General features: G+C 34.9%; 7 protein-coding genes and 1 long non-coding RNA gene across 11 annotated transcripts; 4 read left to right on the top strand and 4 right to left on the bottom strand.

The window, feature by feature from the left end:
- Positions 1-1,150: 1,150 nt before the first annotated feature.
- Positions 1,151-3,370, bottom strand: LOC131616960 (uncharacterized). Of its 2 annotated transcripts, XR_009288356.1 has the most exons (5): positions 3,181-3,370; positions 2,939-3,083; positions 2,189-2,236; positions 1,890-2,030; positions 1,151-1,530 (listed from the first exon to the last, which is right to left on the bottom strand). It is a non-coding gene; the product is annotated as an uncharacterized LOC131616960 (long non-coding RNA). The 2 variants fall into 2 exon arrangements; XR_009288355.1 differs by having other exon boundaries at positions 1,152-1,530; positions 2,939-3,367.
- A 53,635-nt stretch (positions 3,371-57,005) lies between these two features.
- On the top strand, positions 57,006-58,405 carry LOC131616959 (large ribosomal subunit protein eL31-like). The gene is made up of 3 exons (XM_058888377.1): positions 57,006-57,134; positions 57,252-57,362; positions 57,975-58,405. The coding sequence occupies exons 2-3, from the start codon at positions 57,277-57,279 to the stop codon at positions 58,252-58,254; spliced, it is 366 nt and encodes a 121-aa protein (XP_058744360.1). The 5' UTR covers positions 57,006-57,134; positions 57,252-57,276; the 3' UTR covers positions 58,255-58,405.
- A 3,165-nt stretch (positions 58,406-61,570) lies between these two features.
- LOC131620320 (vacuolar protein sorting-associated protein 32 homolog 2-like) lies at positions 61,571-65,329 on the top strand. The gene is made up of 7 exons (XM_058891359.1): positions 61,571-61,847; positions 63,357-63,456; positions 63,568-63,653; positions 63,745-63,836; positions 64,221-64,335; positions 64,543-64,738; positions 65,140-65,329. Exons 1-6 carry the CDS (start codon positions 61,770-61,772, stop codon positions 64,732-64,734), a joined length of 663 nt encoding a protein of 220 aa, XP_058747342.1. The 5' UTR covers positions 61,571-61,769; the 3' UTR covers positions 64,735-64,738; positions 65,140-65,329.
- A 925-nt stretch (positions 65,330-66,254) lies between these two features.
- Positions 66,255-66,900, bottom strand: LOC131620321 (histone H3.2). Its single transcript, XM_058891360.1, has one exon. It carries the CDS (start codon positions 66,817-66,819, stop codon positions 66,409-66,411), a length of 411 nt encoding a protein of 136 aa, XP_058747343.1. The 5' UTR covers positions 66,820-66,900; the 3' UTR covers positions 66,255-66,408.
- A 7,648-nt stretch (positions 66,901-74,548) lies between these two features.
- Positions 74,549-78,017, bottom strand: LOC131616958 (meiotic nuclear division protein 1 homolog). The gene is made up of 10 exons (XM_058888376.1): positions 77,869-78,017; positions 77,469-77,549; positions 76,841-76,957; positions 75,906-75,944; positions 75,658-75,765; positions 75,497-75,559; positions 75,350-75,401; positions 75,175-75,219; positions 74,965-75,044; positions 74,549-74,814 (listed from the first exon to the last, which is right to left on the bottom strand). Exons 1-10 carry the CDS (start codon positions 77,869-77,871, stop codon positions 74,746-74,748), a joined length of 657 nt encoding a protein of 218 aa, XP_058744359.1. The 5' UTR covers positions 77,872-78,017; the 3' UTR covers positions 74,549-74,745.
- Positions 78,018-82,855: 4,838 nt separating this feature from the next.
- LOC131616957 (probable LRR receptor-like serine/threonine-protein kinase At4g29180) lies at positions 82,856-88,323 on the top strand. Its single transcript, XM_058888375.1, has 12 exons — positions 82,856-83,048; positions 83,347-84,375; positions 84,661-84,799; positions 84,888-84,959; positions 85,097-85,168; positions 85,257-85,337; positions 85,806-85,945; positions 86,211-86,434; positions 86,645-86,771; positions 86,860-86,922; positions 87,016-87,241; positions 87,822-88,323. The coding sequence occupies exons 1-12, from the start codon at positions 82,967-82,969 to the stop codon at positions 88,231-88,233; spliced, it is 2,667 nt and encodes an 888-aa protein (XP_058744358.1). The 5' UTR covers positions 82,856-82,966; the 3' UTR covers positions 88,234-88,323.
- A 626-nt stretch (positions 88,324-88,949) lies between these two features.
- LOC131620319 (probable LRR receptor-like serine/threonine-protein kinase At4g29180) lies at positions 88,950-95,397 on the top strand. 3 transcript variants are annotated; one of them, XM_058891357.1, is made up of 13 exons: positions 88,950-89,152; positions 89,307-89,333; positions 89,564-90,589; positions 91,145-91,283; positions 91,373-91,444; positions 91,563-91,634; positions 91,722-91,802; positions 91,995-92,134; positions 92,470-92,693; positions 92,813-92,939; positions 93,028-93,090; positions 93,176-93,401; positions 93,934-95,397. In XM_058891357.1, exons 1-13 carry the CDS (start codon positions 89,140-89,142, stop codon positions 94,367-94,369), a joined length of 2,646 nt encoding a protein of 881 aa, XP_058747340.1. In that variant the 5' UTR covers positions 88,950-89,139; the 3' UTR covers positions 94,370-95,397. The 3 variants fall into 3 exon arrangements, with proteins under 3 accessions (XP_058747340.1, XP_058747341.1, XP_058747339.1); XM_058891358.1 differs by lacking the exon at positions 89,307-89,333; XM_058891356.1 differs by having other exon boundaries at positions 88,950-89,333; positions 93,934-95,396.
- Positions 95,398-97,674: 2,277 nt separating this feature from the next.
- LOC131618668 (transcription factor RAX2-like) lies at positions 97,675-99,174 on the bottom strand. Its single transcript, XM_058889842.1, has 3 exons — positions 99,002-99,174; positions 98,661-98,790; positions 97,675-98,179 (listed from the first exon to the last, which is right to left on the bottom strand). The coding sequence occupies exons 1-3, from the start codon at positions 99,135-99,137 to the stop codon at positions 97,675-97,677; spliced, it is 771 nt and encodes a 256-aa protein (XP_058745825.1). The 5' UTR covers positions 99,138-99,174.
- Between the last annotated feature and the right edge of the window lie 45,005 nt (positions 99,175-144,179).

The following is a 144,179-nucleotide window of genomic DNA, read 5'->3' as shown; positions in this document are numbered from 1 at the left end:
TCCGACCTCGAGTCGTGAGTTTCCGACCTTTTGTCGTGAAGATTCCAACCGTTAAGTTGTGAGTCCTTTGTTTTCCGACCTCGAGTCGTGAGTTTCTGACTTTTAGTCGTGAGTTTTCCAACTGTTAATTTGAGAGTTCTGAGATTCCAACCGTTGAGTTGTGAGTTTTGGGTTTCCGACCTCGAGTCGTGAGTCTTTCAATCTTTGAGTTATGAGTTCTAAGTTTCCGACTTCGAGTCGTGAGTGTCCCAACCATCGTGTTGTGGACGTTTGTCATGTACAAAAAAAAAGTGTCATGCGAATATCATATTGTTACTTGCCGAAGCTTGTTAAGTGGAGGCAGCCAAAAAAAAAGAAGAAAAAGATATAATACAACCATCCGTCACCTGGGGCGCAAATTTTTTGGTACTTTGGTATTTAATCTTCTTCTACCTCGAATGTTCGAAGGGCTAACGCCAATCTCACCTTCAGGTTTAAGACGATTAAAAAGGGGCAGCTCTTGCACCCCAAAATTTGCCCACATATTTATAACTGGCTTAAACTTTGCATTTCATTTACATACCTCCATTAGGTCATTAACGTAACACGCATCATAAAACAACAAAATTGGCATTGGGATCAAGGATTATTGGAATTAAGGGCTTTAATACCTTGTGCTTGCTTGAATTTGGAAATATTTCGACTGAGGATCCTAATGAAGCAGGGTTTGGTTTCATGATTATCTTAAGAATCATCTCAAGCTTGGTCTCCATTTTTAGGGTTTATTTCCCTAGATATCTAGTGCTCATGAACCGTGTTCATTCCTCATGGTTATATTCATCGCGGTGGTGATCAAGGTGTTAATTCTGATAATTTTAAGTCGAAAGATGGTTCGTTGTGTGTCTTGAAACCTTTGGACCTATGTTGTAACTAAATGGTCCTTGGATAAGATCTCATTATGACTCATGTGGATCGTGATCACGTTAGAGAATGGTGCTCATTGATGCATGAAAAGAAAACAACCTCTAACATCAAGTGGGGGATACATACATTCAAGGACTAAGCTACAAACTCTATTTGATGCACAGAGATATGAATGAAACTCAAGGGGGTTTCTAATTATGAGCTAAGCTTCATTCAACAAAAAGTCCAAATATACATTATAAAAGAAGTTCAATCCAAACTTTCCATTCATAAAATAAAGCATGTGGAGGCCTTCATGAGTTAGTCCAACAGAAACCATGAAAATGTTTACATAAATATCATAAACCGTTACTAGTTCAAACACCCATCTCATATTACATCAAAGTTCAAACCCTATTACAAATCCCAATTACATACATTCCACATCATGAATTCAACATAAACTATGAGAATTAGTACATCCCTATCATCACAAAAAGAAAGACAAGCAAGCCTCCATGGAATCTTCTTCATGCTAATTTTATTCTTCATCAACTTCATAGCTTTCACACCTTAACTTCAAGTCACCATGTTTTTTCTTGAACAACACCACACTTCTTCAAGCTTTCAAGCTCATGTTCAATCCACCTGCATCATACAAAAGGGCACATCAGTTCAGACAATGCAGACACATAGCAGCCCCACAAAATTCAATTCTTTAAACCAACTTGCTGCCTGCATTACAAAACCAAAAATAATAACCACAAAAGTAAAAAACCAGTTGAAAGTAGTTCATCAATAACCTAACTTCAACCAAGAATTAACTAACTCAGCCCTTCAAAAAAACCAATTTGTAACTACATATAACTAACCTCTAACAAGTTTCTAACAAATTCATAACAGAACCCAAACCGATCTAACAGTTACGTCATTCAGCCTATACGGGTACAGTTCTAAATACAAGTTGCCATATATTGTATGTATTCAAAGAAAATCCAAAGTCATACCTCAAGTTGGACAGAAGTAGGAACTACCACTGTATTCAGACTAAAACCATTCCCCTTTTGCCTTTACTCTGGTTCAGCTCATTCTGATAACGTAACGACATTGATTCGACGTCACTCCTCACCATATTGCTCACTATGCACCTGCACATAATACCTAATCCCATCAGTTCAGAATAAAACCAATACCCCAAGTCCGCATATGCTCAACGCTGATCCAAGACTAAACCGAGTCGGACGTTTCAAGCTAAGTGATTCACAACCTTTACAAACTGATTTAAACCATTTCACTTAATACTTACCTTGCTATGCCTACACCAAATGGCTTACATATAACTTGATGTGTGAACCTGCAAAGAAAAGAAACCTGCTTCAGATTAGTATCTCACAGTGTTATCTATGTTCAGTCAGGTATCAAGCCAAGCCTGAAATAGTCCATCATTAATGTCATATACAGACCTGCTGCAACCATTTTTCAAACACCAGTTACAAATTAAAACTGACATAACAGAAAAGTTGAATTCACCTGCCAGCTCAGCATATTCTATAACCGTTTCAAAACCTACTAACAATTTCTAACAGTTTGTAACTAACTGCTTCTAACACTACCTTCTAGATTTCATAACTAACTCCTAACTGAATCAATCTCTACCCTCCATCTCATAACAAATTTTCTCAATCCTAAGGCTCTAATCTCTTCTCTCTAACTGAATTCAGATCCCTCTCCTCTATATAACTCACTCTTCACTTCTTTCATCTCCTTCTCACGCCATTTTCCTCCACCTTCATACTTCAACATTCATCTTGCTCCCTTCTTCCACCTTCTTCTTCCATCATCCTTCACTCTTCATCATTCATCTTCCTCATTCAACCTCTATCTCTCCCTCTCATTCTGAGACTCCATCATCATCGTTCATCACATACTTCTCTCTGCACTTTCATTCATCATCATCACCACTCTTCAACCAACCTTCCTCACCACGCCAAATTCACAGAAATAACAGAAGAAACAGATTCAGGACGTAACATAAAATTGCAACAAGAAAACTCACCGCAAAATCTCCATCGGAGTTCTTCTTCAATCGCCAAGAATCGTTCTTCGTCGCTCAATCTTCATCATCACGATTCATCATCGCGTCACAACCGCTTCATACAATCTTCAACAACAACGCTTCATCTTCATCGTATCCTCATCATCTGCGATAACGGGAATATCACGATTCAAAAGAGAAGACAAAGAAGGAATCAAACGAAATCAAAGATCAATAAAGACGAGAGATCGAAGTGGATGCACCGAAATTGAGATTGAGAGTGATGATAGCTTTCAGAGAGCTGCGTGTTTGTGGTGTTGGTTTAGGCTCCGTCGGAGATGGAGCGGTCGAAGGAGAGCCGCCGTCGTAGAGAGGAGAAAGGAGAGAGGTCTAAGGAAACAAATTTCTCGTTCTCGTGTAAGTCCAATAGCCACATAACTTTACCCTAATTCCTATTTCAATTATTATTTATTTAAATTATCATTTATTCAATTTTAATGTATTAGCATTTCATTAACATATTAAACTGGCATAAGATTAGTGTGATTAAGTTGATTAGTGATGTGATTAATTGGTCATTGATTAGAAATTATGATGATAAATTTGAATAATAAAAAATGGAATAAAATCTGAATAATTGAGTTGGGTTGAGTGTTGCTGGGCTTTGTTTACAAAATTGCAATCTATACCCCCTAAGCCCCATCATACTTTTTTTTGTGTGTGTGTGTGTTAGTAGAAAACTGAACAACAAAAAAGGGCCACCTTGGGCCTCATTCTGATGGGCCTGCGCCCAATTTCAATTTCACCCCCTGATTCACTATTTCTCTTGTTTAAACTCTAAATTTTTACATTTTTCTTATTTTCTAGATGAAAAATAAAATCAATAGAAAAATTTCCTTGTTAGATATTAGATCATTTTTAGGAATTAAATTTTAGTCCCTTTGATTGGATATTTTACACATTAAAAAACTCATAAAAATAGTAGTATTTTTTAGGTTAACTTTGTATTAATGCTTGAATTGTTTCTTTTATTCTTTTGTATCATTTACCTGTTAATTTTTGTATGTTTTTTTGGTATGATTTTGTTGTGTGACTTTGGCCACATTTTTGGCCTACTTTGTTAATACTATTTTAATGCTCCTTTTAGATTTTAGTCACCTTGTTAACTTTAGACTTATATTAGAATAACAATTAGGCTAGAAAATAGGTTAGTCTCCCCTCTTCCATTCTTTTTCTTTTCAACATTAAAACATTAACAAATAAAGATGCGAATCACATTAAGAAAGCGATAGAGAAATGAGTGGGATTCATTCCCTAATCTGTTTCTCAATCACTTAGTGGCATAGAAATGAGTGGGATTCATTCCCTAATCTGTTTCTCGGTCACTACTTAATGGGAGAGAAATGAGTGAGATTCATTCCCTAATCTGTTTCTCGAACATTAATTAATGGGATAGAAATGAGTGGGATTCATTCCCTAATCTGTTTCTTGAACATTATATAATGGGATAGAAGTGAGTGGGATTCATTCCCTAATCTGCTTCACGATCATTATACATTTTTATGTGATTCAAATAGCAAAGTAAATTCCCTTAAAAAGCACTCAACCAAAAATACTTAAAACACTTAATAAAGGCTCGAATTAAAACAAAGTGACGAAGTGGTGTGAAACCTTGTATTGGGTTTTGTTCATCATGTAGTTACATAAAAAACACAAACCCAAGTTCATTCTTTTGCCTTGTTAGGCACCTAAGAACAAGTTAAGTCCTTTCCAAAATTAGGCGTATAATTCTCCAAAGGTCGAGCATCGTGGATTGCGACCTTAACCGCTGTTCAACTAAAAAACACAAAACAAATGGAAACTATGGAGCAGAACTACGGCACTCTGATTCTTCTTAAGAGGATACGTAGGCATAGAGGCAACTCTAGCGAGCATAATAATTATTAAAAAACTTTAGGTTTAATCAAGCATTGCATTAGTGATAGATACACCCTTTCGATAGAAACAAACATAGGTGGATACCATCGAGTACGATGGGCGTGAGGGGTGCTAGCACCTTCCCCTTGCGTAACCGACTCCCGTGCCCTGTTCTCTGGTCAAAAGACCTTGTTCTTGTTTTGAGTTAGGTTTATGATATTCCTTTCCCGCGATGGGATGAATATATTAGTGGCGACTCTGATCCATTTTTCGCGGTAGCGACAGGTCTCTCTTTTGTTTCGATTGTACGATTTTTTTCAGGTTTGAGTCTTGGAGTCATCGGAGAAGACGACCGGAGTTTGACTCCGACGTCTCTGATTTTCTGTTGACTCTAGCGAAGACTTGCGTGGAAATATACCTCATTCTGATTGGTACGTTTAAACATACCAGGATCATTGACTGCACGCACGAACGGGATTGGTCGGTCAATAAAGCTTCCACCTCTCTCCAAATTATATTGGTTCACGCAATTAATCTGGGCCCCAGCTTGACATCAATTTTGAATTTTCCACTTATACTCTTGTTTTTCGTATATGTTATTTGTTTTACGCTTATATGCTGACTAATTGTTCACAGCGCAATTGGCTAAGGGCTCCGTTTGCAGGTAATAAGGCTTGGGTTCGAACCCTGCCTAAGACTATTATTTTTACCACTTGCAAGATTTTCAGATCCAGTGGAGCATACCCAGGAAAAGGCATCACGCGCCTTCGTTTCCATGCCCTTTGATCAACCCTGATGGTGATCCGACGCCCCAGAATCTGCAATACCACCATGCACCATCAAAACCTCAGCACACTAGATCCAGAGTTAAGTTTTTTAAACTTCTTTTCTTTTTTAAAATATTATATTTTCTTTTCTTTAATTCATTAATTATTTTAAAAATTTACAGTAACTAAGTAATGTTATATTTTGATCATTATTTATTTTTTTAGTCGAAAACTCGACTTTTTCATAATTTTATCAATAATTGTTTTTGAACAATAAAAATCATTTTATTTGCCTTATACGGTTTGCCTGGCCTTTATTTATTCTATTAATCTGATTAACTTTTGTCCCATTCAGGGTTTGCCTTTTGCCTTGCCTTTTTGTTTGCCTAAATTATTACCATTTTAATTTTTGATCTGTCACGTTATAATTGTTGAGGTCTTTAATGCACTGACATTCCTCTTCTTTGTGCCAAATTTTCAGGATTAACCAAGATCCTTCAGACACGCGCCATACCAGATCGAAAAGCTATGTCTCCAATTTATATTTAATTTAATATCATTTTATTTTTGCCCAAAATAGGGTTTACTTCAAATAGTCAATGAATCTCTCCTACACTCACCCCTATTATTTTCCTTTTAATTTTCAAAATTGATTGAGGGTTCGAGGAAGATCAAGGCACTCAAGGCTTTTTACTAATTATTGTTCCCTCTTATTTTCTGTCTTTATTTCCCCTTCCCCGCAGATGTTTATTGTAATAGCGTAGGAATTTTATTTTTCTGCCTTTAATTTCTGCATTTTTAAACTGCGTGGTTAGTAATCCTAGGGAGTGCAAGCCTGTTAATTGAATTTGGATAACTAGTTACAAGATAATATAACTGATTTGAATCACATGATTGTGCACCCACGCATCTTTAAGGTAACCTCTCTTGCTGCCTTGTTGCCTTATTATCTGTTGCCTGTTGCCTCTAATTATACTAAAAATAGTCAAGTCCCTCGATTCCGAGGATACCTAAAGCAAAGGTTGCCTTATTCAGTGATATCATCAATTTTGTCCCTTGAAGCTGCCTCGGTAAAACATGATGATTGTCCCAATTGCTAAGGTATCCTCGCATGTTCCCAAAATGTTAAATGACTATTATATCCTTCCCTTAGACTACCTGCCCTCTTTATGGCAGGGACAATTTTATGGCGAACGATAATTCTCGATGACCCTTCAACATCCAATAAAAGGACTTCCTACCCTCCTATGGTATGGATAGCCCTTGTTGCCTTATTATCTGTTGCCTGTTGCCTCTAATTATACTAAAAATAGTCAAGTCCCTCGATTCTGAGGATACCTAAAGCAAAGGTTGCCTTATTCAATGATATCATCAATTTTGTCCCTCGAAGCTGCCTCGGTAAAACATGATGATTGTCCCAATTGCTAAGGTATCCTCGCCTGTTGCCTAAAAATTAAATGACTATTATATCCTTCCCTTAGACTACCTGCCCTCTTTATGGCAGGGACAATTTTATGGCGAACGATAATTCTCGATGACCCTTCAACATCCAATAAAAGGACTTCCTACCCTCCTATGGTATGGATAGCCCTGAAAAGCTAAAAGAACATTTTTTAATTTACGGGTAGTTGCTATTAATTGCTTGCTCTTTTTCAAATTCAAATTCAAATCAAAATATTTTCCCACTTCTTTTCAAAAATCAAATTCAAAAAGACTACGCTTGTTTACAAGCTAAAGTTCTTATACAAATTTCTATTCACACCCCACTTTTCAAACAATTCAAACATTTTGAAAACAAAGTGAGCTAAGCAATTAAGAGCCCATGGAAAACCATGGACGCAAAGGGTGTCTACTTCCCTTTGTATAACCTACCCCCTGAACTCAAAATCTTTAAAAGGCCTTTTTCTGTTCTTTTAACCTTTCTTATTGGATAAAATAAAAGTCGGTGGAGACTCTTGCTCTCCGCAACATTTTAATAAAGTCAGTTCTCCCTCCGTATTACAAGTATGCGCCGCGAGCACATTGTTGTACCGCAAAGGTGTACTCCTTTTCTCGTTTCACGCTGCGAGCACATGTTTGCGCCGCGAAGTGCTTGGCAGAGGGCCAAGGAGTTTTGAGACGCTCAGTTCGTGCCGCGAACCAAGGTTGGCCCCGAGTGTTGTTAGTGATAGACCATTTTTGAAAAAGTTTAAAGAAGTATAAATTTTGAACCGTTGGTCCGTTTGGTGTGCCGTTTCGTGCTAAACGAACCTTGTGAAATAATCTATTTGTTGATTAATGATGTGATTGTGATTGGATGATGCATATATATATATATATATATATATATATATAAAAACATGCTTGGTGATGATGATGATTATGATGAAATGAGTATTTGATGATGTTACTCATTAGACTTGACGATGGTATAAGTATGTTCATGTATGTTTGCATTTATTCATATTCATTGATGATGTTGTATCCATGATGATGTGTTGGATCAGTAAAGGGAATGATTCCCATTGTGTGGAATCTGTGCTGGCAGGGTCGTATCTTGATGATGTTGGATCGGTCATGAGTTATTCCCATTTGATGATGTTGGTACCACATGCATAGTGTCAGTTCATGCATATGCATACCTTTATAACATGATTGGATGTATTCCAGTGTTATAATTATTAATGATGTGTTGGTTGATTGTTGTGTGATGATAAAACTTGTCTGAATGTCTGTTATGAAACAATTGGGTGAATGAAACAACTATGATGTGTTATTGCTTTATAGCCTTATAACATTTGTTAATTATGATGAGACTCACCCTTACATGTTGTCATTTTTCAGATTGAGGATAGCGGATGTTCGACTCGGTGAGGATTAGCTCATGAGTCAGTTATTTAGATAGCGTCAGGTGTCATGCTCTGATATTTGTAACACTGGGGACGCGATGTTTAGAGTCTATGGTTTATAACTCTGGTTATGTTTTGATGTTTTGAAGGATAAGTTTTATAGATGTTAAACTTAATCCGTATGATTTGATTCCGCTGTGTTAACATGAAATGTTTTTAATTGATGATGATTGCCTCAGTGAATGCATGAGATAACTGAACGATGTTTTATTTATTTTTGAATTGTGGCACCCTTATTTTCATGTACTATGAATAAACTTATTTAATTGTCTCGGGGTTAGTAAGGGGTGTTACAATTACACACCCTTTTGAGCTATTACCCAAGTGGTTTGATCATTAACCAAGTGTTCATTCCATTTCAAGCATAAAGCCATGATAGTATTTGTGAGCTAGGAGTTTTGAAGGGTTGAAGTTGGGCTCCCATTCTTGAATTTTAAGTCCATTTCCATGAAGAAACAAGTTGCAAACTCATTCAGATCTACAAGATCTTTGTTTTACATATCCAATTACTTGTAAATGTCCCTCTAATTAGAAGATTACATAAACTTTTGAGCCATTGTCCAAGTGTTTTAATCAATATCCATTCAAACATACCATTTTAAGACTAAAGGCACCAATGCCATTTTAGAAAATAAGCTTTAATCACACTACGTTAGTCTTGAGCCTCTACAATGTTTATTTTGTACACAAAGGAATCTCAAACCCAACAAGCAACCATCTAAGGTGAAGAAAAGCTCCCCTATGTTATGTCTAAAAAAGCATGGCAAAGCATATTTAAACCACAACTTCAAGCTTTCTTCACAAAGAAGCAAAATGGTACAACTTGAGTTTGAATCCACCAATTGCTCTGATTTCCCCCCATAAACCACAAATTTTGCCTATGAATAGAGGCCCTTTCCTCTGAAATCAAACACACCGAAAATCTCATTTTTACTACCTTACTTGAAAGCTCCAAATTTTTAACTTCTACAAATTTGTGCATTTTGAACTCTAAGCAATTTAAGTGTCAAACAAACATCCAAACACCTCCCATACACCTAATAGAAGTTGTAGCAACACTCACATTGCATATGTAATAGCTTGATCATTATCCTTCATTTTCACTTTTGCCATTTGCAAGTGGATTCGAGTAGAGAAATCCAGAGTAGCTTAAGGTGAAGTGAGCATTCAAGTAGCTTCACCAAAGTCCAAGGAAGTTGTCCAGATCATTCATTTGCTTTTGGAAGTCCATTATAGCACACTTCAATCTCCATTTGCAAAGTTGACTTTTTATAATTCAACTTTATCATTTAGGTATCATTTTCAATAAAACTCGATTCTATCTTGTTTAGAATCATGTGAGGATAAAAAACCCTCTACTTGTGTTCATTTATTCTTTGTAAAGATCATTTAATTTCATTTTGAAAAATTAAGGTTCATGTAGTTTTTTGAGAAATTTGTGGGCTACAATTCAAATAAATTAATTAATGATACATGTCTAGAATCGTGCATAAATTTTGAACAACTTTCATATTTACACTTTCTAGTATTTTGGATTTCTAAAAAATCCACGGGCTAGAGGTTGAAGATGAAGTTCAAACTGAGTTTAGAACACTTCTTTTATTATATATTTATGCGTGCATTTGGTTAACAATCTTAGTGTGTTGGTTCAGTGGTATGCTTTGGGTTTGGTAACCACAAGGGTGTGGGTGCAACACCTCTAGGCAGCATTCCTAGTTTTTTTACCACTAATTTTATTGTTTTTCTTTACCACTTTGATTAATGATTTAACCAATCAAATCAACTCATTTTTATTTAATTTTTTGCACACACTTTATTTATGTGACATATTTTTAGGCCATATTTTAAAATCCCAAAAATATTTTTATTTGATCATACTTTAATCAAGTCAAAAGTGATACTTTTTTAAACTTCTTTAAACGCCTTCAATTTAAATATTTTCAAATGCTCTTCACCAATTGACTTTTTAATACTTTCATGAATCCATTAGGGTTAGATTATAGTGCACCTTGAAGACATTAATATGTTCCCCTAGTCAATCCACTTAGGGTTTTGTTTAATCAACTTTTAATTAATTAAGTTTAGGTGTACATAAACCCTGAAAACCCTAATCTTGTGATCCGTTGATCTTTTGATCTTTAGCAATACCATGTTGATATAACTTGTTTCTATGATCTCTCATTTCTTGTGCACTTGTACATATACTTGTTAATTTATATCCTTGTACATTTATACTTTGGTTATACTATTATCTTTGTATATATACATTATTGAACTAACCCCACATGCATGAGACATCACTCTATCATCACATCATAATCATTCATACATGAAATGATCTTGAGGTATGTCATCCTTTGATTCATTAAACTTTTATCTTTGAGTTTACACCTTGATATTGTTGAACTCGCCCTTGATTGTATCCAGAACAAAAACTATGAGGACGGTTGGGCTTGAACCGACGCAGCCCAATTGGATATTTTTGAAGCGCTAAAGCCAAATAAAAAACATAAGGGCAGTTGGGCATGAACTGTCACAACTCTTTTGGATTTTTTTGAAGATTTTGGGATTATTTTGCATTTTTGGGCTATAAAAAAACAATGGTGGTTCAGTAACCGTCAGAATCTATATTTTAAGGCAGTTTGGCTTGAAAACCGTCGCAGTCCATGCAATTCTTTTTTGAAAATCAAAGGGCAGTTGCAAAAAACCGCCGTTGGAACCGCCGTAGTATGCATTAAAGGGCGATTTTCAATGAGCCATCGCAACCTATGTGTCGTAAAATGGTATTTTTCTTGTAGTGGACAAACGTTGTTAAGTTGTTTTGTAGTTGTCGATCTTATGACCGATGTTGATTAAGTTATTTGTCGTTGTTGCATTTTGTTGTTGTTTTGTTGTGTTGATTATGTTGATGTTGTGGTTGTTGTCTCATGCATAATAGAGAATTATTAAGTTGGCCTGGCTTAGCAATTTTTAAGTTGGAGCTAATGCTCACCATGTTGACCTGGATTGGAAAAATAAGTTGAAGGCTTATGCCTTGTTGATGCCTTGATAACCTGGCGGATTTTTAAGTTGGGAGTTCTGTGCTAATGGTACCACATGCATGTGCATAGTTGATTCTCATTCAATTTTGTTGTAATTATTATGTCGTCTGTTGATTATTGTTTTGTTGTTGTTGTTATTACGTTGTTGTTATTAAGTTGATGTTGTTATTAAGTTGTTGCCATTACGTTGTTGTTATTAAATTGTTGTTGTTATCAATTTGTGTTGATTCTGGTTATTTTTTTAGTTGTTATATAATTGCTGTTATGAAGTAGTGATTGTATATTCCTTGATCTAAGGTATTAACTATCATGCACTTGTTTATATTACTCGATATCTCACCTACAATGGGAAATGGGCAGGTACTCAAGAATAACTATAGAAGTGCGTAGTAATTTTATGAAGTCTTTATGTTGCTCTATGATAAGTCAAGAGGGTCTGGCTCTCATACGTAGCACTTGGGGGGATAGTCGTTATTATTCGAGTTGTTATATTCTAAGTTGAAATTTATTTTAGTTGAAGAAAAGTATTAAGTGGAATTTGTTAAGTACTTTGTCGTTTAAAAGTTGTTTTAGCTGAATAAAAGATGTTTCTAAGTTGATCCTAAATTGTAACTTGAAGTTGGATTCAATTGAATAAAGTTATGTTTTTGAATGCTATGTATCAATGTTAAATGAAATACATGTTGTTTGTTGTTTTAAGTTGAAATGTGACATCCAATGGTATGTTGAAATTTTTAAAAAATACTATGATTTTTGCTTAAGGAGGTGGACAGGACTCACAGGGCGCACGTGAGGTTTCACACCTTTTAGAGGATTTATGATGCGGAAATTACAACGACACATCAAGCTGCTGGTGACGAGGCAGAGGCGGATTTACACAGAGAGTGAGTGCTGAAATGTTACTTGCTATATTTGTAAGCCCTTAGTTCTTTATGGACACGCGATGTACCTACACCGACGTCGTTTACCTGCCGCACTTATTGGATATTGCACGTGTCCGTGAGTACAACTGGAGAACGGCTAGATTGGCCTACACCTACCATGGACTCTGTTATACCCCAAAATTTGCCCGCATCTTTTTTCAAGAAAACTCCAATCTGAAAATTAAGAGTCTCATATAATCATGGATTTTTATTTCAACAAATATCCTGACATATGAAACACTTAGTTTTTAGAAGTTTTCTTATACAGTAATTTGGCTTGCAGTTGAATTTATTCTTACGCAAACGCCAAATACTGTTTATTACTTCACACATGCTATTTATTTATTTACAGATAAATAGTACTGACACAATTGGTACAGAGTTAAATCTTTTGCAGGCGCAGAATCAGTAAACTCATACTGTACTGGTAACAGTAAATATTAGTTATTTATTATGTCTGTGTTTTTTAACAAGTCATGTAAATAACTTTCATTTTTCACATAAAACAAAAACAAAAACAACAAAAAAGAAAATTAACTTTGACTGTTGATTTTTCACTCTAACTGCTACACCAATACCTGAACAGTCAGTTGACAGCCAAACTGCTGGCAGTACAATTCTCAGTGTTTTGTACCATCAATCAAATCAATCTTTCACAATTCAAAATTCTAAGATTTTTGTTCTAGAAGTCTTCTGAATATCACGCGATTAGCAGAGACTCAACACTGCACAAAAATCAGGTACGTTTAACTGTCTCCTACATAAACAGTCCCTAACTAGGGTTTTCTTGTTTTTACAGGAGAAACAAGTTTTTGAGAGCTCAAATGGATTTCATACACATCCATATATCTCAAAGTACCATCATACAAATTTTCAAACTTCAATTCACTCAGACGCACCGTCAGCAGCTCAAACAGTCAACAGATGACCCGTTTGACCAAAAAAGTCAACAGACAGTCAAAAATGAAATTTTTTTTCAAAGTCCATATTTTGTCAAAGGATTCATCATTTGATCATTGGATGATCATAATTCATCAAGGAAAGATAAAAAATCAACAAAACCCTAAGATTCAAAATTAGGGTTTTTGCCTGAAAAGTCAACTCAACTCTGACTGATCATAACTCTCTCATCCTTCATCCAAAAAATTCAAACCAAAGCTTATTTTGAAGGAAATTCAATTATCTTTCAAATGCCATTGATCCCATGGTCATTGGATTCACCATTTGAAAAATATGACCAAAGACATTACAGGTCATTTTCAAAGTCAACAAAAAGACACTTTTTTCAAAAGGACACACAAGGAGCTTAAAAAATCATTTTGACATGATACCAAAGGCATTGGTTAGAGGACTCTTTGAGGTTTCCAAAAAGTGCAAGATCTCCTTCATATGACAAAAATTGAAGGATTTACACCTTGTTGAAGTTGGCTAAATTTTGGGAAAATGCATGAAATCAACATTGCTCAAAAATGTATTTTTTCCAAATGGGGCCAAGTTTTCAGCATTCAAACATCATTTCCATGATATTATGGGCCTCCCACGACCAAGACAAGGCCCACACCTTTTTTATCCATTTTTGGCATGATTTTATCTTATTTTAAGATTAAATTAAAAGGAAAATGAATGGATAAAGGGTAGCTTACAAATCAAGCATGACTCACCCAAGGAATCTTCATCTTTCTGCAGAGAATTGAAGAGCAAGGCAAGTGCATTGAAGACAAGAAGACTTGGTCAATAATTCAAAGCTTTTTTAATATAAAAAATGCAAGAATTCCACAAAGGCAACTAGTTGCTTCTTAGCTTCAATTCTAAGCACTCAATGCTTATAAATAGGCTAGCATGCTTCAGTAACAAAGGAGACAAGTTCAGAAACAAAGCCTTACTCATAATACACTTGTAACCGCTTGAAAAATTTCAAAGAAAATTCAAATTCGAGTTTTTAATTTCAGTCCATTTCAATACAAACTAAGCATTCAAACATCATCTCTGAGCTTCACTGAAACTATTCCAATCAATTGCAAGTCTTAAACATCACTAAATCGAGCTACACAGGTCACGATTTGTCCAAACTAAAACTGACTTGTATCTCATAACACAAGCATATCTAGCACGATGTAGACATATATTTGGACTTGGTGTGGTGTGTAGATCATTTCTGGAACTTTAATTAAGTTTTAGACGCTTATACACGAAGTTACCATTTTAGGGTTCATAACCTAAAATTTAGGGCTTTCTGAAATAGGCAAAATTAGAAGTTCTAAATAGCACCATTAAAATCGCATGAACAATACAAACTTAACCATGGCATCGCGCCAAATTTATACTCATGTTTGCTTGTATTCGCTATTATTAACAGGTGTAAAAGAGTGGAGTTTTTACACCACCTGCAAATGAACGGTGTAAAAGCCCATCTGAAGGTTGAAGATGATGCGTGGCGTCCTCTGATTGGATGGAGGGCGCACGCGTGTTTTTTAAATTAATTTTGGATTCAGTGTTTTGCAGGTACGTCACGTGCCATGGTCCCTCACCATCTGGGCCTTCTGATCCACTTGCCAGCTCATCCAACGCGCCAGACAAAGCAGTCCTTACCATGGACTCTCAATCCAACCACACCTGATCAGTATCCTTTTATTTTCTATTTTTTATTTTAATTTCTTTGCTAAATTAATTTAAAATAGTTTTAAAATCCAAAAAATACACAAAAAATATTTTTAGACTTCTAAAATAATATATTATTTTCTGAAATAAAAATATTTTATTTTCCTTCAAAATTTCAATATTTTGCATAATTAATTAGTATATGTTTATATATTTGCTTTTTAATTATTCTAACCAATCAAAAAATCATAAAAAAAATTGTTCTTAATGTTAAATATTGTTTATGTATTATAAACTAATTTTGTACATATTTTGAATAATTTTTATCTTTAAGTTTTCATTATTTGTATAATTATTTGCATAATTATGTTTTAATTAACTTAAATCAATTTCAAATCAATTTCAAAAATTCCAAAAAAAATAGTTTTGTTTTAAAACTAATTGACACATATTTTTGTACATATTTTAAACTTAATTTCTAGGTTTAAATCTATTTTCATCTTTTTTCTTCATTTTAATTTAATTAATCATGCATTAATTATAATTAAAATTAATCATAAAAAATCCAAAAAAACATGCCTTTTATTTTTCTTGCAATTTAAATTCCTAGATAAATGTATAGGATGTCAAATTCATGTAAATAGGCTAGTTTACATTTCCTGCACAATCGATGTAATAGCGTAGATTTACTTTCCGCACTTTACATTTCCGCATTTTAATTTCCAGCAAATATAAACTGCGTGTATGTCAAAGATAAAATTGAACCGTTAGATCACTAACTTCAAAGATAAAATATCTGAATCCAAACACAATCACACTTGCACCTTTTAAGGTAATCCCTTCTCATTCTTTTCAAAATCAAAGTCAAAATTCTACTGTTTTTAGTACAAAATCGAACCTTGCGTTTATATCCGGTGAAAGGATAGATTTTTAAAGGAAATAGGATAAAGACCTTACAACTCAGGGTAGACCTCCTAGTTTGCTTGCTCAAATCAAAACAAACAAAATTCTCATACACTGTTGTTTTTCAAAACAAAACTTTCAAAAAAGACAATACTTTGTATACATCCAAACACGGATTATTACAAAGTTAACGTTCTTTTCAAAACATCTTTCGAAAGATAAACAAGCATTTTGTATACATCCACACACGGATCATTACAAAATTCAATTTACAAAAGTATTTGAAGCCACATATGAGCATTCTAAAGCAATTGAAAAGTGATCGAAAAACAAGTGAGCTAAGCAAACTTAAGAGCCCATGGATAACCATGGATACAAAGGGTGCTAACACCTTCCCTTTGTATAACCTACCCCCTTACCCAGAATTTCTTAAAGGTCTTTTTTCTGTTTCTTTTATAAACCTTTCCTTAATTGGATAAAATAAAAGGTCGGTGGCGACTCTGTGAATTTTCAAAAATGCGCAAGCATTAAGCGATAAAAAAGAGTCAGTTCACGTATCTCTACAGAACAGAGGTATGGCCCGGGAATTAAAAAACGGAGGTCCACAGACTCTAAGTGGGATGCCTGTGGAAGGCGATGACTGTGGATGGCAGTTGTACCGTCTTAGTGGTAACAAACTTTTATCCTTCTACATTTTCTCAAAATTTATTTTATATTTGTGATAGTGTATTTGATCAACGTGTTTTTTTCAGGGTTGGATACTACAACACTTTCCTATTATTGGCTGGGAGAGGTGTTGGGTTACTGATCTGCTGTCGCACACGCAAAACGAGTAATTTTTCAAACTGTAGTTATCGTTCTCATAAGGATTCTTGATTATTACTAACCGACGGTAAATCAAATTAAGGGGGGGTTTTGGTTCAGGTTCGATTTATGGAAAAAGTGATTATGAAATATGTTGTTATGAAATAAGTGATTATAAAGCAAACAAATCCACTGACTCGGTTCTTACTTACTTATCATCGATTGCTAATATTACAATTCCTTAAGCGAATTTTCTATCTTATTTGATTACAATATCAGTCAACAATCATGATTGACACTATGAGAAACATGTTCTTATTGTCAGATTAAGCATATGGTTAAAGATAGCGCAAATTAACAATTAAGCAAGGTTAACAACGATTAAAATTGGGAACACATATCAATCAAATTAAATCAATAATGCTATATGATAATCGAATTAAGCAAACAACAATCTTATAACATAATTGAAAGGAATCGAAATCAAACTATAAATATTATAACAATCTCAAAGTTTAGAACATGAGTACAGTAAATCCGTCAGAAGGTATTTAGTTCTCCATGAATTCTTCAAACGTAAAAAAAAATTTGTGAATAGTGTAAAGTGTACGAATTCGACCGCTAAGGTCTAGGTCAAAACAACAAAATTCAAATTACAATCCAACTGGGTCAAATGTGTAACCCAAGCCCAAAACTAGTGACCCAGAATTAAAATAAACTAAGGTTGCAACTTAAAACGAAAATATGGAAAATATGCGCTCTGAATCTGACTTCGACTCCAACACGAAAGTCGTATCTCTCTCTCTTAGATTTCTAGAGATTATTAGAACGCCCCAATCAAATTCCTGGAACTCCAGTTATAATTGTTTCCGTGAAAGATGCTAAAGCTGAAAATTAAGTACGAAAATCAATTAAAGGTAAAAATAAAGTAAAATACAAAAACATAATAAAACATAAGAATAACCAAAATAAAGTAAAGAAATGCCTAAGTAAAAGTATAGGATAATATGCATCAAGATGCGCTGATCAGTTACATTGAGGACATGCCGCGTGCCAGAGCCTTCGCCCCCTTAGAGGGTACCAGGTGCTGGATCCTTACAAGCGTTGTCTTGACCGCATGGCTGCTGAGGACATCCACTACGACTGCTACGTTGATCAGTGTGAGACGGTTTCGTTTGATGAGATCGTACAATATTTTGGATGGCTGGCTTCCAGTTTGAAAATCATTGTTCGTTATCTTCCGGGGCGTATCATGCGATTGTTCGGCTACCAGCAGACCATACCTTCTGACTTCGTTCCTATCGCCATGAGCCGTTGGCATCTAGATGAGGTTTTTGCATATTGGAAGCACCCACTTGGTTCCTTCCAAGTCTTGGGAGACCATATTAGAGAGGGACTGGAGCTACGTCGACGGATACATCACCTGGTACTACAAAGTGTCTCACCCATACATGCTTCCCACCGCACCTAGATCACCGCCTAGGCCAGCCCACGAGGAGATTCTGCGAGCTCATTAGGCTCAGATGGACCACACTCAGGATGTTCTTCTTCTGTGTCGTGAGATAGCTAACATGGTGCAGACAAACATTGCTGATGGTTTCTTCCCAGAGGGGTCTACTAGTCTGCGTCTTGTGGAGGGTATCCTTAGGGTGGTAGAGGGGGCATTTTTGTACCGTAGGAACCATTCCAGGACAGGTGGGGCACTCGATGGTAGAGGCAGAGTAGCCAGCAGACGACACAGTGGACGCGGAGGCGGAGCCAGAGGCACCGGAGAGGCGCAAGATGATGTACGACACACAAAGTAGTGATACCGACGGATTTATTACATTTTTGTATTCTGATTTTATTTTTTGCACGAGGATTTGATATATGTATTCGACATTATTGGTCGACGATTTATACTATGTCTATTTTGGTGTATTATTTTCTTATTTTCCTTAAATAATGAAATCCTAGTAAGACAGAACTCATATGTCATATAGGATGTCGTGACATCTGATCCGACATTATAAAAACAGACAAGGTAGGAATACAAATAAAACAGTGCAGAAATTAAAAATCACAACAAAATTGTTAACCTAGTTCGGTTCAACCAACCTACTCTGAGGGCTACCAAGCTAGGGATGAAGTCCACTATTAGCAGTGTCAACTCAAAGCTAAACTCCCCCGTTTACAACTTCTCACTTAATCACTACCCAATGACCCTTCTACCTAGGTTCTCCCTAGATATGGAATATCTCCATTCTACTCCCAATCATATCAATGATGTCTAGCAGTCAACACCTCAGCCACTACATCGACGACCTAATTTCCAACATTCTAAGCACACAAATAAATACAACTTGAAGTTGCTTCAAAGCTTCCTCCAAGAACAAAACTGCACTCATTGCTTCATAGCTTCTGAGTGAGTAAAACAAACCTCTTACCTACAGGCTTCAAGGCACAAATCAGTGACCATCCCACAAACCGGGTGGTTCACTTACACGGCTAACCCTAAAAACTATATCTTGTCAATACTCTGCTAGCTTACAAATTAGGTTACAAAGCTTCCTATTTATAACCTATTCCCAACTGGACTTGGGCCTTTAATCACAACTTTATTTGCTGTTACAAATCAGCAGAATTCTTCTCCTAAAAGAAAGGTCTTTAATCATAAGTTTCCTAAATTGTCTTCATAATCAGAAACTAAATGATCTTCAATATTCTAACTTGATTCTTTTGACCTTTAAATCGGGTGCAGTTACCGTGCATAGATAAAAATCTATGCACCGTGCATAGATTATTATGGACTCTTGGATAATTGGATCAAATTCTAGACATCAATTGTTATTACTCAATACTTAATACCCACCACTCAATACTCAATACTCAATACTCAATACTCAATACTGGATTAAAAACATGATCCAATGGCTTATATAGGCTTATGCATGGTGCATAAGGAAAATCCTTATGCATATTAGCCAAAGCCCTTTAAATCGTAACAAATTGACATAGCAACCTGTTGCTAAAATTGCTCCACAATATAAGCTCCAAGATATTCTCCACAAATATCTCCATAAAATATGCTCCGAATAACAACAATAAGTTGTTACACTTTTGCAACAGATTCTCCTATAAAATCTTTCCACATTTAGTTTCCTAAATGTTCTCCTTAGACGTAGCTCCACATAGGATTCAATGTGTTAGGAATATTTTGTTTCTGTTATATCAGAATCCAAACTGTCAACTTAAATTCGATGTCACAACATCGTCTTCGACATGTCGTTCCAGCTGTTGAAACATTTCAACACAACATGTTTTTCCATTTAAATAGAACTTCAACCTGCTTTCTCTTACAAGTTATAATTCTATTTAACATATTGCTTCTAAATTAGTTTTACCAAACATAAAGCCAATCTGAAAACATCTACAATCTCCCCCTTTGGCTTATTTTGCCTAAACTAATTTACACAACCTTTGTATTACAAAAGCATAAAAAATACAAGGGTTTAAACATTACAATTCAGTAGTAGCAATTTAGAAGTCTTCAGTAGTCACTGTTTATTATATTTCAAACTTTACAAGTAACAGTCTTCAGTCTTCTTTAATGATGTTGAAACATCATACTAGGACATCTTTCTGGCAGGTCCAACTCCAATGTTCTCTCATTCTTTTAAGGATCCCAAAGATCACACAAAGTTTCCCCCCCTTAAAATTTGCTCTTCAGAGATAACATAACATAACCACTCTCCTCCTTTTTAGCCATAATAAGACAAAGGCTTGTTGAAGGAGAACTCATTATAGCACGAGAAACATAACATCACATATATCATCTTCTTAGAGAAGGAGAAAACTGAGTCTATGATGCACATGAGGAAGAAAATACTAAATGATCCCCCTCAGACTGAGAACTATGCTATGACATAAATGACACAACATCCTCTTTTAGAGCATAAGAGGATACTCACTAACAGAAATTTAAACACTTGGGTTATCCATTTACAGACATAGAGAACCAGACCTCTATATTGGACAATTCAGAACACAAGACAGTCAGTGATCATGACTTTTAGAATGATTCAATAACTTGGACTATCCATAGAGACAACATACCTCTATAGAATGACTTAGAACACAAGAAAAAATTTGTGTTCATGACTCAAAACAAGACTCTAAAATTGAAAAAAAAATCTTTACAAAACAACTGCAAAGAATGACCTCAGACTTAGCAATGTCTGAACACTACCCTTATTCCCTATGTTTGTCACAAGTTGACAAACATAACCTACACATAATATAGACTTACCCATATCCGAAAGAAGAACATGAGAGACTCAAAAGAAATAAAACGAAAAGGACTCTAGAAACCTGAAAAATTTAAATAACATACTTAGACTTTAACAAATTTCTTGGTCAAGAGATGTTATTTGAGAAAGAACTCCATCAGGTGGACTTGTGTAAAGGTTGGAACATGCACTATATCAGAACAAGTGATACACACCATCAATACATGTTTTTAGATGATAATACAAAGAATGGTCCTTGCTTGTTTTCAAGGATAAAACATGTCTTGAGTTATGTTCTGACATCTTGAATGACATTGTTCTTCTGGCTTAAAGATTAGTCTTTGAGAGACTTTCCATTAGATTAGAAGCAGAATAACATTGTCCTTGCTCATCTTCATACTCTCTTACTCCCCCTGAGTTATACAAATTTAGGACATCTTTGATGTTCGTCCTTGAAGCATCCTTCATTTGGAATTTTCCACAGTTTCCAAGTTTAGAATCTTATGTTTGCTTGCTACACAAGATTCAGATTGCCACACTCTACAATTTGAAGTAGAAGAAACTATAATTGTATAACCTTAAATCAATCTTCAGCAGATAAGTCTGAGCCTTATCTCTCTGGTGTCTTTAACAGTAGTGATGATGTATTTTCATGTAGATCTTTTTCCTTTATCACATACTTCTTCTCTTCATACAGATTTTGTAAATATCCAGCTCCCATCAAGATATTTAACATAATCAGTATGCTTTACCAGATACCATTGCCAAACTTCCTGAATCATGTGAAGGTAACAGTGAACACTAACCTTTAGTTCACACTAATCCTTGAATACATAACTGGAAGGACTTCTCATCTAATAGGTACTGAGTCTCCTGTCAAAGTACTTATTAGTTACTCCGTAAGATTTACTACTCACACTAGCTCATCTTGACTGATTTCTTCTTCTTTATCTTGCATCCAGGTTTATACTTAATAAGTACTAAGTCTCCCATATTGTTCATCTTGTTTCTTGCATCTGTTTCCTGCATATGTTTTGTATCTTCTGATATTTTTGATGAATCAATGAAACCTTCTCTTCTCTCATATTGTTTGTTTTTCATCTGAATCTTTTATGTTTTTTGATGTTATGACAAAAGGGGGAGAAAACGTGATAATTAATTTGATTTATTATATCAGTTACTAGGAATAAGTCTCAACATTTCTAACAAAATTTGCAAGTTCTATGTCTTTGAGATTTTTGCAGGATTGAAGACATTCTGAAAAAGCTCAGCATGAGAAGCAAAGACATGGGGAAACGCAATTTTGTAAGGAAACATGCTCATGGAAATTGAAGCAAGCTTAGTGCTGTGAAACTTCAAGATCAGAAGCAAGAAGGAAGAATGTTCTGATATTCTTGTGAAAGAATATGTTCTAAGACATTCTTATCCCTTATATGTTCTGATACATATTTCTTTTAAGAACTGTTTTCCCTGATACACGCTCTTTCTTAAAAGTATGTTCTAATTCATTCATGCTCTGACTTTTGTTGTCTAGTTTGTTCTGGAACATTTCAGGATGTAAAGATGCTCTGATGATGCTCTGGTACATTCAAGAATGTTCAGATACAATCAAGCATTCAATGATTCAAGAAGAAATTCAAAGCTCTGAAGCTGTCCTATGGAAGCAAGAAGCAGAAGCTATGAATATTCTAAAGTTCTAGGCAAATGTGAACGTCTCCATTGAAATGGAACATACTCATGGAAGTCTTTTATTTGTAAATTCTTCCAGTATTTATTTCAGAAGGAGATTTTTAATCTCAGGGGGATATTGTTAATCTCAGGGGGAGACATATTCACACACTATGTTTATATGCTTATGCTATAACTGTGTAATTGTCTTTAGCCGTCTGATATTCTGATTGCAAATTCATATCAATTATATATGTTTTTGTCATCATTAAGAAGGGGGAGATTGTTAGAATAAGAATTGTTCTGATCGATATTCTTAGTTTTGATGATAACAATGTATATGAATTTTGCTTAAGACAATGTGGTACTCTAATTCTATGCAATTTCCATTTCAGGAAATATATAAAGAGTATGCACAAAATCAGCGCAAGAAGCACTGACTCAGAAGGTGTAGTATGCAACATCACAACATGCTCTCGCAAGACATCAGAAGATGGTCCAGCAGAATCAGAACATGGTTTATTGAAGCATCAGAAGAACTTGAGATCAGAAGTAGAAGCACTGAAGTTCTTATGGTATCATGCTAGAAGCACTTCAAAGTCAGAAGACAAGAAGATGCTCTGCACCAAGATGTTTGACTCTGATTAATTCAAACGTTGTATCTACGAACATCAGATCAGAAGCAGGTACAAGATGGCAGGCTACGCTGACTGGAAAAAGGAACGTTAGTAGCTATTAAAGGCAAAGTCAGTAAAAGCAGGAAAAGCAAGGCTCGAGGTAGTTGACAAAAGAGTGAAACATTAAATGCAATGCTGTACGGATCACGCAAAGCATTAAATGCTCCCAACGGTCATCTTCTCAAAACGCCTATAAATAGTGAAGTTCTGATCAGAAGCAAGGTTACGAATTCACTAACAACTTTTTAATCTTGCTGGAACGCTGCTGAATTAAAGAGCTATCAAACTTCATCTTCAACCTCACTTCATTGTAATATCTTAGTGAGATTTTAAGCTTAGAACTTAAGAGAAATATCACAGTTGTGATTATAGGTTATTAAGAAGCATTTTAATACTCTTGTAAGAATTTGTTTTACATTCATTTGTAAAAGGTTCCTAGAGTGACCAAGGTGTGATCAGAATACTTTAGAAGACTTAGAAGGTATCTAAATGGAAAACCATCGTAATCAAGGTTGATTAGTGGATTAAATCCTCAGGTGAGGTAAATCACTCTAAGGGGGTGGACTGGAGTAGTTTCGTTAACAACGAACCATGATAAAAATCATTGTGCAATTGTTTTTATCTTAAGAGTTTTTAAAGTCACACTTATTCAAACCCTCCTTTCTAAGTGTTTTTCTATCCTTCAATTGGCATCAGAGCGCCGGTTCTAAGGTGCCAGCACTTAACCGTGTTTAGAAAAGATTCAGGAAGAGAAAAACGCTAAGTCAAGATGGTTGAAACTCCACCACCTACATCTACATCTGGCTCTGCTGAGCAATACAATGGAAATGGTAAAAATGGTTATACTAGACCACCAGTATTCGATGGTGAAGACTTTGAATATTGGAAAGATAAACTTGAAAGTTACTTTCTTGGATTAGATGGTGACTTATGGGACCTTTTGGTGGATGGTTACAAACATCCAGTGAAAGCTAGTGGTGTAAAGCTGACAAGACAAGAAATGAGTGATGATCAAAAGAAGCAATTAAAAAATCATCACAAGTCAAGGACGGTTTTACTGAATGCTATCTCTCACGCTGAATATGAGAAGATATCTAACAGGGAAACTGCCCATGATTATATGAATCATTGAAAATGACTCATGAGGGAAATGCCCAAGCCAAGGAGACTAAAGCTCTTGCCTTGATCCAGAAATATGAAGCCTTCAAGATGGAGGATGATGAAAACATTGAGAAAATGTTCTCAAGATTTCAAACTCTAACTGCTGGATTAAGAGTTCTTGACAAGGGATATACTACAGCTGATCATGTCAAGAAGATCATCAGAAGCTTGCCCTGAAGATGGGGCCCAATGGTGACTGCATTCAAGATAGCAACGGATCTGAATGAAGTCTCTTTGGAATAGTTGGTCAGCGCCCTGAGGAGTCATGAAATAGAGCTGGATGCTAATGAACCTCGGAAGAAAGGTAAGTCTATTGCATTAAAATCTAATTATAAAAAATGCACTAACGCTTTTCAGGCTGAAGAAGAAGATTCTAAAGAATCAGAATTAGAAGAAGAAGATGAACTGTCCATGATCTCCAGAAGGGTAAACCAACTCTGGAAAAGAAAGCATAGGAAGATCAAGAACTTCACAAGTTCTAAGAAGCTTGAAAAAGGAGAATCTTCTGGAAGCAGAAGATATGACAAGAAGAATGTCACTTGCTTTGAGTGCAATGAGCCAGGTCACTACAAAAGTGAGTGTTCAAAGCTTCAGAAGGAGAAGCCCAAGAAGAAGTTTCATAAGAAGAAGGGTCTTATGGCAACTTGGGATGATTCAGATTCATCAAAATCAGACTCTGAAGGCGAGCAGGCAAACATTGCACTGATGGCCATAGTTGATGATGGATCAGAGTCTACATCAGAATCAGATTCTGAAGAAGTATTTTCTGAACTATCTAGAGAAGAGTTAGTTTCCAGTTTAACAGAACTTATGGAACTCAAGGCTCATCTTAGTATCAAATACAAAAAGCTGAAAAAGCTATTTGATTCTGAAACTAAGAAGCTGGAAGTGGAAAATTCTGAACTAAAGGAAAAAGTTTTAAAATTATCCAAAGATATTGGATCTCCTTCTGACTCAGAAAAGTCCATTCCTAGTCTGAATCATATTCTAAAAGAATATGACTTGAGCTTTAGAAAGTTCTTATCTAGAAGTATTGGCAGAAGTCATCTTGCTTCTATGATTTATGCTATTTCTGGAAACAAGAGAGTTGGCATTGGTTATGAGGGTGATACCCCATACAAACTTGAACCTGTAGATGATATGAAAATCACATACAAGCCATTGTATGATCAGTTCAAGTATGGCCACTACCGTGATACACTACGCCAAATTTGGCTTTTAGCAGCACCCCTACGAAAGCGCTTTTAGGAAAAGCGCTGGCATAGGCTTCGCTAAAGACAAAATTAAAAAACACGCTAAAAAAGCGCTCTAATAGTGGGGGGGTATGAAAGCGCTTTTAAGAAGCGCTCTGGTAGGGGGGGGTTATGAGAGCGCTTTTCAAAAGCGCTCTGGTAGGGGGGGGGTACGAAAGCGCTTTACAAAAGCGCTCTGGTAGGTGGGGGGAACGTGGGGGGAACGAAAGCGCTTTTCAAAAGCGCTCTGGTAGGGGTGTTTAATGAGAGCGCTTTTTGTCAAAAGCGCTGGTATAGCCCAGGCTATGAGAGCGCTTTCCAGAAGCGCTTTAGTAGCCTTATTACTAAAATTAAAACCAAAAACACGCTTCTACTGTTTCTCACTTTCTCTCTTTCTTTTTCTCTCTGCACGCGAACCAGAAACCCCACCCCTCACCGTCGTCGGTCCTCCGTCAACCTTATCGGTCCTCCGTCAACCTTATCGGTCCTCCGTCCACCACCATCGCGCGAACTTCTTCTCCTCCGTCCACCACCATCGTTTCGTCTCCGTCTCTTCTCCTCTGGTAGCAACTTGCTTTGCGCCACCCAGGTATCACACTTCTCATAGCTTTTAACAAAACCCTAGATGTATCAATGTATCCTTGTGATTCTGAATTTGATGGAATGCTCTTTTCTTAAGGCCTTTGATATATATATATATATACATAATATTTCTGTTAGCAATTGCCTAGTTCCAGAAACGTGTGATTTTAGGTGATAGGGTTTGTTCCAGAAACTTCTAAGTGATAGGGTTTTGAGTTCTGTTGAACTGTGAAATGGTGGCTGTTGGATTGTTTGGGGTCTGCTTGTATGGTTTTCACAAAATATAAATTTAACCTCTTCTTATCTTTTGAGTTCTGTTCCATAGAGAGGCTCTTATTCTTAATTTGTGGTCTCCATTTATGTCCTTAGCCTCTTCTTATCTTAGTACAATTGAAATTGTGAGTCTCTTGTTATCTTAGTAGAATTGAAATTGTGAGTAAAGTTTCTTGACTGTTGTATAAGATAGTGGAGGAGGTGCAATATTTCTCTACCAATGATGATATATGTAGTGGATTTTGAGGCATGTCGGTATATACATACGTGTAAAGGTATATAACTAGCTAGTGGCATAACCGATGCCCATCATATATTTGGGCATAAAACTGAATATAAATTAAATGATATAAAAATGAATATATAATAGTATCAGTATGAACATAATTAAAAATGAAACATCTCATGAAACAGAGACCAGCACTAAAATCATACCATTCCCTCCATATGCCATAAAACTCACATTACAGACAGTTTTTCATTCATTAGAATTCACATGAAGTTATCCTACAATATTTCTCAATTTAGTGAAAAGGTAGTTACTACGAAGTTTCTAAGAAATAGCGCAGTTTCTAACTGTTTCTTTTGGGTCAAGCTTGTACAATATAAGTTTCTTTGTAGAAATGAATTTAAGAGCTTGTTAAGATTTAAATTCTTCAGCGTCTTTGATCTGTAGTGAGTCTTATACTTTGCATTTGATCAGTTGATAAGTATGAATTTTGTCAAGCAAACATTTTGCTTGTTAAGTCCAAATGATGTTGGGAAACTGCGCAAGGGCTTTGAGTGATATAACTATCATATTTATTATTATTAACAATGAAAGAAATTTTATGAAAATCCCATCTGATGGCAGCAGCTACAAGAGTTTTTTACTTGAGTATTTCTTGAATTAGAGGAAAATGTTAGGTTATTTCCATTGAGGGAACTATTTGATGAATACATATCTGGAAGTTTGAGATGGACAGTACTGCACCAAACAGTATTATGCATATATATAAACTTATGAGAGTTGAATTAATGAGGAAGAGAGAAGGTAAAGAATGAAACAAGAGTGAGTTAATGTATATAGACAAGGATGATTCATAAGGTTTGCTTTTGAGCAAAAAGTTTTATAGCTTCGTGTTAGTAGTGGTGTATTTAATTAACTGCATCGTGTGTCTTGTGTTAGTAGTGTTAGTAGTGGTGTATTTAATTAACTGCATCATGAGCTATTCACCCATTCTTATTATAATCATACATTGAATTGAATTTCTTGTATAGGTCTGACTGGATTGATAACTTTGGATCTCTTTGGAGCTCGTATCATTGACTCTGGTACTACATATTTAGGAGTATGTACACACATCAAACTATTGTTGATTTCCTTTGTTCAATCGATTTTGTCTTGGTGGTTACTAACTTTGTGAATTTGCTATAGGGGTAACTTGTGTATAGTGAAAGTTTGATCGTTTCCCAGCCTAGTTCGACGTTTGGCGTTTTCTTGAGTTCGGTAACATCCGAGGTAAATTTCTTTCTCAAATTACTGGTATTATGATGAATTTGTCTGAAATTGTGTGATTATATATGTTACGTTTTATTGCTTCGGATTCATTCCGTTTATACTTTGCGTTTTGACAGAAACACATTAGTTTTATGTGTTTAGAGAGTTAATATAGGAGGTACTTACTAACTTTGTGAATTGAATTCGCCATAGGGGTTACTTGTGAAGAGTGGAAGTTTGACCGTTGTTGTTTAGCTTAATTAAGACATGGATAAGACATGGATGAATTCAAACCGATTGTCGAAAGAGTACGAGAAAGGGGTATGGGAATTTGTTGAGTTTGCGGTTGCGAACTCCAAAGACCCGCTTCGAATGCCGTGTCCTTGCTTGGGTTGCTGTTATGCCGGGGGTAAGGTTGACGGGAATCAGTTGGGATCTCATTTACTACGGTTTGGAATTGATAGAAGTTATACATGTTGGACAATGCATGGTGAGAAAAGTACCGGGAATGCTGGGTCGAGGTGTAATAGGAAGTATGCTTCAAACGACGATTGCACAGACACATACGATTGTGATCGAGTCGAAGAGATTGCAGAAGCGCTGGAAGAAGATCTAGCGGATTGTCCCAAAATGTTTGAGAGGTTGGTAAGCGATGCAGAGAAACCGTTGTATGATGGTTGTTCAAAATTCACAAGATTGTCTGCGGTGTTAAAGTTGTACAACTTAAAGGCGGACAATGGATGGTCGGATAAAAGTTTCACAGAGTTATTAGCCCTTATGAAAGATATGCTACCAGAGGATAATGTTCTTCCCAATCGAACGTATGAAGCCAAAAAGATGTTGTCTTCTATTGGAATGAGCTATGATAAGATACACGCATGTCCAAACGATTGCGTTTTGTTTCGAAACGAGTATGCAGCGTTGAATGAGTGTCCTAAATGTGGTGCCCCTCGATATAAGAAAAAGTTGTCTCCTGCTAAAGTCTTATGGTATTTTCCTATAATTCCGAGATTTAGACGCATGTATCGTAGTGAGACCGATTCAAGACACTTGACTTGGCATGCAGATGAAAGAATTATTGATGGAAAGTTGCGACATCCGGCAGACTCACCACAATGGAGTAAAGTTGATACTGAATATCCTGAATTTGGAAAAGAAGCAAGAAACCTTCGGTTGTCATTGTCTACTGATGGAATGAACCCGCATGGTATTCAAAGTATCTCGCATAGCACATGGCCTGTGATTCTTATGATTTATAACTTACCTCCGTGGCTATGTATGAAGCGTAAGTACATGATGTTATCTATGCTAATTTCTGGGCCTAAACAACCAGGGAATGACATAGACGTATACTTGGCACCCTTAATCGAAGATTTAAAGTTTTTGTGGGAGAGAGGTGTGGAGGTTTACGATGGGTATAGGAAAGAAAGTTTCAACTTGAGGGCGATGTTGTTTGGAACAATTAATGATTTTCCAGCATACGGAAATCTATCCGGGTACAGCAACAAGGGTCAAAAGGCGTGTCCTGTTTGTGAAGATGAAACCGATACGACACGATTGGCGCTTTGTCAGAAGAATGTCTTTCTCGGCCATCGTAGATTCTTAAATTCTAATCATCACTACCGTGGGTGGAGAAAAGCATTCAATGGAGAGGCCGAACATCGTACAGCCCCGCCTTTTTTGTCAGGTGATCAAATTTTTGAAAAGGTGAAAGATGTGAGCACTCAGTTTGGCAAGCCTTTTGCACATTCAATTGTCAAGGGTGGGTGGAAGAAGAAGTCAATTTTCTTTGAACTTCCATATTGGAAGTCGTTGTACGTAAGACATTTCCTGGATGTTATGCATATTGAAAAAAATGTATTTGACAGCGTTATAGGTACGCTACTCAATATACAAGGAAAGTCTAAGGATGGCGTTAACATAAGGAATGACATGGTAAACATGGGGATGAGAACTGAATTGGGGCCCGTGACGAAAGGAAGACGAACATATCTGCCACCTGCTGTTTACACTCTATCTAGAAAGGAGAAGAAAACATTGTGTAAGTTCCTCAGTGAAGTAAAAGTTCCAGAAGGCTACTCTTCAGATATTAGAAGACTTGTGTCCATGAAAGACCTCAAGTTAAAGAGTTTGAAGACGCATGATTGCCATGTTATAATGGAACATTTTTTACCAATAGGTATACGTTCTATTCTGCCAGAAAAAGTAAGAAGCGCAATAACTAAGCTGTGTTTCTTCTTCAGGTCTATTTGCAGTAAGGTGGTCGATCCCGCGATCTTACCAACATTGCAAAATGAGATAGTTGTTACTTTATGTGATCTTGAAATGTATTTTCCTCCCTCGTTTTTTGACATAATGGTTCATCTAGTCGTTCATCTTGTGAAAGAGACACAACTGTGCGGACCAGCTTATATGAGATGGATGTACCCTGCTGAACGTTATATGAAAATATTAAAAGGGTACGTGAAAAACAGAAGTCGACCGGAGGGTTGTATTGCCGAGCGATACGTTGCTGAAGAAGCGGTTGAGTTTTGTACTGAATATCTGTCAAATGTTCAATCAATTGGACTCCCCAAATCTCATATTGTCGAAAAAAAAGAAGGAAAAAGGCTAATTGGAAATAAAGTTGTGACAGTATCAATGGTCGAACGGGATCAAGTGCACTTGTATGTTCTGCACAATGAGATTGAGGTTGAGCCATTTGTTGAAATGCACAAAGTTGTTCTCCGAGATTTAAATCCAAATAGAAATGAGAACTGGATAGTACGAGAGCACAATCGAAGTTTCATACCGTGGTTTAGAGATCATATTTATTCAAAGTATCGTTCAGATCCTGCTTCAGTAACAGAAAGGTTGAGATGTTTAGCCTATGGTCCATCTGTAATTGTACTTTCTTATAGCGCATACGCAATTAATGGATACACATTTTATACCAAAGAACAGGATGATAAAAGTACTATGCAAAATAGTGGTGTTACCTTGGTAGCTGAAGCTATGCACATATCAAGTGCGAATGACTTAAATCCGAAATTTGCAAATTTGTCATATTTTGGGGTTATCGAGCGCATTTTGGTGTTTGATTACGCGAAGTTTCAGATTCCTGTATTTGGTTGCAAGTGGGTTGAAAATAATAGTGGCGTACGAATGGATAAGTCAGGATTTTTGCAAGTGGATCTCAATAGGGTAGGGTACAAAGATGAGCCTTTCATTCTAGCCTCTCAAGCTAAACAAGTGTTCTATGTCAATGATCCGACAAGTACGAAATGGTCTATAGTGCTTTTATCTAACAAAATAGTTGATGAAAAAATTGAAGATCAAGGTGATATTGGTGTTGGCATTGAATCTTGTACAAGAAACGATCAAAATGAGAATGAATCTTGTATTAGAAATGATCATAATGAGGGTATTTGGATCAATCCAACCGTCCGCATTGTTAAGAGACGCGTAGTACACAAACCTACCAAGAAAAGAAAGAGACGTTAGTGATAAAGGTAATAGTATACATAGTCCGACTAATTTGTTTTATTCAATTTGGTGCATATTCTCGTTTTGTACATAACTTTTGAACCATGTATCCGCTTGTTGACTTCTTTACATGTAACTATACTATTTTGACGATTCCGGAGCTGCTCATGCACTTATCTTTACATTTCGGGACTATTTTTTTATCGGTTTTGCTTCTGCCCGTAATCAAAAGTCGGGCTTAGGGTCTGAATTTCGGAAAACCGACTTTGTTTTTGAGTCCGTGGCGACGTTTTACCATAGCCATGTAAATTTCGTTCAATTCCGATAACTTTCTTTTTTTACGCTTATTTTGATTTGTACCGATTTCGTTTCCGATTTACTTGTACATGCATGGTTTGACTTCCATTTGACTTGTATAGATTGTTAGCTTATTAATAGTGTACTAATGTGCTTTAGTTTGTTTGATACAGGTTCAATGGCTTCAGATAGAGATGCTCCACCTGAAAACCCACCTGAAAACTTACAAGAAAACTCACAAGAAAGAGTTGCTTCGGATACAAATGCTCCACCTGATACTGAAGCAAAAGAGGTTGCACGAGGCATCACTATTATGAGGGGAATCATACGACATAGAGACCAAGGATTAGTATACCGATTGGAATGGAATTCTGATAAACAACCAATTGGTCCTAATTCTGCAAAGTTGACAAGTTATATTGGTACACTTGTCCGTATGCATATTCCGGTCTCCATAGCTACCTGGAAATCGAAAACGAAAAATTTAGAATTGGAGGAGAAAAAACAAGCGATTTGGGAAGAGCTTCAGGTATATATCATATATGGTTAATTGTTGTTATTATCTTGACGATAAATTGTTTAAATTATTTATACTAACACACTATGCGTACGTTTTTTTGCAGAGGACTTTTGAGATACCAGATGAACGTAAAAGCTACATACTTAGTTTGGCCGGCAAGAGATATAGAGGGTGGAAAAGTTTTTTGACAAACACCTATCTTAAGGATAAAGATGGAAAATTTCTTGAAGATGCACCGGGACGGCCAACAAAGTATGCGACCTTCATTGATGAAGCAGATTGGGCTGAGTTTGTAAAGCAAAGAGATGAAGCTTTTCAGAAAAAGAGTGCCACGAATAGGGAGAGAGCATCCAAACCCGCGTATCCATACAAAAAAGGGCGTTTGGGATATGCACGCTTAGAGGATACAATTGTAAGTAAATAGAAATTCGATTTAATTAATTGTCTACATGTGCATGTTTTAATTGACGATTTTATCGTTTGTGTCAATGCATAGTTGGAGGAGACTAAAAGTGAGGAAGCTTCACTTCCTGTACATGTGTTGTGGAAGGAAGCTCGTGTGGGCAAGAATCACGCTGTCGATCCCGATGTTCAGATAGTTTATACTGAATGTGTAAGTATAATACTGTGTCTTTAATTAAATCAAATGTTTTTTAATATATAAATGACTTTTTATCTCCACTAATAATTATTTAAATGTAAATGAATTACAGGAGACCTTGTCGCAATCGGCATCCACCGGTGAGGAGAGCGTACTTAGTAGAGTACTAGATGCTCCCGAGTATCCCGGTCGGGTGAGGGGTAAGGGTCATGGTGTGACTCCAACCTCTTTTTATAAGAGTTCTAGGAGAAGATCAAATCTTACCAATGAAGAAGTGTTGCAAAAGTTGCAGGAATTGCAAGCACAGGTCTCTGAATTGCAAAGAGATAAAGATATGTATATGAGAGAAAAGTGCAACACTTCATCGGTGAGAGAAACTAGTGATAAGGCTAGTATCAACTATCAAAAGAAATTTCCCAAGGTAATTATAACTTTTTTTCCTTACAAACTGTTCTATTTTATTAATGATAATGACTTTATATTTACTTTTGGTTTAGGGCATTTCATCTTGCCAACTATACTTATCGGAACCGAATTATCGACTAGTTGGCAAGGGAAAAGTGCACAACACTTCGGGAGATTTACTTCACCACAGACCGCTCCCGGATGGACACCTGAAAGTATCGGTGGATGTTGTATTAGATCGTGATGCGATTCTACCGGTACCTGACATGGTCTCAGAGACGACATTGCTGCGAGATGCAATAGGATCGTTTGTTGCATGGCCCTCGGAGCTCATTACCATTAGTGATGAGGTAAATTGAAAACGATTATGAATCATTTAGTTTTCGAATGTCAATTCTAAACCGTTTATTAATTATGTTTTACATTTTATTTTTAGACTGCTCCTATAAAACCCGCAATTAAGGGTAAAGGGATTTTACAGGAGGAGGAGTCTGTTGCATCGCTAAAAGAGGTACATTTAAAGTGTTAATATATAATCTGAATCAAAATATGCATGATTTTATATTTTACCTAACTTATATGATTTTTAGGCATCCGCTCGGGAGTCACAACAAGTGACGCAGCAGGTTCGTAGCGTACCACCCAGTGGTCCTCCGAAGCAAGCGGCAAGAAAAGGCGGTGCTTTTGTGCCTCGATACCGGGCGACACTCGCAACAATGGTTGATATGTCCGATATGAAGGATGGTGCTTTACGGGAAATCGATATGGATGAAAGTGTCTTCGGTATTGAGTTCAAGTCACATATTACAATTGAAGACTTGCAAGAGATTTTTAACCATGATCAACTAGGCGTCAGTAATATGCAATCATACATCCGGTAATATTCACTCATCCGATATATTATTTAATTAGTCCCACAATATAATTTATTTACACTTTTCAATGAAAAGAATCTAATGTTTATTATGTTTTTATTTAAGGTTGTTGTATGACAGAGTGTTGCGCGGGACTGCATTGTCTAACAGATTCCGGTTCGTGTCTTCCGCCCATTGCAGCGGAATGGAAATTGTTTCGGATCCGGAATCTGTTAGACAGCGCTTAGTCGATAGATTCATGTCCACCGGCAATACAGAATGTCTGCATCTTTGGGCGTATAATACCCGACCAGTAGGGTTAGTTTCTCATTCTTTATTCATCTAATCTCTGTTTCTTTAGTGTATAGCAATATTTTCATATAACCTATTGTTTTAATTTATAGAGCACACTGGTTGCTGCTTGCTATCAACCCGATAAGGGAAGTCGTGTATTATCTGAATTCGGTAAAGGGTGAATGGACCAATTATCCGGCCATGAAGGAAATCGTTGATTTGTAAGTGGGATCGTTCTAAATATATATTCGTGTATATTTATATATTTACTTATTTGTGGGATTGATCTAAACATATGCTTTTATATATTTGTTAATTAGATCAATACAAGTATTCCGTAGTCAACGGGACGCACAGGTATCCCGGACTAAATCAAACAACATCACCTGGATCGAAGTGCAGGTACATTACTTTTCACAAATTTGCTTATAATATTTATGCTACTTGGTAAAACAAGACAACTTATATAGAATCTTATTTGTTTTTCTATGTAGTGTCCGCTACAGCGTAACAGTTCAGACTGCGGATACTTTGTATTGAGGTTTATGAAAGAAATCATTCAGGCGAATCAATTAGAGATTCCTCCCACGGTATAAAGTTATAACTTAAGATAATTTCATATAATTTATTACATTTACCTAAATATATTATTCATATTATGTTTTTGTTTTATAGTACCTTGACGAATTCCGTGCTGCTGGGTACTCGAAGCTAAAGTTAGAAGAAATCAAAGAGGAATTGTGTCAATTTTATATTAAGCTATTTTTCATGCAGATTTGAACTATAATATTGTTGATTTTGTAATGATGTATATATATAATTTTGTAATGATGTATATATATAATTTTGGATATTATAATGGTATATATTAGTATATATATTGTCTTACTGATGGCTGAAATAATATAGTCGAAAATATATTACAGGTCGAAAATATATTACAGGTCGAAAATATTACAGGTCGAAAACATTACAGGTCGACTGGGAGGATTAAATTATAGGCTGCACATAAAAATACCTCATTTAGCAACTACAGCGCTTCTAAAAAGCGCTCTTAAAGGTCCACATACTAGAGCGCTTCTTAGTAAAAGCGCTGGCAAAGACCAGTAAAAAAGCAAAAAAAATTAAAAAATTACGCAGCATACAAAAGCGCTTTTGGAAAAGCGCTCTGGTAGGCCCCCCTATGAGAGCGCTTTTTCTGGAAAAAGCGCTCTCATAGGGGGGCCTACCAGAGCGCTTTTCCAAAAGCGCTTTTGTATGCTGCGTAATTTTTTAATTTTTTTTGCTTTTTTACTGGTCTTTGCCAGCGCTTTTACTAAGAAGCGCTCTTAAAGGGGGGTCTACCAGAGCGCTTTTTCCAGGAAAGCGCTCTTATAGGGGGTCCTACCAGAGCGCTTTTTCCAGGAAAGCGCTCTTAAAGGGGGGGTCTACCAGAGCGCTTTTAAAAGCGCTTTCGTAGCCTACGCCAGCGCTGGCTTTGGCAGCGCTTTAAAGCGCTGTTAAAGGCCAAAAAAAGCGCTGTGAAAGCCCTTGTACGGCGTAGTGTATATTAGGCTCACATCACATGCCAAAAGCTTTCACATTACACACACTAAGAAGCATGTGACACAACCTAGAAAATATCATGTAACTCAGAATAAGGAATATCATGTTGTACCTTCTATTGTTTATAATGCTAAACCCAAGTTCAATTAGAACTTGAGGAGAACTAACAAGAAAGGACCCAAGTAAATGTGGGTACCTAAGGAAAAGATTATTCCCGTTGGATATATCCTTGGATGCAAAGAAGACAAAGGAAAGCATGTCATGGTACCTGGACTCTGGGTGCTCTTGACACAGACGGGAAAAAGGTCTATGTTCCAAGACCTGGTGCTTAAATCTGCTGGAGAAGTTAAGTTTGGAGGAGATCAGAAGGGCAAAATAATTGGCTCAGGAACCATAAGTATTGGTAACTCTCCTTCTATAACTAATGTTCTTCTGGTAGATGGATTAGCTCATAACTTGTTGTCCATAAGTCAATTAAGTGACAATGGTTATGACATAATCTTCAATCAAAAGTCTTGCAAGGCTGTAAGTCAGAAGGATGGCTCAATCCTATTTACAGGAAAGAGAAAGAACAACATTTACAAGATTGATCTTCTAGATCTTAAGAATCAGAAGGTAACTTGTCTTATGTCTGTTAGCGAAGAGCAATGGGTTTGGCATAGAAGATTAGGCCATGCTAGTTTGATAAAGATTTCTCAGATTAACAAACAAAATCTGGTCAGAGGACTCCCTAATCTAAAATATAAATCAGATTCTCTTTGTGAAGCATGTCAGAAGGGAAAGTTTTCCAAACCTGCATTCAAGTCTAAGAATGTTGTTTCTTCCTCTAGGCCGCTAGAACTTCTGCACATTGATTTGTTTGTCCCAGTCAAAACAACATCTGTTAGAGGGAAGAAATATGGATTAGTTATTATAGATGATTATAGTCGCTAGACATGGGTAAAGTTCTTGAAACGCAAGGATGAGTCTCATTCAGTGTTCTTTGATTTCTGCACTCAGATTCAATCTGAGAAGGAGTGCAAAATCATAAAGGTCAAAAGTGATCATGGTGGCGAATTTGAGAACAGATTCTTTGAGGAGTTCTTCAAAGAAAATGGTATTGCCCATGATTTATCTTGCCCTAGAACTACACAACAAAATGGAGTTGTAGAGCGAAAGAATACAAGAAATGGCCAGAACCATGATCAACGAAACCAATATGGCTAAGCATTTCTGGGCAGAAGCAATAAACACTGCATGCTATATTCAGAATAGAATCTCTATAAGACCTATTCTTAATAAGACTCATTATGAATTGTGGAAGAACAGAAAGCCCAACATTTCATATTTTCATCCTTTTGGATGTGTTTGTTTCATTCTGAATACTAAAGATCATCTTGGTAAGTTTGATTCTAAGGCATAGAAGTGTTTCCTTCTTGGATATTCTGAACGCTCTAAAGGCTACAGAGTATACAATACTGAAACATTGGTTGTTGAAGAATCAATCAATATCAGATTTGATGATAAGCTTGGTCTTGAAAAGCCAAAGCAGTTTGAGAATTTTGTAGATATAGATATCTCAATCTCAGAAGCTGAAGAACCAAGAAGCAAAGTATCAGAAGCTGAAATCTCAGAAGCAAAGGATCAGAAGAACAAGTTGCTGCATCTTTAGAGAATCTCCAAATTTCTGAAGAGCCAACAGTCAGAAGATCTTCTAGACTCACCTCTGCTCACTCAGAAGATGTCATTCTTGGAAAGAAGGATGATCCTATAAGAACAAGAGCATTCCTTAAGAACAATGCAAAATTTCAATTAGGTCTTGTTTCTTTGATCGAGCCAACTTCTGTTGATCAAGCTCTAGAATATGCAAACTGGATAATTTCCATGCAAGAAGAACTAAATCAGTTTACAAGGAATGATGTATGTCCATCAACCTCCTGGTTTTGAAGACTCTAAGTCTCCAAATTATGTTTTTAAACTAAAGAAATCATTATACGGATTGAAGCAAGCTCCTAGAGCTTGGTATGAAAGATTAAGTTCTTTCCTTCTGGATAATGGTTTCACTAGAGGAAAAGTGGATACTACTCTCTTTTATAAAACCTTTAAGAATGATCTTTTAATTTGCCAAATTTATGTTGATGATATTATATTTGGAACATCTAATGCTACACTTGGAAAGGAGTTTACTAAATCTATGCAGGCTGAGTTTGAAATGAGCATGATGGGGGAACTCAAGTATTTCGTTGGGATCCAGATCAATCAAACATCAGAAGGAACATATGTCCACCAAACCAAGTATGTGAAAGAACTTCTGAAGAAGTTTAATCTTTCTGAAAGCAAAGAAGCAAAGAATCCTATGCATCAACGTGTATCTTAGGTAAGGATGAGGTAAGTAAGAAGGTAGATCAGAAGTTGTACAGAGGTATGATTGGATCTCTTCTATATCTTACTGCTTCTAGACCTGACATTTTATTCAGTATTTGTCTGTGTGCAAGATTCCAATCAAATCTTAGAGAATCTCACTTAACAGCTATTAAGAGAATTCTGAGGTATCTGAAATGTACTACTTGTTAGACGCTGGCCTAAAGATCTAGAGGGGGGGGGTGAATAGATCTCACTTATTTTTTAAGGATTTTTCTACTGACTCGAGCGAAAGCGGTTATGAATCGACTTGCGTCTATTCTGGACCGCTATTGCAAAGGTCGTATGTGTTTCAAAACCAAAGAGTAAGTGGAATTTGATGGTGAAGTAATATGATAGCTAAACAATACGTTTTACAACTGAAAACCAATTAACTTCTAGATTGACAACTTTGATTTGCAATGCAGTAAGATTAGATTAAGCAAAAACACAAACACTTGGTGATACGTTCAAATTGATAGTGATTCAAGTTGTGGTGAATTGTGATGTTTGTGCAAAACTTTAATTCACAATTTTAACACTTGAATCGTTGATCAATTTTGCACTTATAACCAATTATGAACAGAAAGTAAAAGAGAAAGTAAAAGCGACAAGAACACGATATTTGTTTAGGCAGTTCGTCGATCGTCCTCGCTACGACTACGTCTGCCCCCAATTCCAAATTGAAATTGGGTAATCTTTCATTAATGTTGAAAGTAGTATATACAAAGAAGATAACAAAGCGATAAACGATAAACCAATTATGTCGATCCTTTGAATCTTCTTCCCCCTTAATCTTGAGCCAGATCAAGGTTATCCAAGAGCTTCACTTTGATTCCCTTCTGCAGTGTCTTGATTCCTTGAACTCCCCGTTCCTCAATCGTTACACTCAGCCGAATCCTCAATGAACGCCTCTTGATAAAAACCCCCAAGAACCACCTGTCGTGGAGGACAAAACCCGCAGATTTTATTCACCAACAAACCCCACAAACCTTCACCCACTAGGAATCTTCAATTCCGTTCCATGGACGTTATCGAACTCATCACTAACCCGCAACGCAAGAATGATTATGTGTAATTGTGTTGGAGATGATGAAGAACGAAGATGAGAAGCGTTTGTGTATCTTTCAGTCGTTGGTGTTGCATGAATAATTACCCTTGTACAATATATATGATTGCATAACAGTTAGAACCAAGAAAAACTGATTTTTGAACTTTCTTGATCAGTTAGGTCGACCACTTGTAGTGCTTAGGTCGACCTAACAGAGCTTGCAGAATTTTGCTCCCAGTTAGGTCGACCTGTTGAAGGAGTAGGTCGACCAGAATCCTCTTCTGATGCATTCTGGGGACATTTTCACAGATTAGGTCGACCTAGTTGATGTGTAGGTCGACCTAACAGACTGGTATGTAGAATTCATCAATTTAGGTCGACCTAAATGATGTGTGAGTCGACCTAGCAGGGACATATGAGTTTTTCTCCATTTTAGGTCGACCTGGGTTGATGGTAGGTCGACCTAACTGCTGTTTTTCTGCATTCTTCTTGTTTTGCTTGTGTTGAGGCAACCTATAAACATATAAACATAATGGGTTGACCTATGAGTGATCAATGCTTGCTTTTCTTTAAGTTTTCTGCTTCCGTCTTGTTGTTTGAATGCTTATTTGAGTTTGCCATGAATCAAAAACATCTTTGAGTGTAATCTTGTATTCACATACTCCCCCTTTTTGATGATGGCAAAGCATTCGACTAAGCTTTGGTAGTAAATGATAAAGACTCAGCATAGCTCCCCCGTACATCCAGCATCTATCTCTCAACAGGGCAATCTCTCAACGAAGCTCCCCCGTACACTCAGCATCTATTGTATCTATCTCCCCCTTTGACAACATCAAAAAGAGAAACAAAGAGAACAGAGTAGGAGAGAAACAAGAGTAATAAAGAATACCGGTAGTCATAGAGATAGATAACATGTAAATGGTGAAATCATAAGAGCTAATCATGTTTTAAAGAAAGCCAACAACATACATAGTAGTTCAAGAGATTTGTAAAAGAAAACAGAGAGTACTACATCATATAATGTTTTTAACAACAAAACAAAAAAAAAACTTAATGGCATGAAATGCAATGAAATGATGATATGATAAACAATATGTCCTAACGCCTGCCCCTTCTTCCTCTTCCTCTTTGAAATGTATGAGGTCGATCTTCTTCAACCTGTTCCAACAAATCCAGCACAGACATGTTAAGAGTGTTGAAGCTTTGGCTTATGTTAGCATGACGATGCAATGCCGTTTCCTCAAACTGATTCTGCCTCAATATGGAGTTGGATGCAAACGTTTCAAAATCGTTCCTTTGTTCCTGAACCAAGCCGTACAAAGATTGGTATTGACGTTGTTGTTCCTCATATCTATCTTGTTGAAGCTGCTGCATTGTTTGAAATTGAAGCTGTTGAGTTTCAAAGTTCTGCTGTTGTTGAAGTTGCATAGCTTCAAGCATAGATATTATGTTGGATTGATCAGGAGGAGGTGGAGCAGTGTATCCCCAAGGAACTTCTTCCTGTTGAGACGGAACATATTGCCAATTTGGATCCGTGTCATGAGCTATGTCTTCCATGGTTTGATCCTCATCATTTGCTATTTCTTGATCGTTTCCCTCTTCCTCATTTCCTACATTGTTTCCAAACTCCGTAGGATCATCATAGTTGTAGATAACCTTCCCTGTTCCTTTTTGAATGAGATAATAGGTTTTCCTAACAGGATTCCAATGATATCCCATAAGAGTCAAGGTGGTTTGTGAGAATTCCTGGGATTGATGTACGCGAGTGTAGTGTAAGTGATCAAGTCGCATACCAAAGTGATTGACAATTGTTTGAATGATTGAACCATAACACAGGGCTGTAGTTTTCTGTTTGACCTCATGAAACTTAGCAGCTAGGAAGTGAGGCCAGTGTAAACGCGTTCTATTTTGCAGCAGATACATGAGCACCACTTCATTTCTTTCAATTCTCGAATATCCTCCTGCCCTTGGTCGAATGATTCTTGAGATTACCCAGTTCAAGAGCCTAGGATCTCGCTTCAAATGACCAGCTGTTATTGTTTCATTTGATCTGTCAAATACGGAAGGATCTTTGAGGATTGACTTCATGTAGGCCTCATGGTCATAGTTTCCCGGTACATCCCCGTCTACCATACGGAGTTCATCACCAACGATTGTCAGACCAAAGATACTAATCCAGACCCGTTTGTCGACAACATGCGATCTAGATCCCATTTTGAAACGGAAATTACAACCGTCTCCTTTTGTAAATCCTGCATAGAAAGCCCTAACGGTATTTTCACAGTACGGGGTATCACATTGCAATAAGGGATGAATATTTTGATGTTCAATTAACGCAGCGACATCAGGGATATGCATGTTTTCGACAAGATTTGGATCATAAGTATATTGCTTAACAATTTTCCTTTTCATCTGCCACTTCTCAAAGTTTTCTCTACAATCAGGATGAACAAGAGCACTTACCGGTTGAGATGATGAACTGGAAGCAATTTCCTTTCCTTTTCTTGATTTTGGAGGCATGGTTGGAGATGCTTTGAGTGAGAGAGGGATGATTTTTGACAATTTTGAGTTTGAGGAATTAGGGTTAGCCGTACCAAAAGAGATGAGAATGAGAGGGAATGCAAGAATGGAATGTTTTGAATGAATGATATTGGGTCGGGTCGACCTAACAGACCCAAATATGGAAAAATTTACGCAGTAGGTCGACCTAAAGTGAAGCTGGGTCGACCTAACAGAAGTAACAAAAACAAATGACCAAATTAGGTCGACCTAAATTGTGAGTAGGTCGACGCAACTGGACCTTTTTGGTTTTTCTAAAGAAGCTTCTTATGTAGGTCGACTCAAATACAGGGTAGGTCGACCTAAGTTTCTTTCAATGATGAAAATGCCTTAGAAATGTTTCTATATGATGTATTTTTGTTTTGTCATTTGCTTGAATGCACAACCATTGTATGTTATGAATGAAATGATGAACATATATACATAAGTATTTGAGAAGAGTAGATAAGAGCACATGAAGTCACTATAAGCATGTTAATTGATAGCATATTATAGCATCAATAAAATTTTTGGAAGTGAACAATAAACATGTTACCGCTTTCTCAATATGTAGGTGTTTTGTCATCATTGTGTGGAGTCTTCTTGTCAGTGTGCCATACTCCTAGATTTGATAATGAATTGTTTTGATGGAATGTTTCACAGGTTGATTTTTGCGAAAAACTTATCTAGTATCGATTACTCGATGTTCTCCCGGATGCGGGACATAGTCCCAAACAATATTCTGCTAAGAATAAGTTTAAAATCTCTTTGCAATGCAACTTGCCAATTTGCACATCAAGTACTGCGTCCTAAGTGTTTTTCGGAATATCTGTATTTGTAATGTATCTCATACATTTGCGATGGCTAGAACACCTACATTTCCTTTGCCAAGTATGATTCTTCAAACTGTCTTCATAGATGACATACCAAAATTGGTATGTCTACCTATATGTGTCTTGAGCACCAGCTGTCAAGGAACTACCACCGTTCGGCGATGTCAAGACACTTTTCCTGCGAGATTAAATTAGAGTGGAAGGTCCCCAATCTTCATTGGGTCCTGGATGGTGAGTACACAATTTGTTGCACTTAGGCAACCATTGAAATACTCCTTTAGGAACTAAAATTCTCCTAAATTTGCATTTTTCAATGGTATGTCCCTTTTTGCAACAATAATGACAGGTAATATGATGAGAATATGGAGTTTTGCTAGTTGATACTTTTGGTACAAAAGTGTATTTACTATATAAAGGAGTATACGATCTTTTGAACTTGTTTGGATCAACTGCAAAAGTCACTTTTGGTTGTAGAGCCTTGTCTAACTTGGCTTTTAGATCTCTCACTTCTTTTTGCCAAATGTGACATGTCTCACAACCAAACCATGATGTAGGATCTATTTCAACTTTGTCCTTTTGAATGTCTAGCATAGATTGTTTTAAAGCTTCCATATCCCTTTCGGTTTTCTCAACTTTTGATTCAAGATATGAAAATATTTTCTTATTTGAGGCCAAAAGTTTGAAAGCTTTAATTGCATCTCTATGTAATTCTTCAAAAGCAAGTTTTAGTTGAGAATGAGATACCTTATCTACGAGTTCAGGTTTAAGATGACTTACAGCTTTCTTTTTCTTGTTTTGATGAGCCATGAAGCATAGGTTTGCTGATTCTTCTTCATCGCTTGACGAGCTTTCACTAGATGAATCACTTTCCCATGCTATGTAAGCTCTTTTAGATTTGTTATGACCTTTGCTTTGGTTCTTCTCCTTTTCTTTCTTAAGGTATGGACAATCCGGTTTGTAGTGACCGGCTTTCCCACAATTGAAGCAAAGACCTTTGATCTTTCCTTTGTTGTCGTCATCTTGTTTGAACATGTTTGATTGCTTTCTATAGTTGACCAATCCTTTGTCGGAATGTTTTGCTCCATTTTTCTTTAGATATTTGTTGTATCTTCGCACAAACAGTCCCATTTCCTCATCATCGGAGTCTTCGTCATCACTTGTGTCACTATCCTTTGGCTCTCGTTTTGAGGTCTTGGAGCTCGAAGCTTTTAGAGCTATTGACTTCTTCTCTACCTCTTTCTCCATGTTCTTTTCTTTCTTTGTCCTCTTCTCATGCATGTCAAGGCATTTAAGATGCTGTTCATGTTCCTCTAGTTTACCAAAGAGAGTGGTAATGTCTAAAGTGTTGAGATCATTTGCTTCCTTAATTGCTGTAACTTTGGGCTGCCATTCCCTGTTCAAACACCTTAAGATTTTGTTAGTAGCAACTGCATTGGAAACAGGTCTATCAAGAGAATTTAATCGATTTTTCAGGTGAACGAATCTTTTCTGCATGCTTTCGATGGTTTCACCATCTTCCATGTGGAAAAGTTCGAACTCTTGAGTTAACGTATTGATCCTAGCTAGTTTGACATCATCCGTTCCCTCGTGGGCAACTTGCAATGTGTCCCACATAGCTTTAGCTGATCTACAATGGGAAACGCGATAGTATTCATCAACTCCTAGAGCTGAGATTAGAATGTTTCTCGCTTTCCAATCGTATGCATATTTCTTTTCATCTTCAGCATTCCAAGTATCTTCTGGTTTTGGAACAACTGCACCAGCTGCATTTGTCATGGTGATCTGAAATGGACCATTGACAATAGCTGTCCAGATGTTCCTATCAATTGCATTGATATGGACACACATACAATCCTTCCAATAGCCGTAGTTTTCTCCGTTGAAAACTGGAGCTCTATTATGAGCCCCTTTAGGTCCGGAAGCCATCTTTCCAATAAGTGTTTCACGTAGCACGGAATAAACCAGAGCTCTTGATGCCACTTGTTAGACGCTGGCCTAAAGATCTAGAGGGGGGGTGAATAGATCTCACTAAGTTTTTACGGATTTTTCTACTGACTCGAGCGAAAGCGGTTCTGAATCGACTTGCGTCTATTCCGGACCGCTATTGCAAAGGTCGTATGTGTTTCAAAACCAAAAAGTAAGTGGAATTGATGGTGAAGTAATATGATGGCTAACCAATACGTTTAACAACTGAAAACCAATTAACTTCTAGATTGACAACTTTGATTTGCAATGCAGTAAGATTGGATTAAGCAAAAACACAAACACTTGGTGATACGTTCAAATTGATAGTGATTCAAGTTGTGGTGAATTGTGATGTTTGTGCAGAACTTTAATTCACAATTTTAACACTTGAATCGTTGATCAATTTTGCACTTATAACCAATTATGAACAGAAAGTAAAAGAGAAAGTAAAAGCGACAAGAACACGATATTTGTTTAGGCAGTTCGTCGATCGTCCTCGCTACGACTACGTCTGCCCCCAATTCCAAATTGAAATTGGGTAATCTTTCATTAATGTTGAAAGTAGTATATACAAAGAAGATAACAAAGCGATAAACGATAAACCAATTATGTCGATCCTTTGAATCTTCTTCCCCCTTAATCTTGAGCCAGATCAAGGTTATCCAAGAGCTTCACTTTGATTCCCTTCTGCAGTGTCTTGATTCCTTGAACTCCCCGTTCCTCAATCGTTACACTCAGCCGAATCCTCAATGAACGCCTCTTGATAAAAACCCCCAAGAACCACCCGTCGTGGAGGACAAAACCCGCAGATTTTATTCACCAACAAACCCCACAAACCTTCACCCACTAGGAATCTTCAATTCCGTTCCATGGACGTTATCGAACTCATCACTAACCCGCAACGCAAGAATGATTATGTGTAATTGTGTTGGAGATGATGAAGAACGAAGATGAGAAGCGTTTGTGTATCTTTCAGTCGTTGGTGTTGTTTGAATAATTACCCTTGCACAATATATATGATTGCATAACAGTTAGAACCAAGAAAAACTGATTTTTGAACTTTCTTGATCAGTTAGGTCGACCACTTGTAGTGCTTAGGTCGACCTAACAGAGCTTGCAGAATTTTGCTCCCAGTTAGGTCGACCTGTTGAAGGAGTAGGTCGACCAGAATCCTCTTCTGATGCATTCTGGGGACATTTTCACAGATTAGGTCGACCTAGTTGATGTGTAGGTCGACCTAACAGGCTGGTATGTAGAATTCATCAATTTAGGTCGACCTAAATGATGTGTGAGTCGACCTAGCAGGGGTATATGAATTTTTCTCCATTTTAGGTCGACCTGGGTTGATGGTAGGTCGACCTAACTGCTGTTTTTCTGCATTCTTCTTGTTTTGCTTGTGTTGAGGCAACCTATAAACATATAAACATAATGGGTTGACCTATGAGTGATCAATGCTTGCTTTTCTTTAAGTTTTCTGCTTCCGTCTTGTTGTTTGAATGCTTATTTGAGTTTGCCATGAATCAAAAACATCTTTGAGTGTAATCTTGTATTCACATACTCCCCCTTTTTGATGATGGCAAACCATTCGTCTAAGCTTTGGTAGTAAATGATAAAGACTCAACAGAGCTCCCCCGTACATCCAGCATCTATCTCTCAACAGGGCAATCTCTCAACAAAGCTCCCCCGTACACTCAGCATCTATTGTATCTATCTCCCCCTTTGACAACATCAAAAAGAGAAACAAAGAGAACAGAGTAGGAGAGAAACAAGAGTAATAAAGAATACCGGTAGTCATAGAGATAGATAACATGTAAATGGTGAAATCATAAGAGCTAATCATGTTTTAAAGAAAGCCAACAACATACATAGTAGTTCAAGAGATTTATAAAAGAAAACAGAGAGTACTACATCATATAATGTTTTTAACAACAAAACAAAAACTTAATGGCATGAAATGCAATGAAATGATGATATGATAAACAATATGTCCTAACGCCTGCCCCTTCTTCCTCTTCCTCTTTGAAATGTATGAGGTCGATCTTCTTCAACCTGTTCCAACAAATCCAGCACAGACATGTTAAGAGTGTTGAAGCTTTGGCTTATGTTAGCATGACGATGCAATGCCGTTTCCTCAAACTGATTCTGCCTCAATATGGAGTTGGATGCAAACGTTTCAAAATCGTTCCTTTGTTCCTGAACCAAGCCGTACAAAGATTGGTATTGACGTTGTTGTTCCTCATATCTATCTTGTTGAAGCTGCTGCATTGTTTGAAATTGAAGCTGTTGAGTTTCAAAGTTCTGCTGTTGTTGAAGTTGCATAGCTTCAAGCATAGATATTATGTTGGATTGATCAGGAGGAGGTGGAGCAGTGTATCCCCAAGGAACTTCTTCCTGTTGAGACGGAACATATTGCCAATTTGGATCCGTGTCATGAGCTATGTCTTCCATGGTTTGATCCTCATCATTTGCTATTTCTTGATCGTTTCCCTCTTCCTCATTTCCTACATTGTTTCCAAACTCCGTAGGATCATCATAGTTGTAGATAACCTTCCCTGTTCCTTTTTGAATGAGATAATAGGTTTTCCTAACAGGATTCCAATGATATCCCATAAGAGTCAAGGTGGTTTGTGAGAATTCCTGGGATTGATGTACGCGAGTGTAGTGTAAGTGATCAAGTCGCATACCAAAGTGATTGACAATTGTTTGAATGATTGAACCATAACACAGGGCTGTAGTTTTCTGTTTGACCTCATGAAACTTAGCAGCTAGGAAGTGAGGCCAGTGTAAACGCGTTCTATTTTGCAGCAGATACATGAGCACCACTTCATTTCTTTCAATTCTCGAATATCCTCCTGCCCTTGGTCGAATGATTCTTGAGATTACCCAGTTCAAGAGCCTAGGATCTCGCTTCAAATGACCAGCTGTTATTGTTTCATTTGATCTGTCAAATACGGAAGGATCTTTGAGGATTGACTTCATGTAGGCCTCATGGTCATAGTTTCCCGGTACATCCCCGTCTACCATACGGAGTTCATCACCAACGATTGTCAGACCAAAGATACTAATCCAGACCCGTTTGTCGACAACATGCGATCTAGATCCCATTTTGAAACGGAAATTACAACCGTCTCCTTTTGTAAATCCTGCATAGAAAGCCCTAACGGTATTTTCACAGTACGGGGTATCACATTGCAATAAGGGATGAATATTTTGATGTTCAATTAACGCAGCGACATCAGGGATATGCATGTTTTCGACAAGATTTGGATCATAAGTATATTGCTTAACAATTTTCCTTTTCATCTGCCACTTCTCAAAGTTTTCTCTACAATCAGGATGAACAAGAGCACTTACCGGTTGAGATGATGAACTGGAAGCAATTTCCTTTCCTTTTCTTGATTTTGGAGGCATGGTTGGAGATGCTTTGAGTGAGAGAGGGATGATTTTTGACAGTTTTGAGTTTGAGGAATTAGGGTTAGCCGTACCAAAAGAGATGAGAATGAGAGGGAATGCAAGAATGGAGTGTTTTGAATGAATGTTATTGGGTCGGGTCGACCTAACAGACCCAAATATGGAAAAATTTACGCAGTAGGTCGACCTAAAGTGAAGCTGGGTCGACCTAACAGAAGTAACAAAAACAAATGACCAAATTAGGTCGACCTAAATTGTGAGTAGGTCGACGCAACTGGACCTTTTTGGTTTTTCTAAAGAAGCTTCTTATGTAGGTCGACTCAAATACAGGGTAGGTCGACCTAAGTTTCTTTCAATGATGAAAATGCCTTAGAAATGTTTCTATATGATGTATTTTTGTTTTGTCATTTGCTTGAATGCACAACCATTGTATGTTATGAATGAAATGATGAACATATATACATAAGTATTTGAGAAGAGTAGATAAGAGCACATGAAGTCACTATAAGCATGTTAATTGATAGCATATTATAGCATCAATAAAATTTTTGGAAGTGAACAATAAACATGTTACCGCTTTCTCAATATGTAGGTGTTTTGTCATCATTGTGTGGAGTCTTCTTGTCAGTGTGCCATACTCCTAGATTTGATAATGAATTGTTTTGATGGAATGTTTCACAGGTTGATTTTTGCGAAAAACTTATCTAGTATCGATTACTCGATGTTCTCCCGGATGCGGGACATAGTCCCAAACAATATTCTGCTAAGAATAAGTTTAAAATCTCTTTGCAATGCAACTTGCCAATTTGCACATCAAGTACTGCGTCCTAAGTGTTTTTCGGAATATCTGTATTTGTAATGTATCTCATACATTTGCGATGGCTAGAACACCTACATTTCCTTTGCCAAGTATGATTCTTCAAACTGTCTTCATAGATGACATACCAAAATTGGTATGTCTACCTATATGTGTCTTGAGCACCAGCTGTCAAGGAACTACCACCGTTCGGCGATGTCAAGACACTTTTCCTGCGAGATTAAATTAGAGTGGAAGGTCCCCAATCTTCATTGGGTCCTGGATGGTGAGTACACAATTTGTTGCACTTAGGCAACCATTGAAATACTCCTTTAGGAACTAAAATTCTCCTAAATTTGCATTTTTCAATGGTATGTCCCTTTTTGCAACAATAATGACAGGTAATATGATGAGAATATGGAGTTTTGCTAGTTGATACTTTTGGTACAAAAGTGTATTTACTATATAAAGGAGTATACGATCTTTTGAACTTGTTTGGATCAACTGCAAAAGTCACTTTTGGTTGTAGAGCCTTGTCTAACTTGGCTTTTAGATCTCTCACTTCTTTTTGCCAAATGTGACATGTCTCACAACCAAACCATGATGTAGGATCTATTTCAACTTTGTCCTTTTGAATGTCTAGCATAGATTGTTTTAAAGCTTCCATATCCCTTTCGGTTTTCTCAACTTTTGATTCAAGATATGAAAATATTTTCTTATTTGAGGCCAAAAGTTTGAAAGCTTTAATTGCATCTCTATGTAATTCTTCAAAAGCAAGTTTTAGTTGAGAATGAGATACCTTATCTACTAGTTCAGGTTTAAGATGACTTACAGCTTTCTTTTTCTTGTTTTGATGAGCCATGAAGCATAGGTTTGCTGATTCTTCTTCATCGCTTGACGAGCTTTCACTAGATGAATCACTTTCCCATGCTATGTAAGCTCTTTTAGATTTGTTATGACCTTTGCTTTGGTTCTTCTCCTTTTCTTTCTTAAGATATGGACAATCCGGTTTGTAGTGACCGGCTTTCCCACAATTGAAGCAAAGACCTTTGATCTTTCCTTTGTTGTCGTCATCTTGTTTGAACATGTTTGATTGCTTTCTATAGTTGACCAATCCTTTGTCGGAATGTTTTGCTCCATTTTTCTTTAGATATTTGTTGTATCTTCGCACAAACAGTCCCATTTCCTCATCATCGGAGTCTTCGTCATCACTTGTGTCACTATCCTTTGGCTCTCGTTTTGAGGTCTTGGAGCTCGAAGCTTTTAGAGCTATTGACTTCTTCTCTACCTCTTTCTCCATGTTCTTTTCTTTCTTTGTCCTCTTCTCATGCATGTCAAGGCATTTAAGATGCTGTTCATGTTCCTCTAGTTTACCAAAGAGAGTGGTAATGTCTAAAGTGTTGAGATCATTTGCTTCCTTAATTGCTGTAACTTTGGGCTGCCATTCCCTGTTCAAACACCTTAAGATTTTGTTAGTAGCAACTGCATTGGAAACAGGTCTATCAAGAGAATTTAATCGATTTTTCAGGTGAACGAATCTTTTCTGCATGCTTTCGATGGTTTCACCATCTTCCATGTGGAAAAGTTCGAACTCTTGAGTTAACGTATTGATCCTAGCTAGTTTGACATCATCCGTTCCCTCGTGGGCAACTTGCAATGTGTCCCACATAGCTTTAGCTGATCTACAATGGGAAACGCGATAGTATTCATCAACTCCTAGAGCTGAGATTAGAATGTTTCTCGCTTTCCAATCGTATGCATATTTCTTTTCATCTTCAGCATTCCAAGTATCTTCTGGTTTTGGAACAACTGCACCAGCTGCATTTGTCATGGTGATCTGAAATGGACCATTGACAATAGCTGTCCAGATGTTCCTATCAATTGCATTGATATGGACACACATACAATCCTTCCAATAGCCGTAGTTTTCTCCGTTGAAAACTGGAGCTCTATTATGAGCCCCTTTAGGTCCGGAAGCCATCTTTCCAATAAGTGTTTCACGTAGCACGGAATAAACCAGAGCTCTTGATGCCACTTGTTAGACGCTGGCCTAAAGATCTAGAGGGGGGGTGAATAGATCTCACTAAGTTTTTACGGATTTTTCTACTGACTCGAGCGAAAGCGGTTCTGAATCGACTTGCGTCTATTCCGGACCGCTATTGCAAAGGTCGTATGTGTTTCAAAACCAAAAAGTAAGTGGAATTGATGGTGAAGTAATATGATGGCTAACCAATACGTTTAACAACTGAAAACCAATTAACTCCTAGATTGACAACTTTGATTTGCAATGCAGTAAGATTGGATTAAGCAAAAACACAAACACTTGGTGATACGTTCAAATTGATAGTGATTCAAGTTGTGGTGAATTGTGATGTTTGTGCAGAACTTTAATTCACAATTTTAACACTTGAATCGTTGATCAATTTTGCACTTATAACCAATTATGAACAGAAAGTAAAAGAGAAAGTAAAAGCGACAAGAACACGATATTTGTTTAGGCAGTTCGTCGATCGTCCTCGCTACGACTACGTCTGCCCCCAATTCCAAATTGAAATTGGGTAATCTTTCATTAATGTTGAAAGTAGTATATACAAAGAAGATAACAAAGCGATAAATGATAAACCAATTATGTCGATCCTTTGAATCTTCTTCCCCCTTAATCTTGAGCCAGATCAAGGTTATCCAAGAGCTTCACTTTGATTCCCTTCTGCAGTGTCTTGATTCCTTGAACTCCCCGTTCCTCAATCGTTACACTCAGCCGAATCCTCAATGAACGCCTCTTGATAAAAACCCCCAAGAACCACCCGTCGTGGAGGACAAAACCCGCAGATTTTATTCACCAACAAACCCCACAAACCTTCACCCACTAGGAATCTTCAATTCCGTTCCATGGACGTTATCGAACTCATCACTAACCCGCAACGCAAGAATGATTATGTGTAATTGTGTTGGAGATGATGAAGAACGAAGATGAGAAGCGTTTGTGTATCTTTCAGTCGTTGGTGTGGTTTGAATAATTACCCTTGCACAATATATATGATTGCATAACAGTTAGAACCAAGAAAAACTGATTTTTGAACTTTCTTGATCAGTTAGGTCGACCACTTGTAGTGTTTAGGTCGACCTAACAGAGCTTGCAGAATTTTGCTCCCAGTTAGGTCGACCTGTTGAAGAAGTAGGTCGACCAGAATCCTCTTCTGATGCATTCTGGGGACATTTTCACAGATTAGGTCGACCTAGTTGATGTGTAGGTCGACCTAACAGGCTGATATGTAGAATTCATCAATTTAGGTCGACCTAAATGATGTGTGAGTCGACCTAGCAGGGGTATATGAATTTTTCTCCATTTTAGGTCGACCTGGGTTGATGGTAGGTCGACCTAACTGCTGTTTTTCTGCCTTTTTCTTGTTTTGCTTGTGTTGAGGCAACCTATAAACATATAAACATAATGGGTTGACCTATGAGTGATCAATGCTTGCTTTTCTTTAAGTTTTCTGCTTCCGTCTTGTTGTTTGAATGCTTATTTGAGTTTGCCATGAATCAAAAACATCTTTGAGTGTAATCTTGTATTCACATATAGAAATAATTGATTTTACTAAATCGATGGTGGCGTAGCAGGGATATCCAAACCCAATCCGAATCAGATTGGGACGAGTTTGGGTTTTAATTCTCCATCACCGTTTAAGTTTGGAGCGGAGAACGGGGATTATTTGGGGATTCGAGTTTGAGTTTGGGGAGGTAAAAACGGTCTCCGATCCGCCCTGTTGTCATGCCTAATCTCAATTGATGTAGAATAGGAATATTAAGTGCAGGATCGCGAAATCGAACCTGCGACATCCTATTTTTTCATCTTTAATTGGATGAACTCAACCACTATGCTATTAAAAAAAAATCAATAAGTATAATATTTGTTATATATATATATATATATATATATATATATATATATATATATATATATATATATATATATATATATATATATATATATATATATATATATTAAACCAATAAAAATTTAATTGAAGTTTGTGTGACCTATAAATAATTATACTACGAATTAATATAATAAATAAAAAATTAATTTTATACTTTTATTAAAAAATAATAGAATATTAGTAGTATAGTTGTTTTTTTTCAAAAATAATTAAATTAAATAAGCATATTATCCAAAAAAAAATTCGCTAAGTAACTTTATATTCGACTCGGAGTAGTAGGGATACTCAAACTCAAATACAAAAATACCGCCTCTAATTATATATAATCCAAAGGGTATTTAGACCACTCATAGAAATTATAATTCAAATTCTTTGCTCCTATTTGAATCCACCACCATGAAAACATCATGATTTTAAAAACTATTTCTTCCACATCTTCTATGTCATTATTAAAAATAATGTCATTTCTAATTTTTCACATGTACCAAGTAACTGCTAATCATATGGAAATCTCCCTCCCCTTAGCCACCTTTCCCTTCAAGATAGAATAAAATGCCAACATATGTTCATGACACTCGAATGCAGTATTATTTCGCCCAAGCAAATTTAGCCAACAGTATGTAGCCTGTCACACTTTTTTGACAAATACACAATGAAGCATTATATGTTAAATGTCATCCAGGCTGCCATTACACATATTGCATTGTCTTTCTTCATCAGTAAATACAATATCTCTTCTTGCAAGCTGAACTTTGGTTGGTAAACGATTTCGAAACATTCGCCAAGCAAATGACTTACTTTGTGCGGAGCTTTAGCCTTCCAAACAATCTTCAAAGTTGAAGTGGTACTTTCATTTACTGCATCCTCGACATGAAACTACATCAGGCTGTCATAATACGATTTCAAAGAAAAACCATTCCCACCACGATACGGCCAGATCATGATGTCTTCTTCCAACCGAACCGGATTAACTTCCATGAGAAGTCCTGCTAGTAACAAAGCTTCTGTCATCATTTCATCATCGTGTGCATCCAATTCCCAAGCTATATTCCACTGCCATCTTTCACGATTCCAACACTCATTATCTCCCACCAATGCATTCCTACATGCAACAATCTCATACAGATTTGGACATAAACTACTCAAATTAGAACCGACAATCCATTTCGAATTCCAAAACTGTATACCGGTCCCACTGCCAAGTCTCCATGAAATCCATTGTGTAAATTCTGGTTTAGAATCCGAACCCTTTATTGACATGAGATCCCTTCACCAAAGTGATTCTTTATAACTTTTCGTAATCATGTCCACCCCTAACTTATTAATGACATTACCATACCTTTAATGCAAAAGATTCATCCAAATGGCATTGCAATCTGTGGCTATTCTCCACAGCCATTTGCTAAGCAATGCTTTGTTGAAATAGGACACATCTTTGATTTCGAGACCGCCTTCTACTTTAGACTTGTAAATAGATTTCCAACTTTTCCAGACAATATCAGGTTTTTCGGCCGAACCTTGCCAAAGAAAATTTCTTTGAATGCCAATAATTTCCTGAGTGAATTTGACCGGCACTTTGAAGAAAGAAAAGTAATGGACTGACAGATTGGACAAATATGAGTTGATTAATGAAATTCTTCCACCCATTAATAACATTCGCCCCTTCCACATGAAGATAATTTTGCCTTCAAACTTCTTGTTATTGGTTTCCAAAACTCTACCCTATGATTCCCTCAAACCATATTATTCACATTTGATTAACTCTTTTAAAGATCATACTTTAATTGATCTGAACTAAAAAAATCCAAATTTTAATTTTAAATAGGTTATAATTTTATTATTTAAACTAGAATGTCTTTGCATAATCCTAAACCGTGATCACCAAACTAATAACACAAGGAAAATGACAATGGAAGATAATGCTACAAGACTATGTAATTCAAAGAACAAATTAGCATTAGTTATACTGACCTGCCTATAACGATATTTTGTCAACAAAATCCTAAGATGCTACAGTGGTAATATAAATAATTTTTTAGCTAATAGTGCAAAAATAGTTTTTGCAATATTTTCTATAAAAAAATTTGTATGCTACACTAAAGATAATTGAAATATATATATATATATATATATATATATATATATATATATATATATATATATATATATATATATATATATATATATATATATATATATATATATATATATATATATATATATATATATATATATATATATGCTACATATATATAATATTTTTCAAGATATATGTAACATATTATTTTGTCCAAATTAAATTTAACATATTTTAATTTAATTTTTAAAAAATAAAACATTCATTTAATCTATATGTTTTCCAAAATCAATATTCCAAAATAGTCGATTCAATTATATATGCAAATTAAATTATACATTATATTTTAATTAAAAATCTTAAAAAATAATTAAGAAAAATGATATGTCACGTTCTGGGATCTAAAAAATAACGTTTATTTATTTTTTTAAATAACGTTTATATTTTTTTAAAACATTTTTTAAATATGAAATTTCTTTAATTTAAAAAATAAATTAGGTTTTTTACGTTATTTATTTTTTATTTAAAATTTTCATTTTTTTTAATTTAAAAAATAATGTTTTGAAATTTCAAAAATAACATTTATTTATTTTTTAAAAAATAATAATTTTTAAAAAGTTTCGCGTTTTGATGGTAAATCATGTCAGATAGTCAACTGATGATGGTCATCTATATGTGAATCATGTCAAGGATGCACTGAATATGGTTTCCCTAGTGCACTTCCTATCTTCCCCAAGATTTTGGCTCCTTATAGGTGTAAAGGTAAGTGTGGTAACTTCACCAAGACTGGTAAGGTACGAAGCATGTACCTCTTGAAGTTGAAATTTAGGCTCCATTCCTTTAGGATCATAGGCATGTTATGGATTATGTATGGTTCTCACAAGAGTACCATATCTTTATCTTTGAAAGAACAAAATTTCAAAAGGAAATAACCCTCTTCATGATATAACATATCAGACAGCTGCATAAAATTCTAAAATCAACTCATGTATTATTTCAGGGCATTCATGCTTATGTCTTTACCTAGGGCATACATAACAATATATCATTCTAAAAATTTTGCCTCAGATTCTTCATTTTCACTTATATTTCTCCTTCCACAGTTTTGGGTGCAATGAATTCGATAGCCATTTCGTTAGCTGGGATGTGGTTTCCACTAATGACATCTACCTGTGATTTCTTAGTTGGTTCCTATGAATCAATTATCGTATTCTTTAATTACAGTGAGAGGGTTCTCGTCCAGAGCTTGAGAGATAATTTATTCTTCAATACTTTCATCATATAACTATTTGTTCTCTTTGTTCTTAGTACCTTCATCATTGTTACTTTTTTCAGAGCTCTTTTTCAGATTCGATGGCGTGAGATGAACCGCTGACAACGACACCTTGTTCTTCGGCAACCCTCGTCCTCGAGTCATCTTTTTTTTACAAATAATTTTTTTAATTTTGTAAATATAATGTGTTAATGGAAGTGATCGATAAAGAGATAATGAGTAAAATAAAATATATCATTAAACACCATAGAAGTTGAAAATATTGAAATTACTTTTAGATATTTTATAAAAAAAATATAGTTCAATAATGGTATGATGATATTAATGATTAATATAAGACTTATCCCAGTACAATATATGTATTTTGTTTTTTGAAAATTTCTTAATACACTCTTAATATGAGTTAGTTCGGAGATGCATTTTTGAATTTCACAAATTTGAAGATATATTTTTGAATTTCACAAATTTGAAGATACATTTTCGGATTTATGGTAAAAATTAGTGTAAATTGGTAAATTCAAATATGCATTTCCAAATTCAAGAAAATTTTAGACATTTAATATGGAACCTATAAAAAAGTTAAAGTGTGTGTTTAGAGTTTTCCTTTTTCTTTAAATGTTTAGTGTGCCCATGTTTGGCCCATTTCAAATATACCAGGCTTTATCATGAAACTAAAGGCCCAACTATAGAATAAAGGCCCAATCTAAACCCGTAAAAACTAGGGTTTGGTTATATTATAGGTTCCTCTTTCGTTTTGAGCTAAACACTGCCGAAAAACCTTCACAATCTCAAGGTATCTCTCTCCTTTTCTAATTCTCCATTGATAAATTCTTTGCATCTAAGTTTAATTTACGCATTCTATTCTCCTAAATCTCTGAATGTTATGATTGAATTTGTTGTATTTGTATAGGGTTTAGGGTTATCAGAAGCTGAAAATGGTGGAGAAGGGTGCAGGTGGTAGAAAAGAGGAGGTTGTTACCAGGGAATACACAATCAACCTCCACAAGCGTCTTCATGGCTGGTAAGTTCTGTTTCCGATGGAATTTTCATTGCAGATTTCGAGCTATAACTCAATCATTTACTTCATGATTTAACTGCTTAACAATCCTTTTCACTTTGGGGTTCCAATTTTTTAGATCCATTAGGGTATTTAGTTTCTGTATCTATAGGTGTATCATGTTGATTTTATGTCGCTGATTTAATCAATTATAGCTTTTACTTTAGTTAGCACTGCATTTAGGTATATAAATTGCAGTAATGACTTGGAATTCAATGTATCTGAATGTTTTCTCTGTGTTTGTGTTTGGTAAATCACTGTTTTTTTCTCACAATGATTTAGATTAAATCATCCTATTGGTTTGTTATAATGTGAAGTATATTGAAATTGCAAACACATCCTCCATAATTTTCTAGTCAGTCATTTTGGTCATTGTGAATGTGTTTTTAAATCATTTTGGTCCTCTAATGTGTTTTTTGTTAGTCAATTTGTTTACTTTGGTTACTTTTTTATTTCAAGCTATCATTTTTAATTTTATGTTGTTTGGAGATGGAAAAATTATTGTGATTCATGTTGTATGTTTGATCGAATTATTGGATCTCTTACTGGTTTCTGTCTATGTCTGTTAATGAACAGCACCTTCAAGAAGAAGGCACCAAAAGCTATCAAGGAGATAAGGAAATTTGCTCAAAAAGCCATGGGCACTAATGATGTTAGAGTCGATGTTAAGCTGAACAAGGCTATCTGGAGCCAAGGAATTAGAAGTGTACCCAGGAGGGTCCGAGTACGCATTGCTCGCAAGAGGAACGACGATGAAGATGCAAAGGAGGAATTGTACTCCCTTGTTACAGTTGTTGAAATTCCCAAGGAAGAGCTAAAAGGTTTGGGCACCAAGGTCATAGATGATGAAGATTGATTTATCATTTATCTATCTGTTTTGAAGCTTGGAGAAACATATATCTAGTTTTTTTTGCTTTATTCAATTAAGTATTGTCTTAAGATTGTTAAAGTGCTAATTTTGTTTAGACATGAGATGTTTTTATATATCACCTGTTTTTGTGCTTCCATTGATAGGGTTGGAGAAAGTATCATTCATTTTTGGCCTCATTTTGTTTATTTCTTCTATATGCTTTGTGTTTGAGAGATTTGAATACAAGTATACTCATCATAAGGATTAAATAACAAAATGTGTTTACTCATCAATTGTATTTTTCTTGATGCTAATCTAGAGAGAATAGGAAGTTTGTATTCTAACTGAATGCATCCTTAAGAAATACAAATTTCTTTTCAAGTTAGTGTTATAGCTAAACAAATATCCTTTCAAGTTAGTGTTAAAGCTAAGCACAAATAATACGGTTCTGCCTCGATATGACACAAATCAAATGAAATTTGTTTTAGTTGTGTTCATAACAAAAGTTGTTCTTTCTTTAATATATGAGAACGATATGATTGTTTGTCACTTGCTTCATACTCAAACACAAGTGCCATTTTAGTAGTATTCTTTTTTATGGCAGTAGAGATGACAAATGCCATATTATTTTCATGTCAAATACTCAGACTTCATTTTCCTCTTGTATGAGAGAACTTTTCCTTCGAGTATTGTTGTCACACTAGATTGCCTTTCTCTCTAAGCTTTATTAAAACTAAGTGTACTTTTGAATTAATACACATAAAATCTTTCGAGCTCTTATTTTCATTTATTCATGGCTACTCTTATTTTCTAATTATTGTAGATGATTTCACCTCTCACGGTATTTTTTTTTCATCAAAGATATTATGTGGAGACTCCATATAATACACATCTTAAATGTTATAAGAGCAATCATGTTTCAATACAATTTACCAAAAGTTTTTTGAAACTTTGCAATGAGTCATGCTGTAACAAACTTCCCTTTACTCTGTTAAATTCAAAATAACCTTATGAACTCCTTTTTGACACTCCTCCGACTTGCAATAACATCAAGGTTTTTGGTTGCCTAACCTTTTGTTTAAATTATTTCATAGGGTAAGGGTTGCCTCAAACTTGACCATTGAGCCAAGAAATGCATACTTGTTTGTTACAATCAAGAAATCAAAGGTTACATCCTCATGATTTTGGCTACTAGATAAGTCTACATCTCAAGAAATGTTGTTTTTTTATGAAGACTTTTTTCCCTTATATTCAAAATTAAATCCAAAATCTTACATCGCACCGATATTTGATCATACTTTACCATTTTCTTGACTCGCCTGATGACAACACTTCATCTTATGACTCTCGGTACAATATTCAAAATTTAGCATGACCACTAATTTATTTTCAATCTCTTAAGTTTCACATATGTACCAATGATCACTTTTGAACTTGTCACAATTACTCCTTTTGCATATTCACCTATCACTGACTCACATGACCAACCTCAACCTTATACTTAAAGAATTTTCAAACGTATTACCCATGAACTCAAAAAAAAAAAAATAACGACTTTGTTTGTAACAACCCTTATTCTTCTAATTGTGCCCATTATCTTTATTCAATCCACGAGTCTCACTTCTTCTTTATATATATAATAGTTATATCCTTGTTAGAGATCAATATGAGTTAAAAATCCAAAAAAAAAAAATTGCAAGCACGATTGTTGACTTCACACCATGATCTCCGAACTTCAGGCATTACAAGCTAAAAAAATTTGGATTATAACCACTCTACCACTTTACTAAGAGCCATTAGATGAATAATTAAAAGATAGGTTAATAGTTCCATCAAGAGATATAAATCATGTTTAGTTGCTAAAGACTACAATTAAAATAAATACATCAATTATATAGACACCTTTTTTCTCGTGGCAAAAATGAAAATAATAAGACTTTTATTAGCCATAAAATCTTCACTGAATTGACATAAATTATAGTTTGATGTCAATAATGTGTTCCTCCATGGTGATCATGATGAAGAAATCTGCATGCAATTGCCACATGAATTTCACTCTTTTTATCATGGTCAGGTATGCATGACTAAAAAGTTTGGATATGGCCTTAAGCAAGCTAGCCTCCAATGATTTTTAAAATTTCCACATTACGAATATCCTTACACTACAAGCAATCCAACTCTGATCACTCATTGTTCATCAATTAATTTTCTAACAAAATTATAGTGCTCTTCATCTATGTGGATGACTTAATCTTATTAGACAATGATCTTGATGAGTTTGATTTCATCAAAAGCCAACTTAAAAGTGCTTTCATGATTAAGGAACTTAAGATTTTTCTTTGCATAAAAGTTGCTAGATCAACCATGAGCATTACCATTTGTCAAAGAAAAAATGCATTGGAATTGCTCGATGAGATTGCCCTCCTCGTTACAAAACTAGTCATGACTCACATGGTAAGATCATCAAACCGTTTATTTATGTTTGCACTTTTGTGATGAAAAAAACACCTCACACGAGTGTGAGTCGCTGGAGGTTTAGAAGATGTTTGATTATATTAAAGATTCATTTTGATAGTTACTAATAATACCTTTCATGCACAAATAAAATATGTGGAGATTGATTGCCATATTGTTAGAGAGAAACTCAAAGTCAATTTTTTTCAATTTTTTTCCATTCCTAATTCAACACAACTTCAAAATTTCTTAACTAAAATATTTAATCCCCAATCTTTCTCTAACCTTTTTGTCTTATCAGAAAATTTCAAATAACTATATTTTTTAGCTTGGAGGGGATTATATGTATATGTATATCATGTATTTTAATAGTTATGTTGGTTCACAAGTACTAATTGCTAAATGCCATTTTAATACAATAGTTCTATGCTTTATTAGTCTTAATTTATAAGTATTTAAAATAAATAAATGTAGACCCTTCAATTTTTTCTCCATTAAGCTTCTAATATTAGTAATTAATTTTTTAGTACTTAACTTGAATATTTTTAATTTTAAATCAAATATTCTCTAATCTTATTTATAAAAAACAAACTATTTTTTAAAATTTTTAAATTATTATATCTATATATATACTCAAATACATTATTTATTAAATGAATTAAAAAATGTTTTTTTAATAAATATGACAAGAGTAATTAATTAAATATTTTTTAATTGTATTTAAAAATTAATTATCTTACTATCTATTCATTAATTATTAATTATTATTTTTATATTTATTTATTATTAATATTACAAAGTTACATTGACCATTTGTTTTGATTTTTCTCATTCTCATCTTCCAAAAATAAAATAATGCGTGCCACGTGGAAATAAAGACCGCAGTTGCAAGTTCCTTCGATCTTCGAATCAATCTAGCGATGATGATACCAAAACAACACTCATAACCCATCATCGCTTTTTCCACAACCTACCCAGATCCCAACTTTCAATCTTTCGTTCCTTTTACGATTCTAACCGATTCGATTTTCACCAATTGTTTCTGATTCAATCGATCGCAGATAATCATGTTTAGCAGAGTTTTTGGTAAACCTAAACAGGAAATCAGCAACAATGCTCTTGCCACTTTGGATAAGTTAAACGAGGTACTGATTCGATTTCTAATTCTAATTCGTTCTTTTATTTTCATTAGTATCAATTTCATTATACTTTTCTATGTTGCAATTAGTTTTATTTGGGGAAATAACTTAATTGAATAATTAAGCACTTAACGCATAATCCTTTATTATAGAAGTGTTTAAATTAGTTTCATGTAAACTTATAAACTGTTTTAGTAAGCTATTGTGGAGAGTTTATGAAGATAAGTTGATAAAAATTCTGAACTGTTTTCATAAACTACTTTAGAGGATTTATGGAAATATGTTGAAAACAACTTATAAGCATGTTTATATGCATGTCATAAGTTGTTTCTATAACCTCTCACAAACGGTATGGAAAGGGTTTGTAGTCAATTCAATTAGACGTTTAATTGTGATATCAGACTTGGGTGGTTTGTGCATGTAGACATGTAGATTCTTTGGTAAGGAGAGTAGATCAGATGGAGAGAAGTTAAACAACTAGAGAAGCTATTAAAAAAGATCTTGAGATTAACGATTTGGATGAAAATATTGTTCTAATAGAATATTATGGTGAAAGTTAATCCATGTAGCCGACCCCATTTAGTGGGATAAAGCACGGTTGTTGTTGTTGTTGGTTAGTTGTGATCTTGATGCATGATTAATGCTAAATAACTTCACGCCGACTCTAGTTCCTATAAACTTCACCTATGAGCTTGGACTGTGAGTGCTGAATACTACATACTCTCTCCGTCTCATAATAAGTGTCTTATTTGAGCTTTGCGCGGTTCTTAAGAAAATAATTAGATGTGTTGGTTTTAATGAAAAAATTAGTATATTTTACTAAAGTACCCTTATTTATTATAGGTAGTGGAGTAGTTGAAAAACGTGAAAGTTAATATATAGGGGTATAGTAGTGGAAAAAAATAATAAATGTTGTATTGGTATTCTAAAGAGACATTTATTTTGAGACAAAGAAAAAGTGCAAATGAGACACTTATTATGAGACGGAGGGAGTAATAAGTAAATACATTGTTTGTCCTATATTCTGTTTAAGGTAATGTTTGGATAAATAGCTTAATTAAGCGCTTATGATATAAATGCTTATTTATAAGCTATTTATATGAAAAAAAGTAATATAGTTTAAATTGATTTCATATAACCTAAGGATGTTTTCATAAGCTATTCTATTCTAGAGAATGTATGAGAATAAGCCGAAAGCATATTATGGGCTTGTCATAAGTTGTTTCTTCCATATTTTTCTATTTACGAGTGCACCATTGGCAAAGAATATTCTTGTAATTCTTCTCATAGTCATATATCATTTGAATCTTTATCTGAGTTCTATTGTTGAATATGTCTGTTTTCTATTTTGAAACTTGTATCATATATGTACATAGTACATTAGTGCATATATCAAGTGGCAATAGATGTATGCAATGGTTTTTGTTATCCATTCGTTTTGAGCGTTAATTTACAGTTTGAGATTGAGAGAGTGGATTTAACAATTTGAATTTGTTGTCCTTTGAAATTATACAGACACTTGAAATGCTAGAAAAAAAGGAAAATGTACTCCTTAAAAAGGCCAGAGCAGAAGTTGAAAAAGCCAAAGAATTCACTAAAGGAAAGAACAAAAAGGGTAGGATCTTAAACTGAATTTTTGTACTTGTTCTTTAGAGTTTTCTGTAATCCCACTTTCCCTTTTTTTTTTTTTTTTAATTACATGTGACTGAGTTTTTGTTTTATACAGCTGCAATTCAATGTTTGAAGAGGAAGAGGTTATATGAACAGCAAATTGAGCAGCTTGGAAATTTCCAGCTGCGTATTCACGACCAGGTGCAAATGCAATTGTATTTAGTATTAGTTCAGACAATGGTTTATATTATTAATCTTCTTTTGCATCTTATGGTGGTGATTTGTGATATAGATGATAATGTTAGAAGGTGCTAAAGCCACCACGGAAACAGTGGATGCGTTAAGAACAGGAGCTGCTGCTATGAAGGCTATGCAGAAAGCAACGTACATACTGCTATTATATTATTCTAAATCTTTAGTGAGCCGTTGATTATGATTTATGACATTACTATCGTCCTCTTTTGATTTGTTTATTTGAACTTATCTACTAGCATAAACATTCGTGAAACTGTTTTTAAGAAGTTGTGAAAACACCTTATGACATGTTTATAGCCGTTTCTCATCTACATCCATAAGCTCTTCAGTATAGCTTATGAAATTATGAATAGCTTTAGCTTATAGTTTATATGTAAACAATTTGACTTTATTTTATCTTTAATACAAAAATAGTTTTCACATAAGTACTTATATGATAAACACCTATGCTATAAATGCTTAATTATGCTGTTCATCCAAACATGACCTAAGTTTAATTCTGTTTTTTTTCAGGAATATTGACGATGTCGACAAAACCATGGATGAGATAAATGAACAGACTGAGAACATGAAGCAGATTCAAGAAGCATTGTCTACTCCAATTGGTGCAGCAGCTGATTTTGATGAGGTAATTCTCTCAAATATTTACTTATTTGTTATTTCGGTTGCAAACATGATATTTGTACCTTTTGATTGTTTATAGTGTTTTAGAGTGCCAATGCATGTCCGTGATCAATTCTCGCGTGTTCTTTGTTTGCGTTTTCTCCATGTGTTTGCTTTTGAACCAGGGTTGTAATTATAAAATGAGGCGTTCTGAATTTATTGTCCTTTTCAGGATGAACTAGAAGCAGAACTTGAAGAATTGGAGAGTGCTGAGTTGGAAGAACAGCTTCTTCAGCCAGCAACTACAGCTCCTGCTGCCACATCGTATGTCCCAGCTGGACGGCAACCTACACGCCCTGTTCCTGCAAAGCCAACTCCCGAGGAAGACGAATTGGCAGCTTTGCAGGCTGAGATGGCACTTTGATCGGGTACCTTTTCTCGTCTGTGACACTGCCGATGGATTTGTGTTATTATCTATGCATTAGTATGTCAGTTAAATGATATGGTTATGTCACATTTTCATGTTTTGGCTATGCCAGAAATATTTTAGGTAGTTGTTCTATTTGGTTTTGCCGCGGCTGGCTTAGCTTAAGCCAGAATTTTGCTGGCTTTGTTAATCATGACGATAAGTGTCTTCCACGATATATATTTGTAATCTGTAACCGAAGACTCCAATGTGGAGAATTCTGCTTTTCTCCTTGGCTTTATATGTGTGAAATTATTGAACAGACCAGCAGATGTATATAAAAGCTGAAAAAGAACTTGAACATAGAAGTCCCCTTCAACAATTGCTGCTTTTCTCATTGATGTGTTTCAACCTTTTTTCCAGGTCTGCGTATCAAATGTTAAGTTATTCGGCTATCTCAAGCATATGTTGATTTATATGATACCAAGTATGTAAAGTGAAAAGTATGTTCCCTAAATCATTGAGCTAATACTCAGAACTCAATATAAAATATTGTTCTGAACATACTTTTTTCGAAGTCCCAACATTAAAAAGCATAAGAGGTTATGTTTCATTTGGTCTTGTTTTTTTTTAACATTCTTGTAACTTAGTATAACTGATATGTAACATATGTTAACAAGTGGTAAGGATTTAGTTTAATGAGCTAATGTCGTACATTCATCAAGCTACTGACCAAAATTACCGTTGAATGACATCGGAAGACAAATTTGCAGCAACCATGATAAAACACAACTGAAGTGGTTGGTTATAGTGACCAGAGAATGGCCAAAAAGCATGAAACGCCGCAAAAATAGCTGAATAAGTCAGTAGCTACAAAGTTCTAGATAACCTCTCAAAGTGGTACTCACGCGTTGTTGATGTTCTCAAACGATACAAAATGGCAAGACTCTTAATCTTGTGGTTATGGTTCGTGCCCGGTGTCCAAATGACAAATAAAATTAAAAAATAGGGTTAGCATTGATAGCTGAATCTAATGAAAAATCTGACTTTGATATCATATTAAAAACCGGCATGTAATAGTTATCACCTTGGGTCCCTCATTGCTGTCATTTGCATCTTTAAATTCATCTTTTGCAATTGGCCTTTTCAGTGATAATATTTGTTTAAAATCTTCATAATCTGCTGAAGAGGCTAAAGAAAATTGGTTGAACAATTGCCCGCAATCATGGATTATGCCACCACACTTGAAGGAGTATAAGCTTCTTTTCCACCTCTCTCATTTCTTGATCATGAAGTTTGATGAAAACAGGATTATCAAAATGAGATTAACATGAGGAGAAAGCAATGGAATCTTCCCTCACTTTCGTGATGGTATCCAATGATTATATGGCTATTCATCGGTTGACAATATAAATACATCTCCATTCTTTGTTATTTAATCACTTAAAGAAATTACAATTCTTGTCTGTGAAAATTGACAAACTCATAAGCAATAGAACCATAACAACCTAACGAAATTTACGGTAGAAGAATAAATCTAGTTGAACAAAAGACATTTCATTCCAATGATAAGTGCTAAGCACAATTCCAATATTACAAGATTAAATTCTTAAGAAACTGAAATCACCCGTTTGGAATTAACAACATTTCCAAAATATCTACACAAACCCTAAGAGCAAGAATTCAACAAAATCAAGCACGCTCGCCTCTAATACGCCTAGCAAGCTGAATATCCTTCGGCATGATAGTAACACGCTTGGCGTGAATTGCGCAGAGGTTAGTATCCTCAAAGAGTCCAACAAGGTAAGCCTCAGCCGCTTCTTGAAGCGCCGACACGGCGGAGCTCTGGAAACGGAGGTCAGTCTTGAAATCCTGAGCGATCTCACGAACGAGACGCTGGAAAGGAAGTTTGCGGATCAAAAGCTCAGTGCTCTTCTGGTACTTGCGGATCTCACGGAGAGCAACGGTTCCTGGCCTGAAACGATGTGGCTTCTTCACTCCGCCGGTGGCCGGAGCGGACTTGCGAGCGGCTTTGGTTGCCAGTTGCTTCCTCGGAGCCTTGCCGCCGGTGGACTTGCGAGCAGTTTGCTTGGTACGGGCCATTGTTAAGTAACAGAAAACGGTTACTAACAGATTATAATTTGAGAATTGTTTTCTGTTAAAATTTGGGAGTGATAATTTTGAAATGGAGAAACTGGTTTATTATATAGTTTTGATTTTGCGAGAGGAAGGTGAATTGGTTATGTTTGTGGCCGTTGATTTGGATTTGGTTATCGACGGATGATGTTTGTTTGGAGTGGTTGAGCACGCGGATCAGTGACGTGGCATGTAGAAGAGATTGAAGGGTGTGATGGTAGTCGTTGATCTTGTAATGATGAAAGGTTGAGATTGAATTTGAAAGAGTGACGCGGATCGGTATTTTTTTTTTTGGGAGCAAACGAAAATGAAAATTCATCTTTTGGCGGGTTTAGTGTTTTTTTTTTTATTTGGGTAGGTTCCGAAAATGGTTTGTCAAGTCACTCAATTGGGAACATATACTTTTACATTTATTCTCTACTCCACAATTTTGTAAATATTTTAAATTTACTCTTTTAATTTATATGGTAATTTTTACTATTCATTCAAAATTGACAATTGTGATTTGTGTAACTTGCTTATGCGAATCAATAGTTTGAATCAAAGACATTCGGTATGTTATGTTTTTTAACCGGTTAACTTTGCTAAATCAAACATACATTTACTAAATAAAGTGAATGTATCTTCTATTCTATTTTGCCTGATTTTTTATGTTTTATTGATTGATTTTTTTTATTTATATTTAACTGGGATATTCCTCTGAAGAAATGCAATAAAAATCAAACATGCGTAGATACCACTAATATATTTTCAACTACACGGAAACTTGCTACACAAGAAGAGGCAACAAGGTGGATTAGGGAGGTTGGAATCAGGAATAAAGTGAAGGTTATAATAACTTGTTTAGATACCAAAACATGTAAGAGAGAAATAAGTGACAAAGTAATATTTGATTATGATAAAGGTGGAAAATACAAAGAAAGAGATAATGAAACATAAAATGCTAGTAATAAATGTGGTTGTCCATTCAAAATTAGAACAACACCGTCAAAAGATAATTTTGGATGGAAGATTGATGTAAAATATGGACTTCACAATCATAGTTTACCTGATAGATTTGAAGGTCACTCGTTTGTAGGTCAACTAAATGCAGATGAACAGCAACATAGTGTTAATTTGACAAACTGACATCTCTAATATATTAAAACAAAATACAAGTGTCCCTCCTAATCTTTAATAAGTTTCCCTCCTAACTTCTTATTAAATCTATAGTTGTATTTGATTATTCAAATCTTTTTATTTTTTTATACCACTTTTTTCAAATTACCAATTCCAAGAATTCCAACTTCACTAATTAATTATAATTTTTATATTCACAACATATGAAATATAATTTATTTTTTTTGCATTTATACACATATAATATATCTTCCTAATAAGTCATGTGCATCGCACAGGTAAAAGTTCTAGTGTTCCACAAAGACATATTATTATCATTGCATGAGCGATATCCATAGAACGTCACTCGAATCATGCAAATATAGAAAATAAGAGTAAGCTACATAAAGACATCAGGGTTCCTAGAACGAAAATGCAACATTTGTTTAAGCTGATAGAGGATTCAAATTATGTTTACTGGATTAGAAAAAAAAAGTGAGAAGTTGTGAGATATTTTCTAGGTCCACCCAGAATTAGTGAAGTTGTTGAATATATTTTCTATTGTGTGATTATGGACAACACGTACAAGACAAATTAATATAGGTAACCTCTGTTTGAAGTAGTTGGTATGACATCAATTGAGTTAATATTTGTTGTTCCATTTGCCTATACAAAATCTGAGCATACAGAGAAATTTTGTTGGGTATTGGATAAGTTGAAACCGTTGTTTATCAAGCAGGGGCTTTAACCACAATTAATTTTGACTGATGGAGATCTTGCTTCGATGAAAACAATTAAAATCGAATTTCCAAAGATAATTAATTTAGTTTATTGATTTCACATCAGCAAAAATGTGAAATCAATGTGTAAGGAATATGTTGTGAATGATATGTGAGAGCCAATAGATAACCTATGGTATGAACTTGTAAGGGCTAGTGATGAGGTGAAGTATCATCAACGGTTACAACAGTTTGAGCACGCATGTGTTAACTTTAAAGAATTTTTTGATTATGTGAAACACACATGGTTGACTCTACATATGCATAGATTTGTTGAAGCATGGATCAATCAAGTGTTGCATTTGAGCAACACCACAACTAATATGTATGTTTGATTTTAGTCATAGTTTGTTTATCTTAATATTACAGGTACTGATTTGTTTTTTAAAGGGTTGAGTATGCGCATTGGAAACTAAAGCAGATGTTGGAGAATAACTTAGGTGATATGTGCAAATATTGGGAGGCTATGAATGGCAATTTTAAGATACAATTGGGAAATATTAGAGCTTCATTTCAGACGGTACAACTCAGATCCAAGCCCTTGGAGACAAAAGTCTCAATCCGATTGGAACCAACAAACCTTAAATTTCCTCTTGCCTCTTCCACCGTCTCTCCTGATCAGTATCAACTTTCTCTCTACATAAATGAAACTCAAAAAAACTTCCATAAACTCTCCTACATTGTTCTTTGATCAACGCCCGAAGTATTCAACACAAACCCTCATGATATTTCATTCTTATCCCTGAATCTACTAACGATTTTAAGGGACAAACAACAAAAATTACAAAATCGAAACCATTTATAAACGTTTAAGTCACCACATTTCTATCTAATGTAGGACTATTACCCTACTTACTCACACTTGCATTATTATTGTAACACTCCGTTGAAGTGTGAGTCCACAAGGCTTCCCCTCACACTTGTACCGCCGTTACCTCTTCTTGGGCAACGAGACACCTCTTCTTGAACATTTTTTATACAAGTGACCAAAGACTCATGATACCATTTGTTGGGAGGGGTTTCACTAGAGAGCATTGATACATTGTTATGATTAAACATCTTTGTGAGAGACACACCACTTATCCACCCAAAACCTTAAGGTGATAGGCGAGTGAGTTCTCCCACTTTTATATGCTCAAGTCACCACATTCCTATCTAATATGAGACTATTTCTCCACTAACTCACACTTGCATTATTATTCTAACACCCCTCAAGTGTGAGTCCATAATGCTCCCCCTTGTAACACCCGAGGCCGAAGAAGGCGAGGGGTGGTTGCACCGCATGGAACACCTGAGGCCAATGGGGGCTAGGGTGGTCGCCACATCGGAATGAGAGGGATCTGGAGGCTGTGCAGGGATGAGACTGCATGGTTGAAAGATGTCTTATAAGGATTGATAGGTACTACCTATACCAACAAGATGCATCTTCTTTTCGGGAGCCCGTTCAATAAGAACTCCACAGTTAAGCGTGCTTGACTTGGAGTAGTACTAGGATGGGTGACCTTCTGGGAAGTTTCCCAGAAAGCGTGCGAGTGAGGTCAAAGCATGCTGAAAAGACCTGTGTTGGTTTGTGGGGTCAGTCGATCATCCCAAAAGCAGTCTGGGGCGTTACACCCCTCACATTTATAACCAAAAGGTTATCTATGCTTTGAATGCATGAATGTGTAAAAGGGGTCTCCATAAATTATCATGCTAAAGAAAACATAAACTTATGAAGTTGATTGACTTCTACACTGCTATATAAAAAACATAAATTTACGAAGTCGATAAATTTCTACCCCATTGTACTTGTTAAAACGTGCAATAATGGTAACCATGCATTTGAATGGTTGTAAATGATGTTTATGGTTGTTAATGGTATTTAGAGTTAGCTCATGCGAGATTAGAAATTTTGTATATGTTTAGATGAATACATTTTTTTCCCTTTTCGCAACCTACAATTAAAGTAATTGTTGAAGTATTTATAGAGATCCTTTAGTCATGAATCCTTGGACCCAAGAGAGATTATTCTCCCTCTTCATTTAGGAGCATGAGATGTGTGGGAAAGAACCGTTCTGCTTCTATAATCACGAGGAACATGATTCTCCTGATTCATCTATTACATTGGTGCAGATGCTCATGTCATCACTCATGTTTCTTGGATAGATAGATCTTCAAAACTATTCTGGATAGCCCATATCCAATATGAGAGCCTTATGTTGAGTCATAGGTGAGTTAAACACTACCTACCTTATGATGAGTCATAGGTGAGTTAATCACTAGTACCCGCTTGCATTCCTTCAAGCGGCTTATGCTGCTAGTCCATCCTAAGTGAATTTGATATTACTTCTTCTGAACCCCTTTTTTTAGTCTTGATTATATAATTTAGTCATCTTATCCCACTACAACCTCTATATCAAATTCAGAACAATACAAATATCTAAGTGTGATTCTAAAACAGTTTTCTTTTGTTACAAGGAAAAGAAAATGAAGTTTTCTTTGTTCTATATACCCACATCAGTACTAAATCATCAATATTTTTTGGTAACTGATGAAATAACTTGGATTTCAATTTTTCAAACCAACCAAAGCTAAATAATTTACCATTTCAAGTTGTTTTGTGGAGATCACAATGTACCTCATCTTCTCTCCAAAGAAAAAAGAACATAAGAAAATTGGACCCAATTGCTGGACTTGCTCTTGATAATCCCCACAATCACTCAGTCACTCAATTCATAAATTCAATAAATTAGCCTCAACCATTGGCTTTTACTAACCATAAACGGCGAACAATGAACGAGCCGTGACACGGTCTCTACAACTCATTAATAAACCAAAATATCTCAATCTGCAACTGTAATTTTTCAAATTAATTAATTTAAAGGTTGATCTCTCCCAATCGAATATCTCGAGTTAATTCATTTAAGGGTTTGATCACACACAATCGAATAGTAAGACCTAAACATCTACAAACTGTGCCACACCATGTTGACACTACAAAAACAACCATAAACATAGAGAAAGAAACATTATGAAAAGAATTTCTTTAAAAGAATAGATTTGAAACAAAATAAATAAGTACAAAAAAGAGAAACTAAAAGGAAAGCATGTTCAATAGATGAATCAATCCAACAACTGAGTTCTGCTGCCCTAATATTCCAAAACCTAATGAATGATGTAAGTAAGAGCCAAAGCCAACAGCATCAGTATACATGCAACTCCTTGGTCCAATGTTGTCCCTGTCAAACAAAACAACATCTTAAATCAACACAACCTAACTTGTTTCCCAACAAAAACAATTTTAATTCAACAAACCCATTAATTAATCATCATCAAAAATTGCAGATTAACCTGTTCCTAACCAACCCAATTGAAATCTAAACACACCCATTATTTAATCAATCATCATCAAAGCAGAAAAAAATTGAAAATTTACTTTGTTCTTAACAAACACAATTGAAATTTTAACACATTCATTGACTAATTACCATCAAAATTTGATATTTAATCACATCATTGACAAATTATCATAAAAAAATAGGAAAAGAAATGAAAATTTAATTGTTCTCCATAAACTTGATTGAAAATGAACTTGTTCAACACAAATCCAGATCATCATCAAAGCAGGCCAAAAATTGAAAATTGAGTTGTTCCCAACAAACCCAATTGAAAATTAAACAGACCCATTGATTAATCATCATCAAATTTGAATGAAAAATAAAAGGGTAATTTTTTAGGGTTTATGATATTAATACCATCACTGGTGGGAGCTGGAGCAGGTGCAGGGATCTGAGCATTGATGGAAGGAACAACAAAAGCCAAAGCAAGAGAGAGAATGGCCATGACGAAAAGCTGAACTCTAAGAATCTCCATTCTCACAAACTGCAAAGCTACTACACTCTCAATTTGAAACTTGTGAAATGCAATGTTAGGGTTTTGTTTTTATTTATAGTGATTTTGATTGAAAGAATCTCGACAAGAAAAACAGCAGAGCCACCCTGGCTGAGGAAATAGGTTAGGGAACAAAGGTTGTCGTTGGCCGTTGATGGATGACACGTGTAGGGTTGAGATTGAATGCACGTTATGGAAAACAGTAGAGAAATGAAATGAGAGAGAGAAACCAACCAACCAATGAATATGTTCTTTCTCTTACCTGCCAGTCTGACACGTGATTGATTATTGGTCGAATATGAATAGTACAACCTGTATTTTAATTTTGAAATCATTTTGGGAATTTTTTAAATAATTATTTTTTCAAAAAATACACCCCAAAACACTTTTCAAACAATTTTTTTTGCCACTTAAAGAAGACGTTACACTGTGTAGCGCATGCATTGAAATTAGAGAGGATACGTCATACTGTATGACGTATGCACCTCTGTCATGTTAATATGACGTGTGCACTAAAATTTTAAGATGAGACGTCGTTCAGTATGTTTACTCAGTTGTTATGTTTAAGTGCATACGACATGCACGGTCCATCCTACACATATGGATTCTTTAAATGAATCGCACTTTTCTAAATGAATCGCACTCAATTTTTTTATATTATAGCATATCTTTTCAAATTATTTAAACAGCTCGTCACATTTTTCAATTATTTAGACAATTTATTAAAAAATTTAAAATTAATCTTATCAAACCATACATTATTCGCTATATTTATATTATATATGATTAATTTTAACATTAATTAAAGATAATGAAGGTTTTCAAAGTAAAGAACGTCTCTATACTAAAGAACACATTATTTAGTCAAATATCGACATATCTCTGACTGACATAGTATTGTAGAAAAATATATACAAATCTTTAAATTATACTGACAACTTGCTACATAAGTTTAAGTGCGAGAGAACTTCTTCAATATAATCAATTAAAATTAAAAAAGATATTGACGGTATGTGTTTGATATATTTTGAATATAATTAAATATTATTTTTCTTAAATATAAAATCCCCATAAATTTTTTTATTACTTGTTATAACTCTCTTTAAATTTACAACTGTATTAATTAATTTTTTACTAACATATTTCTAATTAATTTTGACTATTTCTACATTTTACAGCAAATACTCCTCTTATCTAGTTTTCTATATTAAAAGTTTTAACTTGTATAAACAATACTAATCAGCCAATTTAGTATGACAATCAATTTCCTTAATTTATGCAGTTTACCTAAAAGAATCTATAAGATAGAAAAAAACATGAATTTTTTCAAAGTTTGAATTATATGTCATTCTAAATAGTTGAAATTGAACAGGACAGATAAATTCAAAATTTCCTACTATGTTGTAGCTCTCAATTAATTTGAATCAATTTATAATCCTTAGAAATTGTTGGTCTGTTGTGAAGACTTTTTGTTTTTTTTGATTGATTACTAGTATTGATTAATTTGAAATGATATTGGATAGTGCTTTGTTATTTAATTCAAAATCCTAGCTGTTCTTTTTAAGCTCAAAAGACAATATGTTAACCGTTACCTTGGACGGCTACCGTTGGCTTGGTCTACATATGGTGGGACACAAAGACAACTAATTCATGACCCACTAATACGTTTCGTTACATCATTAGTTGATATTCTCAATGATTTGAATTCAAGAAAAAGACTAATCAGTTTATCTGTTGTACAACTGTAGCCGTTTAAAGTTGAGAATGAGAACCAAATCACAACATGTTTCAAGTGTATGCTTCGTTGTAATCTTAGAGGAGACAATCATTTTTATATAAAAATTACAGTAATTTAGAGACAAAAAGGAAGAGAAAAATTACCAAAAACAATATCACTGAACCATGCTGCAAAGCCAGTAATACTTACCTTAGTTAAAATAGCAAATAAAGAGGCAGAAAAGGATAATCTTTATATATACATATTTTTAAAACCTAATCCTGATTAAGACAACTAGAGAGAAAAATACAAGTCACTTCTCTACAAAAGTGGATGTCATAGGCAATACCAAGTTTAAATTTTAGTTATCTGTGTTTGAGAGAAGCATGGAAATCAGGGGATTGGATTTTCAGACAGGCCAAGTAATATTCATTCAGCTTCTGCTTTTGATGGAAGAGGTGCCATCTCCAAATAGTCAAAATCATCTGTAATACCAATCTGCATGGAGATACCAAGTTACAAAGGCATTCAAAAATACATATATCAATCCATTTGTTGTAACTAGTTCAGAACCAAAAGAAGCCTAACAATTGGTTAAGAATTAGACACGGGGCTTGCAGATTGAAGCATTAAACTGAAATGACTGACCTCCTTGTACATGTTTTCCAGTTGTTCCTTAGCCTGAGGGAAATTGTTTGAACACCATTGCTTCAGAGTGAAAATATTGTCTGCAACATTTTTTAGCCATAGCAAAAAGATAATAATAGGCATCATCAACATGATATGAAAATTGGAAATTTCAAATACCGGACACAATACAGGGGGACAAAATGAACGTGAAAACATAGAAAGTAGAACCTGTCCATCTGTTAGCTGATGTATGAGCAACTTCAATTGCTTCCTCTGCCAATAGTAGTACCAATACATCAGTGTCACAATTTCCAATGACAGTATTCAGAATCAGATTAACCTTCTAATTCTAAATCATTCAATAACTGTACATATAAATTGCAAAAGAGAAGCATTTCTTAACTCATTGCTTCAAAGGCAGCTGGATCATTATCTCTATATTTTTCCAACTCGTTCTGCAAATGTCAAATATTATTTGACTGTTAAAAAACTCAGGCAATAAAGATCAAACGTAATGCATTCATTACGAAGACATCATTTGTAAGCCAACCTTTAATTCCTTATGCTTCAGCTCAATGGCTTTTAAATCTGCTAGGGCTGCCTCTCGTTCATCCTAGAAAAAAATGCAGTGTTAGGATATATGAGGACCAGCCATTTGATTCCTAAAAAGCAGGGAAATTAGAATCTGGTAGGGTAGGCATTATAACTCACAGATTCCTCACGCCCTTTCTTTAATGCCTCGCATTGTTCAACAAGTTGGGCATGCCGCTTCCCACTGCTTTGCAGATCAGAATCAAGTTTTTGATGCACATTCCTAAGCTGTGAATCGTGTTTACAATGTTGTAATTAGGCTACTTTAGGATAAAATAGAGGGCAGTGATAGTGAGCAGTGACCAACAAATATCAACATAAAGATGGTACATTAGCAAATTTTAGTAACTTTTCCAATAAAGCTTCACCTGATTCCCAGCACAGCTAGGAAGACTCCAGAAGTATACCTGAGAGGCAAACATAGGAGCATTAATCAATTAACGAACTAGAGGAAGAAACTCAACTCAACCAGAAAAGTCTTGGCATTTTTGGTTTTGCATTGGAACTCTTAATATAATTTTGACAAAAGCAATAATAACATGTACTCCCTCCATTCCATATCTTTGGTAGTTTAAGATTTCCGCACACATTTTGAGAAAACATTTAATTGATGTATATTTGTACAAAAATATCTTTACTATATCATTAATGGTTTTATAAATTCCTTTTTTTCAATGCAAAGAGCATAAATACTTTAAGGCTGTAGTTGGAAAACAAAGGTCAATAAATATCTTGATTTGATATTTCATTTTTGTTGAAAATCTAACTATCATATTCCATTCCATATTTCCATTCACTCTATTCCATCTTAATCCACAAATCCAAACATACCACCACTTTGAAATGTAGTGCCAATTCCAGATTTAAACTACCGCATACTTGTTTCATAGGTTTAAACTAACACTAATTGTTTTGAAATACAAATTAATTAAAACTACCAAAGACTTGAAATGGAGGGAGTAACAAGGCTGAGGCAAAACCAAACATGTACTCGATATCTTTGATAACTTTCCTAATACCTAAACTAGTAACCTTGTAGTAAGCTCAAATAATAAAATATCAAAAGATAAAAAAAATAAATTGTTTTCGTATAAGCTAAAAGTTGATTTCATAAACTATCTTGGAGAAGTTGTGAAAATAAACTAAAAACAACTTAGAAGATGTCATGAGTTGTTTTTATAAGTTATCTTAAATAGTCTCATAAAACTTATTAAAATTTATGCAAGTAGGTAAGTTCAAATAAGTCAATCCAAGCAAGTTCTAGAACTATGAAGAATCATCACTAGTTAAGGTGCTAACTTACAGAAGTTCCTATCTTATCCTTAGAAACAAGGTCATCATCCACCAAGCTTTGGACAACATCTTTCACAGACTGAGAAATAACACCCTTTTTGGGACCCATCTTCTCAAGCTCCTTAAGCTGAAATCAACAATAGCAACAACAACAAACACATATGAGTGTATGTTTGAAAACACAACGAATTTGACAGAAACAAGGTGAGCCGCCGTGATTTTGCAAAAACTATATTTCGCAGCTTCAACAAAATCACATCTCAACCGTGATTTTGTCAAAATCCACTGCGATACTACCAAACATGCTATAAATCAGCTAACAAACCATATGCAAATTAAATTAAACAAAAACAATATTCATAATCATATAGTTTTAAAAAGCAGTCCGTTACCGCAAAAACGGTCACGACAAAACAGTATCGAAAGGTGTCGATACCAATATCTTTATTCACCATTTTTGCGATAGAGAACAAATTATGGTTAAATCACACCCACAACGACTGCAATCAGTGTCAGAACACCTGTACTGACCAAAATCACGAATGACTTTGCGCGACCTCAAAGTGAACGTTATTTAAAACCTTCATATTATTATAAAATAAATTACAAAATGATAAATGTTAATGGCGGTAACCAACCAGGTAGAAATCTTGAGATTCGTAAAAAATTTGAAGCATCTTCTCTCGCTTCTCTTCCAAAGACAAACCTCTTTTCTTCGACTGAATCAAAACAAAAACACATCAATCAAATCACAATTCATGGAAACACAATTTGCAAAGTCAACAAACCGATTTAGCAATCGATTAGGTCAATTTCTGAAATCAATCCAAATAATCCATAACATAAGTGATTTTATCAAAATAATCCACAACTTAAGCGATTATTACAACTGAAAACGAACAAATCGAATAAAACTGAAATGCTAGCTATTGAAGTTAGCGATTCAAACGATAGAGTTCAAATTAAGATGAAAACAGCATTAAACAGTAAAATCGAAACGTGTAAAGCAAAATTGTTGAAAGAGAGGAGGCGGATTACCATTGCTATGGCGGCGGAGGAGTGTGGTGGAAGATTCTAGAAATGCGATTCTCTGGTTTTAGCGGGAAAATGGTTCAGTAAGTTTTGCACTTTGCTCTTATTTTCCCTCTTTTTAATTTTATATATTTTGGTTTTTTTCCTACAGCCGTCGTTTTTTTTTTGTTGGTGGGAACCTACTCCCGGTTTGTTACTTTGAAATTTTGCACTCTAAAGACGGAATAGATTGTTTTTTTTTACAATCAATTTAATGTTTAAACGATATAAATGTGATAAGTAGTTTATCAAATTTATCAATGGATATATAAGTTGAAATCTTGCTTGGCCCCCGAGTATGATTATGATGTTTTTTGTTTTGCATGTACTAGTACGACAAATTCTCGGTTAAAAAAATGTTCAATGAACTAGAAAGAACTAACTTTGAGAATGCTGATGGCGATTGGAAGAAAATCTAAAGAGTCGCGGTTCCTGAAAGATACAAGAGTTTCATGTGGCTTCTTAGTCATGATCGGCTTATTACGAACTATAACAAGGGAAAGAAAAAGCTTGGAAGTGTTGGTTGCAAGATGTGTGGTAATGTGTGTGAAACTAGTATCCATGCTTTGCAAGATTGTCCCAAATATATGTAGATGTGGAGGAGTTTGGTTCCAAGTGACATGCTTGAGGATTTTTTTGCAGTGGATATCGTGAATTGAATAGGGATAAATCTCAATTATAGTGGCATTGTTAATAAAGGTTGGAGTAATACTTGGATTATAGTTTGTCATGTGTTGTGGTCGTAGAGGAATATGGAAGAGCATAATGAAAATTATGCAAGACCTCTTAATCCTATCAATCACATTTTGAACAGAGTTTAAGAGTACAAACAATCTATGAATTTGTATAAGACAGTAGTTAGAGAAGAGGGGAGTGAGAATATGTATATGGGTTAGAAACCTCCTATGAGGAATATGATTAAACTTAATACGAATGGTGCAAGCAAAGTTGATAATGTTGCTGGGTGTGGGGGAGTTCTTAGGGATCATAAAGGTGATTGAGGAAGAGGCTTCTCCAAATATGTAGGGAATTGTAGTGCTATTTGGGCGGAGTTTTGAGAAGTATTGGAAGGGCTGAAGCTTACAAAGTTATTAGGCTATAGTAAGGTGGAGATTAATGTCAATTCCATGTTGGTAGTTAAAGCTATTGAGGATGGTGAGGTTGGGCATGTAGATTGTGTCTCCATTCTTCGGAGGATTATTGAGGCAATTCCACGTTAGAAGTAGTAGTAATTTTGCATGTTTACAGAAACTCGAATGCTTGTGTGGATTGCCTGGCGAACCGTGGGTGCATGGAAAACAGTTTCATTATCTATGATGAGGCGTCGAATTTCTTGAAACCTTACTTGGATTCTGATGTATTTAGGATTGTTTATCCCACTGTTGATTTTTTGTAGTTGTTTTTCTTTTTAAGCTTAGGCCCTATACGTTATCAAAAAAAATTATCAATTTTTTTTTTAAATAACTACAAAAAAATCAGCGGTTCGATGCAAAGAACCTAACAAAAAATTTCATAAAGAAGCTAAATTGTATTTGAGTATTGTAATAATGTTAAGAGAGACTTAAAATATTAGGATGAATTAGATTAAGGGAATTGCTTAAGGCACTCTATGGATTGTTATAGTACCCTAGTGAAAATTAAAAATATTTTTGAATTTTGGCGATTAATCTTTAGACACTACACAAACACATTCGTTCATGAATCAAGCCTTAAGACTATGTTAAAAAAAGTACGGAAATGCATCTCCGTGTATTTTACGGAGATGCATCTTCTGACGCAGTTTTATCAAAAAGGCGTTAAACTCTTTCTTCTTCCTTACTTTGCAAAATACTCTCTTAAACTCAACCTCTCAACTCTCAAACTCTCTTAACTCACATTTATCAAAATCATTCAACTCACTTCAAATCTTATTCCATCAACATCAAATAAGTCAAAGAGAGCACTCAAATATCAAACTTAAAATGGTATTCATGATCCAAATTTTTTTGATATAAATATTTTTATATACGAAAAATGGTATTTATCCAAAAAAAAATTTACTCAAAAAATGTATACGGGAAAAAAACTGTTATTGATCTAAATATTTTTATGTAAACGATACTTAAACATAAATAATATTTGTATATGAAACAAATCTATTAATGATCTAAATATTTTTATATATGAAAAATGGTATTTATGATCCAAAAATTTTTTATTCAAAAAAGGTATACGGAAATAAAACTATTATTGATCTAAATATTTTTATAAACGAAAATTTACAATTGATTCAGATATTTTTGTAAACGATACCTAATCATAAATAACATTTGTATATGGGAAAAATCTATTATTGATCTGAATATTTTTATATATGAAAAATGGTATTTGTGATCTAAAAAATTTTGATTAAAAAATGGTATAGGGAAAAAAAATCTATTATTAATTTAAATATTTTTATATACGAAAATTTATTATTTATCCCGATATTTTTCTAAATGATACATAAAAATAAATAATATTTGTATACAGGAAAAAATCTATTATTGATCTAAATATTTTTATATACGGAAAATGGTATTTATGATCCAAAAATTTTGATTCAAATTCTATTTTTAATTTAAAATAAATATATTAAGTAAACAAATGCGCGTATCAAACCAAAACCCGTATGTATCCACGAATTTTTTACTAATTATTTATGGAGGTACAACAAATTTGTATATAGGAATATAAGAGGGCAAAGAAGTATGGAAAAACCAACAACCGACATAAATAAAATAACCTAAAACCCAAAAGATAAGTATATTTGGCACAAAGCATGTTAAACATATCTAACTCAATAGGATGAGGAAATGTTAAAAAATACACTCATATCATAGAAAGTGTAGGATAAAAAAATATGAAATTTCAAAACTAACTATATTCATATTATAAACATAATATTTTAAATATACATATATATACAAAATAGAGATATTAAATGTATTAATCCTTTCATCTCTAAATAAGTGTCACATTTTATAAAATTATTTATCAAAAATAAATGTAGTCTTCAATTTTCAATGCATTTTAAAATTTTATCTTTCAACTGTATCTCTAATTAATACTCTAAATTTACTGTTTTTCTACCTTAACTCTTATTTTGAGAATGAAGTAGTATTATTTTTTATCATATTAGTTTTTACTATTAAAAGTGAAATATATAGGGCTTGTTTGAATTATTTTGCTTTTCAATTTTTAAAATTTGTTTTATAAATCTATTATATAAAACTATTTTTAAGAAGAGAATAATAAAAAAAGTTGTTTGGTAAACTAGTTTTTAAAACTGTTTTAGAAATATAAAAATTAAAAAATTGTTTATTGGTCTAATTTTCAAATACTTATTTTAAAAAAAAAGACAATAAAAAGATTATTTGGTCAATTGAATTTGTAAATCTATTTTAGTATAATTAATAATTAAGTTTAAAGGTGCATATGAATATAATTAAATGTTAAATTCAGTCACTCAATAAGTAAATTTTATTCATAGAAAAAAACTAAAACAAAAATCTTATCCAATGTAATATTTTTAAATATTTTAAAAATAATATTAACTGACATGCTAAAATATTATTACTTTTATCGTATTTCGGATAGATACATATGATAGAAATATACAAAAATTTTATTATTTAAAAAATATTATCAAATATGTTTAAAATATATTTCATAATTCATTGATACGTTTTTATTGACCGATAAAGACAACTTTAATTCATGAATTATAATTTTTTTTATAATAATTCACTTTTAATACCGTATTAAACATAAAATAATATTTATTTTAACATATTTTTTATATATTATATTGATTTTTATTTTTAAACAAAATATTTTTTAGTCTAAATTTTTATTTGTATGAGCTTTTAACAATAGAATGGAAAACAATGCTCAATAGAAATAATCAACACATTATCTGTTATCAGCTATTTAGAAAAATTAAAAAATGATTATTGTGAGTAAAATACTTGTGAGTGTGCCTTGATTGAGAAAAAAAAAAAAGATAGTTATTTATATTATATTTTATCCATTGATGAAAAGTCCATGTTGAAGCTGTTTTTATTTTTTAGTTTTAAAAACAGAAAAATTGAAAACTGTTTTTAAATACAGTATTATAAAACATTACATTCAAACAAGTTTTTGAATTTTGAATTTTCGAATACTATAAAAAACAGTTTTATAGAAGAGAATTAAACAGGCCCATAGTATGCTGTTTAATTTATTTTGGAGATTAATTTTTTTTATAGTTTAAATTTTTTTCATATTCAAACAATTTTGTTAAAAAAATACCAGTAATGTACATTAAACAAGGGTTGGGCCAAATTGGAATTATTATACAATATATGAAGATTTAAATTCAATTTTAGTATGAACAATAAAATGATTTCATATTAGCTGATCAATTCTATAAAACTATTGTAGTAAATCCTAGTTTTATTCGATATAATTTGTAAAAAATATATTTTATTATTTAAATAAATCAGTAATATGATATGAAAAATAATGATTTAACTATGTTTAAATATAGAACAAGATATGATGTCAAATAAATTTATTGAAAAAGATGAAAGAAAATTAACTAAAACTAATTAAAGGGGAAAGAAAAAATTGCATTAATCTTTAATTAAAAACATAAAAACATATTGCATGATTAGTGGAATGCACGTGTCTTTCTTTAATTGGTTGGCACATAAAGGAGCAATTTATCCATAATTCATAACCTAAGTGTATACACGTGTATGTGTATAGGAAAATATTTATTTGAAAGAAAAAAGTGAAACAAAAAAGGCAAGAATAAATTTCAATAATTTATTATCACTACTATTTTCATGATTCATATTAAAAGTGAAATGAAATTTATAAGAAATTAAAAATTATCCTCTAAAATAATAACATGTATACAATCTTTTCTTTCTTTGTCAAATTGTTTCCTAATAAATAACACTGCTCTTGAATCCATAGACATTGCACATTGCTTTCCATAGTGTTATTTTTCCATGCAACAATTTGATGTGTTTGTAATTTTTCAAGTCAATTTGTAACTATGGCTAATTCATTTGGTTTCTTTTTGTTTCTGGTTTTGTTTTTTGGTGTTACAGTTTTGGTTCAAGCACAACAACAAACAGGTTAGCAGCATCATTCATTAGCTTCTATAACAAATCTTATCATGTAGTATGCCACTTCAAATTGAATGTGCGTCTCGAATGTTTAACAACGTGTCTCTATTCGACAGTAGCGCGACACAGACACGTTGTTACATTCGATCATTTTCCATTTTTTAAATTATTACTGATGTTGACTTGTTAGTGTCCGTTTCATGTTTGTATTTATGTCTATGTCTGTGTCAATGCTTTATATGTGATTTACATGTGGTTATTTACATTCAATAATTTTGATTTCTGAATCTATTTGTGTCTGTTTTAGGTTTCATAAGCATTGATTGTGGCGGTTCAGAGAATTTAAACATAGATGATGTAACAAAAACAAAGTACAGTTCAGAAGGATCATACATACAAACAGGTGTTAACAGAAACATTTCTTCTGAATATGCATATCCAAACAATCCAACTCTACCATTACCATTCTCAAATCTCAGAAGTTTTCCTCAAGGAGACCAAAACTGTTACCGATTAACCACAGGAAGAAAAGGAAGTTTATATTTAATAAGAGCTTCTTTCTTGTATGGAAACTACGACGGGGAAAACAAATTACCCGAATTTGATCTCTATGTTGATGTAAATTTCTGGTCATCAGTGAAATTCAAGAATGCTTCAGAACAAGTTACATTGGAAATAATCAGCACGGCACAATCTGAAGAAACAAATGTTTGTCTTTTGAATACAGGAAAGGGAGTTCCGTTTATCTCAGGGTTGGAACTTAGACCGATTAGTACTCCTATTTACAACACTGAGTTTGGAGATTCTGCTTCACTTTTGCTTTTCAAAAGATGGGATATTGGTTCAATCAATGGAAGTGGTAGATATGAAGATGATGTTTATGATAGAATTTGGTTTCCTTTTAGTTCCTCTTCATGGAAATCTCTCAACAGTTCTGTAGATATTGATGTTAATGGAGATGGATATAGAGTACCATCTGAAGTTATGAGAACCTGTTCTACACCGAAGAATGAGAATGATTCTTTGGAGTTTTCTTGGACTTCAGATGATCCAAATACGAAATTTTATGTCTACCTTTACTTTACTGAAGTGGAGATACTTCAGGGATCTCAACTGAGAAAATTCAGTGTTTCTTGGAATGGTTCTCCTTTCAATACATCACTAGTACCAAAATACGGGCAAGCAACCACTCTTTTTAATTCAAAGTCATTGGTCGCACAAGAACATCGAATTTCGATACAGAAAACCGAAGATTCGACGCTTCCCCCTATTCTTAATGCAGTGGAGATTTATGTAGTTAGACAATTGGATGCACTTCCAACATTTGAACAAGATGGTATGACATGTTTTCTTCGCTAAAATTTCATGTACAAATTGTAGCACCGACACTTTAGATTGATGATGTGTGTGGTGCATGGTAGAGACACAGACATATGGTTATCTTCGGTCAATTCCATTTCAAAAATTATTATCGGCGTTTGCGTATAATGTTGTATCTCGTGTCTGTGTTTGTGTCAGTGCCTTTGGTGCAATCTTACCAAACATTGTATTGCTCGCAAATGTTTTCAGTTTGAATGATTATGTTACACCTTTAAGTGAATTTGGTCTTATTTAATCACAGTTGAAGCTATAAGGAGTGTAAAAGAATGTTATAGAGTTCAAAGAGATTGGGTTGCTGATCCATGTGAACCAAAGAACTACACTTGGGAAGGCTTAAAATGCAACTACAACACTTCACTTCCTCCAAGAATTATATCACTGTGAGTGATCTACATATCCTTTTCATTCTTTTCATCCCTCCTTTACATTATGATATTCAGTTTATACGAAAATATTTTCTTTTTATAGGAATCTGAGCAGAAGCAGTCTGAGTGGAATCATAGCCCCTGCCATTTCCAATTTGACTTTCTTAGAATCATTGTGAGTACACATCTAGAGAATTTTGAGTACAAATATTTTTATTAAGCTCTAAACATATGGAATATTTATCTGTTGTTAGTAAAGTTTTTTTCTTCATCTTATATTGATATCATATAAACTACATTATTTTGATTCAGGGATTTATCAAACAATAGCTTATCTGGACCAATGCCTCGGTTTTTGGAGGAATTGAGATTCCTTAAATATTTGTAAGTCTTTTTTATGATGGTCTCAAATTTTATTAATTGATTGCTAAATAGTTAATGGCTGATGGAAGAAAACTCAAATTATTTGTAGGAATTTAAGGGGCAACCAACTTTCAGGTTTTGTTTCTACCACTCTCCTAGAAAGATCAAAGAAGGGATTACTTACTTTGAGGTATACATTTCTGTAATAGACTACTGTTGTGTGTGTTGGATATGACTCATAATTTAATGAGTAGTGGATTAATCTTGTAAACTGGATAGTTATATTTAATCACAAGTTGTTCTCTCCGAACCCTAAACTTGATTAATAAAGAGATATTATAGTCGCTCTGTAGTAAAAAACATAGACCCAATTGGCCGAATTCGGTGATCAAATATTCTATGTTCTCTGTTTGTGTTTTTTGTATTATTTTGTTTTTGAATAGGGTTGTTGTTCTAACAATTTGCTTAGTGCAAGTGAAGTTAGTTTTATTTGTCTAGAACTAGAATCATGGAAAAGGAAGCCAAAATTAATTTTGCAGAATCAATTTTTAGCCAGAATCATGTGTAGAAGTGCAAATATGAAACACACGTAGAAGTGTTATCAAACATATTTATGTGTAATTATGACCAGAAAATCTTGTTTTTAACACTTTTATAGGGTGGATGATAAAAATTTCTCTGGTTCAAGTAATAAAAAGAAGGTAATTGCTCCCATTGTTGCATCAATATCATCAGTTATAGTTCTGTCAGTCATTGCCATTCTCTATAGGAAGATTAGAAGAAGAAATGAACAATCAGGTAAGTCCTGCTTTACTAATTTGAAGATTTTGACTATACTATTGATTTTCAGTCTTAAATTTATTGTTTGATCCACTTTTACATGAATACGAATGTTTCAAACATAAATCACTTAACATTGAATATATTTATAACCAGAATTAATTTTAGAGAATCAGTTGTTTTTTAATTTTATTTTACAGAATAAATTTGTTAAAAATTTACTTTTGTCACAAAGGAACCATGTAGACATGCTTAAAACCATTGTATTTGTTTTTTAATTTAGAGGAGGAGACGAATATGCTCAACAAAAGTGTAGGAACTGTAGTATCAAAGAAGTTACAATACACTTATGCTGAGGTGTTGGCCATCACCAGCAACTTTCAATTGGTCATTGGGAGGGGAGGATTTGGAAGTGTTTATAGTGGTCAGATGAAAGATGGCCATAAAGTTGCAGTTAAGATGCTTTCCGCGTCTTCAGCTCAGGGCCCAAAGGAATTTCAAACTGAGGTAAATAATTAGTACCATGCATGGTTATCAGTTTCTTACAAAACATGTAAGGTGTATCTCGATTCAATAAAAATTTAAACCGAACCGATGCAAATCTCCAGTATCTATCCCGATTCATTCTAATGAATTACTTCTACATTTTATTGACAATGTATCTAACGAGTCATGATAAGATTTGGTTAACAATTCAAAAATAACAATTGTTTGCAGGCTGAACTTTTGATGACTGTTCATCACAAAAATTTGGTATCCTTCATTGGCTATTGTGATGAAGGTGACAAGATGGCCCTCATATATGAGTACTTGGCTAACGGCAACCTAAAAGATAAACTCTCAGGTATAGAGAACCTTCATTGCTCCATATTGTACTTAATAGTTGATGAATGATAGCATGTTTCTATGTGATTTATTTATCATGATTGCAGAAAAAAGTTCAAGTTGCTTGAGTTGGGAAAGGAGAATTCAGATAGCAATCGATGCTGCAGAGGGTCAGTAATAGGATATACATTTTCACTTTTGAATTCTTTTATATTTGAATATTTTTAATGATGTTTTGATGAATGTTGTGTTTTGGATTGAAGGATTGGATTATCTGCACCATGGATGCAAGCCACCTATAATACACAGAGATGTAAAATCGGCTAATATTCTTCTAAGTGAAAACTTAGAAGCTAAGATAGCAGATTTTGGACTCTCTAAGGTGTTTAAGAATAGTGATAATGGAAATTCAGAATCTGCAATTATTTATGTTGATGATAAAAATGAAATGTCTACAATCATGGGAACAATGGGGTACCTTGATCCAGAGTAAGTCCTCATCTAGTTGATTCTTTTATATTCCGGTCAGGCAGCATGAATGAAACTCTAACACAGACAACGAACACGAGACTGACACCGACACATTAACATCAATAATGATTTGAATAAATGAGGCAATGTTTGTTTCCACGTTGAATGTTGCTTTGAATGCGCGTAAAAGGAAATCTACAATTTGTAGCTTCTTTAAATCACGTCAAATATGTTTTGAGATGTGTTTTAATCCTTGCAAAAAATTAAATGAAACATATACTGAATAAATTGAACATAATCACATGTGTCGATGTTGTATTGGTGCCGGACACTGACACACGTCGGACACCAGACATGCCTTTATTCATAGGTGTGATATTTAGAGGTGTATTTGAATATAAAGGTTATTGCATAAACTATTTTAAAGCCCTTAATTAAGCACTTATTCATAAGTTGTTAACGGTATGGTTTGGTTTTTTTGATAGTTTTTAACATTCCTAATATTCGGTTTGGTTTTAGTCTTTTTTAGCGATCTTATACAGGTACTAATATTCCTAAGTATTCCTAAGTGAAATTAGCTACATTATGATTTATACAGGTACTACGAATTAGTGAACTTGAATGAAAAAAGTGACATCTATAGCTTTGGAGTTGTACTATTGGAGTTAATCACAGCTCTCCCTGCAGTGATTAAAGGAAAGCCATCAATTCACATACTCGAGTTTGTAAGACCACATCTTGAAAAAAGTGATTTAAGAAAAATTATAGATCCAAGACTCCAAGGAAAATTTAATGAAGATTCAGGACGGAAAGTTTTAGGATTAGCAGTTTCTTGCACTGCATCAACCTCAATTCAAAGACCAACAATGAGTGTTGTGTTATCTAAGCTTAAACAGTGTGTTAAAATGGAGTCTCCTAGTGATAGGGAAATATCCAGTGAATCTTATAGTTCATCTGATGTTTTTAATTCCATGGATAATGAGCCTATGACATATCCTTTCCCAAGGTAATAGTGTATATTGAGGACACTAAGAAGTATTCATTTCAATTTTGTAAATTTGATTTAAACCATAAAATAAAAGACACTGTAGGTTCCTACATATAGCATTGCTTTGCCTTGTATAATTTTGTCTTATTGATCTTGTGCAATTTTGCTTATAACTCGATTACAACTTTCTGGTAACTGAGTTACGTGTATTCTAAAATTAATTCCCAACACAGTGGTAACCGGTTACTAAAACGTAGTATCTGATTATAGTTGTTCTAAACAAGACAAATCAACACAATGGTAATCGGATACCAAAACACAATAACCAGTTACGACACTTGAAATGTGATTTTCACAAAACAAATGCACATACTTAGTCATACATGAATAAATTAACATACATGAATAATAATAGTCAAAATGCTGACATAATTCATCACCAAACTCACATGTAAAAACATAAGAAAATTGAATGGCTATTGTTTCAACTCTCCGTACCATTCCAAACCCACTTGATTATTATAAAAATAAATCAATTATGTAATTAATTAACTTCTCTTTCATAATACTGTACTAGTATTATTTATCAGCTTATTAAGATTTAGAATCATAATTAACAGTACTTGGCTTTGGTGTGCTAGTATTTTATCATTTTATTTATCGACTAATCAACTTTTTTGTGTTCTGTTTCTTACCTTATCTTCACACCTAATCTAATAAAATCAAACTTTGAATCACCTATTAACAAATTGAAGAGTTCCAAGACAATTAGTATTTTTTAACTAACAAATTAATTATTAAATATCTAAGACATTGCAAATTGCTTTCTCTAGTGTTATTTTTCAATGCGACAACTTGATGTGTTTGGTAGCTATGGTTTTTGTCAAAGCCATCAAAACGTGATCTTGTTTCGGACCTTTTGTTTTTCATGAATCAACTAGGTAGTTTCTTCAAACAAAGAATAATGTTTCCAACTTGCATATCAAATTTGTAACATTATTATAGAATCTCACAAAGCTCATGCTATTCTTAGTACAATTATGGCAAATTCATTTGGTTTCTTTCTGTTTCTGGTTTTGTTTTTTGCTGTTACAGTTTTAGTTCAGGCACAACAACAAACAGGTTAGCAGCATCATTCATTAGCTTCTATAACAAATCTTATCATGTAGTATCTGGTAGTTGACATGTGTCTGGTGTGTCGAACAACGTGTTTGTATTCGACGCTAGCATGATACAGACACACGTCGTTACATTCAATCATTTTCATTTTTCAAGTTATTGCTGGAGTCAACATGTTAGTGTGTGTGTGTCATGTTTGTGTTTCTGAATCTACTTTTATGTTTCTGTTTTAGGTTTCATAAGCATTGATTGTGGAAGTTCAGAGAATTTATACACAGATGATGATACAAAAATAAAATACAGTTCAGATGGATCATACATACAAACAGGAGTTAACGGAAACATTTCTTCTCAGTATGCATATCCAGCCAATCCAACTCTACCATTACCACTCTCAGATCTCAGAAGTTTTCCTCAAGGAAACCGAAACTGTTACCAAATCACAGGAAGAAAAGGAAGTTTATATTTAATAAGAGCTACTTTCTTGTATGGAAACTACGACAGCAAAAAAAAATTACCCGAATTTGATCTCTATGTTGATGTAAATTTCTGGTCATCGGTGACATTTAAGAATGCTTCAGAACAAGTTACATTGGAAATAATCAGCAGGGCACAATCTGAAGAAATAGACGTTTGTCTTGTGAATAAAGGAAAGGGAATTCCGTTTATCTCAGGGTTGGAACTTAGACCGATTAGTACTCCTATTTACAACACTGAGTTTGGAGATTCTGCTTCACTTTTGCTTTTCAAAAGATGGGATATTGGTTCAATCAATGGAAGTGGTAGATATGAAGATGATGTTTATGATAGAATTTGGTTTCCTTTTGGTTCCTCTTCATGGAAATCTCTTAACAGTTCTGGAGAAATTGATGTTAATGGAGAGGGATATAGAGTACCATCTGAAGTTATGAGAACCTGTTCTACACCGAAGAATGAGAATGATTCTTTGGAGTTTTCTTGGACTTCAAATGATCCAAATACGATGTTTTATGTCTACTTGTACTTTGCTGAAGTGGAGAGACTTCAGAGAACTCAACTGAGAAAATTCAGTGTTTCTTGGAATGGTTCTCCTTTGAATACATCAGTAGTACCCAAATACTGGCAAGCAACCTCTCTTTCTAATTCAAAGTCGTTGGTCGCAAATGAACATAGAATTTCGATACAGAAAACCGAAGATTCGACGCTTCCACCTATTCTTAATGCAGTGGAGATTTATGTAGTTAGACAATCAGATGCACTTCCAACAATTGAAGAAGATGGTATGAGATGTTTTCTTCGCTTAAATTTCATGTGCAAATTTAATCTTCGACAAATTGTAGCAATGACTCTTCCGATTGATGGCGTGTTTGGTGTGTGGTACCTAGGGGTGGCAAACAGACATCCCCGTCCCGTTTAAGCCCATCCCGCAAAAGCCCAAAAGAAGGGGCGGGTGGGGCGGACATAGCTGAGGGTGCGGGCCTAAAATCTTGGTCCGCACCGTAAAAGAATAAGGGCGGGGGGACGCGTTAGAGGATGCAGGTCTAAAACCTTAGTTTGTCCCATGAAAATGTGCGGGCAAAACGGGCATGCCCAGTGGGTAGAGCCCGTTTTTTCACCCCTAGTGATACAGACACAGCACATATGGTTACCTTCGGTTAATACCATTTTAAAAATTATAATCGGTGTCTGTGTATAATGCCGTATTATCTTGTGTCTATGTCTGTGTCCGTGTCTGCGTATAATATAATGTTACCAAACATTGTATTACTCACATATGTTTCAGTTTGAATGATTATGTTACACCTTTAAGTGAATTTGGTCATATTTAATCACAGTTGAAGCTATAAAGAGTGTAAAAGAAAGTTATAGAGTTCAAAGAGATTGGTTTGGTGATCCATGTGAACCAAAGAACTACACTTGGGAAGGCTTAAAATGCAACTACAGCACTTCACTTTCTCCAAGAATTATATCACTGTGAGTGATCTACATATCCTTTTCATTCTTTTCATCCCTCCTTCACATTAAGATATTCAATTTATACGAAAAATGTTTTCTTTTTATAGGAATCTAAGCAGAAGCAGTCTGAGTGGAAGCATAACTCCTGCCATTTCCAATTTGACTTTCTTGGAATCTTTGTGAGCACACAATACATATAGAAAATTTTGAGTTTATATGGAATATTTATCCGTTGTTAGTAAGATTTTTTTCTTCATCCTATATTGATATCAAATGAACTACATTATTTTGATTCAGGGATTTAGATAACAATAGCTTAACCGGATCAATACCTCAGTTTTTGGAAGAATTGAAATCCCTTAAATATTTGTAAGTCTTTTTTATGATGGTCTCAAATTATATTAATTGGTGCAAAATTGTTAATGGCTGACGCAAGAAAACTCGAATTATTTGTAGGAATTTAAGGGGCAACCAACTTTCAGGTTTTGTTTCTACCACTCTCCTAGAAAGATCAAAGAAGGGATTACTTACTTTGAGGTATACATTTCTGTAATAGACGTTCGTTGTATCTGTCGGATATGACTCATAATTTATCAATACGTGTCGGATATGTTCCGGTTGCTGTTCTAGCAATATGCTTAGTGCAAGTACGAAACATGTGCAGAAGTGTTATCAAACACCTTTATGTATAATTATGACTAGAAAATCTTGTTTTTAACATTTTTATAGGGTGGATGATAAAAATCTCTCTGGTTCAAGTAAGAAAAAGAAGGTAATTGCTCCCATTGTTGCACCAGTTATATCAGTTTTAGTTCTGTTAGTGATTGCTATTCTCTATTGGAAGCTTAGAAGAAGAAATGAAAAATCAGGTAAGTCCTGCTTTACTAATTTGTAACTCCTTCCATATGATATTCAATACTTTAGATTTTACATAAAATTTGGATATTCTAACTTGAAACTATAATTTGAAGATTTTGAATTTACAATTGATTTTTAGTCTTAAATTTATTGTTGAAATCACATTTAGATGAATGTATGCACACATAAACCAATCAACATTCAATTTACTTATTGTCATAATCAATTTTGCAGAATCAGTTGTTTTTCAATTTTATTTTACAGAATCAATTCGTTAAAAATTAATTTTTGTCAGCGCGTAACCATATAAACATGCTTTAACTCTTTGTATTTGTTTTTAATTTAGAGGATGAGATGCGTATGATCAACAAAAGTGTAGGAACTGTAGTATCGAAGAAGTTACAATACACTTATGCTGAGGTATTGTCCATCACCAGAAACTTTGAATTGGTCATTGGGAGGGGAGGATTTGGAAGTGTTTATAGTGGTCAGATGAAAGATGGCAATAAAGTTGCAGTCAAAATGCTTTCTGCGTCTTCAGCTCAGGGCCCGAAGGAATTTCAAACCGAGGTAAGTAATTACTAATTAGTACCATGCATGGTTATCAGTATCTTACAATACAAGTAAGTTGTATCTTGATTCAATACAAATTTAAACCAAATTGATTCAAAGATAACAATGGTTTGCAGGCTGAACTTTTGATGACTGTTCATCACAAAAATTTGGTATCCTTCATTGGCTATTGTGATGAAGGCGACAAGATGGCACTCATATACGAGTACTTGGCTAATGGCAACCTAAAAGAAAATCTCTCAGGTATATAAAACCTTCATTGCTCCATATTGTACTTAATAGTTGATGAATGATAGCATGTTTCAATGTGATTTGTTTATCATGATTGCAGAAAAAAGTTCACATTGCTTGAGTTGGGAAAGGCGAATTCAAATAGCAATTGATGCTGCAGAGGGTTAGTATACCTTCCCTATTTGTGCAACTATATTCTTTTATAATTTTTAGTGATGTTTTGATGAATGATGTGTTTTGGATTGAAGGATTGGATTATCTACACCATGGATGCAAGCCACCTATAATACACAGAGATGTAAAATCGGCTAACATTCTTCTAAGTGAAGATTTAGAAGCTAAGATAGCAGATTTTGGACTCTCTAAGGTGTTTAAGAATAGTGATAATGGAAATTCAGAAACTGCAATTATTCATGTTGATGATAAAAATGAAAAATCTACAATCATGGGAACAATGGGGTACCTTGATCCAGAGTAAGTCCTCATCTAGCTGATTCTTTTACATTATGTTCGGTCAACATCTATGAAACACTAACACATACACCAGACACGATTCAAACACTAACACGTTGCAAAAATATTAATTTGAAAAAATGAGGCAATGTTTGTTTCCACGCTGAAAGCTGCTTTAAACGTGCATAAAAGGAAAGCTACAATTTGTAGCTTCTTTAAGTCACGTTAAAATATGCTTTGAGATTTGATTTAATCCCTGCAAAGATTAAGCCACATACATACATAATAAATTGAATGTAATCACATGTGTTGATGTTATGTCAGTGTTGGACACTGATACGTGTCGGAAACCAGACACACCTTTGTTTAGATGTGTGATATTTAGAGGATGCATTTGAATTGACCACTTATTGCATAAACTATTCTAAATCCCTTAATTAAGCACATATTCATAAGTTGCATTTTCTAGCACATGATAACCATATACAAATAAAGTTTTATGATCTTATCATGGATCAGTTAATTGAAATTAACTACATTGTGATTTATACAGGTACTACAAACTAGGGAACTTGAATGAAAAAAGTGACATCTATAGCTATGGAATTGTACTATTGGAATTAATCACAGGTCTCCCTGCAGTGATCAAAGGAAAGCCATCAATTCACATACTTGAGTTTGTAAGACCACATCTTGCTGAAAAAAGTGATTTAAGCAATATTATAGATCCAAGACTCCAAGGAAAATTTGATGAAGATTCATGCTGGAAAATTTTAGGATTAGCACTTTCTTGCACTGCATCAACCTCAATTCAAAGACCAACAATGAGTGTTGTGTTATCTGAGCTTAAACAGTGTGTTAAAATGGAGTTTCCTAGTGATAGGGAAATATCTGAGCCATCAAGACATATTTACAGTGAATATTATACTTCATCTGATGCTTTTAATTCCATGGAGAGTGAATCTATGACACATCCTTTCCCAAGGTAATATTGTATATATTTTTTTTTTTATCACCACCGGTTTAGTCTGGTTCGAGGGTCAGTTCTACGTCAAAGATAATATTGTATATTGAAACACTAAGAAGCATTCATTTCAATTTGTAAATTTTAATGAATTTTAATTATATTGAATCAAGATTATACAGAAGACAAAACCATAAGATAAAAGACAGTATAGGTTCCTACATATAGCATTGTTTTGCCTTATTTTAGGTTGTATAATTTTCTCTTATTGATCTTGTACAATTATGCTTTTATAATATTAAAGTGAAGAAATCAAAAGTTGGTGAGAAAAATTGATAGAATCTTTATGAAAGTATATTTGTATAAAATTGAAGAAAGGGTCAAATTCTTTTATCATGTGTTTGATAAAGTTTGTTGTCATTGTCAATAACAGATGTATGATATGCTGCATGGAAAAATATTCAATTACTTAGTCAATAATGGATCTTGACTGTTAGATTAAGATCAGGCACACAGTTTGTATTTTAACTTTGTGTCTGTGGAAAATTAATTGCAATTTAAATGGGATTGAGTGGTCAAAGAATTTTTTTATAAGAACAAAATAGAAAAAATATAATGTATAAGAGAACATAAAGTGCTCCTGCAACTCTCATTGAAAGGGGGTTGAAATCACTTAATCATAATTAATCATCGAATCAGATTAGACAATTTAGTGAGCTAGATAATAGTGGTGAGAAAAAATATTAATACAAATAAAATAAAAACAATATAAAAAAGGCCAAAATTCAAAGTTCCCTTTGACCTCATTAAAATTTTACTAAATAAAATCTAATGAGATAAAACATTAATGAAGAAAAAAAAAAGGATTGTTCATTGAACTCCATACATTATTCACCAACTCTGGTGGAAATTTAAAAATATCCATTTCTACCACTGTTCGAAATTTGAAATTCGGGCGCATCACAAGACTAAAAATTCAATCTCAGAACTACATGAAGTTACCCTTTGTCATCTTATAGGTGTGTCTGAATATTAAAATATGGATTCACCTTACCATATACACACAATACACACCTAATACAATATTAAGATTTGTTGGGATATTGAAATTCAGATTCACCCACAAGTGGTTTAGGACATTTCACCATCTTTATAATATCCTTAGTCGATTTCGCAAGTGTCGCATCCATTTCTTTTGGACCCTTAGTCACATAACGATGAAGTGTATTATACATAATGCTTACAATCTTGTCTCAGAGTTAGTCCGGATATTGAAATCTGAATTCTTTTTTTAATCATGTACGAAGCAGGCAAAAGCATGCCCTGCCCTAAAGATTTCTCCATATATTAAAATCCAAATTCACCATTTTTTATCATGAACGAAGCAGACCTTGTCCCAAGGATTAGTCCATCCGGATTTACCCCTTTTTTAATCATGAACAAAGCAGACACAATTGAACTGTCCCAAGGGATTCTCCAGATATTGAAATCTAGATTCATCCTGATTTTCACCAGACCAACTGACAATTCTTATGACATATAATTCAAATCCAAACACGAACTCAATATTTATATAAGTAATATTAGATATACATTAAAACACAACAAAATGTGTCCAGATTATATCCATGAAAATACCAAACTGACATTACATCCACAAATTATTGTAAGATAAAAATTAAAATGTATCAAAAAATCATCTTTGACTTTTCTTGATTTGATTATCTTTCAATATTGCTCAACTTACTGAGCTCTTCCATTCTATCCAAAAAATTATCCGGCCAAGTTTCAACTTCTTGTGTGGAACGAGATGTCCATCGAGAGGATGTTTGAGGTATAAGACATTATGGTTTTAAATAAACTTGAATAAAATGTCATCATTTTAAAAGCCATCCAATAGACATAAAGCGTCAAGCTGGAATTTAAGGTGGACCACTTCGAAGAGGAAAAAAATGTTTTCGAGAAACTATATCTTGTCAGATTGATACATTTTCTATTATATGCACTTGCTATAATATGACCCATTTCAGAGAAATTCATCCATTTTTCCTCTGTGTTGCACCGTTTACACAGTGAATAAGAGCATCGTGAATGTTATTGCATTGTTTTTTTTCCGTATAACTTCATGTATGATTCTTTATGTGCCTTCAACTTCTTGATAAGATGTCAGCGAACAAGTGTATGATTCTCTTCACCATTACCTAACAAGCTGAAACTCCGAGATAACCATAATTACCATCACCTTTAACATCTACAATTTGGTTAATGTATTTGTACATAAAAACATGCGTATCTTTAATGTGTATCATTTTTGGTAAAGGTGGCGAAGACAATGGTTTACTATTGCGAGCACCTTTAATATAATTTTTTTGGATTGTGAACTTTGAGAATCTGGCTAAAGTTAGTCGACATGTTCCAAATAGGACGGTGACCGCTTGGTTGAGTTGTCACTTGGTGTTGACTTGACCTTCTTAGGAGTGTCTTTAGTTTTTTTTAACTCCGTGAGTGGTTTCATATTTATGCTTTCTAGATAGGCTATCTTACACATCTGCCCTTTGATATGAAATTTCATGTTATAATTAGCTTTCAAAAATCTTTCTTGAACCACTTTTCATTATGTGATAATAGAAATATCCAATATTTCGTTGTGTTATAACCAAGAAACCCTTTACATGAGATTGAAAATTGCTCAAGAGCATGCTAGTTCAATGACCTCTGACACAAAGCAACAAATTTTTCTGACCTTTGATATCACATTCTTTGAATTTGTGGACCACACTCAAAAGCATAGTACAAAACAAACTATATACTATAAATAACATGTAAAAAGGACACTAAAACTTTTGACCGACATGTACATATATATATAGAGTTCTAAATTTTACAACTATCATTATCTTTGAAAATCATGAATTTAGAATCATACATAACTCCACATGCAACCAACTACATAAAACACAAATTTAAACACTAGTTAGAAGTATTCAATTACTAATACTATAAATAGCTTAATCAATATTCCATAACCATGATCTCTACTATCACTTTAAGTACTTTTTGTTTCTATACTTTTTCTTCTGGCATTCATTTTTTTCTTCAAGTTTTTGAGAATCTTGGTTAGGGTTTTGGATCTCCGCATACGCGCCCGAAATATCGATAGTCATTCGATTAAGATCAGACAATCCTAATTAAAACACGGTATTTTAACTAATAAAATTAAAATATGTATTTTAGTGGACCATCTGATCAATATTATCAATATTGAATGACTACCGATCTCTTGGAGGTGTGAATGCGGAATTCCTTACCACAAAGAATCAAATTCCTTGGTTAGCCCGACGAGGGTCCATTGCTCAATAAATCATCAAGAACAAACTCAAGAAGAATTGCATCATCATGATCATTCCCAAACCATTGACTATGATTGTTCTTAACTTCATAGAAAGGTGCACTTGAAAAACTTGAAATTTCCATGGTGGATGGTGTAGTACTACAGCTACTACTCAAGCTACTTCCAGCATACAAAGCTTCTGATTTCATTGTCATTGGTAAAGGAATACCAATTGGTGTTTGATCCAAATCCATAACATTATATGAATCAAAACAAGATGTGTTCATGTTTTGATCAAAGACAAAGGGTTGTTCAACTTGAGGTTGAAAAGTCAAAGTACTTGAAAAGTGGTCAGAACTAGTAGTACTAGTATTGCTGAAAGTGTATATATTGTTGCTTGTGGATGAGTTTTGTGCCAAAAACTTTTTCTTAAGTTTAGTGTTCCAATGATTCTTCACATCGTTATCTGTTCTTCCTGCTAGTTGAGCTGCTATAAGGGACCACCTAGTGACAGAAAAAAAACAAGTTATACATATTCATATTCACATAGTAACTATCTCTTAGAATCAGGGACACGAGAGCCTGTAAGTCGGACTATCAGACAAGGTTTAAAATTTAACATGGTTAAATCGCAATTAAACAAGATTTCATAAAATATTGTAAAAACTAAATTGTGACAAAATACGAATTTTATTTGTTTTGTCACAGTTAAATCGTAGTTAACTTACATAAGACATCTAACCTAAGACATCAGACATCAGAAAACTTAAGACTGCTCTGGTTAGAACACCAACGCAACAATGTTTTAAAAGAAAACATACCTGAAAAATGTTTAGTCACGGTTTCGGATTGCAAATATTAATATGAAAAATGCAAATGAAAAACATACAAAATTTGATCAGAGTTCGACTAATTTGACCGTGTCTCGGATTGCATTGTCTTTCTATCATTAAAGTTTAGGGTTAAAAATTACTAGTATACTTGCCTGCTTCCTATGGTGCTATAAAGATTGAAGATGATATTGTCTTCTTCCTCAGTGAAACCTCCAAGCTTGATATTAGGCCTCAAATAGTTCAACCATCTTAACCGACAACTTTTTCCACAACGCTTTAGACCTAATACGATAAAACCGTATATTAAACAAAATGAAAAATCATCTTCAACATCAAAATAACAACATCAACAAGAACAATATAATATAAATACAGAGATCATGTCTGCAGAAGTCGATATTGCTAGGTTGGAAACCCTAGTTATCAGACAAAATAAATAAATAAATAAATAAGTAAAGTGATGATAAAAAAGAATGATGAATTAAGAGATCACCTGCTTTTTGAGGAAGAGCTATCCAATTACCAGCTGTGCCATGTTCATGAAGATAGTTTTTCAGGATAACATCTTCTTCCTGAGACCATGATCCTCTTTTCACTTTTGATTTATCACAGCATGGAGCTCTTCCCATTGCTTCAAAATAATGAACACTACCACAACAAGAAAAAGAAGAAGATTATAAGAAAAAGTGAAAGAGTTTATGTGTATATATATATAAATACACTAAGAGAGAATATATATATAATTGTTAAAAACATTTGTATGAAATTGAAACTTTCTAAAGCTTGACTTATTCTGACTGAGTAACTGACTTTGCTTTTATCCATTTTTGGTTATGTTTTACCTTTTCTGTCTTTTCTTTTAACCAGTCTATGTTCAGTTCTTTTTTTTTCTAACCTAATGAGGTGGTAAAAGATTGAGGAGAGAACCAGTCAATAATGAGATCTTATTCAAGGACAGTGAAAAAAGTACTTATATTCCATTGCAAAATATCAACCCACATGCATAGAAATCTTGACGGTCCGATTGATATGTAACTTCGAACGTTGGATTTAGGAGAAAAAATTACAGATTTTAAATAACAGTCGCAGTTGCAGTCATATCGCAGTGTAAAATATTTTGAAATTTTGGTCAAAACAGATATATTAATATTAATTATGGTCGTCGCGGTGTGAGTTAACAGTATTAATATTGACACTTTTTCAATATTGTTTTGTCTACCATTTTTATAGTAAATGTGTTCACATTATGTGTCTAAGAGGCATATGTATAAACATAATTGCTTTTTGATTGAGGCATAAATAAATATAATGCTGCGTTTGGATGTTGCTGGATAGATACTAGGTGTTAACTAAAACGTGGTTGTTCAATATTAATTTGTTTGTACATTTTAAGCTAAAAGGAATTATAGTAGTACGTTTTAACTTGGTATTCATATTCATATGTAAAAGAAAAACTTTACATAGAAATAAAAAGACAAAAAGAACGTGCAATGCATATTCTCCATTCATGGATTAATTTCAAACCTAATGGCCGTTTGTTTTGACTTTTTAAAAAAATAAATTTTATAGTATTATATAATTTTGTGAAAAAAACTTTTACAAATAAACTTTTTAGAAAAACTTCAAATAAAAATTTTGTTTGAATAGTTATTCTTAAAATGTGATTTAGGTATTTTATCTATTTATGGAAAAAAATTGAATATCAAAATTTCAAAAAATCACTTAATTTTGAAACTATTTCAAATAGATTTTCATAAAAATCATTTTTGAAATATAACTTTTTTAAAAAATTGCGATTTTGACTAAATTTTGATCTTCAATAATGTATGTTAATGTTATAGGGTGTCAAAATTAGTGTTTCATTTTAGAAAAATCGAATATAAAAAAACTTGTAATATTTTAAAAAACGGTTTTGAAAAATCTATTTTCAAAAATACAAAGAAAAAATCCACTTTTTTAAAGCCGAAATAAACGGGTCAAAAACTGAATAGAGTGGAGTACTGGATTATCTGTTTCAATAAGGAGAATCTCAAATCTAATCTCTAAGCAAAACTACTTTTCCATATTTAATTATTTGATCCGTTCGTACTTGCTCTTTCGAGATAAACAGAGAAGAATAAAAATGCTCTATTTGCAATAAAGCGTTCTTAAAAGATTCAGAAACGAGTGCGAGATCGACAATAGATGATTAATCTAGTTTTTTGGGCTAGAGAGACATTATCGAGGTGTAAGTTTTTAAGATCACCCTGAATAGCAGAGAGATGCCTTTGTAGCAGATAAAATGCCCCAAGCGAAGGCCACGAGTATATACTTCTTTGCTACTTCCCTCGCCCAGAGTTTTACCTGGTCAACTAACGAATCGGGAATATTAGAGACCCTCAAAGCGCCACCTACCCTGATAAGAGAAACAAAGGTATTTTGCACTTCTTGCAGGTACGTGTCTCGCTGAAGCGTTATATTACGAACACTCTCCAGTTGTCGTTTCTCCTTGGGACACTGATCGGATAAAAGAACATCCCAACGACTGGCCCCACGAATAGCCATGATGGTAGAAGCTTGACGAGTGTAATACACCAAATTCGACAACTCCTCCTCGAGAGCCTCATCAATCAAATTAGTCGGATATTTTGTGTCGGCCAAAGGCCCAATAAGATAAGGCTTACTTAGTACTCTAAGCATCCAAACATTTTTAAAGATGGATTAATCAATTAATTCACAAAAATTGATTTCTTGAACACAAAATTTGATTTTTATGAATGATGCATTTTTTTTGTTGAGATTAGGGGTGGCAAAACAGGCCGCCCGCCCCGCCTTATGCCCGCCAAAAAACGAGCGGGGCGGGCATGCCCGCCAAGTAAAATGGGCATAAAAGTCCTGCCCACTCCGCCAAGATGGCGGATTGGCGGGCGGCGGGCTTACCCGCCTATTTTTATTTATATTTTTTTAATAAATTAATAGGTTTTTTTTACCTTTTAATTAAACTTTTCACTTATTTTTTAAAACAATTTTTTATAAAAACAACTTTTTAACAAATTTACTTAAAAAAATTACATATATCTATAAATAAATGTATAAAATAAACGATCAAGAAAAAAAGGAGTGAGTTTTGGAGGAGGGGGCGGGCTTTGGCGGGCGGCGGGCTTTGGCAGGGCGGGTATGGCAGGCGGCGGATTTTGACGGAGCGGGTTTTGGCGAGCGTCGAGCCTAAAATCCCAACCCAACCCACCAATTTTTGGCGGGTGCGCGGGCTGCCCCGGCGGGCCAGAGGCCGTTATACCACCCCTAATTGAAATACTAGAAAGTAGAAACTAAATGTATGCTACTAAATTAGAAAATAGAACCGTACCACGCACTCAATTTGGAGCAATGCTTTAAGAATTATATTATAGATGGTTTATCTTAATTAACCATACTTAAATTAGATGGCAAATAAAAAAAAATAAAAATTAATATTTGGTTCAAAACCTTGGCTAATATTTTTAGTGGGATTTTTGTGAATTGGTCGTTATCTGAGATAGAACTAGGATGGAAATGTAATCGGTTTTGATTCTCTATACTTGTTTTGAATTTGTCCCTGGTTTTGGAAACTTTACACGATTAAAATAATTTAACTTTGATATATTGGCAAGGCCGTCTTTGAGGGCGTGCAAAGCGGCCTACCGCATAAGGCCTCAGATTTTTTATGGTTAAATTATAACTAAATAGGACCTTATAAATCTGTGCCACTATTAAAATGGGGTTAAATAGGACCTCTAATTATTTTGTTATGGTTGAACCAGGACTAATCTACATAGGACCTCCAAAAAATTGAGACGGCCTTGTATATTGGCCTAAGTATTTACTAGATAAAAAATCATGTATTAATTATTTATATTTCCAAAATAATTTCTTTTTGTTTTCTGTCTAAAAGTTCATTTCAAGACAGAATTTTTGTGTGTGTATGAATTAATCCATCGAAAAAAATAGTAATGGTATTATTAAAGTATATTTGGGGGTGGGAAAAGAAGTTTCAAATATTAAAGCATTACAACTGCCTGTATTTACCCAAGAGTAGTTGTAGTCCAAAATTCGAGTTTTTGTTATGGTACCATTCCTTTTTAACATGACACCCTCCGATGTATACACTTTTATTTAAATATTCATTAATTGATAAAATTAAAATTTTTGGATTTTTGAAAACTTTTGTGATATACTAGATATTTGGATAGTTATACCATATTTTCAGATTTTCAAAAATTTCGATTTGGCATTAGAAATTTTACTTTTTTTGAGTTTTTAAATTAGTTTTTGATATTATTAACATAACATGATACAATAAAAGATACATTTTATAAATCTTAAAGTCACTTATCATCAACCCAAATTTCATAATATGATTCAATAAATGATATTTTTACAAATCTTAACATGACTTATCATCAACCCAAATTTTATAACATGAATTACCATTTAAAAGTGTTGGTATAATCACAACTCAGAAAAATATACATATACTCATATGGATTTGACAATATTATTACAAAACAAATTATGTGACTTCCAAACTTCTTCTACAGTTGAGACAATGGACAATTAGGTTTCAACTTAACCTGAATCTAATGGTTGTTGTTTATAAAACTAACTGTAATAAGCTTATGTCTACTTGCAGACATAGATGGAGATATCACAAGTGGGAAGAAAGTGATGTTAAGATTACTGAACAACGAGACCAATATCACAATGTATCTAGAAGCAATATGGTAACCCATATCATAAATCTTCATCCATTTCTCATGATCTTGAATTCCAAACTAGACACTTCCCACGAATTCATAACTTCATGGATTGTGTCATAAAATAACTTGGAATACAACTACTTGTTTAGACAAACTTCACTATTTAATTGTGTCTGAACCAAGGACCATGACTCTTCACCCCATTCAAATAAAGTTGTAATAACATGGAAAATACAATTTCCACCAGACTTCATATTACATGTTATCGGCGGAATGAAATTGCAGAGCCATGGAGAAGAAAGTGTAATGCGAAAAGCGGGAAAAATAGAAACTGCTTTGAATAGAATAATGTGTATTTGACCTAGATACAATGTTAATATATACAGGCCTCTATATGGGCCTTGCCCGATAAAAATATAGGATGGGCCTTGAGAAAATAACTGTATGCTAATAGCCCCCCATAAGCTAGGGGTAAATGGAATGTAAGCCTAGCTTAGTAATGTTATGCAGAAATGGAGTATGGTCGAGAGGTTTTGTGAAGACGTCCGCAAGTTGTTGCTGTGAGGTGACTGGTAGAAGATGGAATAATTTCTGTTGTAGTTTCTCGCGTACAAGATGGCAGTCAAGGTCTATGTGTTTGGTGCGTTCATGGAACGATGAGTTGCTTGCAATGTGTCTTGCGGAAGCGTTGTCACAATACAAGTTTGCAGGAGTTTGGAAAGGTATATGTAAGTCGTTGAGAAGGTTGGTGATCCATTGGATCTCACATACTGTTGTTGCCATTGAACGATATTCTGCCTCCGTTGAACTTCGAGATACAGTTGCTTGTTTCTTCGATTTCCAGGATATGAGAGCAGAGCCTAAGTATATGCAGAAGCCAGTGATGGAGCGTCGCGTGTCTGGGCAGGTGGCCCAGTCTGAATCAGAGAAAGCCTTGAGTTGCAGAGGTTTCGTGCTGGGGAAGTAAAGACCTTGTCCAGGGGCAGACTTTAGATAGCGCAGGACACGGTGTGCAGCTTTGTAGTGATCTTCAGTTGGTGAGCTCATGTGTTGACTCAATTGTTGAACAGAATATGCGATATCTGGCCGAGTGTTAAGGAGATAGATGAGTTGTCCCACTAGACGTCTGAATTTAGTAGGGTCTTCCATGAGTGTGCCAGTTGAAGATAGTCTCGTGTCGCGTGTCATTGGTGTAGGAGCAGGTTTGCAGGCTAGCTGTCCCGTGTTGGTAAGAAGATCAAGGGTGTATTTCCTTTGGTTAATGCTGATTCCACTATTATTTCTGGCAATTTCTAGTCCTAAGAAGTATTTCAAAGGACCTAGATCTTTGATGTGGAAGTGTTTGTGTAGGAGATGTTTTATTTTGGTGATTATGTTGAGATTGTTTCCTGCAATTAAAAGATCATCAACATAAATTAGTATAAAAGTGTAATGTTCTGCAGATTTGTGAATAAACAAAGAATGGTCACAAGCACACTGTCGAAAGTTATTAGTGAGAAGGACTTGAGAGAGCTTCTCAAACCATTGCCTACTAGACTGTTTGAGTCCATACAGTGATTTGAGAAGCTTGCAAGCCTGGTTAGGTGTAGATGTAGTCATGCCTTTAGGTAAAGCCATGTATACTTCTTCATCTAAGTCACCATGTAGAAAAGCATTGTGAACATCCATTTGAAATAGAAATAAATTTAAAGAGGCAGCAAGGGCTAGAATGATTCTTACAGTTGTTAGTTTTGCAACAGGAGAAAAAGTGTTAAAGAAGTCAATACCTTCAATTTGTTTGAATCCTTGTGCAACCAATCTGGCCTTATGCCTTTCTATAGTGCCATCAGAATTGAATTTGGTCTTAAAGACCCACTTGCAACCTATGCTTTTCTTACCTGGAGGTAATGTTGTGATAACCCAAGTTTTGTTGGCTGTCAAGGCTTGTATTTCATCATTCATGGCTTTAATCCAATGAGGATGTATACAAGCCTCTTTATATGTAAGAGGATCGGATGCAGTGGTTATAGCGGATATATATGCATGATGTGAAGCAGAGATATTATTGTAAGACATGTATTTTGAAATATCATATACAGGTGCAGATTGTTTTATATTGCAAACAAAATCTTTTAAGTATGCAGGTGTGGATTTGGGCCTAGTAGATTGTCTAACACCTATTGTGGTAGAAGGGGAATTTTGTGTGGTGTTAGAAGTAGGGGCAGCATTAGGAACAGGGGAACTTGTTGGGTCAGTAGGCATATTTTGTTGTTGATGTTCAGTGGTAGGTGTATGAATGTTATTTGGTGGAGGGGCAGAGTTGAGCTCAATGTCAAAAAGGAAGGGATTGTTGGAATTGTTGGTGAAATCTGTATTTTCAAAGGTAGTGGAGTTATTATCTAAGGCTTTGTATGGAAAGGAGGTTTCATGAAAGACAGTGTTTCTAGAAGTGATGATAGCTCTTGTGTTGAGATCAAAAAGTAAGTATCCTTTGATTCCTAGCGTATATCCTAGAAAGATGCACTTAATGGCCCTAGGATCTAATTTATCTCTGTTTCTAGCCAAGGTAGAGGCATAAGCTAAACAACCAAAGGTTTTGAGATTATCATATGTGGGAGTTGTTTGAAATAACATTTCATAGGGTGTTTTGTTATGGATGGTGGGACTGCATAATCTGTTTATAAGATAGGTAGCATGGCAAAGAGCAAAGGACCAAAAACACTTAGACAAATTAGCATGAAAAAGTAATGATCTTGTGACTTGTATTAAATGTCTATGTTTCCTTTCAACTATGGAGTTTTGTTGAGGTGTCTCAACACAACTCCTTTGATGTATTATACCTAGGGATGCATAGTAAGATGGCATGATAAATTCAGGACCATTGTCACTTCGTATCACTTTTATTATGCTAGAAAACTGAGTTTTGCAAAAAGTTATGAAATGTTGAATGTGCTGTCTAGTTTCAGATTTATTGTGCATGAGAAATATCCATGTATACTTTGAAAAATCATCAACAATTGTTAGAAAGTATTTGTATCCATCTAGGGAGGGAATAGCTAGAGGCCCCCAAATATCCATATGAATTAAGTCAAAGATTTGAATGGATGATGTGTGACTGGTAGGAAAGGGTAGCTTGCATTGTTTGGAAAGATGGCAAGTATGACATGGACTATGTTTCTGAAAAGTTATATCTTTGAAGTATTTAGACATAGATGATAAAACTTCATTAGAGGGGTGGCCCAAACGATGGTGCCACAAAGAATCACTATTATTAACAGAATGTGCAGAAATCAAAGTGTTACAAGTGTTTGAATGTTTAGAAATAGCAACAGGATTTCTATATAAGATGTAAAGGCTGTTAAGAGGAGTGATTTGGCCAATCTTCTGCTTGGTAGACACATCCTGTATATAACAGGAATTGTGTAAGAATGTGACACTATAAGCAGAGTGTTGGCAAAGTTTTGAAATGGATATTAGGCTAAACTGAAATTGAGGTATGTAGAACACGTTTTGTAAACTAAGTATATCATTAAATTCTACTGTTCCAGAGTAATGTGCAGTCAGGTTGTTACCATTAGGCAAATTGATGGATACAGGTCTAATAGAGTGTAAAGATGAAAAACAAGCTATATGTGGACATACATGATGTGATGCACCTGAATCTAGGATCCAAATAGAGGGATTAGAGAGTGTGTTACCTGTGGTATTCATACCTGAGATTGCTGCCTTATCTGCACTGGGAGTCTCTTTCTTGGATTGTTGGAGAAGATTTAAGAGAAGTTGATAGTCCTCTTTGGATATAGTTGGAAGAGATTCTGCAGCAGATTGTTGTTTCTGTTCAGGAGTAGTCTTGGGATTCTTATTGCGATATCCTGGTGGAAATCCATGCTTGAAGTAGCATGTGTCGATAGTATGGTTGGTTTTGCTGCAATTTGTGCATACCATTTGAGACTTTCCCGTTCCACGGCCTTTACCTTTGGGGTTGGTGTTGTTTGCATATAGGACAGTGGAGGGTGTTATTGAGATTTTTTGTTGTGCAATCAACGAATATACACGGCTAATGGGTGGTAAGGGATCTAGGAGGAGAATTTGTGTGCGGATGTTTTGGTAATTGTCATTCAACCCTTTCAAGAAACAGGTTACATACTCGAGTTGTTTGAAATTGCGCACTGCTTTTGATAAATCGCAGGTGCAAGGAACAGAGCAAGAACAAGAAGGGGTGGGTCGTAGGGTTTCTAATTCATCCCAAAGAATCTTTAAATCGGTAAAGTATGTGAATAGGGATCTATCACCTTGTTGTATGGAATGAATATCACGAAGAAGATCTGAAACGCGAAAATGGTTACCTCGAGTGAATCTTTCGCGAAGATCTTCCCAAAGATCATATGCAGAGTCGAAGCAGATGGTGCTCTGCGCGATGTGCGAAGACAAGGTGCGATTTATCCATGAAACCACCATGCTATTTGCGCGTTCCCAGAGTTCAAAGTTGGCGTCGGATTCTGAGGGTTTAGGAAGGGAGCCATTGATGAAGGAGACCTTGTTCTTGGAGGTAAGAGCTCGTTTCATCGATTTGCTCCAATTGTGGTAGTTATTGTCATCAAGAGGTGGTGCGACGATGATAGCTCCAGGATTTTCTCCAGGGTGTAGATAGTACGGATTGCGTGGGTTCATGGTGGGGTCTTGAATTGGATCTGTGTTGTGGATGGATTCTGAGTCACTACTGTCAGAAGCCATGGAAGAGAGTAATATGCAGGGATGAAGATGCAGATATGAAGGAAGGAAAACGAAAAGATGAAAGAGATGAGTGGGTATAGTCTTCTGATACCATATTACATGTTATCGGCGGAATGAAATTGCAGAGCCATGGAGAAGAAAGTGTAATGCGAAAAGCGGGAAAAATAGAAACTGCTTTGAATAGAATAATGTGTATTTGACCTAGATACAATGTTAATATATACAGGCCTCTATATGGGCCTTGCCCGATAAAAATATAGGATGGGCCTTGAGAAAATAACTGTATGCTAATACTTCATATCTATAATATCTTCAATGTAGTCATGCAAGAAAATAAGAAACTGGGACAAGTAAAAATGTCTACAACACTAACTAGATAGTTGGTTTGATGAAGTTTTAGTAAATGATATTTTCGTCATCAGACTTCCCTACGAGGCATTAGCATACTCCCAATGCGAAGGATCACGATGCATATCACTCTCTTACCCCTTTTTACTCTTCTTAACTCCCTTTTTTGGCTTGTGCTTCACATTAGGTGGACACATGGAAGTTGTGCATGTATATGTATGTTCACAAACTTTTTTCTCCATCTCCTTTTAGCCAACAATATCTAGAGTGCTGAAATACCTCTTCAACTCTTTACATTCTTCTTCATCTCCTTTTAGAACCTAAAAAGTTTTTTTTTTTCATTTTTTAAGAATAATTCTTTGTGCAAAAGTTATTTTCCTTCGTAATGAAGACTTTGATATACATATAACCCTTGGATTGAAATGTTATAAGAGATATTTGTTTGGGATTTGAGTTATTGTGGAGAATACTACATGTTTGAGTTGTAACAATAAAATTTTCTATGCACTATTTGTACTATTGTATCTAGTTTACTGTTGCTAGCCGTCACCCAAATTTGAATTTAATGATTTGAGAGGAAAATCATAAAATTTGATTTTCAGAGGATAATTTTTCTTGAAGATGAACTTATTGGTTATTAGAGAATAAAAATCTTAGATAACATCTTCGGCTTCAATATATAGAGGGTCAAGACATTAACTTTGTTGCGTAAAATTGATCAAAGGATAATGATAATTTTGTTAACGAAGCATCTAAGTTGACGATAATGATATAAGAACTTAGCTAGATGATAATTGCTCGAGGTCTTTAGATAGTGTGCCCAAATTGAGCATTACCATATGCTTGAGGATAACTTAGCTATCAACCTTCATGATGATTTTTGACATTGTGGTTTTTGATAATTTCAAAAGGTATTTCATTTCTTTTCATCTCTCATAGTTTTAAGACATATTTCTACATGACTCAATAGCGGGTGCGATAAACAGTTTAAAGAAGATCAAAACAAACTCTAAATATCGTGTTAATAATAATATAGGTGACATAATAAAGAAGAAGAAGAAAAAGGAGGCTAGGATTTCAATAATATAAAAAATATAATTTATAAAAATAAGGATTACAAAATAAATATATAATAAATATAAATAGACTTAGTCCATTCATATAAAAAAAACTCATTAAATATTATATAATAGTTCTCACTTTAAATAAAATTTAGTATTTTTTATACTCATTCTCATCTCATGTTACATATATCTAACTAGAGGTAATAAGATATATCTACTTATAAAAACCCAGTAATATCCAATTATATCTAATTAACTTGTTGCAGGAAATTTCAGTGCTGTATAATGCTTTGAATATGAGTTATGAACTGGGAAGGCATATGACTCAAATCACAATAAAGTAGTTTGATTCATTTATCTTGTTTTGTAGAATTATGTCTTTTGGTATAACGCCAAGGACATGCATGTATAGAATTGCAACATGGCAATTTGTTAATCCATTCTATCAACATCTTATCTACAAAATGCAACATGTTTTCTTTTATAATTAATCTAATCTTTAATTAATAGTTCATTTTAAATTTTATAATCCTTTCTTTTTTGGTGTTTTAATATAATTTTGAAATCCCCAACTTTTTGCCACCAAACATACAAACTCAGGATTTGCATAGAATTATCCTTTGGAAACTTTGGGGCTTGGGCTCTATATCGCTGGAAAGTGATATCCGTACACTAACCAAGTGCATGTTTGCTTTGTTAATGGAGTTGTTTTTTATCTTAATAATTGTCAAGGGAATGTTAATATCTCAATATAATGGGATCTTTATAAAAATTATAGGATTCATGTTTGTTCTTGTTGTGTAAATAATTATAGTAAAAGTAGTGGATAAAAAACATTTCTCCTTTATAAATGAAAATTTCTCAACTCAATCCACACGAACAAAAATTGAAATGAGATAATCAAACAAAAGTTTTAGCGAGAATAAAAACTTATAATCCTAGTGTATTCAAGGTTTTGATAATATTAGATGAGTGACTATCACTTCGACATATCGAATTCTATTTATAGAACCACTTACGTGCAATGTAGTTTATGATGTACACACTTCTCTAATTTACGTTGGTGTATTGTAAGAATGCACCACCAAATTATTAATGAATCTTATTCATTTATTTAGTAGTTTTTTATATGTAAGTTCTACTGTAATATGATATGTCATAACTTTTTTGTAATAATAATTATGTGTATAATTATTCCCTTTATCATTATATTTATATTGGACACAAACATAGTATGTGTCACTCTTACGTAGTCTACTGGGTCGGTCTCAATTTTTTAGAGGTTTTGGGCAAATAAAAGAAATGGGCCCCTAACAACAAAATAAAGTTTTAATCGTCTCCAAAATGAAGAAAAATCTCGGAAACAATATCAAAAATATTTAATTATAACATATAAATAGTCTCTAAAATTTATATTAAAATAAATAAATATAATTGAAATACAGTAAAAAAATTTACATTGTGAATTAACCACAGCCGTTAATTTGTTAAAAATGTTTGACTTTTATTTTAATTTCTTTTAAAATAATATAATTGAGTGGTTTTGATGTATTGATAGTGTAAAAAAATTTACACTGACGAGTGTCATGATGGTGATGGAAACGAGTTTTCGACAATAAGCATGGTGGTGGTGGAAGTCGGTTTCCGGTGACGATTGTGGTGGTTGTGGAAACGAGTTTTCGAAGACGAGTGTCATGGTGGTCGGACTCAAAAAGGTTTATGCATGGCTCTATCAATTTAGGTTTTGTTATAACTTATTCTAGTAAATTATTATTTGACTATCCTTCAGAGATGTTTGATAAGTTCTTCAGAAACTATACAATAAATTATTATTTTGCTATCCTTCATGGATGTTTGATAAGTTCTTCAGGAACTATATAACAAATTATTATTTTGATATCCTTCAGAGATACTTTATAGTTTTTTCAGGAACTCGAAATGCTTTAGAAGTTCTTCAGAAACTATATAATATTATTTTGCTATTATTCAATGAAGTGTGATAAGTTCTTCAGGAACTTATATAAATCAAGGATGTTTGATAATCATCATTAAAAAAATTTTCTAATCAATATATTATAAATAACAGGTAGAAATATATATTATAAAAAGAAGAAAAAAATAATATTACCTTCTAAGTCTTGGAGTTTTGTGCTAATAACGTGTTATAAAATAAGGAGAAAGAAGATAAAAGATAAGAGAAAAAGATGAGAACAATTATGTAAAATTGTTCATATCTGTAAAATTGTTCATAAGTTAACAATTTTGTAAAATCTTTTAAACTAATTTATTATCTCTTTTATTTTAAGATATATGAAACATTGAAATATATACTATTGATATTAAACAAGTAAAACAATTATATTTTTATTTTAAAAATATTCAAAATATGTTTTTCTTTATAAAATAATAAATTATTTTAATAAAATAGTTTTTTATTATATTTTAAAAATAGAAGCGTGGATACACACCATTGTGCCCATACACTACTATTCCATATTAGCGGGAAGATTAAAAAGAGTTCTAAATTCCATAATTTCACAGAATCAAAGTGCTTTTGTGTCGGGTTGATCGGTAAAATAGCAAGTGTACTATTTTCTACCGATGTAGTTATTAAAGTGGAAATTATCCAAGTATCGATCACAAGGACTGCTGTGGAAATATAAGTTTTGACAGTAATTCAATTGAACAAAAAGCACAGGGGGTTGATTTGATTGGTTTGTTAAAGATTAAACTAAGTTGAAATAAGCAGTGTTTAAAAATGAGATTGTTTAAAAATGACCGCTATTTCATGAAAGATTCGTTTGTATGAGTAAGTAACAATTCTTAATAGTTATTTTCCCTAATTCCTTAGCGGAAAATCATATGGTACATAAATTATGTTTTAATTCCTTAACAACCTAACTTTGTACCAAGAACATGTTCATGTAATCAAGAATGGATGATCACAATAGTTAAACCCTTATTCCTAAGCGATTCACTAATAGTGTTATAATTCAAAAAGCATTAACGTGGTTTGTCCGACCTAACGTTAACCGTAAATCAAGAATCTATTTTCCAATAGATAAAAGCATTAGACACTTTGAATATAAACTTAACTCATAAAACTTAAAAATCATAAAATAACGGTAATTCGATTCATTACATACTAGCAATTCAGGGACATCCCCCTACCATAAAGATGTTTAGCTACTTGTAATACGGTGAACTGACTTTTTATCGATCGAAATGTCGCGGTAAGCAAGAGTCGCCACCGACTTTTATTTTATCCAAATTAATTAGAAAGGCTAAAAGAAACAGGAAAAACCTTTTAAATAAAATAGGGTTCGGGGGGTAATTATGCAAAGGGAAGGTGTAAGGCACCCTTTGCATCCATGGTTTTCCATGGGCTCTTAATTGCTTTGCTCGTTTTGAAACCAAAAGTTTAGAAATGTATAGAAGATGAAGAAACAAGGACTTTAGCTCGTAAATGAGCGTAGCCTTGAGAGTGTTTGTTTAAGAAAAAGTTGATAAAAGACATTTTAGCCAGAGCAAGGCAATTAGGGGCAATTACCTTATAATTTGAAAAAAGAGTTCTTTTAGCCTTTCAGGGTGAAAGGGTCTATCCTTGCCATAAGAGGGCAGGAAGCCTTTCATTTGGACGTTGAAGGTTCATCGAAACATCCTTTGCCATAAGACTGTCCCATGCCATAGAAGGGCAGGTAGTCTAAGGTAAGGATCAGAATAAGCCATTTTCGTTAGGCAACCAGAAGATACCTCAGCCTTTTTCCGTAGGCAACTTCCGAGGGTCGAGGTCATTTGTGTATCGAAGGCAGCATCATTTAGGGTCGTGACCTTTTTATCGAGGCAACATGGCTGAGGTATCCTCGTATTCGAGGGACTTGGCTTATTCTGCAAAAACACAAGGCAACAGGCAACAGGCAACAGGCAACAAGGCAACGAAGAGGTTACCCCAAAAGGGTGCGTGTGTGCAACATTCACGTGGTTCAATTCAGTTATTTATCTTGTATTTAGTTATTCTAGGTCAATTACAATCTTGCACTCCCTAAATTACTAACCACGCAGTTATAAAGCAATAAAGGGGAGGGGAAAGTGAAACCAGCGGATCCCCAATGGGGTTTGTCACAAGTAATAATAATAAAAGGCAAAAAATAGGGTTTAGGGTTACCAACAACGTAGCTTTGGCAATTGACAAACCCTGAAAAGGAGAAAGAAGAGGCAGAAAGCAGAGAGTGAGTGCATTATCAAGCTCGAGGGCAAACTTCATTAACCACAAAAGAAAATAGAAATATAAATTAAAAATAGAATAGAGAGAAAGTACTTAGCTTTTCCTGACAGGGTTGAGGGCAAGGGTTTGCCAGAAGCGTTGACTCTGACCATTGAGAACTGAAAGAAGAAACAACGAGGCGTGAGCGTACAGGCAGTTCATTGATATTTAATTTTATCCCTAATTTATTAAGGAAACAAAATAAAATAAAAACGATTATTTGAATTAGATACGAGATAATACTTAGCTTTTGAATTTGATTTGATATGGTTGCTAAGGCGCCTTTTAGGGTCGATCCTGAAAAAGGCAGGGCAGAAGGGATGAATGCGAGGCAAACCCTAATATCAAAATAATTTAGATATAATTTAAATTAAATTAAAATTAAATTACTTAGCTTCGAGGTTTGTTGAAGGCGCGCGCTCGGGGCGAATCATTTTGCTAACCCTGATAATGCACAGAAAAGAAAATAAAATCAGTGTATGGCATGATCTTGTAAAACTTGATTAGGGTACGAATTGAAATAAAAATGCAAACGATTTAATTAATTACTGGTCTTGCGACCTAATTAATTAAATCGGGATCAGAAAATTAAATCGAAAGTAAAAATAATTTTTTATGAATTTTTGGAGTTTAAATAAGATAATCATGGATTTTTAAGATTTAAAATAAATAACTTAAAATTGTTAAATGAATATATGAATTTATTAAAATAAATAAATAAATTAATGATTGAATAAACATACAAAAAAAACAAATTTATATGATTTTTATATAATTTCTATATATATATACATAATAAATTAAATTACAAGAAATAAAATATATATATATATATTAAAACCAAAGGAGCTGTATAATAAAAAATAAAAAAAATTGCAAAATACTTAACTTTTGATTGTGTGTGGCGCAGGGCTGAGGGATCATGGTACGCCAGCAACTCTATACGCGTTGGATCTGCAGATTAACGAGATCGGACGGACAGATGGCGCAGGAGCATGATTGCTGGTAAGGACGCGCTGCACTGAATCTGATAGAACCCCAGTAAAACGCGCGCGCGTTTTTTTTGAATAGGGCCAATGACTGGCTGCCACGCAGTCATCCCTAACCTCCGTCCGTTGCCAAAACCAGGCTTTTACCCACGGTTTGCCTGTTCCGTTGCCATAGCCCCTGCAAATTTACGAATACACCAAAACAGAAAAAAAATATTTCGCGAGGCCATGAACATGATCGTCCAGACCTCACGAACTCAACCACGCCTTTGGCTACGTCTAATTTTACCTGTATTGAGAACCCCTAAAACGAACCCTAATTTTCAACAATGGCGTATTGCTCGTAATAGCATAAGAATGTAACACCCTTCTAAACCCCACGGAAATTAATAAAATAATTTTCAGAGTAAAACATGAAAACAAGGGTGCCACAATTCAATTTAAAACAAATTATCACAAATTCATTGTCATGCTTTCACTAAGGAACAATCTGTCATAATACACAAACATCTCATGTTTACACAGCGGAGAATTCATCATACGGATAAGCATAACATCATCTATGCCATATCCTACATAATCTAATACAACAACATATAGAGTATCATCATAAAACTCTAATCTAACGTTCCCCCAGTGTTACAATATCAGAGCATGACACCGACGCTATACTAAACAAACTGACTCATGAGCTAATCCTCACCGAGCCAAAAGCCGCTACTCGCCAATCTGAAATCATCAAAGTAAGGGTGAGTCTCATCACAGTTAACAAATATTATTGCATCTTAAATAACAACACATCATAGTTATATTATTCACCCAATTCATCATATTCAGATTATCAGGAACATCTATCATTTACACAAACATCAACAGAACACATCTTTCAAGCAGACAATCATACTCGACGTTAATCCAACAAAACACACAAACAACACATCATCAATATTTATAACACTGGAATACATCCAATCATGTTATAAAAGTATGCATATGTATGAACTGACACTATGCATGTGGTACCAAAATTCGTGAATCATATTCACAGGACTTCTCTCCACGATACTGCCCTCTAGTCGCTCACACCCCACATGGGCACACGACTACTGCTTCATCGCTCACACCCCACATGGGCACACGATGACTTCCCGCTAATCTCCGCACAATGGGAATTAGCCTTCCAATGCAAATGATTTATGAATAATGCACACATGACACATACTTACATCTTCATACATCATCATCATTCCGATGCTTAACATCGCTTAACACCTCTTACCAATAAGGTCACAACAAGTATGTACATGTTTAAGCATCATTCAATCATTCGCATACATACACCACATCATCACAATAACATACACATCATAGTAATGTTAATTGCCACCATAACCAACATATTAATATTAACAACATATTAATATTCACAATCATCAATCATTACCATCATCATACATCGTTACATCTATCATCATTACACACCATGTAATAAATTGATAACAACTCATCAACATAATCACAAAACATGTATTCATTTACGACATGTTATAAACCAACATCACCCAATGAATATCATAATCCCATCACCAATACAAACATGTAACAATAATCATATATAAATAAGCACATATTTGCTACAATCATCATCATCATCAAGAATAGCAACATATTTTTATCATCATTCTAAAACCGAGCAAATCATCATCACTTAGATCGTTTAATAAGGTTCAGTTAGCCCAAAACGGCGCATCAAATGAACCAACGGTTAGAAAGTTATGCCTCTTTAAACTTTCATAAAATATCACAAAACAATCACCGCACGCGGCGCCATCACACATTCGCGGCGCGGAACGAATCGGAACAACGCCTTCGCGGCGCGGTCACCTGTTCGCGGCGCGTACTGAACTCTACCTTCAGGTTCGCGGCGCCTCCTCTTTGTACGCGGCGCGAACCGCGATTCTAAAAACCCCAATCTGCAGAAAAACAGCATTCCATATATCCCAAACACCCCAACACATACAGGTGCGAACATGGAGAATTAGAATGCACAAACAACACAAAAACCACTTCGTAATACTTCAATTACGCATCAATTGAGATCATAACAACATAGATCTCATGGATTCAAACATAGGGGTCAAACATCATACAATTCTATCCCAATCCCTAAATCTATCATACGACCCAATTGACTCAACAACATCCCTAATCAACATCATTATCCAATAACACAATAATAGATGATAACCGGAGAGTCCCCCCTTACCTTAGCCAAGAGTGCTCAATCTTTGGTCTCTCCATCTTCAGCTCTCCTTCGGTTCTTCGTGTTCCCCAGAACCTCTGTTCTTTCACGTTCTTTCTTCTTTCTTTTCCCCAAATTCCAAAATGTTTTATGAAAATAACATTTTAATTAGTAAAGGGCTTTACCAACATAGCACCCCCCTCTTTACTAACACCACACTTGGCCCAATAGCCCATCTCATAATTCTTTCCAAATAATTCCACCAAAATACCGAATAATTCCAAATAGTAATTTAATTCCCAATTAAATTAAATTTAGAAAATATGGGGTGTTACAACTCTCCCCCACTAAAAGAGTTTTCGTCCTCGAAAACATACCTCAAGTAACCAGCTCGTATAAGAGTCCTTCACCTGACTCTCCAGCTCCCAATTAACAGTACCATCAGTCCATCCTCAAAATCCATCTGACATAACCAACAGGAAGCATGTTTCACACATTCAAATCCCAGTTCTTATGTCACCTTTGACTATCCAAAGTATACCACCCGCTATATCTCCAAAAAGATTAGCACAACAGAACATAGGTACAACCTATACAATACGCTCAACAAACGAGTAATACAATTACACAATTTATAGTATGATCACACTGATCAACACTGCAGTAATGCATTCCATCTGCCAAACATACCAACCTTAGACACACCTTTCCATCTAAGTGATAATGTAATACTTACATTTTTCATCAACCACTTCCTTCAAGAACTCAATACTCGTATTCTTACACCATTGAATTCCAATTATCTGACTCCTCTTAAGTCACACCAGTAATTATCCAACACGTTACATTCCGCTTTTTCCGCACTACTCTGACTACTCATCACAATCACCTATACCAAATAGATTTCTGAGTTTTACCTGATTCCGACTCTCTTTACTCCTTCGTTTCAAGGATCATTCTTTACCATCCATGGTACTAATCCACCACTCATCAATACTTACTCGCACTTAAAACCAAATTCCTGATTTACTTCATCTATTAAACATCCTAACCATCAGAACAAGTACACACTCATCAGCCTCAATATACCATCGCTTACAAAATAGCTCAACTAAGTCACGCTCTCTACTAAGAATCAAATCAACTCCGTCCTTCATTAGAGTGTAATTACTCATTACATCTGGAATCTACAATATCACCCTAATAACAACACAAAATTTATTACAGCATCATATAGTATCAATTCTTCGTTTTAATTTCGCCGAATACATACTCGTTAACTACGTACAACCGTAATAACATTTTCATCATCTCGATAATTATTCAAAAGAGTTATAATTCTTCGACACGACATCCTTACATCCACTGGATCCTAAATCCAACATATAGATCAAGACATATTCCCTATGTAGGCTTCCGACATATTAATTCCTTACTTCCCGCGAGTAGTACTCATAACGCTACTCCACATCACACTTTCGCTGTGCGACACTGATTACCCGTCTTTAAGTCATTTGTCCATCTTGTTGCACTCTTTCATATTCACCTCTTCATAAGTTCACACAACATAGTGAGTGATTATTCTCACGGCTTAGCATTCATCACATCTTAAACCATTAAGGTAACAAAACAAGCTTATCTCTTCTATATGATTCCATCTACTACCAACAAGAGATTTAGGGTGATCAAGTCCTAAATTTGTCAATATTAGTTGAAAATCATATTTAAGCATAAACCGTCGTTACTACATAATAGTGTCCATTTCCAAGTTTGCACCCAAACTCATTAACATTGTCATAGTCCAATAATTCACTACGGTGTCCTTCTAGAATATCCTTCTAAAGCTCAAAACATCAGTTACACAAATCCAATCACTCAACCTCATTACATCATTTTCGTCGATTCTGAATTCACCGCCTTTACTTTGGTAATTCAAAGTCAACCTATCGATCAACTTAACATCATCTTTCTGATCTTCTCTAATCTCGTCAAGAATACCACTAGTCATCTTCTAGCATACTCAATCTAACACTATTAGGAGTGCCTTCACATGCTAACTCAAGTCTCAAAATTGTCCAATTAAATCTAACTCATTCATCATTAGCACCGACATTTTAAGGACTTCTTACGCAACACAATAGCATAACATTTTCCTCATTAGGATGGTAATTCAAACCAAAATCCTAATCCAAAAATATATTCTAATCATCTCTACTGCCTCATATTAAGCCCTTTCTGATCAAAGAGGTACTTCAACTCTTATGATCACTAAACACTTCGAATTTTGAACCATACAATTAGCCTGCAAGACCAAGACAACATTCATAACTCGTAGTTTTAATCCAAATTCTATTACATCCTTCACGTCCAAATATCATCCCACTCGGAATCTCAACAAGGTCTTCCTCACGTCAACAAATGTTAGAAATTCCCTACAATTCTTCTTTTATACTTATCGTTATTTTGCCATCACAAATACGATTCCAAGGGTTCTAAAGTTTATCCCATCTTTACTACTAATGCACTCTTCACTAAAATTCATCAGCCCTCAAACCATCCTTATTACCGAACATCTCATCAACAACATGTTACACTCAATTTTGTTTCCAACAATCACGGTAGTAAGCATTCTTATTCAACAAGTTTCACGCTTCTATAACCGACTTCAGAACCTCTCCTCATAGGATCATTCTACCGTATTTATAACTCTTCCATAAATTAGAACACAATCCTTCCTCTTCGTAGGTTCAAACGGCACATCAATCCGACACTCGGAACTCAAGATATGAATTTTCCAATCATTGCCCGAAAATGCAACACTGATATCATGCAGCGACACTCTATACGATATATCCAAAAATCCTCAATTGGTAAATTCAATTCTTAAAATTACTCCTCAACAAACCTTCTAATTATTCCTTCGATCCATTCAACACTGACACTGACATCCCGTGCAGTACCAATAAACAAGTCTAGTTATAAGAACAAGAGTAACCGTAACTCCACCTCTTTCCAACGTCATCCTGTCACAATTAAATATGTTACAGCTGCTGCAACTATTTTTATAACAAAGTTCATCTCGTTAGCTTTCCGACGCTTCAAACGGAACTCAATTCGGATGTCTAGAACTCCAGTTATGAATTTTCGAAGTTCCGCAGCTATTCAGCAACATCACGACAACAATCCTCCTTGCAAACTCGTAACTGAACCTCTTCCGAGACGCAAGGCTACTCAACTGACAACTTCACAACACACCAGTAGAGCTGACACATCGCAACTCTCCAATCTCCTTCCCTTACAATAACTGTCAATTACCTCTAATCACCTTCCTTCAAGATGTTCCAACTCAATTCCCAGTGAAGTCTTAGTTCCAAGTCACCTTCAACTCGGGAAACAACAAACTCCGACAACGCTCGCACTGTTTCCAACAACAGCCTACTGAATCAATCTTCTTCAACTGAAACATAACCGAGAAGCGAAGCTTCTCCCCCACTTGTTTCAATCCCACACCTGCAACAAACAACCAAGTACCGACAGTGATTCACTCACATGTCGCATACCAAGGAATAAAAATGCCGACAGTATTCAACCGTCGTGCAACTCAACTGACTCAACAATTGGCCGGACGGACCAACCAGGCTCTGATACCACTATTGTAACACCCTTCTAAACCCCACGGAAATTAATAAAATAATTTTCAGAGTAAAACATGAAAACAAGGGTGCCACAATTCAATTTAAAACAAATTATCACAAATTCATTGTCATGCTTTCACTAAGGAACAATCTGTCATAATACACAAACATCTCATGTTTACACAGCGGAGAATTCATCATACGGATAAGCATAACATCATCTATGCCATATCCTACATAATCTAATACAACAACATATAGAGTATCATCATAAAACTCTAATCTAACGTTCCCCCAGTGTTACAATATCAGAGCATGACACCGACGCTATACTAAACAAACTGACTCATGAGCTAATCCTCACCGAGCCAAAAGCCGCTACTCGCCAATCTGAAATCATCAAAGTAAGGGTGAGTCTCATCACAGTTAACAAATATTATTGCATCTTAAATAACAACACATCATAGTTATATTATTCACCCAATTCATCATATTCAGATTATCAGGAACATCTATCATTTACACAAACATCAACAGAACACATCTTTCAAGCAGACAATCATACTCGACGTTAATCCAACAAAACACACAAACAACACATCATCAATATTTATAACACTGGAATACATCCAATCATGTTATAAAAGTATGCATATGTATGAACTGACACTATGCATGTGGTACCAAAATTCGTGAATCATATTCACAGGACTTCTCTCCACGATACTGCCCTCTAGTCGCTCACACCCCACATGGGCACACGACTACTGCTTCATCGCTCACACCCCACATGGGCACACGATGACTTCCCGCTAATCTCCGCACAATGGGAATTAGCCTTCCAATGCAAATGATTTATGAATAATGCACACATGACACATACTTACATCTTCATACATCATCATCATTCCGATGCTTAACATCGCTTAACACCTCTTACCAATAAGGTCACAACAAGTATGTACATGTTTAAGCATCATTCAATCATTCGCATACATACACCACATCATCACAATAACATACACATCATAGTAATGTTAATTGCCACCATAACCAACATATTAATATTAACAACATATTAATATTCACAATCATCAATCATTACCATCATCATACATCGTTACATCTATCATCATTACACACCATGTAATAAATTGATAACAACTCATCAACATAATCACAAAACATGTATTCATTTACGACATGTTATAAACCAACATCACCCAATGAATATCATAATCCCATCACCAATACAAACATGTAACAATAATCATATATAAATAAGCACATATTTGCTACAATCATCATCATCATCAAGAATAGCAACATATTTTTATCATCATTCTAAAACCGAGCAAATCATCATCACTTAGATCGTTTAATAAGGTTCAGTTAGCCCAAAACGGCGCATCAAATGAACCAACGGTTAGAAAGTTATGCCTCTTTAAACTTTCATAAAATATCACAAAACAATCACCGCACGCGGCGCCATCACACATTCGCGGCGCGGAACGAATCGGAACAACGCCTTCGCGGCGCGGTCACCTGTTCGCGGCGCGTACTGAACTCTACCTTCAGGTTCGCGGCGCCTCCTCTTTGTACGCGGCGCGAACCGCGATTCTAAAAACCCCAATCTGCAGAAAAACAGCATTCCATATATCCCAAACACCCCAACACATACAGGTGCGAACATGGAGAATTAGAATGCACAAACAACACAAAAACCACTTCGTAATACTTCAATTACGCATCAATTGAGATCATAACAACATAGATCTCATGGATTCAAACATAGGGGTCAATTACGCATCAATTGAGATCATAACAACATAGATCTCATGGATTCAAACATAGGGGTCAAACATCATACAATTCTATCCCAATCCCTAAATCTATCATACGACCCAATTGACTCAACAACATCCCTAATCAACATCATTATCCAATAACACAATAATAGATGATAACCGGAGAGTCCCCCCTTACCTTAGCCAAGAGTGCTCAATCTTTGGTCTCTCCATCTTCAGCTCTCCTTCGGTTCTTCGTGTTCCCCAGAACCTCTGTTCTTTCACGTTCTTTCTTCTTTCTTTTCCCCAAATTCCAAAATGTTTTATGAAAATAACATTTTAATTAGTAAAGGGCTTTACCAACATAGCACCCCCCTCTTTACTAACACCACACTTGGCCCAATAGCCCATCTCATAATTCTTTCCAAATAATTCCACCAAAATACCGAATAATTCCAAATAGTAATTTAATTCCCAATTAAATTAAATTTAGAAAATATGGGGTGTTACAAAGAACACACCAAACTCTCCAGAAATAACAAACAGATCATTCTAAACATAAATATGCAATTATATTTGAGAATGGATGCGTGAAATCATGTAATCGAATCAATTTAGGAATCGGCCAAGAACGACTTACAGTGGAGTGTTCTTGAAGTATAGAGGCAAGGGAATGATCCAAACACCTTCAATGATCTCTGAGGAACGTTTTTGAATAGCTAGAACACCTTGAATTGGCCTAAATCTCCAAATTGACTCTTGAATTTTTTCTCCCTTTTTGGACTCGGGTTAGAAGCTCTTGGAGGCAGAAAACTGTTTTCCTAGCATTTGGCTCTGCTCAGTACTTATAAGAGACTAATTTAGGTCAATAAAACCAAAAGAAATCTTGTTGAATCTTTGATTTGCAATTTTGGAAAATATGATTGAAATATGTTTCTAAATATGATTCAAATCCCATCTTTTTCTACCAATTAACCCTTGCACGAATTTTGTATGATTATTGGATATTATTGGTGATTGAATTGATTGAAAAATATAATTGAACCAAATCTTTTCAAATTTCTTTGATTTATTTGATTTAAATCATATTTTAATAAATAAAAAAACCAATAAAAAATCAAATAATCATCCAAATTTCGTGGCATTGGTTTTGGATCTTCTAGATGACTTGGGAAGCAAGATTGAATCAAAAGATTTTGGGCCCGCTTGCAAAAAATCCAAATTCTTCCACATTTTCCCTCCAAAATAGCCCAACTTTGACAAAGCCTATCTCTCTCATTTTTTGAGGTATGGAAGTGTTATAAGACTTTTTAGAAACCTTAGAGAGTCCTCTAACCATTGTCTTTGGTCTCACATCAAAATCTTTTTCCATTCTTATTTTATGCCCTTTTGAAAAACATGTCTTTTTGTTGACTTTTGAAAAGGACCTATAATGTATGAAGCCATATCTCTTAAACCATTGACCTATGGGCTTTGATTCTTGGACCATTAGATAGAGGAATGAATTCCCTTCAAAATGAGCTTTGGTATGAATTTTTCTGATGAAGTATGAATATTTGGTGAATTTTCAAAGTTTGGTTGATTTTTTCAGTTCATGTCCAAAATAGTAACTTTTGACTTTTGACTTCTCTGATCCTTTCTTGCATCATCATGATCAACCCTTGATCAAATGATGATTTTAAGGTTATGAGGATGTTGTTGACCAAATATCTTGAACTTTGACTGTATTTTTGGCTTGAAATGACTGTTTTGCCCTTGAGAGTCGACTGTTGACCTAATCATGATTTGAGGGACTAAGTTTTCTCTGTTTGTCTTGAAACTTTATATGGATATACTTTGGGATGTTGGTGAACCTATGGAACCACCTTGAGCCATTGATTCAATGATTTTCCATTGGATTAATCAAAACCCTAGTTCAGAGCTTTTGTATAGGAGAGTGTGTTTTGGAGCTTTGTCTTCTGATTTGGTTTTATGTATGAAAAATAGCATGGGCAAATTTTGGGGTATGACAGCTGCCCCTGTTCAATTATCTTAAACCTGAAGATGTAGAGTGGTCTGCGCGCCAGTCGGTATCTGAAGGTGGAAGATGATTGAATATAAGAATACCAAGAAATTTGCCCTATTTGCAGTAGGGACTTTTGTCGGAGATGAGCTTGTGGATGCCATCTGGTAGTTGAATTTTCAGAAGATGTTGTTTGCGCGTTGATCGTGTCATTACCGTTCGTAGTAAATGAATTAGATCCTTGGGAATTGATCGTGTCAGCATCGTTCGTGATACTTGAATTAGATCTTGGAAAGGTGATCGTGTCTACACCATTTGTGATGATAGAATTAGATCTGAAGAGATAATCGTGTCTTCATCGTTCGTGATGATAGAATTAGATTCTATTGTCGTGTCAACACCGTTCGTAGTGACTGAATTAGACTGGGAAGGCCAGTGATCGTGTCCACACCGTTCGTGATGATAGAATTAGACCTCTGATCGCTTGATCGTGTCGGTACCGTTTGTGGTAACCGAATTAGATCTTCGAGCATTGACCGTGTCAGCACCGTTCGTAGTAGCTGAATTAGATCTTGAAAATGATCGTGTCATTACCGTTCGTGGTAGATGAATTAGACCTTTGAAAGTTGGAGTTTTCGTTCGTTTGTCTGTACCTGTATTCTGCAGAAGGTAAGATTTATGTAATGTCATGATGCATGGATTACATAATGAGTCTCTCAAAATAAATGAGAAGCTTCGTATGTTATGTATGGATTTTTATGAGGTAATGTATGCAAGGTATGAATGTGAATATGATTTATGAACTATGCTTTATGATGTAGTCTTGACTGGGAAAGTAAGTCTCTGTTTCGTTGTAGTTTTGATATCTGGTTTCGTCTTGAAGATGCTCAACTGGGAATTTATGATTTCTGCTTGGGGTGATCAGTAACTTGATATTCTCTGATTGGGATACAGAGAAGATAGGGATGCAAACCGTGTTGGGGAGCCATGCCTTTATTGTGGGAAGACATCTTCTTAGTGATTGCTCTGTGGGGATATGTCAATTGATTTGCGGGAGGACTTTTGATTACCTCGGACATTGTCTCTTTGCCTTTCCTACTAATAGACTATTAGATATTTTATGGAAAAGGAGAAAATGATAATCACATTCATATGCATATGTTCATTCAAAATTATCATTGGACGTTTGCGTATTCGAAAAGTAAAAAAGAAGAAAATGAATTTGGAAGGAAGAAGTAAATTATATTGAGAAGAGCCATAAATAGGCAAGATAAAACATATTGTGTGTTTTTGAAAAGATAGAAAAACAAAAGAAACATAGCTATGTAAAAATAATCCTATTGAGTTTCCACTCTGCTATTGCTATTATGTCTTCGAGCATCTCATCCCATGCTTGTCGGAGAAAAGTGATTGAGTTGATCTGAACCCTTTGAACTTGTTGTTGTAGCTGTATCTGATTGATGAATGATAGGAATGAGACATAGTCGTACGCTTAATCCTTAACTTTTGCCTAGATCGCCCTTTCAGGTTTTCGGTCTAGCAGGATACCCCTTTTTGCCCAAGTCGCCCTTTCGGGTTTTCAACTTGACGGGTGTACATTTTTTCTTATATATATCCCTAAATTTTGCCCAAACCTTTTTGGTTTGCCGGGATGCCCTTATTTTTGCCTAGGTACGTCGACCTATCGGGTCATATTTATGCGTAGTATTTTTTGACTATGTCTGCGTTCACAGGTTGCGGGAAGTCCTCTCCATCCATAGTAGCGAGTATCATTGCTCCTCCAGAGAAGATTTTCTTGATAACGAATGGTCCTTCATAGGTGGGAGTCCACTTGCCCCTAGGATCACCTTGTGGCAGAATGATTCTTTTTATGACCAAGTCACCCACTTGATAAACTTGTTGTTTGACTCTCTTGTTAAATGCCTTAATCATACGTTTCTGATACAGTTGTCCATGACAAACAGCCGCGAGCCTTTTTTCGTCAATCAATTTTATCTGATCTAGTCGAGTTTGGATCCATTCATCTTCATCTAGCTCTGCTTCTTTCATGATCCTTAATGACGGTATCTGAACTTCAATTGGTAATACAGCTTCCATACCATAGACTAACGAGAACGGGGTTGCCCCAGTTGATGTTTGCGCGGAGGTACGGTAACCATGAAGAGCAAATGGTAACATTTCATGTCAATCCTTGTAAGTCACAGTCATTTTCTGCACAATCTTCTTAATGTTTTTGTTGGCGGCCTCCACAGCGCCATTCATTTTTGGTCTATAAGGCGAAGAATTGTGATGTTTGATGTTGAATTGTGTGCAGAGCTCAGTGATCATCTTATTGTTCAGATTGGTACCATTATCAGTGATGATTCTTTCGGGAATGCCATACCGACAGATGAGGTTGTGTTTAATGAATCGAGCCACCACATTCTTGGTTACGGAGGCAAATGAAGCAGCTTCCACCCATTTAGTAAAATAGTCGATGGCTACCAGAATGAAACGATGTCCATTGGAAGCAGTAGGCTTAATTTCTCCAATCATATCAATGCCCCACATTGCAAAAGGCCAAGGAGCAGTTAGTACGTTCAGAGGAACGGGAGGTACATGTACTTTGTCGGCGTATACCTGACACTTGTGACACGTTCTTGAATAGTGGTGACAGTCGGTTTCCATTGTAGACCAGTAGTAACCTGCTCTTAGAATCTTCTTAGCCATAGTATGTCCACTAGAGTGGGTCCCAAAAGTACCATCGTGCATGTCTTCCATGATCTTTTCAGCTTCCTTCTTGTTCACACAACGAAGCAGGGTTGAATCATAGTTGCGCTTGTATAAAGTCCCATTGCTCAGAAGAAACTTGGATGCGAATCTTCTTAGGAAATTTTTGTCATTGATGGATGCCCCTTCAGGGTATTCTTGAATCTCGAGGTACCTTTTTACTTCGTAAAACCATGGTTTCTCTTCAGCCTCGTCGTCAACTATCTCATAACAATATGCGGGTTCGTCATGTCTTTCAATGATAACTATAGGAGCCTCATTATCCCAATTGACTTTGAACATAGATGACATAGTAGCTAACGCATCGGCCAGCTGATTCTCTTCTCGGGGAATATGTTCGAAGGTAATCTCTTCAAAATATGGAATTAAGGATAGTACGAACTCCTTGTAGGGTATGAGATTAGGATGTTTTGTATCCCATTCCCCTCTGATTTGGCTGATTACTAGTGCCGAATCCCCATACACTTCCAGGAATTTGATCCTTAAATCGATAGCAGCTCTGAGCCCCAAGATACACGCTTCATACTCAGCCATATTGTTGGTGCAGTCGAAACATAATCTTGCGGTGAATGGGGTGTGTCCACCAGCAGGAGAGACAATTATAGCGCCAATGCCATTACCAAGTGCATTCGAAGCTCCATCGAAAACCATAGTCCATCGGGATCCTGGTTCAGGTCCTTCATCCGGGCCAGGTTGCTTATAGTCAGTAACAAGCATCACATCTTCATCTGGAAATTCAAAATTCATCGATTGGTAATCATCTACCGCTTGTTGCGCCAAATGGTCTGCTACCACACTACCCTTGATTGCCTTCTGTGTAGTGTATTGGATGTCATATTCTGTTAGTATCATTTGCCATCTTGCTATTCGTCCGGAGAGAGCAGGCTTCTCGAATACATACTTGATGGGATCCATTCGGGAAATCAACAACGTGGTATGGTTCAACATATACTGTCTCAGTCGGCGAGCAGCCCATGCCAAAGCACAGCAAGTTTTCTCGAGCAGTGAGTATCTTGTTTCACAGTCGGTAAACTTTTTGCTAAGGTAGTATATTGCATGCTCTTTTCGACCAGACTCGTCATGTTGCCCCAGTACGCACCCCATTGAATTCTCTAACACTGTTAAGTACATAATTAGAGGTCTTCCTTCTGCAGGTGGTATCATAATCGGAGGTTCTTGCAGGTACTTCTTTATTTTGTCAAAGGCCTCTTGACATTGGTCATTCCATTTTACTACTTGATCTTTCTTCAGTAACTTGAAGATTGGCTCACAAGTAGCGGTCAGATGGGAGATAAATCTAGCAATGTAATTTAGTCGACCCAGGAATCCTCTAACTTCTTTCTCGTTTCGCGGAGCGGGCATTTCTTGTATGGCTTTTACCTTTGCAGGATCAACTTCGATACCTTTGCTACTAACAACAAAACCCAACAACTTGCCAGACCTTACGCCAAAGGTGCACTTGTTTGGATTCAATCTCAACTTGTACTTCTTCAACCTATCAAACAACTTCTGTAAATGGACCAGATGTTCTTCTTCAGTGTTGGACTTTGCAATCATATCATCAACATAGACCTCTATTTCTTTGTGGATCATGTCGTGGAACAAGGCTACCATAGCACGTTGGTAAGTTGCCCCAGCATTCTTCAACCCAAATGGCATGACTTTGTAACAGAAAGTGCCCCAAGGCGTAGTGAAAGTTGTCTTTTCCATGTCTTCGGGTGCCATCTTAATCTGATTGTAGCCTGAGAAACCATCCATAAAAGAGAAAACCTTGCATTGTGCGGTGCTATCAACCAGAATGTCAATATGCGGTAATGGGAAATCATCTTTAGGACTTGCTCGATTCAAATCTCTATAGTCTACACACATTCTAACTTTTCCATCTTTCTTCGGTACAGGCACTATATTGGCGATCCACGGTGGATAACTCACTACTTTCAGGAACCCAGCGTTAAATTGTTTCTCAACCTCTTCTTTAATTTTCTGAGCCATATCAGGTCTGCTTCTTCGTAATTTCTGTTTAACCGGAGGACTGTTCTCTTTGATAGGTAAACGATGAACCACAATATCAGTATCGAGCCCAGGCATGTCTTCGTATGACCAAGCGAAAATCTCAACATTGTCTCGTAACATCTGAATCAGCCTTTGCTTGACAGCATCCTCTAATTCAGCCCCTATCTTGATTTCTTTCTTTTCTTCATCGGTACCTATGTTCACAACTTCAATTGGCTCTTCATGCGGCTGTATAGTCTTTTCTTCTTGCTCTAGTAAACGGGCAAGTTCCCTAGGCACTTCACAACCTTCCTCACCTTCATCTTCAGCTTGATAGATCGGATTTTCAAAGTCATATTTAGCAATAGCAGAATCGTTATCAACAGGATCCTGAGTGAATGTGGATCTGCAGTGCATTATGTGGGTGTGTGTGAGAACGCATAGCTATAAAAAGTAAAGAAAAATAAAGGCAAACACACAATTTGAATACGAAACGTCCAATGTTTTATTGAATGAAAATATGCTTATGAAATGACAAGCCCTAACAAATGGACCATCGTGCCTCGGGCAGGACACATGGCTTTTGCGTTTATTGTTTTTATTGAAGTACAAGAATTAAAATTGGAAATGAAAGAAAAGCAGGAAATAAACTAAGAGTGGCAATTACTCCTGACTATAGGAGATAGAAACAATGTCCCCGGCCTTCCAGTTATCCAGCCCTTTGTCTGATGTAGGGGAAATCCACTTGTCCAGGTTGTGATTATCTTCGTCTTCTTCAATGGCATTAACTCCCTTGCTGATGAAGTGATGTTTCAAGTCTTCTGAACGAGGAGGTGGTGTTCCCTTCTGATCCTTAGCAGTGCAGCCTAAACCCCATTTGTTGGATTTATACGGAATGTCAGGTAATTGCCCCCAGATGGTGCAACCACCTTCTTCTACCACAGCCCTAGCGTCTTTCAGGGAAGCCATTGTAGGAATATCTCTAGTAATTTTAGGAGGAGTGTAGACATGTTTAGTTTCTGGAACTGGTTCAAGCTTCCATTCATGTGCTATGCAGGGTGATTCAAATGTCTCTCCAGTGCACTCAAGATACTTGGTCTCATCTACGAAACTTACCAAATATTCATCTTCACCATGCACAGTGACAATCTTGCCTTCCATCGGGTATCTCAACTTCTGATGGAGAGTTGAAGTCACGGCATTTGCTTTATGTATCCAGGGACGCCCAAGTAGACAGGAATAGGCGGGACGAATATCCATCACGTAGAACACAGTATTAAAAATTTGGGCGCCTACTCTGATGGGGAGCTCAACTTCGCCATACACGGTACTCATAGTGCCATCGTAAGCTTTGACTATCACATTACTAGATTTCAGCTCAATTCCATCGACCTTGAGTCTGTCCAACACCACCTTGGGTAACACATTCAGAGACGAGCCATCATCAACTAGTACATGAGCCAGGGTAGTACCACCACATTCAATGGAGATATGCAGTGCCTTGTTATGATTCCTCCCACTAGGACTTAGATCAGCATCAGAAAACCCAAGATAGTTATCAGTTGTTAAGTTCGCAATACAGTTCTCGAGTTGAGTGACAGAAATCTCTTGTGGCACATGGGCAGCCTCTAGAAATTTCATCATGGCCTTGGCATGGGTCTTTGAACAACTTAGGAGCGACAGCATAGAGATCTTGGAAGGAGTATGCCCCATTTGTTCAACAATATCATAATCACTCTTGCGGATGTATTTCAGGAACTCATTTGTTTCTTCAGATGGCGCATTTCTAGTGACAGTTTCAGGTTCAGGCAGCGGTCCTTTACCATGAGCATCAGCATTCGGGGTGATAGTAATGGTAGGTGAAGTAACATTTGGGGAGATCTCTGGAGAAAACACCCTTCCGCTCCTCGTCACCTTACTAGTTCCAGCAATGTTTCCTACATCAGGATTGACATCTTCAGAAACCTTATCAAATTCGAGTTCTTGCTTAACTCCTTGCACATAGACCTCGGAACCATAATTCCAAGGGATAGCTTTGTCAGATGAGTATGGCATAGGACCAGGTTTAGTGATAATGATCGGAGCCACACGGGGTTCAGCAGAAATCTTGAAAGGAGCCTTGGTAGGGATCTTTAGTGGTACTTTAGAGATCACAGATACATCTTCGAACTTCAAACCACGGGAGAAACCCTCACACAACTCTTCAACAGTGGGAGTCTTCTCAAATCTGATAGTGCCACGATCCATCCAGCCTTGGATGCCTCTTTTCAGGTTTTCACAACCCTCGGGTATGAGTGCACAGTAATAACAGTCAGGGTCGCAACCTGGAAATAAACCAGCTCGCAACAACTTTCTCTTGATATCGGGGAGAGGAGTCGACAGATCTCTCACATCATAGACATGGATGGTATCCATGATGGCATTAACAGCATGGTCATGTTTTGGCATCGGAGCAGTGATGACGTTAGGAGTCTCAGGGGCGTCGAACTCGATTTCACCAGTGTCATACCCCAAAATTTGCCCACAATATTCAAATATTCAAATTATTTTAAAATTGGATTTTTTTTATAAAATTTTGAGGTCATTCACATTGACGTCTTGAATTTTATAAATATTCAATTTAAAGTCTATTTTAAAATATAATAATTTACTCTTAAATTATTTATATTTTAATAAATAGCAAAATGCTTTCTCATGCTTCATACACTTCCAATTGACTTTTATTTCAAACAAATAATATAACATAGTTGGTAAGGAGGTAAGGCTTGCAAGTACAAAGTCTCGGGTTCAAATCTCATTTCTAACACTTTTTTTCTTTTTTTCAATCTATAGTTTTAATTTTATTTTTATTAAAAAAAAATCACAAAAAATCATTTTTTTATCATTTTATTTTTAATTTTCGCACTATTTAAATATGCATTTTTTAAAATAGTCAAATTTTCACTTTTATGCATTTTTTTAGTCAAAAATCATCAAAAATCATAAAATATTCAAAAAAATCCAAAAAAAAAGTTTTTAATCTTATTTGTCCTATTTTTAGCACTTTTTATAACTTAGAGAACAAGTCAATCTTATTAAATTAGTTTGATTTAATTTTTTATTAAAATTAAAACAAATTGATTTTTGGGCTTTGATTTGGTCCATAGTTTTACTATAATTATTTTTTCTAACCTAATTCATGATATATAAATAAAACTAACAATTACAAATTTCTCAATTTACTCTCTCACAACTAAACCCTTATTTTTTTTTACACCTTCAACCTTATTCTTCATTCTTAATTCCTACATACAAAACAATTCACCAAGTTTCTTCAATATCTTTTGTTCTTCTTTTGCTTAGTTCTTGGCCAATGATTTCGTATGAGGCCTCATCTTCTTCTTTTTTAAAGAAAAAAACTTTTTCTAAATCTTTTTATCAAAATTAACTAAAAATAAACCTTTTGTTTTCAAAACCTTTTGGCCAATGATTATCATATGAGGCCCTTGATGTATGTTTTTATGCTAACTTTAGTTTTTGGCTAATGATGATACTTGAGGCCACCTTTTATCAAAATTCTTATGTTTTTGACATCCTCTTTATGTTTCGAAACATTTTCTTTCAACTCTCTTTTTTTAAAAACCTTTTTCAAATACTTTATATAGAATTACAATTTTTTTTTGCCAATGATGATACCTGAGGCTTGTTTTTTTTTAATCATTGTTTTGGTCATTGTTGCTACATTTTAGTTTAAATTTATGTTTTTACAATCATAATTTTTTTTTTTTTTTTTTAACTTTTGAGAATTTTTGCCCTTTTAGTCATAATCTAACTTTCTGAACCTTTCTTTATTTCTTGGGAAAATTTAGATTATATGAGGTCAAACCTATTTTATAATATTTTTTATTTTATTATTGTAACTATTATCATTACTAACTCTTATTATTATTATTATTATTATTATTATTATTATTATTATTATTATTATTATTATTATTAACATTATTACTATCCTTGTTTGCAGGTACTTCCTTTGGCCATTAACCTCGTTTTGGCCAAACAATTTTGCTGGCCACTTTCTCACATGTACTCTCAAGAGCGCACAACACCCAATCTAAGCTAAGTTTCTTTTTTTGTTTTTATTTTTAATTGCATGAAACTTCTTATATATATTCTTTTCTTTTTATTATTATTATTATAATTTCTTTCTTTTATTCATTTTTATTTATTTAACCAAATTAGTTTTTATATATAATAATTTCATAGTTATTTATTTTAATCGAAAACTCCTTTTTTTAATTTTATCAATAATTATTTTTAAACATTGAAAACTATTATTTTTGTACATACTTTTAAATTTTGTTAACTTCGATCCATTTATAAACCCTGGTAGCCTTAGGTTTACTGGTAGGTGTTGCCCATTAACCCTATTTAACTTTTGACTCATTCAGGGGTTGCCTTTTGCCATGCCTTTTTTTGCTTGCCTAAATTGTTACATTGTTAATTTTTGATATGTTACATTATAATTGTTGAGATCTTTAATGCACTAACATTTCTCTTCCTTGTGCCCAATTTTCAGGGTTAATCAAGATCTTTCAGCCACGCGCCCTATCAGATCAAAAAGCTAAGTTTTCTAATTTCTCTTGTTTAAATATTATTTTTATTTTATTTTATTTTATTTTTCCTTTTAATAAGGTTTGCCTCAATAGCCATTGAATTTGTAATACACTAACCCATTATTTATTTTCCTCTTAATTTTCAGAGTCAATTGAGGGTTCGAGGTAGATCAAGGCATTCAAAGATATTTAAAACTAATTATTGTTCCCTCTTATTTTCTGCTTTCATTTCCCCTTCCCCGCAGGTGTTTATTGTAATAGCGTAGGACTTTATGTTTTCCTGCCTTTAATTTCTGCAATTTTAAACTGCGTGGTTAGTAATCTTAGGGAGTGCAAGCCTTGAATTAACATAGATCACTAATTATAAGATAAAATACCTGAATTAACCACTTGATTGTGCCACACACACACCTTTAGGGTAATCCCTCTGGTTGCCTTGTTGCCTTATTACTGTTGCCTTGTTGCCTTAATTTTGTTGCCTAAGAATAGTCAAGTCCCTCGATTCCGAGGATACCTAAAGCAAATGTTGCCTTCAAAGTTATTGAAACTCCCTCGAAGTTGCCTCGGAAAAATAAGATGATTGTCCTATTGCTAAGGTATCCTCGCATGATGCCTAAAAAGATAAAATGACTATTATATCCTTCCCTTAGACTACTTGCCCTCTTTATGGCATGGGACAGTCTTATGACGGACGATTATTCTCGATGACCCTTAAACATCCAATTGAAAGACTTCCTGCCCCCTCATGGTATGGATAGATCCTTTCAAACGAAAGACTTAAAGAACACGAAAGACAAACTTAGGGTAGGTAGTTCTTGATTGCTTGCTCAGATTCAAATCAAATTCAAACTACTTTTTGCACCGCCTTTCAAAACAATTTCAAAACAAGGCTACGCTTATTTACAAGCTAAAGTCCTTAACGAAATCTTTTTACTATTCACACACGACACTTTTCAAACAAATCAAACAAACAAAGTGAGCTAAGCAATTAAGAGCCCACGGATAACCATGGATGCAAAGGGTGCCTTACACCTTCCCTTTGTATAACTTACCCCCCGAACCCGTTTTCTTTCAAAAGGTCTTTCCTGTTCTTTTAGCCTTTCCTAATTGGATAAAATAAAAGTCGGTGGCGACTCATGCTTAACCGCGACATTTCGATATAAAAGTCAGTTCACCGTATTACAGAACTGGCGACTCTGCTGGGGATGCTTTCGAATAAAAGAGGGGTTACCTTAGAGCTAGGATCACTTTTAATTTGTTTGACTTGTTTGCTTTATCTTTAAAAGCTGTTTCGGGTATTGTGCTGTGTGAAAGATCCTACACCCGGATCTAGTGTACCTTAGGTATGTGGCATGAGACCAGGGAGGCTGTACGACATGTATCGTTATGGTTGAACTGGTGGCCACCGTTAGTGCGACGCTTTGGTTTGTCCTGATGGCCCTTGAACATGATCGAGGAGACATTTGGCTACCGCGTGGTGTCACAAGCACTAATTCGCCCTTAGAACCTTAGTTGAACTTGACTTTGGCCCATAGGAAGTAGCGAGATGGCTGGCTTTGGATTCCTGACTGAAGCTGGTTGATACTCGATGCTACACTCATTGAGATTGGACTCAAGGGATGCTTTTGGCTGGCCGATTGTGTGCTATGTTGAGACAACGCCCACGAGAAAGATCAGGGATATGAGCACCATAGAACCCGATCTTTATCTAGGACAGGCTGAACCAACTAAACTTCAGTGGGGAGGGTACTTACCTACGAACTTCACGCAAGCCTTTAAACCTAAGGGCACTAGTGTGACTTGTTTGTGCTTGCTACTAACCCTTTGGTTTTCTTGTAGGACTCACTCGTCCTTATTACCCTAAGATCGTCTTTCATGCAAGCCTCTAAACCTAAGGGCACTTGTGTGACTTGTTTACATTTTCTACTAACCTTTGTTTTCTCGCAGGTTTTGTTAAAGAACTTGTTGGCCCTCACTATCCCACGCTAGGCCTAATAAGTTGCATTCGCATAACCCACTAACCTTTGTTTCCTTGCAGGCTTTGTCAAAGGACTTTTTGCCCTTCCTATCCCATGCTGTGCTCAATGCATTGCACTCGCATGACATCATGACATCATAACATATCATGTTAACTAACCCTTTCGAGGATCTTAGGGATTTAGGGCGCATAATTTCATATACTCTTATCAAGGACTGAACTCTTATCAAGGGGCAAGAGGATTTATTTTCCTCTAACCACGTACCTTCCGATTCAAAGGTTTAGCACCCAACAAGGGGCAAGAGGATTTACTTTCCTCTGGCCACGTATCTTCAAATTCCGAAGTATCCCGAATCAGAGGCGATGACCCACTTGACATGGTGAGCTCGATTCTCAAAGAAGGATGTTCAAAAACGAAAATTCAGAATTCTTCAGACGAAGATGCAGCCAATCTAAATTTCCTATAGATCCTTGAAAACATTGCATTTGCATTCATAACATCGCATAACAGGTTTCCTATAACAGGTCTCACGTCCTTCCTCGCTGTTTATTTCAGCACAAATGGATCTCGAGCAATCAGTCAAAAATCTTCAGGCTTAGAATAACCAGTTCCGAGGGATGATCCTTAACTTGGCCAAGGGGCAAGAAGAATTAAAGGCACTCCTATTCTTGGGGTACAATTACAATGCGAGATGCGCTTATTATTCGAACAATCCTGGTTATGGTGTAAAGGATGGTAGACCGTTGAAGCGTGCCATTAAAGATTTAATCACGACACTCAAATCAGAAAAGACCACGACAACAAAATCACGACAACTGAGTCACGACAACAAAGTCACGACAACTGAATCACGATAATGGAATCATGACAACCGAGTCACGATAATGGAATCACGACGACGAAGTCACGACAACTGAGTCACGATAATGGAATCATGACAACCGAGTCACGATAATGGAATCACGACGACGAAGTCACGACAACTGAGTCACGATAATGGAATCACTACAACTGAGTCACAACAATCAATTCACTCATATGATCCAGACGCTCAGGGCAATCGAGCCAACGAATTCTAACACCTACTATAAACCCAATGCGAGGTGCGCGTACCATTCCAACATTCCTGGACACTACACAAACAAATTGCTGGACATTGAAGAATAAGATCCAAGATCAGATCAATGACGGAGAAATCAAATCCAAACCTCCTGAAAACTCCTGTGGTGATCACCGCTCCTATGCCTAGTCATGACAAGACTGATTGACGTCTAGACGGACGAACTTTTGGATCATTAGATCTACTTTCATTTGCATGTTTCTTCTCTGTTTGTTTAAATGTTCGAATTATGATAGACATTATCTGTTTTAATAATCATCATCAGTGCATTGCATATGTTTGTCTTGAATAAATTATTTCGCTATCGCTCATTCTAAAGTACATCTTTACTTTGCATATGTTTTGTGATACTCAACTCCTGCTAAAGCTGTACACCTTTTAAGGGAGGATGACGAAAACGATACCGCAACCTCATACAGTATGCTTTTGAGCGGACTATGCTGACGATGTACAGGCATTGTTTCAATTCCTAAACAGTGGAGATATAAGGATGTTAATCCCTCATCAACCCCTTTGAGCCTAAGAAGTAGAAGTTTCTTTCTTACACTAATTAAAACCTTTGATCATAACCTGGGGCAGGGTAGTCCTCAGTTAATTTGGTTGTGCATTCTATTTTAAGAGAATCATTCAGTACACCTTCCAATAAAGATTTCAAACACAAGCGTTCATCCGCACACATCAAAGAAGTGTTGGAGATGTCAATCAAAAGCCAATGATGGTTCATCAATCATTAAGCAAGGCAGTCAACATCTTTCAAAAAGAAAAAAAAATGAATGAAAGAATGAAAAAACATATATACAAAGAAAAGCCTGCTAAGTCAAAAATATAAAAAAAAAACGACTTAGGCAAAAAATCAAGGCATCCCGCTGACTGTAAACTCAAAATAAACAGTTCAGGCAAAAGTTAGGGATATCAAAAAGATGAAAAAAAGAGAAGTCAATAAATTCCTGAACAACACAGTGTTGTGACTACCAAAAGGAAGAAGTGATTGCCATTTAAAAGTTCTCTTTGATCGTGAACCATCATCATTATCAAAAGGTGCAAATCCAAAAGTCTCTTGGAACCTGAATGCATAAGTCGAATTTACTGAACTTAGGACTGAAGATTATCACGAAGAGGGGTGGGTACAAATAAACTTTGAGCCTCTATCCTTTGTTTCTTAAACCGTGAACCAAGCCACGTTACACCCCTTGAAAGTCCTAACTGAAGCATGGTTAGTTCGAAAGCATACTGTCACCAAAAAGCTATCCTGACTCCTTAAGGTTTATCACAAATGCTGAGTTGATATCCTCTTCTTCACAAACAACACGTTGTTACAAATATCATGTTTTTTTACAAACATCACACTTTTACATCTCTTGTCCTAATGCTTTTCAAAAACTCAAGACAAACGTATGCATTTCATCTCATGAATTCATTATTAAGCATATTCTGCTACATAATTTCAAATGTTAGCAACAGGACGAACCTGCACAGGGTACAACTAATGACTGAAAGTTATCCCGACAGACAATATTACTCCAAGAAGCCATGTCTCTTACGTATACAAGGGGCATGACACGTTTTGCTCAATCAATCTGGGGCAATCCAGTCAAGATTCGAAGAATCTCTCAAATGCCAAATAGTCAAAGGCATACATCTCAAGTGGGTTTCAAAATATTTCCCGATCAATCTGGGGCAATCAAGTCAAGATTCCGAGAATCTCTCAAAGATGCCAAAAAACGATCAGGGGCATGCATCCAAGTAAATCTTAATCTATTTCCAATCAACATGGGACATTGTCCTGGACCAATGATTACTAGGGGCATGTCGCCCATAGTTCATATCTCGTAAAGTCCTCGCGAGGCGAATCTTTCCACAGTTCCTACTAACTGGGGCAAATCTATGCAAGTCCAGTTTGACCTCTTGATCAACATTCACTGGCATGTCCTAATTAAAATCCAGGAATGGTAGGTACTATAATACTGGGGGCAACATTCAAGACATCTGCGTCTTCCCACAAAGCTGATTTCGCAAGATCATATCCCCACAGAGTAATCACTAAGAAGATACCTTCAAATACTCTCGTCCCGACAAAGACATGGCTCCCCAACAGAGTTTACATATTCAACACCACCGGTTCTCCAACACTTTGCTCTTCTCCAACGTGGTTTATTAATATCTCTAATCCCCAATCAGGGAACATCAAGTTACTGACAATCCCCAAGCAAAAATCATAAATCGCCAACTGAGCATCTTCAAGATAAGATCATACATCAAAATTACAATGACATGGAGATCCACCTTCTCAATCAAGATGTGTCAAATAGCATAAATCATAGTCATGCGTCATAAATCATAAACATATTCATACATCGCATACATTTCATACAAAGTTTCTCACTTTGAGTGACTCATTACACCATACATCATACAATTGCATACATGTTCATACATAGTACATAATGCATCGCAACAAATACGGACATAGCATGCAAGGTTATCATTTATTTTAAGAATCCCGTCACATAAACACATTACATGCATCATGACATCGCATAAAAAAAACTAACTTTGCTTTTTTCAGGTTACTGCTGCAGTCAAATAAACAACTTCAAAACTTTTCAGATCTAAGTCGATACCTTGGACGGTTCCTTAACAATTTACCTTTAGATCTAAGTCGATACCTTTGACGGTTCCTTAAATGATCTACCTTGGGAGTTAAGTCGATACCTTGGACGGTTCCTTAATGATCCACTTTCAAAGTTAAGTTGATACCTTGGACGGTTCCTTAACAATTTACCTTTAGATCTAAGTCGATACCTTTGACGGTTCCTTAATGATCTACCTTTGGAGTTAAATCGATACCTTGGACGGTTCCTTAATGATCCACCTTCAGAGTTAAGTCGATACCTTGGACGGTTCCTTAACAATCTACCTTTAGATCTAAGTCGATACCTTGGACGGTTCCTTAATGATCCACCTTCAGAGTTAAGTCGATACCTTGGACGGTTCCTTAACAATTTACCTTTAGATCTAAGTCGATACCTTTGACGGTTCCTTAATGATCTACCTTTGGAGTTAAGTCGATACCTTGGACGGTTCCTTAATGATCCACCTTCAGAGTTAAGTCGATACCTTGGACGGTTCCTTAACAATCTACCTTTAGATCTAAGTCGATACCTTGGACGGTTCCTTAATGATCTACTTCAAAGTTAAGTCGATACCTTGGACGGTTCCTTAAACCACCTACTCTCAAATTTAAGTCGATACCTCAGACGGTTCCTTAAAACAACCAATTATCCTCCTCAGTCTAATTCAGTTACTACGAACGGCGCTGACACGACAAGAGAATCTAATTCTATCATCACGAACGATGTAGACACGATTATCTCCCCAAGATCTAATTCAGTTACTACGAACGGTACTGACACGATCAACTCTCAGAGATCGAATTCTATCATCACGAACGGTGTAGACACGATCACTGACTTTCCCAGTCTAATTCAGCTACTACGAACGGTACTGACACGACAAAAAGATCTAATTCGGTTACTACGAACAGTACCGACACGATCAACCTTTAAAGAGATCTAATTCCATCATCACGAACGATGTGGACACGATCAAATATTTCCTAAGTCTAATTCAGTTACTACGAACGGTGCTGACACGATCAAACTCTCAAAGATCTAATTCATCTACTACGAACGGTAATGACACGATCAACACACAAACAACACTTCTCAAACACTTCAAACACCTGGATGGCATCTTCAAGCCCATCTCCGAAAAAAGTCCCTACTTCAGCTAGGGCAAATTTCTTGGTATTCTAGTGTTCAATCATCTTCCACCTTCAGATACCGACTGGCACACAAACCACTCTATATCTTCAGGTTTAAGAAGATTGAACAGGGGCAGCTGTCATACCCCAAAATTTGCCCACAATATTCAAATATTCAAATTATTTTAAAATTGGATTTTTTTTATAAAATTTTGAGGTCATTCACATTGACGTCTTGAATTTTATAAATATTCAATTTAAAGTCTATTTTAAAATATAATAATTTACTCTTAAATTATTTATATTTTAATAAATAGCAAAATGCTTTCTCATGCTTCATACACTTCCAATTGACTTTTATTTCAAACAAATAATATAACATAGTTGGTAAGGAGGTAAGGCTTGCAAGTACAAAGTCTCGGGTTCAAATCTCATTTCTAACACTTTTTTTCTTTTTTTCAATCTATAGTTTTAATTTTATTTTTATTAAAAAAAAATCACAAAAAATCATTTTTTTATCATTTTATTTTTAATTTTCGCACTATTTAAATATGCATTTTTTAAAATAGTCAAATTTTCACTTTTATGCATTTTTTTAGTCAAAAATCATCAAAAATCATAAAATATTCAAAAAATCCAAAAAAAAAGTTTTTAATCTTATTTGTCCTATTTTTAGCACTTTTTATAACTTAGAGAACAAGTCAATCTTATTAAATTAGTTTGATTTAATTTTTTATTAAAATTAAAACAAATTGATTTTTGGGCTTTGATTTGGTCCATAGTTTTACTATAATTATTTTTTCTAACCTAATTCATGATATATAAATAAAACTAACAATTACAAATTTCTCAATTTACTCTCTCACAACTAAACCCTTATTTTTTTTTACACCTTCAACCTTATTCTTCATTCTTAATTCCTACATACAAAACAATTCACCAAGTTTCTTCAATATCTTTTGTTCTTCTTTTGCTTAGTTCTTGGCCAATGATTTCGTATGAGGCCTCATCTTCTTCTTTTTTAAAGAAAAAAACTTTTTCTAAATCTTTTTATCAAAATTAACTAAAAATAAACCTTTTGTTTTCAAAACCTTTTGGCCAATGATTATCATATGAGGCCCTTGATGTATGTTTTTATGCTAACTTTAGTTTTTGGCTAATGATGATACTTGAGGCCACCTTTTATCAAAATTCTTATGTTTTTGACATCCTCTTTATGTTTCGAAACATTTTCTTTCAACTCTCTTTTTTTAAAAACCTTTTTCAAATACTTTATATAGAATTACAATTTTTTTTTGCCAATGATGATACCTGAGGCTTGTTTTTTTTTAATCATTGTTTTGGTCATTGTTGCTACATTTTAGTTTAAATTTATGTTTTTACAATCATAATTTTTTTTTTTTTTTTAACTTTTGAGAATTTTTGCCCTTTTAGTCATAATCTAACTTTCTGAACCTTTCTTTATTTCTTGGGAAAATTTAGATTATATGAGGTCAAACCTATTTTATAATATTTTTTATTTTATTATTGTAACTATTATCATTACTAACTCTTATTATTATTATTATTATTATTATTATTATTATTATTATTATTATTATTATTATTATTAACATTATTACTATCCTTGTTTGCAGGTACTTCCTTTGGCCATTAACCTCGTTTTGGCCAAACAATTTTGCTGGCCACTTTCTCACATGTACTCTCAAGAGCGCACAACACCCAATCTAAGCTAAGTTTCTTTTTTTGTTTTTATTTTTAATTGCATGAAACTTCTTATATATATTCTTTTCTTTTTATTATTATTATTATAATTTCTTTCTTTTATTCATTTTTATTTATTTAACCAAATTAGTTTTTATATATAATAATTTCATAGTTATTTATTTTAATCGAAAACTCCTTTTTTTAATTTTATCAATAATTATTTTTAAACATTGAAAACTATTATTTTTGTACATACTTTTAAATTTTGTTAACTTCGATCCATTTATAAACCCTGGTAGCCTTAGGTTTACTGGTAGGTGTTGCCCATTAACCCTATTTAACTTTTGACTCATTCAGGGGTTGCCTTTTGCCATGCCTTTTTTTGCTTGCCTAAATTGTTACATTGTTAATTTTTGATATGTTACATTATAATTGTTGAGATCTTTAATGCACTAACATTTCTCTTCCTTGTGCCCAATTTTCAGGGTTAATCAAGATCTTTCAGCCACGCGCCCTATCAGATCAAAAAGCTAAGTTTTCTAATTTCTCTTGTTTAAATATTATTTTTATTTTATTTTATTTTATTTTTCCTTTTAATAAGGTTTGCCTCAATAGCCATTGAATTTGTAATACACTAACCCATTATTTATTTTCCTCTTAATTTTCAGAGTCAATTGAGGGTTCGAGGTAGATCAAGGCATTCAAAGATATTTAAAACTAATTATTGTTCCCTCTTATTTTCTGCTTTCATTTCCCCTTCCCCGCAGGTGTTTATTGTAATAGCGTAGGACTTTATGTTTTCCTGCCTTTAATTTCTGCAATTTTAAACTGCGTGGTTAGTAATCTTAGGGAGTGCAAGCCTTGAATTAACATAGATCACTAATTATAAGATAAAATACCTGAATTAACCACTTGATTGTGCCACACACACACCTTTAGGGTAATCCCTCTGGTTGCCTTGTTGCCTTATTACTGTTGCCTTGTTGCCTTAATTTTGTTGCCTAAGAATAGTCAAGTCCCTCGATTCCGAGGATACCTAAAGCAAATGTTGCCTTCAAAGTTATTGAAACTCCCTCGAAGTTGCCTCGGAAAAATAAGATGATTGTCCTATTGCTAAGGTATCCTCGCATGATGCCTAAAAAGATAAAATGACTATTATATCCTTCCCTTAGACTACTTGCCCTCTTTATGGCATGGGACAGTCTTATGACGAACGATTATTCTCGATGACCCTTAAACATCCAATTGAAAGACTTCCTGCCCCCTCATGGTATGGATAGATCCTTTCAAACGAAAGACTTAAAGAACACGAAAGACAAACTTAGGGTAGGTAGTTCTTGATTGCTTGCTCAGATTCAAATCAAATTCAAACTACTTTTTGCACCGCCTTTCAAAACAATTTCAAAACAAGGCTACGCTTATTTACAAGCTAAAGTCCTTAACGAAATCTTTTTACTATTCACACACGACACTTTTCAAACAAATCAAACAAACAAAGTGAGCTAAGCAATTAAGAGCCCATGGATAACCATGGATGCAAAGGGTGCCTTACACCTTCCCTTTGTATAACTTACCCCCCGAACCCGTTTTCTTTCAAAAGGTCTTTCCTGTTCTTTTAGCCTTTCCTAATTGGATAAAATAAAAGTCGGTGGCGACTCATGCTTAACCGCGACATTTCGATATAAAAGTCAGTTCACCGTATTACAACCAGCATCTATCATGTCTTGGATCTTATTTTTCAATGCCCAACAATTATCAGCAGTGTGTCCAGAGCTATTGGAATGATACACACATTTTGCATTAGGGTCATAATTTGGAGATGTAGTGGTGACGTTCTTTGGAGGATCTCTTATGGTGATCAGGTTGGCTTTCAACAGATGTTGCAGAGCTTGAGATAAAGGCATGTTAATTTTAGTGAATTGCCTCCTTGGTCTATCAGTCTTGCGTTGGTAGTCTTGTCTAGGAGCTTGTTGAGATATTGGTGCGG

Source organism: Vicia villosa, linkage group LG7 (assembly GCF_029867415.1).
Source record: "Vicia villosa cultivar HV-30 ecotype Madison, WI linkage group LG7, Vvil1.0, whole genome shotgun sequence".
NCBI classification, from domain to species: Eukaryota; Viridiplantae; Streptophyta; class Magnoliopsida; order Fabales; family Fabaceae; genus Vicia; species Vicia villosa.
Note: the sequence above shows the minus strand (reverse complement) of the source record. Positions and strands in the feature narration are given on the sequence as shown.

Bases quoted from the DNA above. Each gene is read 5' to 3' on its own strand.
- LOC131616959 (XM_058888377.1), top strand. From the start codon at position 57,277: ATGGTGGAGAAGGGTGCAGGTGGTAGAAAAGAGGAGGTTGTTACCAGG. The intron at 57,363-57,974 runs GTAAGTTCTGTT...GTTAATGAACAG, and splicing joins CACAAGCGTCTTCATGGCTG to CACCTTCAAGAAGAAGGCAC.
- LOC131620320 (XM_058891359.1), top strand. From the start codon at position 61,770: ATGTTTAGCAGAGTTTTTGGTAAACCTAAACAGGAAATCAGCAACAAT. The intron at 63,654-63,744 runs GTGCAAATGCAA...TTTGTGATATAG, and splicing joins AGCTGCGTATTCACGACCAG to ATGATAATGTTAGAAGGTGC. The intron at 63,837-64,220 runs GTACATACTGCT...GTTTTTTTTCAG, and splicing joins AAGGCTATGCAGAAAGCAAC to GAATATTGACGATGTCGACA.
- LOC131620321 (XM_058891360.1), bottom strand. From the start codon at position 66,819: ATGGCCCGTACCAAGCAAACTGCTCGCAAGTCCACCGGCGGCAAGGCT.
- LOC131616958 (XM_058888376.1), bottom strand. The intron at 76,958-77,468 runs GTTGGTTACCGC...TGTTGATTTCAG, and splicing joins AATCTCAAGATTTCTACCTG to CTTAAGGAGCTTGAGAAGAT. The intron at 75,220-75,349 runs GTTAAGAAATGC...TACTATTGGCAG, and splicing joins AGCTGCCTTTGAAGCAATGA to AGGAAGCAATTGAAGTTGCT.
- LOC131616957 (XM_058888375.1), top strand. From the start codon at position 82,967: ATGGCTAATTCATTTGGTTTCTTTTTGTTTCTGGTTTTGTTTTTTGGT. The intron at 85,946-86,210 runs GTAAGTCCTGCT...TTTTTAATTTAG, and splicing joins AAGAAGAAATGAACAATCAG to AGGAGGAGACGAATATGCTC. The intron at 86,772-86,859 runs GTATAGAGAACC...TCATGATTGCAG, and splicing joins CCTAAAAGATAAACTCTCAG to AAAAAAGTTCAAGTTGCTTG.
- LOC131620319 (XM_058891356.1), top strand. From the start codon at position 89,252: ATGGCAAATTCATTTGGTTTCTTTCTGTTTCTGGTTTTGTTTTTTGCT. The intron at 89,334-89,563 runs GTTAGCAGCATC...TTTCTGTTTTAG, and splicing joins TCAGGCACAACAACAAACAG to GTTTCATAAGCATTGATTGT. The intron at 92,135-92,469 runs GTAAGTCCTGCT...TTTTTAATTTAG, and splicing joins AAGAAGAAATGAAAAATCAG to AGGATGAGATGCGTATGATC.
- LOC131618668 (XM_058889842.1), bottom strand. From the start codon at position 99,137: ATGGGAAGAGCTCCATGCTGTGATAAATCAAAAGTGAAAAGAGGATCA. The intron at 98,791-99,001 runs GTGATCTCTTAA...TTATCGTATTAG, and splicing joins AGCTCTTCCTCAAAAAGCAG to GTCTAAAGCGTTGTGGAAAA. The intron at 98,180-98,660 runs GCAAGTATACTA...TTCTGTCACTAG, and splicing joins TATAGCACCATAGGAAGCAG to GTGGTCCCTTATAGCAGCTC.